Source organism: Tachysurus vachellii, chromosome 7, assembly GCF_030014155.1.
Source record: "Tachysurus vachellii isolate PV-2020 chromosome 7, HZAU_Pvac_v1, whole genome shotgun sequence".
In the NCBI taxonomy this organism is placed as follows: domain Eukaryota; kingdom Metazoa; phylum Chordata; class Actinopteri; order Siluriformes; family Bagridae; genus Tachysurus; species Tachysurus vachellii.
Genome location: NC_083466.1, coordinates 3,747,738 through 3,891,916, shown reverse-complemented (window position 1 = coordinate 3,891,916; position 144,179 = coordinate 3,747,738). Strand labels below are relative to the sequence as shown.

Genomic DNA, 144,179 nt, shown 5'->3' with positions numbered 1-144,179 from the left:
AATCTTTGGTCTAAGGACGGAATGGATTTTATGGAAAGCTGCAAGGTCAATTGACTGATTTACAAAATTGTGTGACATGACCTTGCTCAGAAATCCAGAGTTCAGCAACAAGGTACAGTAACCACCATCCCCAAGACGTCAGGTCACCCCCACATGCCATGCAAATTACTGTATTTGCCCAGAAAATACCTGTGAGTTGATGTGATTTTTGTTGAAGTACTTGTTAGCAAAAGGCATTCGTCAGAGACACCCATTTCAGAACAATATCTTGCAGAGGATCACAAGGTGGGACTCCAGTATAAGGAGGAGATCCCCAACTAGGCTCTTATGGAAATGTGAATGCAGGTACGTACCACAAGCCTTTCAGAATGACCCAGAGATGATATTCGAGCTGAGATAGCGGCCACATATACTGTAGCTATACGGTCATGTCTACCATTCCCTGGAGAAAAAGGAAGTACCTTTTAGGTACCAATTCCAGTTTATGGTGTATAAAGCATTCACAGAACAGATTCTACCTAAGGTGAATCAAGACCCATATACTGTACTAGGTGCTCTTACATTTAAAAATGTTTCTGGACTGCAAGTTCACTCTGTAGAGCTGCACCAGTACAGCAGGTTGGATTGAGTTAAACACACTTGATATTATGTGTAAACCGGGTTGATAAAGCATCAGACAAAATCCTGGTCTAGGTTTCCCACCATGAGAAGCAAGGTGTTGACTGGCTTTACCATGGTCTTCCAATCAACAGAACTTCCGTATAGTGATTGTTTCAGTGCTCGCAGTAAAACAGATAATGTATTGCCAGTGTATGCCACATGGCATACAATATAATAAGTTCCCACTAGGCCATCATTCATTTAGTGCATGTGGAGAGACCACAGGCATGTGGCTCAGGTGGTCTTGCTAGTGATCCATCATTGTAGCTAAAAGCTGTGCCATGGATCTTTTTGTCTGAATCATCCTTTAAAATATTGTCCTGTAAAATAATGAATTCCTTTGCAACCAGTAATCTGTAAAATGGTGCACTGGTGCTGTGGGTTGTGTACAGTACCACCATCAGATACCACTTGGGATATTTTGAGAGTGTCTACCACAGCTAGTTTAGAGCATGTCAGTAGATGTTGCTGAGACTGAGAGCAATTTATTAAGAGCAATAAAAAAAGGAGGCCACAGATGTTGGCTAGCTAGACAGTGGGATCTGAAACTAGGCATACTCCACAATGTGTAGTAAGGTAAAGGCTACCCACTGGACCACATTAACTTCATGTACTGTAGTCACATTCCTGCTGGTTTATTAAATGACAGAGAGGTCATGAAATATTCCAAGATGGGAGAAAGGAGAATGAGACCTAGTTGGAAGACAAAACAGCAAACTTAAGGTAAAGGTATTTATTGAACATCACAGTTAAGGAGCCTAGCAATACTAATGAAGGAAAGCCAATTCAACTCTAGATGCTTCTAAGGTGTTTTATTGAAAGGTGCTCAAAATGTATAAAACCAGGGCTCTCAAGTTTTAAAGACCGTCAAGCGTCACACCCACGCAAAATATTTGTTTCATTTCCATTTATTAATGTGTGTGTGGGGGGGAGAGAGAGAGAAAGAAAGAGAGAGAGATTATGACTGGTGGTGTTTATTGTAAGTGTTTGTTGCCTTTTTGGACTCCTTTATCATTTGTAATGTTGCTCCCATATAAAACAGTTCAGCACAAGCTCAGACATTTTTAGGGTCATGATTGAGGACAATGTCCCGTCCAGAGACAAGCTGTTTCGTGTTGAGGTTTTGTTCAAACCTTTTTATTGGTTGTTGCGTTAAATCTTACCCAGATAGTGCTATTTTCTGATTGGCTGATTGTGTAGCCTCTTTTTTTGATTGGCTGATAAGTGTCAGACTTGACTAAGAACTGAGACGTGCTTGATTCCTGCCCGGTTCCATAGAGACAGCGGTGCGGACTGATACATTTTGGGCTCTGCGGCATATTAAATATATGATAAATAGTCAAAAAGTTTTTCTGCGTGAGAAATACGATGTGTGGCGGGAGAGTGTGACAAAAGACCCAAATGAGTGACTTGTCACTCTCAATGCGTGACACTTGACAGCCCTTTAAAACTATACTCACTATGGCAGAAGAGATGAAAGGAGACTATTGCCAGCTTTATAGGACACAGGATACCAGTAACTCAGAAAGTAGCTACAAGTTGCTAAGCAGTTATCTCCACCCAGTATACATGCATGCATGTGGTCCAACATGTTCATTAGGCTATTTTTGTGCAATTAGTCATAACAAAATATAGCTCATTGCATTTTAAAAGAAATGGGTGTCAGATTAATGGTACTTACTGTATAATATATACAAAAAAAAAAAACTCAACCTACCGACTCTGCAGAACAGTGTCTGTAGTAAAATTGCAGAATGACAATAGCACACAATGTGTCTTTTCAGGAAGTATTCAAAATGTATTCAGAACAAGTTGCTTTTTATACAGTATCTGTTTATCTGAAATACAATTTTGAATACATTTCAGAAGCCGTAGTCAGTATTCCCCCATCATGCTTTTTCTGAGTATTCTGGCCAACCCTTGCACACACACACACACACACACACACACAAATGCACACACACCTTCTCAATGTCCTGCGTGATCTGATCATTAAGTGGGACGTATTTTCTCAGAGCCACTGTGACTGGGCCAGACCAGAACTAGATCCACTGTATTAGTGTACAATCATGATAACGGGTAGAGGAGGAGGCCGAGCCACTACACCACACACATCTTTTATTCACCAAAACACGGTTGATATTAAAACTTTTGAGTTCTGTTTAAGCCTAGTGCTTTTCTTCTAGAACCTACATTTATAAACGTGCTCCAGTACTAGCACTAGTTCTGCTCATGTAATGCACTTATATAATATACAGGATTTCATTGATTAGCAATACATTTCTAACAAAATATCCATTTTGACTAGCATTGTTGTTGAGAATGTTGGTATTTGCTTTAAGGCTTGCCATGTCTGGCTTACCACAATGGCTCTGCCTCCTTTTTTTCACCATTATTAATCCTGCTCTATGCAGAGTGATATTGAAATCTCATGATGCCATATGAAAAAAAAAAAAGTCTATTTATTATATTATTCTGTTGTATTTTCTCTTTTATTTTTTGTAAATTTGAATAAAAGACATATGTTTTGAGGGTTTTGTGTGTGCTTAAATAAATAATTTCCTAAATAAATCCATTTTTGACTGTCCCTCATGAAGTGTCTATTTTTTTGCCTGCAAGTGTGTATTCTTGTGTATAAGTGTGTATGCTTGGCATTGTCACGGAGTAATAAGCGGCCAGCCACTGAGATCTCTTTGGATGCACTCCAGGCAATGTCAATGCTGGACGACTCCTACTGTGAACAGTATGTCCACTCCAATCTCTTTTCCTACCAGTCTCTGACAAACACTGAACACAAAGTCAATAATAGGACAGAGCAAGGCATTCAGAACTTTAAATAAGACAAACATTGACTCTAAATGTGTATTAGAAGACAGGGAGAGATAAGGAAGTAAGGAAATAAGTGGCAAGAAATATTAACATACCTTGCATTCAGAGTCTTTTTATTTATTTTTCACATTTTGTTTTGTTATAGACTTTAAAAAGCAGGCTTTCGTGTGTCCTGTGATAAGAATTGTCTGTGTTTCTGTGTCTGAACATGCAGTCATTACATCCAGATTGGTGGAGTGTTCCAGTTATGGTGGACCTTCTGCAAGCTATGTAGCTCTGGAACTCTGGAGCTCAACCAAAGTGACCAACAGGTTCTTGGTCCCCTATTGGTTACCAAGACCCTTCTCCTGTAGATTGTTCAGTTTGGCCCTGGTGGACCAGCTCTAGGAAGAGTGCTGGTTGTTCTAAACTTCTTCCAATTAAGAATTACAGAGGACAATGTGCTCTTGGGAACCTTCCATGCACCAGATCTGTACCTTGCCTTGTAAGACAATCTTGTCTCTGAGCTCTGCAAGCAGTTCCTTTGACCTCCTGACATTCATATTTGTAGCTATGAAACCTTTTACAAATCATATCCAGTCAAGTGGATTAGTCTCAAACAGCTCCCTAGCTGGTAAATCAGTATATCATGTACCCAAATTCAGGCACTGGTAAGGGCCTTGGCTCACTACAAAGTTTTGTCCATAAGCAGAACTCTAAGTTTGTACCAATGCAATTGAAATCAATGTTTTAACTGCTGATTTATTCAGTTTTAATTCATTTCTAGATGCATTTAATGTCTGTGAAGGACGTTTGCAGTGTAGCAGCTATAGACAGTTGTTCCTATATCAGCCTCTCTCTTATTATTATTATTATTATTTTTTATAAAATTAACATTTAAAATGAAAACCAACAACTCTTGTTTTCGAGGAACTCCAAAGCTTGGATCATTAAGATATTCCTGTAGTGGAAAATCTAAATGTATAAAAATCAAAAATTTTACCTCCAACCAAAGCGCTGAAAATAAAGAAATAAATATTTCCTGACTGAAAATAACAATTAACTATAGAATACATTAAAACTATTAGCACCTCATCTGATACACCAGATCAGGATCGATCGTTCAGCAGTGGCGAGGTATAAAGATAAAATACTGACATTTACTACCTATTTTTGTACTGTGTAATGCTACAGTAACTTTAGCTGTGCAATTTCAGCTCACTGTAACAAGCTTTCTTTTTTTAGAATAATGAGGCTATTAGTCTTCCCCTGAAGCCGTTTTGTATTCACCGAACAACACATTCCGTCTCAGGAGGAACATAAATACATGCAGACTGTGTATGTCTGGTGCCTCTAAGTCTCTTATGCTCTTGTATACTTGTGTCTGATATTACAGCAGTTCATGTGTGCTCTGTTACCTCTGACTGTTTCTCCATCTTAATAATCTTTTTTTTTTTTTTTTATAGTTAATAATCTATTCCTTTCCTGGGGTAAAAGGGCATGAGTGCACCTGTTCAGGTACAAATGAAAGACACACTGCTGTGAATTTTCAGACCATTAATCCATACAGGATTGAGGCATGACGTGTATTATGTCTCCTTGTGATGCCTGCGCATCTGGGAGGTGACGATAAAGAGGGGATGACAGGGTCAGGTCTGCTAAGGTCTGCAAGCCATGCAAACGAGGGAAGTAATTTATGACGGTAATTAGGAAACGTGTCGTTCGACAGTCTGCAAGGTTTTCATATGAACGGTATAGGGTAACAACAAAACAGCTCAGCTACTGAAATGTTATATTAACATGATTGTTTTAAAAACCTACGTCTTGTTTTATTCTCCTGGGAATTATACGAAAAATAGACTGCAGTGTTTCACCTTCATAACTGGGAGTTAAATTTCTCCCAATTTTCAGAGTAGGAAAAATAATCCGAAGCTGGAAACACAACATTTGCGTCATAGCAGAACCATCCAATAGAAGAACACATGAAGTAGGTTATACCAAAGTCTTTCTAGTAAAGTCAGTCTGCTCGGCGACCATCCTGGCAACGATCCCAGGCAGTTATTTTCAGACCGGGCTTCTGGATGTGTTGACAAGATGACCTTTCAATGGGATACTCTTAAAACCATACAACAAAATAATATCTGGATTTTGGCCTATGTTTTTTTTTTCCAGGTTGCTCTGCCTTCTATATACTGTATGTGTTAACTGCCAGGAAAACGTGCCATATGAGTGTGTGAAACAGTGAACCAGTGTAAATATCTGACATTTTCTTTTATAACTAGAAAGGCATATATAGTACATTGATAAACAGATACACTACATAGATAGGGCCAAAAAAGTATTGTCCAGTAAAGATTTGGAGATTTCTTATATAACTTCTTATAGGACACTTTTTAGAGTTTCAAATAAAATATTTTACTGAAGTAGAAAATATAGTAGAATATCCTTAGGTAGTGATAAAAGGAAAATATTTTTCTGTTTTTTAAATAGTTTTTCTTTTTTTAATGTTTGGCTCTCTCTTTTTTTAGTAATGAGGAATTGTCACCTGTTTGATGCTTCCATAACTTTTCATTTAAAGAGTAAAGCAGCTGCAGGTTGCTAACCCTAATCCTAACCCTAATCCTAACCCTAATCCTAAACCTAAAGGATTTATTTTGGGATTGTTAAAAGAATAAGGAAGGAAATTATACCAATTAAGTATACAAAAATTAATCTTTGGCTTTTAGAACACCTTACATAAGATCGCCATCAAAGATTTGACATTTTCTGCCACACTTGTTTTTTTATTTGGAACTTTTTTCTTTCTGCTTTATTCCATACCCTATTGTACCTCTATTATACTCTACAAGTGTATATGGTACTGTTTTTGTGGTACTCACTGTTCTTACCACTTTATGCTTAGACTGTGTTTTCCTTTCCTTATATTTATATATTTTTCTCACAAAGTAGACAGAATGCTCTATTTAGAGACCATGGTCTGGCTACATGGCACAAAGCATCAAATTTACATTTGTCTGTAAATGTTCCAAGCAGTCGGACAAATTTTACTGTGCACCATCTAACCTCAGGGAAAATAAATGCTGCCTTGCTTGTTGTAGCCAAAATTATTCGCAATCAATAGTTTCAATAGTTTTGCAGTTACGCAAAGCCTCAATTTTTATTCCATGGTTCATTTTTTTCATTACAAAGATTGAATTACAAGACTAAATAATATGTTTCATTCTAAATAGAGAAAGTTTTAGCAGAAAATGATATATACATGCTGTGTCTCTGATATATGCTATTCACTCCTTCACCGTAAGTGAATATTTTACCCTGGTCAGGGTCACAGTGGAGTCAGCCCAGTGGGCAGAGCATTACACACACACACACACACACACACACACACACACTCATTCACATCTAGAGGCAATTTAGAATAGCCTTTCCACCTACAAACTTTCATGTTTTTGGATGGTTGGGGGGAAAAAACCCTAAAGCAAACCCACACAGCCACCAGGGGAATTCAGTTTTAATTCTACACTGATTTTAACAATATACCTAATCACAAAACAGCCCATTTACATCCATGGAACAATTCAGATGTGGCAGTTTGTGGAAGAAAAAATTCTTATGAACAACCTGTATATTAGGAATAAAAGTCTAGAAATGGGCACATGACACTATTTTGGAGTACAGCAGCAAATCTTTAAGTAAGAAAGTGAATCCCAAGTTGCAGAGGCTCTGAGCAGATTACCCACGCAGCAGGAGCACTTATACTATTTTTGGTAATTGTTTCTTCTATTCACTGTTATATAAGCAATTTGAGTCACTTCGCAACAAAAGGATGTGTGGTCTAAAAAAGAAACGATGCCGTAAATCTTACTAAATACTTACAACGGGTTTTAAAGCGAACACTGGTAATATATGAGAACCATTCACTGAGGCACTAAAAGCTTAGCATAATAAGTTTTTTTTTTTTTTTTGCAGGCAAATTGTTCTCGAATAGTACCAAGTGTCTGATTTTTTCCCAGAAGTGAACTAAAGGTTTGGTTTGCAGAGATACTGCAGGTGAAGATGAACCATACTTCATAATTAGCCTGTTGAATAATTAATGCATCAAAGCAGAGAGAGAAAACCTGTATTCACATCATGCCAAACATCAGGCTTGAGTATGCATCATGTTGGTGGGTTCAGCAGGAAACTCATACCTTATTCTTTTTGATCCATTCCGGCTGACATGGATACGTTCCCCGGGCTATCACGTACGAACATAATTTTTTTTTTTCAGAAATGTTATCGGCGATGCAGTACACACTGGATAAAATATATGCGTCACATAAAGCAAATGCGTCACATAAAGCATATATAAAACTTTACTTTCAACCATTTCATTCAGGGAGTTTTGCAGATCTACATTTACGTCATTTGGCAGACAACCTTATCCAAAGAAACTGACATTTTATCTTAATTTGTACAACTAAGGGTGGAGACAGCTTGGGGACCTGGGAAACAAATGCCTAACCTTATGATTGGTAGTCCAACACTTTAACCACTAGTCTACCACATCCCCAGAGTTCTGTTTAATAAAAATTCACTGCATCTTTTACATCTTCTAAAGTGCTCACTGGGTTGGAAAGCGGAAAATTAAATCTTCATTAACAATCTTAATTAGCCTTCGATCTCCCTTAGGTAAGTCGACAGAAAATCCATGCATGGATAAGTTGTGAGGCTAGAAGGCTGGAAAGGGTGCAATTTGGGAGAGGACGATACTTAAAATAGGGACAGTTAAAAGAACAGCGAGTGTTGAAAGATCCAGTAAGTTGAGAGTGGAGGTAGAAACCAGGAAGTCGGTCATACTGTATACATTTTCATACTATTATCAATGCTACTGTACTATACAGCATCTATAATCAGTTTCTTATAGTTATTCTCTGATTTGATTGTTTATTCTCGAGCTTGAGCCAAGAACAGGAATCTAAGGCTACCGTGAACACAGACTTCCTGAAATGTAATAGTTGAAGAACAGAATTTGGCATCAACCGGATGAATACAATCCCTGACCCAACTTTGAGGGTTGTGTAATGGTTTGTGTATTGTTTGACCCTTATGAAGCTTTGTATTGTTTATGCAGGTCTAATGAGACATGTCACTATATGGCCAGGCCATGGATGGGTGAGAAAAGGGGATTGAATGCAGCATTATTCCTCCATCATCTGCAGCAAACTCCATTGACCAGATCACCGCAGAAGTATTTCTATGTGTATTTACATCTGTTCATACCAAATCTTTAATACTGTGTTGTTTCTTTGGTTTGAACTGTTTTTCTCTCTTTGGTTTTTGGATTTGACCAGAATATTTTTTTTTTTCGTTTTTTTTATCTCACCTACAGTATGTTTTCTCAAACTTCAACAATACCTACAGAAATTGGGTGATCAAAAGTCCTATACAAACATGGACCACAATTTCCACCAACCATGGCTGTTCTGTTGGCAAAGAATATTCTACACTGTACATGGACTGTACTATAAAATGGCTCTTTGGTTGCAAAAACGTAGTGCCCGAAAAAAGTGCCCTAAAAAACGTAGTGCCCTATTGCCCATCTACTACCTCTTTGTTGACAATCTTTACTTACTTAGCAATTACCTTATGAGGAAAGCAATCTATTTTAATAATATGTCTAAAAAGATATTATTTTTATCAGGGATATTGTCAGTAAGTAAAAATCATCTGTAACATTACCAGTCCAAGTTTGCTCAAAGCCTGTCTTCGTTTGCACAGAACCTTGTTTATACGGAAACAAACACCTCCTCTCAGAAATATAACATCAAATGCCAAGTTCTCCTGTCTGATCTGTCTTTAAGGAGCAGCAGCTCAACAGGAAATGTCAATGTGCCATGTTTTCTTCTCTGTTAGATTTGAATAGTCATGAACAAACATTTCAGGACAACTCTATAAGATCATATAACATTTGATAGCAATGTGGCTAAATAAACAGAGAAGGATTTGTGCCAAATGAAATTCAGCAGAGGGTACAAGCAGATGGGCCTGAAGCTGACAGGAGGGTGGGTGCAGGAAGTCTCAGACTTAGACCGAAGTGAATGGACATTTAACAATGGATTTGATCGCTAATGAACAAAATACAAAATAATGATGCTCCTAAATGCAAAGGGTAAAGTCAAAGAGTACTAAAGTACTCAATGAAAGAATGTTCAGTCTTAACATATTGTGAAGGAGAGTCCTGGGAATTAAAATAACAGTTATTATGCAACAGTCAAAGATGGCGGGTCTGGAGGGCAAGAAGAATCATTTTTTATTCATTTCTTATATTTTTTTGTCCTATTATCTACAGTATCACCACCACACAATGTGTCGAGCGTCTCTGAGATTTGAAGTCTGGAATCAAGCAAAAGAAAAAAGGTACAACAGATTTAACCTTTATTTAACCTATTGGGATTAATGGTACAACAGCTGTTTTTACACCATTAAAAAAACACACAATAAATCTTATTTACAGATTTAGAGCATGAATGAAGAAAAGAAGTTGACTACATGATCTTAGCGACCTAGGGGCCGTATACTGCCAAAGGAAATCACAAGCCATTTTTTGTAATAAATAAACAGAAGAATCTTAACAGGAATTCTAAATTTATTCAGGAGACAATGCGATTTGGCAAGAATATGAGACATATGAGCCCCTTTTTTTATTCCCATGAACAGTCTGGCTGTGGCATATTGAACCATCTGCGACCGAGACAAGGTGAACTGAGGCAACAGTAATCCAGCCGAGATGAAACGAGGGCATGGATCACAATTTCAAGGTCCTTACAAGAAGTGTTTTCATGGTGTAAGAGATCTAAGTTGAATAAAGCTACTCTTTACAACAGTTTTGATTGATTAAGGAATGGGAGCAGGGGATCAAAACAAACACCAAGATATGAATTTGGGAGAATCTGAAATGCTCATGCTGCCACCTAGTGGCAATTTATTTCTCTAATTTACATCTCCACTTCAGTAGGTGGCAGTAGTGTCCTTCTGACATCAGTACCACATCCATAATAATAATAATAATAATAATAATAATAATAATAATAATAATAATAATAATAATAATAATAATAATAATGTCATTGCTTTTCTGTTTAGGGATTTTTGTGGTTTGATTACTCTGGCAGATTAAGATTAGGAAGCTAAATATTACTTAAAATGCAAAGCATGTGCTCTGTGTAGACTACATGGAGCTGTGACTGTATAATTGAATTAATGTTTTTTGTTTGTACAGAAATATGTTAGAAAAATAGTTTAATTTTGGTTCTCAGTGAGAGGTTAGTTCAGGCCACTGAAGCAAAACCAATGAAAATCGATATCGCACCACCTATTTGTAAAGAACCTGTGTTTGTCCAGCCAACAAGGTTGCCAAGTTCAAAGTGTAATGTTCACATTTTGCAGATACAGCAAAGCAAAAAATGTTTAAGAGTACTAACTTGTCTTCAACTCAAGGGCTAAACAAAGAAGAAAGAATGTGTTTGCCTTTTCTTGCTCCCTAACATCATGGGCTAGTTTCAAGTGTTATCGTGCATTTTTGAGTTGTAGGTGGGATGAGGAATTGGGCCAAAACAAGCATCCACAGGCACCCATATGCTGTCCTGTCAAGTGCTACATCAAATTAGCAATTTTGTTGTTTCTCCCTGTTTGCAATCCAGTTGCCTTCATTCATGCCACTTAAAAAACTTTACATTTCTACAACACATATCCCCGACTTATTCTTCAGTTACTCCTCTTCCATAGTGCCTTTAGTCAGTTACATCCATTTCATAGTCCACCACAAGAAATATAAGGAAGACAATTCAGAATGCCAAGGTTTCCTTCTGCAATGTTCCCTGAACTGCTCTGCTCAAAATCTCACATCAACAGTAACATCATCACTCTTCTGATTCTAATGATCATGACCAAAGCATCAACATTAGTAGTATTGTGTAATGGAGAAAATGTTATCCAGTTACATGATTGGTTGTTCATCAACATCTTTGATCACTCTTCTGAGGGGAAGGATGCATACCGTATAAGAAGCAAAAGTGCAAAGAAATAAAAAAAAAACTACAGGAAGAGAGTTCACTTGATTATGCAAATCTTTCAGAAGAAAATAGTTGAAAGAATTAACCCTCATTGCCGTTTTCCATCAGGGGCTTAAACAAGGTATACAGTACGTAGTCATTAGAATTGGTCATTGTCACACTTAATAACCTTATAAACATTTGGCCATGGGAGAAAAGACAATCCAGGCTTAGCCATGTGTCAACCTGCACCAAAGACAGTGGTCACACTTGTTTCACCTTTAATAGTACATCTACACTGTAGGGAAATGGGAGAATGTGGAGAAATGATTCACTCCGTCACCCTGTACAGTACCTAACATCCCCTTCCCACCTGAGGAGCAGTTCAAAGTGGAAAGTGTACGAGAGATCCTTCATGCAGTACTGAGATAAGTCAACCACAGCTTCATTCTCTTAAATCATTTGTTGCTTTGTAGCAGATCTTTTTTCTAGTCTTCATCGACTTCCAGTTCCAGGACCAGGCCAAAGACCTCCATCTAGATTTATAATTGACGATTGGCCTTGGGAGAATAGATTCTAACACTTTGTACCCCCTAGTGAAATCTAAATAAGTGCCATTTACCAAGTATTGAAATCTTACTTAAATACCCACAATTTTCAAGGATTCTCTTGGCTACACAACACCCCAGTTTCATGGCCTGATAAGATGATCCTCAACTGGTCATCAAAATGCTAACACCCCCATCCTCATGGCCTCAAATTCAATTTGGAGCCTGAAAAATGAAACAAATCCAAAAAATTTAATCTGAAATATTTAAATATTTAAATATGTTTAAATAGTTAAACATTTTTAAATATTTAACAATCTCAAATTTACTCCTTATCCACCACAGAGAACAAAGCTTTGGAAGAGTACATCTGGGTATGTCATGCCATCTGACCTATATATTGATTATAGGCGGCCTCGGTCCCAGCACTGGAATAAAGTAAATAACCCAGAATATTCAGACACCAGAGATAAATTTTATTAAACAAATGCTATTTTTTTGTAAGGTTCTACATAGAAAATCAAAGGTTTTCCACAGCAAAACAACCAAAGTACCTTTAGGGTTCACTGAAAAGAACATGCTAAAAATAAATAAATAAATAAATAGGTATTTCTCAGTGATCATTGAATAAAAACCCAAGTGAAAAGTCATCAAAACAGTTATTACATAATAACATAATTACATAATTGCTCTGAGAGTATCCTAAAAATGAACCTACACAAAATGAATAAACTCCTTCATTTTTATCACATACTCTAAAGGTTTTATTTTGGTTTTTCTTTTCTACAGAGACCCTTGAATATTCTAGGAATTATTATTCTTTGGACCTTATCTTGACTATATACAACTGTAAAAAGGACATTAGTTATAATCAAACTCTCTGGTTTACTCATTAGGGATAAAAATAAATGTAATTTAATTTAAAGTCTTTCATTTTTATTCTGCTTTTTTATATTTCTGTAACGCTGCTACTTTTAGACAAAGTCCATTGTTAAAATAAATTGCAATACAAATTAAATCAAATGGAAAATCAAATTGAATTATTGGGGATTATATCCAATTTTGGCATAAAAGTGAAGAAGTGTGCATTCATGCATATCTTACAAAAAAAAAATAGTTTAAATAAAAAAATGAAACAATTGTTAATCTGTCTTACTGACATCATTCCATAGTATGATGTTACCAGTGTTAATTCTGTTATATTTCAGGTGGTAACCTGGGAAGTGTACATTGGTTGACTGGAACACAACACAATGGTGGCCCATTTAAGATGGAGAGAAAGAAGACCTTACACACTCATATCTGATAAGAAAGAAAGCTGCAGATTACTTCCATTTGAGCAGGTTGAACTGGCGAAACAAGTACTTTTATCACAGAACATGAAAACATCTCAAGAATGAGGAGACAAACTTTCACAATGTCAGACTTTTGTCTTAAAATCGTTAGAGGTGGTTAGAGGTCCCTGGTATATTTGAAGTCTACAACTACATTTAACAAGTGATCTTCTTGGCCCCATCTTGATGCTACTGTATGTAAGTGCTGTATTTTTTATATATTCTGTTTATTTATCCTTTATTTATGTAGATAGTAGATAGTGGACCAATGCTGTGGGTTAATTTCAAAAGTGAAACAAAACCTGTGAGTCATTATGGCCATTGCTAGCTATATAAGAAGCCCCACATAGTCTGAAGATTTTTACCATCAGCACAGGTAAGTTTAGATTATGAAACATGTTTATGTAATCTCTCTCTTTCTATATAAAATGTATATTAATCTTAAATTTATATAGTAGATTATCACTAATTCTTTTTGTGAGGTTTTTCCCTAAATTATTTATTTATTTGTTTGTTTGTTTTGCAGAATTTGCATTTGTTAACAGAAAACTACAAATATAAAAAATAGTAAGCACCAGATTCTTCTTCTATCAGTGAAGACACTATTTTATGTGATAAGCTGTACTCAGTTCAACGTAACACGAACTTAAAAAAGGCTTTGCTTGAATGCACGCTGTAATGATGCAAAAATCGGCCGAAAATTTGCAGTAATTTTTAAAAATTTTATGGACCTCAGAATTTCATGGAGTTTGTTTCATTTTTGTAATGGCAAATTTGCACAATCCTGAAGGGAACGAATTGAACCCTAGTGTTATTTGAAAAAACAACAAACAAACAAAAAATTTACGTTTATGTCTGTTTATATCTGGTTTATAGTTTTATTTATCTCACCTTCTTTTACACTGGTTATTTTATTTATTATTTATTGATTTATATATATATTTACATATATACATATATTTTTTTAAGAATTCTTATTTTAATTTCTTGAACTACTTTGTGCATGTGTGTATTCTTAAGTGTACTGTATGTGTGTGTATGTCAAACGCACTGTGAAGCACTTTGGTCAGCCATGTGGCTGTTTGTAAATGTGCTATACAAATAAAGTTGAACTTGAACTTGAACTACACCTGAAATATACTGTACTTTTAGCTACAGTTCTGTATAGTGTCATTGCAGGCAATTGTTTAATAAATTGCGATAAAGTGGAAGTACGTGCATTTCTAGCTAGTACTTTTGTATTTAGTAATAAATACATACTGTATGAATCGAGACATTTAGCCAATTGGCCTTCAAATACTGCAACACCTAGATATGTACTGTAGACATATTTTTATGCCATTAAAGGAATGATCTACTTATGTGAAATTGTTAGTGAAATAAAAATATATTCTGTGCCATAGATTTAATTAAGAAGATCTCACACAAGCTCATAATTGAGATGGAGGATGATGACTTTGATGATCATGAGTATGTAAGGTGAGTGTGTGTGTGTCTGTGTTTGGGTTGCACATCATGGTGTAATACAGTAAATGCAAGAAAAACCTGATGTTATGAAGAGATGGAAAACATACAGAAACCTTTTAATAGTGTCTATACACTGCCTTTAGGCACAACTTGCCTTTAAGTCTGAATAAAGGTAATCAGGTATAGAAAATGCAGACTGAAGAGGAAAATATTGGTTGTTTGTTTTTTCTGTTAAAAATATCAGGGTTCAAGCAAAAAAAAATAAATAAATAAGGAAAACCTTGCCTGCATGCATGAATAAAAAGATACAAACAATTATTTAGTAAGTGTGTAAGCACTTAAGTTGGAGATGGAAAAAAGACAATGACAATTATTGTGTTTTGGAGCACGGTGTTTGTAAAATTCAGCGTCTTAAACCACAATTCATTAAACTCTGAATGCCTAATTGAATCTAATGATAGCAGTTCCATGATTAGAGGACAATTTATATGTTATAACCAGAAATAAGTAATTGTTCATATCATGTAATGAAAAGGTTAACCCTGTTCACTCAGTTAGCTTGACAAAAGCTACCTAACTTTTGGTCTCTCTTCGGTCACTGCTAATTATTCAGCCATTGTGGGCCTAGATGAACACGGGTATGCGGCAATGCCTAGGGATAAAGAGATGCTTGGGAGCTACTGCCTTGCCCATGGCATCTGGAAGAGCTCTTGTCTCTTGTGGCACACAGATTGCCTGAAGATGGGTTCTGTGTATCTAGTGATAAAACACTTTCTCCTGAAACTCACATGCAACCTTTGGTGGTCCACTATACACAAATCATTAGGGTGGTCTTTGTTTGCCCCCTCTGTTTAGGTTGGTGCACCAGATTTTGCACCAGATTTCTCTTTCTGAGAGATATTTACTCTCCAGAGCACATGATAAGGAAGCAGGCATTATGCTGAGGGCTGGGGAATGCCATCTCCACCTGTAGGTGGTGAAATAAGCATAAAAATATACAAAAATATTTGGCTAGGCAAAAGTGGCTTTGTTCACCTCTGACCCACTGACCCAGTTGACCCACTGTCCCCTGTGGCTTTTTTTCTTTTTACCACCCCCTCTGGCGCAGGATTCTATGGTACAAATGTAGCCGGGGTTCCATTTGTAAGGTTTCCCTGATATCTCTGCTCACAGGGGACCTAGCCAGGGCACAGCAACCTTATAGTAGTGGTGCCTCATTGGCCCAGCTGAGTCTGGACCTAATTTCCCTTCTGTAAATTTATGGTATTTGGTACTGTATTTGGCAGACAGTTTTATCCAGAACAACTTTTAATAGTACAAAATTTTATCTCATTTTATACAACTGAGAAATTGAGGGTTAAGGGCCTTGCTTAGGGGCCCAGTAGTGGCAGCTTGCACAGTGCTCCTTGGAATATTCCTGTCAGGAGAAATCTCCCCTCAAAGGTGCAGGGGGTAATTTGTTAGCCATGTCCTGAGATTTGGAACCTCTTGGTCTGGCTCTTGAGGGGGACCAACTCCTAGACTCTGTTCTACCAACATAAGGTTGTGGAGACTACTGTACATTGAACTTTGTCTCTGGTAATCAGGGTTGTCAATATCTAGTTCACTGCCCTGCAGACATGTCTCTTTGGTTGCCCTTCACCCTTTACATTGGGGTATATGTGGCAGCCATTGCTTTGAGTCACATGCCTGTTCCATGGTCTCTCTGGAACGAGTTGCTGTGTCATTTGCCACACTCCGGGTGTTCAGTTGCTCTTGTCCACTCAGACAAGTAGAAGCTGGAGTAATGTGACGTGAATGCCCTTTTATGGTCTTGCTGGTAAACTCCACTTTGTCACATGACTTACATCCAATAAATCAGTGTGATTTCACACAGAGCTTCAGACACAACTTCCACAAAGAATCGTTTCCATAGCGTCAGTCATGACACAGGGTCTGATTCAATTTAATCGATTTAATTTAACAACATGGCTTCTACAATTCCCTTACAATTTATTAGCTTATAAAATAGCACTTAATCCAGAAAATCTGTGCTGTGATGGTGAATGAAGTTACAAATGACGATAGAGACCCAAACATACATTTCAGGTTGATATATTACCGATGTGTCAAAATGTCCGAATTCGTGCTGCTTCTTGTTCAGGCCAGTATCAAGAAGAAAAATAGGCTTAAATCCAAGAGCATACATACTGTAACTTAGGCATCACAGCTTATGCTATGTCAATCTGTGTAGTGCTCAAACTTGTAGTTGTGTCTCAGGTCTGAGCATGCAAGTTCAGTGTTAAATCACCATTGAAAACAGCTCTAAATTTACCTGTGCAAGTGTGTAATATATCTTATTTTTTCCAGTGGCTTAGAAGCATATCATACGGAGGTGGATGATGAGTATAACTACATAAGAGGAAACGTGGTGGATGACCGCCTTCGTCCCTGTCGAATCTACGTTGAACACAGGACCTACGTCATGTATCACGGCACTACATGGGCTAATGCCACGAAGATCCTATCTGAAGGCTTCACCCCCTCTTTAGATGGCATGCTCGGCCGTGGGGTCTATTTAAGCCGTGATTATAGGAAAGCATCTCGATATCCACTAAACGGACGACATCAGAGGCTATCTGTTATCAAAGTAAATGTACGAGTAGGTTTAGTGAAGAAAATCAATAAACAAGGCCATCCCCTGCAGAAGACATGGCATGAGCATGGATATGACACAGCCTGGGTACCTCCTAACTGTGGAATGGTGGGCAGTGGTTTAGAGGAGGACTGTGTGTATGATCCAAGGCGAATCCAAGTCCTGGAGATTATCCCAAATTAGTCCAGAGCTGATGTGTATGGTTTTTGTGTACTGTATGTACACAAGCGTATGAACCATGTACCATGTACCTTCTTGTACCATGAATTTTATTTTATTTGATCATTTAATAAAATCAAGAAGCAGTAAATAAAAGTGATGGTCTGTGCGTGTTTCAAAATCCATACCCACTGCATTGTAACAGTGTTTCTTCTGTTATTAAACTGCGTTCACTAGTAATTCAACACTGTGAAAGAAAATCAATTACTTCACTAAAGAAAAAAAATGATGAGGAAAATTGTTTAGGAATATTTTTTAAATTAAGTACAAAACCACAAAACTGTATTAGTTTTGTCCATACGCCTATAGATAGCTATTACTGTGTTTAAGCATTTTTATCTAGCATTTTATCTATTTTATTGCATCTTGTGTTTTTTCTACGTAATTTTAAATTCGAATACAGTTTCTTTTGTTGTCAGAGAAACATTTCTAATCTCAAAACAATCCAAATCATACTGTCGATCTCGACCCAGATAAAAACGCAACCTAATTAAATTCTAAAATTATATATAAAATAAGAAAAAAGAATAGCACATTAAGAACACTAACATGAATTGAATGTTAATGATACCGTTTTGCCAACGTTATTGATGTACTTTATTAGTTACTGAGGTTAATTTTAGAGTTAGGGTGTGTTTCAATCAGTTTCCTAGCTCAGATGTCAGTGCTCTACAACATTCAATGCTTATTACAGTATGTTCCCTTACTGGAAATGACAACATATATTCTTAAGCGTCTCAGCTTACAAAAATGGTGTACAAACTTCATGGCAACTTTGTCTACAGTTGTAAGTAACTTGTTAATGTTGTTGTTGCTCTCAAATTATTAATTACTGAATTTTAACCTTATTTGACGAACTGTATATGATTTGATTCATGGAAAGACATTCTGGTTTTAAATCTACCTGCTAGCGTACGATCGTGCTCGATGTGGCATGACAGAAATGCATGTCATTATGCTAACCAACACAAATAAAATGACTGTTGGCAGGTCAAATAATGTTGGACTAGCATTGAGGTTTCTTATCTTTATATATATTTCAGTTTCTGTCAACAGACTGTTAATGATTTATTTCTACATTTCCTTTATTAAGACATTTCACATGATCCTCTACTCAAAGCCAGCTGTGTTCATAACTTGACACAACTTGGATGAATGGTAATGTAAATTCTTTTCTTCTTAATCTTAAATCTCTTATCAGGATTCAAGCTCCCTTTTACCTTCCAAACAGGCACACAACCTTGAAACCATACAGTATATGAACTTTTTTGAAATTAGATTTTCTTGGTTTATAAATTTTGCCTTAAGTAGTCAAAAAACTGGGTTGGCAAATATTATGTAATTAATTCTGTGTTTACATGCATAGCCTTTCAAACCTACTCTACTTCTTTGTTGCTTTTTTTGTGTGTCTATGTTTTAGAACTACTAGAGTACTGATTAATCAGAGATGCATTCATAGGAAAAAAGATAAAAGAGTCCATAGTCCACAATCAGATATCTGCGATATGAACACAACTTTCAAAGGGAAATAACACAAAGGTAGAAGAAAATACAGCCGAAAAATTTACTTTAATGTTTAAGTTTCTAAGGAATCTTAGCCTTCTTAACAAATAACTAGAATGAATGATCTCAACAAAGACTTGTAATTACTGCTTAAGTACGGCTTAACGCACAGTGAGAAAGTTGCCACATGTGTGCAAATGCACAAGCTGATAAGAGCTGAGTGACACTGTGTCTACATTGCAATGTTAGATGATATAAAAATACAATGCAATATATGAGTTTGATGAGAAAGCTGTAGCCAAAACCAGTAAAATGAACTGTAGCAGAATGCTGTCGAGTTTGCTTGCTAGCTGCTTTGAAGGGCCGCAGTTGTATGCTTCTGATCTTTAGGACACCTCAGCAGGGGTGTTATTATGCCTTGCTTTATGCCAGCTAGGCCTGTGTACTTTATTGATGACATTTAACCAAAGCACAACACAACACTGTCCTGTATAAGTCTTGCAGTGTGGTAAGTAAATAACATGAAACCTTTGTTTCTGAGATTAATGCTTGTATCCTAGAGAAACACTACAAGAGCTTCACATGTCCTAGAGAAACACTATTAGAGCTTCACCCGGTCTAGACAAACACTACTAGAGCTTCACATAGTCTAGAGAAACACTACAAGAGCTTCACATGTCCTAGAGAAACAGTACTAGAGCTTCACATGTTCTAGAGAAAAACTACTAGAACTTCACATGGTCTAGAGAAATGCTACTAGAGCTTCACATGTCCTAGAGAAACACTATTAGAGCTTCACCCGGTCTAGAGAAACATTAATAGAGCTTCACATGGTCTAGAGAAACACTGCTAGAGCTTCATGTGTTCATTTTGGCTTTTTTTCTGTTTTAATACTCAAATGATTCTCTGTCAGAATACTGAAAAGGCATAGACACATTAAGCAGATGTTGAATCAGACAGCAAATCTTCCATGTCCTCATACAAGGAAAAAGCTTCACCACAAATGTTGCTTTCTTTACAAATTTGCCAAGACTAAAGGCGGTATTGCTGAGTCATCATGTGCGTTGTTTTATAAGTAGTAGCCACATGATATAAGAGAGAATCAAAAGAGAGGTGTGAAGCGGGCACAGGTAAGTTTAGATTCTCTTAGACATTTATAGAATTTCCCTCTCTCTCTCTCTCTCTCTCTCTCTCTCTCTCTCTCTCTCTCTCTCTCTCTCTGCAAATGCGCAAATGCATTAAGCCTTGATCTTTAATCGTGGACTTAAATCATTTGAATATGTCAATGCAAATACGTTTATTGCTAATATACTACAGTATGCGTTAAATAAACCTCAGTATATGTTTCAATCCAGGATACACCAGCATGTTTAAACTTAAACATGTTCTTTAGCAAGTCTTGAAAAGTCATGCATTTGTAGCAACTTGTGCAATTTTTATTTGCCAATATCCCCATATGATTTTTAGCAAAGCCCACTCTTGATTCTTTAAACTGTATCATGTTACCTGGATGATCAACAGCTGTTGTTTTGAACAGTTAAACTGCCCATAGTTCTTTAGAAAAATCCTCTTCTGCATATTTGACTCCTATCCGATGTTGTTTGCAAACATTGACCGCTGAGCAAGAAGGCAACATGATTATAGCACTAAGGGCCAAGGGGGTGTAAACTTTTAAACAGGATAAGTGAGGTAATTTGTTATTTTGTCATATGGGAAACATGTAAGTATCTTCTAAATCATGGTGGTACTGAATAAAAATGGAGTACTTTGTTTAAAGTAATATCAATTGACACCAATTATTCTGGTCAAACGTTTATTCCCTAAACAATCATTTCAAACCCCATTCCCAAATTAAACAGCTTCTAAATGACAATAGCAAAATGAAAAGCCATGTTCATTTCACAGATTCAGTGGCTTTTGAGAAGATAGAATAAATGCTGGAATCTGATGAGAAGATGGATGGTGAAATGGAGGATGACTTTCATCTTGGCTATTCTGGGTAAGTGTTTTGGTGTCTCTAATTAAGTCTCTAATTAACTCTTTGAATAGCAATATTTATAACCTGTCCATATGTGATGACTGAATAACCTATTAAAATATATAAAATATAAAATAATGTGTTATTATACATTCTGAATAATATACTGTGACCTAAATTATATGTTTCAATCAATCTGTTTTTTTTGTTTGTTTGTTTTGTTTTTTCAAAATAGAGAATTAGAAGAATATCATAATGAGTTGGAGGAAGGTCTTCAGAAACCCGAAGATGAGTTGATAACTGTCAGCCGTTGTTATCATCCAGGCTATCCCGGTCACAGGTTTTTCATTATGTATCATGGCACTACATGGGCTAATGCTCTGAAGATCCAAGCTGGAGGTTTCATCCCCTCTTTAAATGGCATGCTCGGCCCTGGGGTCTATTTAAGCCGCAGTTTTGAGAAAGCCTCTAAATATCCACTGATTGGCAGACAACAGAAGCTAGCAGTCCTCAAGGTGAATGCACGAGTGGGAAAGGTGAAGAGGATCGATTATCAGGGCCATCCCTTGCAGACAACATGGCATCAGCATGGTTATGACACAGCCTGGGTGCCTCCCAACTGTGGAATGGTAGCCAGTGGTTTAGAGGAGGACTGTGTGTATGATCCGAATCGAATCCAAGTCCTGCAGATTATCCCACAGTAATATCCATTAAAAAACAAAATCAGAGTTATCAGAAACCGACAGAAGATCAGTGGATGACTACGGTCTATCTCCTTCAAACTTTAAATAATGAAATAAATAAACAATAAAAAGTCAAAGTGTTGTGTGGTTAAATCCATATAGAAAAACAGACAGCACAATATTCAAATGTGTTAGCACATAATTATTCATTCATGTTAATGTTATTTAACACATAGGGATAAAGTTGATTGATATAGTTTGCAACATGCAGCTGCATATACAAACATCACTGTGAATACTTTTGTCGAATGTATATAGAAGGAGAATTTCATCTCAACACATATTGTGTCATAATTCATTAATTTATCTTCAAACCCCACTGTAGTTCTAGTACGTACTGCAATTGGTGAAACACTAGGGTACTGCTCCTTTCCACACAAGAGTGAAATAAATATAGTAACATTTATTCATTTTGCAGACCCTATTAACATTTAAAACCAGTGTACTACAACATGATTTATATTTTATTTTTTGACAGAGTAGGTTTGATTTAGTTTACAACTACATACTGTATTCATGAATATCTTAACTTATAAACATGTATTTAAGGTGTTTATTAATGCATGAATTCATTAATTGTTTTCTAATTTAAACATCAACACTATTAGTATCAATTAGTGTTAATGCAGGTGTATGTGTGGGATTTTTCATGTACTGTTACCAAGTCTTATTTATTTAATAATGTGTTAATACACTTCCATCTACTGACACGTTATGCAAAGTGCAAAACGTTCACAAACAACACAAATAAATTCTATAGTCTTCTATAGTCTATTAAAAGACAATTTATAGATTATATATCGAGTTCAAAATCTAACTAACTAAATAGTGCTGTATTTAGAAATATATCACATACACGTATGTTGTTCCTCCTCCTCCTCTTCTTCTTCTTCTTCTTTTTGTTTTTTTATGTCAAATTTCCCATCATCAGTCACAACCACAGCATTTCCAGCATTTTCACCAAACAATAGAATCTCTCATAGTTCTGCTTGTGTTGCACTCAGACATACTTATGATCTAGACACTACTGAAATTTGTTACTACTGACACAGTAACAAGGGGGCACGGTGGGTTAGTGGTTAGCATGTTCGCCTCGCACCTCCAGGGTTGGGGGTTCGATTCCCGCCTCCGCCTTGTGTGTGTGGAGTTTGCATGCTCTCCCCGTGCCTCGGGGGTTTCCTCCGGGTACTCCGGTTTTCTCCCCGGTCCAAAGACATGCATGGTAGGTTGATTGGCATCTCTGGAAAATTGTCCGTAGTGTGTGATTGTGTGAGTGAATGAGAGTGTGTGTGTGTGTGCCCTGCGATGGGTTGGCACTCCGTCCAGGGTGTATCCTGCCGTGAGGCCTGAGATAGGCACAGGCTCCCCGTGCCCCGAGGTAGTTTGGATAAGCGGTAGAAAATGAGTGAGTTGTCCTCAATCATGACCCTAAAAATGGCTGGGCTTGAGCTGAACTGTTTTAAATGGGAGCCATTTAAATGGGAATGGGAACATTACAAATGATAAAGGAGTCCAAAAAGGCAACAAACACTTACAATAAACAACACCAGTCATACTCTCTCTCTCTCTCTCACACACACACACTCACACACACACCACACACACCACACAAATTATTCATTCATTCATTCATCTTCTACCGCTTATCCGAACTACCTCGGGTCACGGGGAGCCTGTGCCTATCTCAGGCGTCATCGGGCATCAAGGCAGGATACACCCTGGACGGCGTGCCAACCCATCGCAGGGCACACACACACACTCTCATTCACTCACACAATCACACGCTAGGGACAATTTTCCAGAGATGCCAATCAACCTACCATGCATGTCTTTGGACCGGGGGAGGAAACCGGAGTACCCGGAGGAAACCCCCGAGGCACGGGGAGAACATGCAAACTCCACACACACAAGGTGGAGGCGGGAATCGAACCCCGACCCTGGAGGTGTGAGGCGAACGTGCTAACCACTAAGCCACCGTGCCCCCCCCACACAAATTAATAAATGGAAATTAAACAAATACTTTGAATTTGGTTAAATTGCAGTCAGTGATCCTTACCGAAAACAACAACTCCCCCATTATTGTTTTTTTTTTTTTTGGAAGGGGGGGGGTGGGGTTTGGCATGTCACGCTTGCCTGTCTTCAAAAGTTGAGAGCCCTGCAGTGTATGACTTCCTCTTTACAACCTGGTCCACACAAACAGGATACATAAAGGGTGTGGTCTAAGATTATCATTCCTTATTACAGGACAACCAGTTCAGTGCTTTAGGTTGGCATTCACAATGTTAAAATACAATAAAGTTTCATAACTAAATCTCAAGAATCCTTGTAAAAACAAAACAAATAAAAAACAATCCCAAATCCACTGAGACTGGCAGAAAATACAGCCAATCAGTTGAGAGAGTGGAGTGATAAAAGTATAAAGAAAGAGTCTGCATCTTCTGGCAGAACAGTAAATGCTATCCAGGTGTAAAGTTGTTGAGAACTTATGCTAGCTACACAACTAGTGATTAAAGAGAAGTGTTGTTAAGTTTCTCTAAATATTTGCTTTTTCTCACACAACATCTCACACAAAAACGAGTGCTATTAAAAAGACACTTATATCTGTGTCTGTAATTTTTCACTGTGGGCTATGGCTAATGTGCTAGCAACTTTTCTGACAGGCTAGACCACAAAATATGTTGAGTACAAAGATTTAACAATCAAAACATTCATAAAAGACCAGGAGATAAAGTTTGCTCTCTACACCCTAGCAAAGGTTGACAATATTTTTGCTAGCAAGGATTAGCTGGCTAATTAGCTGGCTAAGCAGTTAGCAGCTGGCAAAGATACATAGAACCTTAATTTATTCTTTAACCGGATTCTTTAACCATTTAGTGAACATAGCTGAAATTAAATGATTAGATTGTTCTGGAGCTTATTTGGTCTTTGTCATTTTACAGAATCAGCAAAGTTACACGTTAGCATTGCTGACTTATGGGCACCTGCTCATGACACAAGCCCTTATATTTGTTTTATTGCTTTGTTTGGTCTTTTCATCTGATGTTCACTAACACTCAGGTAACCCTTTTAACAGTACACTGTAATTGATCGATTTATTAGACACTTTCAGTCAGTATAAAGAAATTAATTATTTTATATCCACAAGTCTGATATAAAATGAGACAGAACACTGTTGGATTTTAGTGTGAGACATGTTTTTCCTTCTCTTAGGATAAACTTTTCGTGGTTGAAGGTTACTGGGTTAAAAGGGTTTAATATCATTATTTACTTTAAAGAAGCATTTGTGTGAGAAAAAAATGAAAAGATTTATTTTCTCGGAACTGTTCTATGAATATCTTACCCTGTAAAGAGTAGATAAAAACTGTGTGTATGAATAAGAAATTCAATGCTAAACATGGGAGCCATCAAAACCAGGGTTTGTTAGTGTAATACTGAGCAACTGGGAGTCATATATACTGTACCATATTGGACAACATTTATTGGTTGTTTATACCACTGTGTTGTTGACATTTAGGCAAATTGCTTAGTATGTATTATGCTTTGTATTCGGTCACAGTCTTGAGAGAACAGTACAGCTGTTTCCCTCCATTCACTATCCTTCCATTCATCCAACCATAACCCCCCCCACACTGTTTGTTCTAATCCCGTCTCTGTGCCTCTTCTTCCGTGTCCCATCTCTCTAAGAGCCCTACACTGGTGGAGAATGCGGGCCTCGAACACGGAAGCAGCTCCTGAGCCCTCTGTGGGGCAGGTGCCACAGCATCTTATGCAGGCCAGCCTCCATCAGCACGAGGTGACCCAGGAGCTGCCCAATAGTGTCAAGAGGGCCACAACGTGGTCACGACGTGGAGGCGTTCCTGGACACCTTCGAGCATACTCGGACCGGGAGGGCTGGCTTAAGTGGGACTGGGCCAACGCCCTAGCCCCGCTGCTTAGTGGAGACGCTCAACTAGCGGATTATGCACTGGATCCAGAGAGCGCCCGAGATTATGAGGCAGTAAAAGAGGAAATTCCTGAGCATCCTTGAACACGCCAAGGCCACCCTAGAAATTGCCCGGGAGGCTTGAAGAGACTTCCAGGCCAGCCCCCGCCACCCCCAACCCAGACAACAACAAGCGTCCGAACGGGTTTGGGAGAGAGAGTAAACACCGATCCCGCCCGGCCACTCCCTTCCGCCGTACTTCCTGGTGAGGTATAGGCTTCTCTACTTCCACACAGACAGGAGAGGAGAACCCAAGCCAGCATACTCCGCTCCTGCTCCACCTAGCCCACACGCACCCCTTGGGGGTCCATCTTGGACCCAAGAACATGCTAGAAAAGCTGCGGGATCGATTTACATGGCCGGGAATGAACGCAGAGGTCCTGGGCTTTTGCAGGGCCTGTGCCACATGCCAGCGGACATCCTTCCAGAAGCCAGCGCCGGCCCCCCTTATTCCCCTTCCTATTATTGGCGTACCATTTGAAAGGTTTGGCATGGACCTCATCGGGCCACTACCAAAGTCTACACGAGGAAATGAATACATCCCAGTTATAGTGGACTATGAAACCCGCTACCCCGAGGCGGTCCCACTTCAGAAGTCCACCTCCCAGAATGTGGCCAGAGAGCTGCTCCTGCTCTTCAGCAGAGCCGGGATCCCCAAGGACATTCTCAGCGACCAAGGTACGCCATTCATGTCAAAATTAATGATGGATCTGTGTCAGCTGTTGCAGGTCAAACACCTGAGGACGTCCATCTACCACCCCCAGACAGATGGATTGATAAAACGTTTCAACCAAACCCTGAAGCGGATGCTACGAAAGGTGGTAGTCCAGAAAGGATGTAATTGGGACCTCCTTCTTCCTTACGTCCTCTTTGCTGTCCGGGAAACGCACAGGCATCCACAGGCTTCTAACTCCTCTTACTCTAACTCCTGTTTGGATGGCACCCTCGGGGCATGCTGGACATAGCCCAGGAGGCCTGGGATGAGCAACCCTACTACTTCCGCTCCGTCATCGACTTTGTCCAGGACACGCAGGCTCGGATCGAGCGTGTGGGGCCCATCGTGAAGGAACACCTAGAAGCAGCCCAGCGTGCGCAGCAAAAGACGTACAATTGGCCCGCCCAGGCTAGGGAACTTCGCCCTGGGGAGCAAGTAATGCAACTCGTTCCTAGCGAGGCCCGAAAATTCCTGGTGAAGTGGCAGGGCCCATTTACTGTACAGTCCTTGAGAAGGTGGGACCTGTAAACTATCGGTTGCAACAGCCAGGTAAGCGTGCAGACACCAAATTATATCACATCAACATTTTGAAAAAATGGATTCCCTGCCGGCTGTGGTGCCTGCATTTGCCTCCCTCCACACAGATCCCCAAGAGCATGCCCTAGTAAGGAGGGGAGATGATCTCACACCAGCCCAACAGCACAACCTCACAGAGCTTTTGGACCAGTTTGTGGATGTCTCCTCATCCCGTCCAGGATGTACAGTGCTGGTGCACAATGAGATCCAGGGCTGCTAAAGCCCCAGGAGAAAAAAGTCCAAGCCATGAGAGAATACCCTGATCCACTTCAAAGAAACAGGTACGGGCCTTTTTGGGATTGGCGGGCTATAACAGACGCTTTCTGCCTAACTTCTCCTCTTTAGCTGCCCCCCCCTTTCAGATCTAACATAGAAAAGTCAGCCAGACCGTGTGCACTGAACGGACGGCACAGTACGGGCATTCTGCCAGCTCAAGGAGGCCCTCACCACCCAGCCAGTACTGCAGAATCCAGATTTCGATCGCCCCTTCACGCTACAGATGGGTGTGTCCTAAACGGGGCTAGGAGCCATCCTTTCGCAGGAGTTCGAAGGGGAAGGAGCCGGCACGGAAATGCCAATGGCCACTCAAGGCGCTACGCCCTCTGGGAATGTCTGCTACCAGGCGGGGGCTCAGAGCAAAGGAGGGGTTGCACATGCACCGCCACAAATTCATGGAGGAAAAAACGCTCTTTGCCCACTGTATCAGCAGCCAAGAAGAGGGAGAGTGTAAAAGGCGCTAAGCGCCAGCTCCCTAACTTCAGAACCATGGCCAGCGCTGCGGGGATTGAAAGCGAGTCAATCAGGAGCGCGGCTGGAGCATTCACCCTCCAGAGGGAAAGCACAGCAGGAAGCAAAGCTCAGCGGCTAGAGAGGGGAAAAGGGGGCGTGCCTAACGGGACTAATGCTTGTTGTCTTTTACAGACACATCCAGCTGATCCAGGACTTTCTTTTGCCCACTGAGCCTACACTACGCTCCTGGAGAGGACTGCTTCACCTTTACACTGCTGTCCCCCTCCTGCTGCCTAGGTTTGGAGCGTGAACTTTTGCCCAAACACCCCTACAGCCCCTTAAAGGAAGGCACTATTTACTTTTTCTCCTTTTCCTGACTTTTTGCTGCATTAATCTGAGAAGAAAATAAATACCACCCCACTGTTTGCTCTAATCCCGTCTCTGTACCTCTTCTTCCGTGTCCCACCTCTCTAAAAGCCCTACTATATATGTATATATATATATAGTTTATGTCAACAGACTAGTAATGACTTCTTTCTCCATTTTCTTTATTAAGACATTTCACACAAGCCTCTTCTCAAAGCCAGCTGTGTTCGTAACTTGACACAACTTGGATGAATGGTAATGTAAATGGTTTTATTGGTTAATCTTAAATCACTTTAAGATTCAATTACTCAGGATTCAAGCTCCCTTTTACCTTTCGAACAGGCACGCAACCTTGAAACCATATATAGACTTTTTTGTAATTAGATTTTGTAATTAGGTTTATAAATTTTGTAGTCAAAAGACAAAAGTCAAAAAAAGCAGTCAAAAAAACTGTGTTGCCAAATATTATGTAATTAATTCTGTGTTTACATGCATAGCCTTTCAAACCTACTCTACTTCTTTGTTGCTGTTTTTTTTTTGGTGTCTTATTACATTTTAGAATTACTAGAGTATTGATTAATCAGTTAATCTGTTGAGTTTGCTTGCTAGCTGCTTTGAAAGGTCGCAGTTGTATGCTTCTGATCTTTAGGACACCTTAGCAGGTATTATTATGCCTTGCTTTATGCCAGCTAGGCCTGTGTACTTTTCTGATGACATTTAACCAAAGCACAACACAACACTGTCCTGTATAATTCTTGCAGTGTGGTAAGTAAATAACATGAAACCTTTGTTTCTTAGATCAATGCTTGTATCATAGAGAAATACTACTAAGAGCTTCACATGTCCTAGAGAAACACTACAAGAGCTTCACATGTCCTAGAGAAACACTATTAGAGCTTCACATGTTCTAGAGAAAAACTACTAGAACTTCACATTGTCTAGACAAACACTACTAGAGCTTCACACGGTCTAGAGAAACACTACAAGAGCTTCACTTGTCCTAGAGAAACAGTACTAGAGCTTCACATGTTCTAGAGAAAAACTACTAGAACTTCACATCGTCTAGAGAAATGCTACTAGAGCTTCACATGATCTAGAGAAACATTACTAGAGCTTCACATGATCTAGAGAAACATTACTAGAACGTCACATCGTCTAGAGAAACACTACTAGAGCTTCACATGGTCTAGAGAAACACCGCTAGAGCTTCATGTGCTCATTTTGGCTTTTTTTTTCCTGTTTTAATACTCAACTGATTCTCTGTCAGAATACTGAGAAGGCATAGAAACATTAAGCAGATGTTGAATTAGACAGCAAATCTTCCATGTCCTCACACAAGGGAAAAGCTTCACCACAAACGTTGCGTTCTTTAGAAACTGAACCTTTTTTCTGGATAGATACAGGTTACAAATTTGCCAATATTAAAGGCGGTACTACTGAGTCATCATGTGCGTTGTTTTATAAGTAGTAGCCACATGATATACGAGAAGCAGCCACATGATACAGTATATGAGAGCTGGCACAGGTAAGTTTAGATTCTCTTTAGACATTTATATAATTTCTCTCTCTCTCTCTCTCTCTCTCTCTCTCTCTCTCTCTCTGCAAATGCATTAAGCCTTAATCTTTAATCGTGGACTTAACCATTTGAATATGTCAATGCAAATAATTTTATTGCTAATATACTACAGTATGCATTAAATAAACCTGAGTATATGTTTCAATCCAGGATACACCAGCATGTTTAAAATTAAACATGTTTTTTAGCAAGTCTTGAAACGTCATGCATTTGTAGCAACTTGTGCAATTTCCATTTGCCAATATCCCCATATGATTTTTAGCAAAACCCACTCTTGATTCTTTATACTGTATCATATTACCTGGATGATCAACAGCTGTTGTTTTGAACAGTTAAACTGCCCATAGTTCTTTAGAAAAATCCTCTTCTGTATATTTGACTCCTATCCAGCAGTTGTTATGTGACTCATGTTGTTGCAAACATTGACCGCTGAGCAAGAAGGCAACATGATTACAGCACTAAGAGCCAAGGGGGTGTAAACTTTTAAACAGGATAAGTGAGGTAATTTGTTATTTTGTCATATGGGAAACATGTAAATATCTTCTAAATCATGGTGGTACTGAATAAAAATGGAGTACTTTGTTTAAAGTAATATCAATTGACACCAATTATTCTGGTCAAAAGTTTATTCCTGCAACGATCATTTCAAACCCCATTCCCAAACTAAACAGCTTCTAAATGACAATAGCAAAATGAAAAGCCATGTTCATTTCACAGATTCAGTGGCTTTTGAGAAGATAGAATAAATGCTGGAATCTGATGAGAAGATGGATGGTGAAGTGGAGGATGACTTTCATCTTGGCTATTCTGGGTAAGTGTTTTGGTGACAAGTCTCTAATTAACTCTTTGAATAGCAATATTTATAACCTGTCCATATGTGATGACTGAATAACCTATTAAAATATATAAAATATAAAATAATGTGTTATTATACATTCTGAATAAAATACCGTCACCTAAATTATATATTTCAATTAATCTGTTGTTTTTTTTTTGTTTTTTTTTTGTTTTTTCAAAATAGAGAATTAGAAGAATATCATAATGAGTTGGAGGAAGGTCTTCAGAAACCCGAAGATGAGCTGATGGCTGACTGCCGTTGTTATCGTCCAGGCTATCCCCGTCACAGGTCTTTCATTATGTATCATGGCACTACATGGGCTAATGCTCTGAAGATCCAAGCCGGAGGCTTCATCCGCTCTTTAAATGGCATGCTCGGTCCTGGGGTCTATTTAAGCCGCAGTTTACAGAAAGCCTCTAATTATCCACGGAATGGCAGACAACAGAAGCTAGCGGTCCTCAAGGTGAACGTACGAGTGGGAAAGGTGAAGAGGATCGATTATCAGGGCCATCCCTTGCAGACAACATGGCATCAGCATGGTTATGACACAGCCTGGGTGCCTCCCAACTGTGGAATGGTGGCCAGTGGTTTAGAGGAGGACTGTGTGTATGATCCGAAGCGAATCCAAGTCCTGCAGATTATCCCAAAGTAATATCCATTAAAAAACAAAATCAGAGCTATCAGAAACCGACAGAAGATCAGTGGATGACTACGGTCTATCTCCTTCAAACTTTAAATAATGAAATAAATAAACAATAAAAAGTCAAAGTGTTGTGTGGTTAAATCCATATAGAAATACAGACAGCACAATATTCAAATGTGTTAGCACATAATTATTCATTCATGTTAATGTTATTTAACACATAGGGATAAAGTTGATTGATATAGTTTGCAACATGCAGCTGCATATACAAACATCACTGTGAATACTTTTGTCGAATGTATATAGAAGGAGAATTTCATCTCAACACATACTGTGTCATAATTCATTAATTTATCTTCAAACCCCACTGTAGTTCTAGAACATAATTGGTGAAACACTAGGGCATTGCTCCTTTCCACACAAGAGTGAAATAAATATAGTAACATTTATTCATTTTGCAGACCCTATTAACATTTAAAACCAGTGTACTACAACATGATTTATATTTTATTTTTTGACAGAGTAGGTTTGATTTAGTTTACAACTACATATTCATGAATATCTTAACTTATAAACATGTATTTAAGGTGTTTATTAATGCATGAATTCATTAATTGTTTTCTAATTTAAACATCAACATTATTAGTATTAATTACTGTTAATGCAGGTGTAAGTGTGGGATTTTTCATGTACTGTTACCAAGTCTCATTTATTTAATAATGTGTTAATACACTTCCCTCTACTGACACGTTATGCAAAGTGCAAAACGTTCACAAACAACACAAATAAATTCTATAGTCTTCTATAGTCTATAAAAAGACAATTTATAGATTATATATCGAGTTCGAAATCTAACTAACTAAATAGTGCTGTATTTAGAAATATATCACATACATGTATGTTTTTCCTCCTCCTCTTCTTCTTCTTCTTCTCTTTGTCCAAAGACATTTTTTTATGCCCGGTCCAAAGATATGCATAGTAGGTTGATTGGCATCTCTGGAAAATTGTCCGTAGTGTGTGATTGTGTGAGTGAATGAGAGTGTGTGTGTGTGTGTGTGTGTGTGTGTGCCCTGCGATGGGTTGGCACTCCATCCAGGGTGTATCCTGTCTTGATGCCTGATGACGCCTGAGATAGGCACAGGCTCCCCGTGACCTGAGGTAGTTCGGATAAGCGGTAGAAAATGAGTGAGTTGTCCTCAATTATGACCCTAAAAATGGTTGGGCTTGAGCTGAACTGTTTTAAATGGGAGCCAACATTACAAATGATAAAGGAGTCCAAAAAGGCAACAAACACTTACAATAAACAACACCAGTCATAATCTCTCTCTCTCTCTCTCTCTCTCTCTCTCTCACACACACACACACACACACACACACACAAATTAATAAATGGAAATTAAACAAATACTTTGTATTTGGTTAAATTGCGGTCAGTGATCCTTACCGAACACAACAACTCCCCCATTATTGTTTTTTTTTGGAAGGGGTGGGGGTGGGGGGGGGCATGTCACACTTCAAAAGTTGAGAGCCCTGCAGTGTATAACTTCCTCTTTACAACCTGGTCCACACAAACAGGATACTTAAAGGGTGTGGTCTAAGATTATCATTCCTTATTACAGGACAACCAGTTCAGTGCTTTAGGTTGGCATTCACAATGTTAAAATACAATAAAGTTTCATAACTAAATCTCGAGAATCCTTGTAAAAACAAAACAAATAAAAAACAATCCCAAATTCACTGAGACTGGCAGAAAATACAGCCAATCAGTTGAGAGAGTGGAGTGATAAAAGTATAAAGAAAGAGTCTGCATCTTCTGGCAGAACAGTAAATGCTATCCAGGTGTAAAGTTGTTGAGAACTCATGCTAGCTACACAACTAGTGATTAAAGAGAAGTGTTGTTAAGTTTCTCTAAATATTTGCTTTTTCTCACACAACATCTCACACAAAAACGAGTGCTATAAAAAAGACACTTATATCTGTGTCTGTAGTTTTTCACTGTGGGCTATGGCTAGTGTGCTAGCAACTTTTCTGACAGGCTAGACCACAAAATATATTGAGTAAAAAGATTTAACAATCAAAACAATCATAAAAGACCAGGAGATAAAGTTTGCTCTCTACACACTAGCAAAGGTTGACAATATTTTTGCTAGCAAGGATTAGCTGGCTAATTAGCTGGCTAAGCAGTTAGCAGCTGGCAAAGATACATAGAACCTTAATTTATTCTTTAACCAGATTCTTTAACCATTTAGTGAACATAGCTAAAATTAAACGATTAGATTGTTCTGGAGCTTATTTGGTCTTTGTCATTTTACAGAATTAGCAAAGTTACACGTTAGCATTGCTGACTTATGGGCACCTGCTCATGACACAAGCCCTTATATTTGTTTTATTGCTTTGTTTGGTCTTTTCATCTGATGTTCACTAACACTCAGGTAACCCTTTTAACAGTACACTGTAATTGATCGATTTATTAGACCCTTTCAGTCAGTATAAAGAAATTAATTATTTTATATCCACAAGTCTGATATAAAATGAGACAGAACACTGTTGGATTTTAGTGTGAGACATGTTTTTCCCTCTGTTAGGAAAACTTTTCGTGGTTGAAGTTTACTGGGTTAAATGGGTTTAATATCATTATTTACTTTAAAGAAGCATTTGTGTGAGAAAAAAATGAAAAGATTTATTTTCTCGGAACTGTTCTATGAATATCTTACTGTCATGATTCAGCCCGGACTTTTGGCCATGTGCTATTGTTGTTGTCACGTGTCTGCCCCGCCTTCGTCTGCTCCTCCCTGTTTCATCACCTGTTCCTAATGTAGTCATTGTCTTTATTGTATTTAAGTGAGCCGCGTTGCTGAATGCAGCACGGAATCATTAGTTACGTTTACCCCTCGTCATGTCTAGTCTCTGTTAAATGTCGTCAGTTGTATTGTTTTAGTTATCGTCATTTTGTATATGTCTTATTTATTTATTAAACCCCCCTCATTTGAAGCTATCCTGCGTACGGGTCTGTCTGCTTCCAATCCAGGTTGTGACACTTACCCTGTAAAGAGTAGATAAAAACTGTGTGTATGAAAAAGAAATTCAATGCTAAACATGGGAGCCATCAAAACCAGTGTTTGTTAGTGTAATACTGACTAACTGGGAGTCATATATACTGTACCATATTGGACAACATTTATTGCTTGTTTATACCACTGTGTCGTTGACATTTAGGCAAATTGCTTAGTATGTATTATGCTTTGTATTCGGTCACAGTCTTGAGAGAACAGTACAGCTGTTTCCCTCCATTCACTATCCTTCCATTCATCCAACCATAACCCCCCCACACTGTTTGTTCTAATCCCGTCTCTGTGCCTCGTCTTCCGTGTCCCATCTCTCTAAGAGCCCTACACTTGTGGAGAATGCGGGCCTCGAACACGGAAGCAGCTCCTGAGCCCTCTGTGGGGCAGGTGCCACAGCATCTTAGGCAGGCCAGCCTCCATCAGCACGAGGTGACCCAGGAGCTGGCCAATAGTGTCAAGAGGGCCACAAAAGAATTACTGGCACTTTGGGGGGCCCCGCCACATCAATTCCCCTCCCTGATCCCGGCCACGACGCTCAACACAGGCTCACTAAGCTCAGCGTCGAAGACGACGTGGAGGCGTTCCTGGACACCTTCGAGCATACTCGGACCGGGAGGGCTGGCTTAAGTGGGACTGGGCCAACGCCCTAGCCCCGCTGCTTAGTGGAGACGCTCAACTAGCGGATTATGCGCTGGATCCAGAGAGCGCCCAAGATTATGAGGCAGTAAAAGAGGAAATTCCTGAGCATCCTTGAACACGCCAAGGCCACCCTAGAAATTGGCCGGGAGGCTTGAAGAGACTTCCAGGCCAGCCCCCGCCACCCCAACCCAGACAACAACAAGCATCCGAACGGGTTTGGGAGAGGGAGTAAACACCGATCCCTCCCAGCCACTCCCCCGCCGTACTTCCTGGTGAGGAATAGGCTTCTCTACTTCCACACAGACAGGAGAGGAGAACCCAAGCCAGCATACTCCGCTCCTGCTCCACCTTGCCTACACGCACCCCTTGGGGGTCCATCTTGGACCCAAGAACATGCTAGAAAAGCTGCGGGATCGATTTACATGGCCGGTGATGAACGCAGAGGTCCTGGGCTTTTGCAGGGCCTGTGCCACATGCCAGCGGACCTCCTTCCAGAAGCCAGCGCCGGCCCCCCTTATTCCCCTTCCTATTATTGCCGTCCTTTTTGAAAGGCTTGGCATGGACCTCATCGGGCCACTACCAAAGTCTGCCCGGGGCCATGAATACATCCTACTTATAGTGGACTATGCCACCCGCTACCCTGAGGCGGTCCCACTTCGGAATGCCACCTCCCAGAATGTGGCCAGAGAGCTGCTCCTGCTCTTCAGCAGAGCCGGGATCCCCAAGGACATCCTCTGCGACCAGGGTACGCCATTCATGTCAAAATTAATGATGGATCTGTGTCAGCTGTTGTAGGTCAAACACCTGAGGACGTCCGTCTACCACCCTCCAGACAGATGGATTGGTAAAACGTTTCAACCAAACCCTGAAGCGGATGCTACGAAAGGTGGTAGTCCAGAAAGGATGTAATTGGGACCTCCTTCTTCCTTACGTCTTCTTTGCTGTCCGGGAAACGCCCCAGGCATCCACAGGCTTCACCCCATTCTAACTCCTGTTTGGACGGCACCCTAAGGGCATGCTGGACATAGCCCAGGAGGCCTGGGAGGAGCAACCCTACTACTTCCACTCCGTCATCGACTTTGTCCAGGACACGCAGGCTCGGATCGAGTGCGTCGGGCCCATCATGAAGGAACACCTAGAAGCAGCCCAGTGTGCACAGCAAAAGACGTACAATTGGCCCGCCCAGGCTAGGGAACTTCGCCCTGGGGAGCAAGTAATGCAACTCATTCCTAGTGCGGCCCGAAAGTTCCTGGTGAAGTGGCAGGGCCCATATACAGTCCTTGAGAAGGTGGGACCTGTAAACTATCAGTTGCAACAGCCAGGTAAGCGTGCAGACACCAAATTATATCACATCAACATTTTGAAAAAATGGATTCCCCCGCCGGCTGTGGTGTCTGCATTTGCCTCCCTCCACACAGATCCCCAAGAGCATGCCCTAGTAAGGAGGGGAGATGATCTCACACCAGCCCAACAGCACAACCTCACAGAGCTTTTGGACCAGTTTGTGGATGTCTCCTCGTCTAGTCCAGGATGTACAGTGCTGGTGCACAATGAGATCCAGGGCTGCTAAAGCCCCAGGAGAAAAAAGTCCAAGCCATGAGAGAATACCCTGATCCACTTCAAAGAAACAGGTACGGGCCTTTTTGGGATTGGTGGGCTATAACAGACGCTTTGTGCCTAACTTCTCCTCTTTAGCTGCCCCCCCTTTCAGATCTAATAAAGAAAGGTCAGCCAGACCGTGTGCACTGAACGGACGGCACAGTACGGGCATTCTGCCAGCTCAAGGAGGCCCTCACCACCCAGCCAGTACTGCAGAATCCAGATTTCGATCGCCCCTTCACGCTACAGATGGGTGTGTCCTAAACGGGGCTAGGAGCCATCCTTTCGCAGGAGTTCGAAGGGGAAGAGCACCCGGTCCTCTTTATCTCCCGGAAGCTGACCTCTGCCGAGAAAAACTACGCCACAGTGAAAGAGAAGCCCTGGTGGTCAAGTGGGCCGTTGAGGACCTCCGGTACTACCTGGCAGGCAACACTTCACCCTTGTGACGGACCATGCTCCTCTGCTCTGGATGGCCAAGGCAAAGGACACCAATGACAGGGTAACTAGGTGGTTTCTCTCTTTACATGATTTCTCGTTCCAGGTCCTGCACCGAGCCGGGAGCCGGCACGGAAATGCCGATGGCCACTCGAGGCGCTACGCCCTCTGGGGATGACTGCTACCAGGCGGGGGCTCAGAGCAATGGGGGGGGTTGCACATGCACCGCCACAAATTCATGGTGGAAAAAACGCTCTTTGCCCACTGCATCAGAAGCCAAGAAGCGGGAGAGTGTAAAAGGCGCTAAGCGCCAGCTCCCTAACTTCAGAACCATGGCCAGCGCCGCGGGGATTGAAAGCGAGGTGGGGCGGCCGAAACTCCTGCCGAAAAGCACGGGCCAATCAGGAGCGCGGCTGGAGCATTCACCCTCCAGAGGGAAAGCACAGCAGGAAGCAAAGCTCAGCGGCTAGAGAGGGGAAAAGGGGGTGTGCCTAACGGGACTAATGCTTGTTGTCTTTTACAGACACATCCAGCTGATCCAGGACTTCAAATTGCCGGCTGAGCCTACACTATGCTGCTGGAGAAGACTCACATTTACACTGCCATCCCCCTCCTGCTGCAAAGATTTGGTGCCTGGACCTCTGCCCAAACACCCCTACAGCCCCTTAAAGGAAGGAACTATTTACCTTTTCTCCTTTTTCTGACTTTTTGCTGCACTAAACTGAGAAGAAAATAAATACCAAGCCACTGTTTACTCTAATCCCGTCTCTGTGCCTCTTCTTCCGTGTCCCATCTCTCTAAGAGCCCTACTACATACATACATACATATATATATATATATATATATATATATAGTTTATGTCAACAGACTAGTAATGACTTCTTGCTCCATTTTCTTTATTAAGACATTTCACACAAGCCTCTTCTCAAAGCCAGCTGTGTTCGTAACTTGACACAACTTGGATGAATGGTAATGTAAATGGTTTTATTGGTTAATCTTAAATCACTTTCAGATTCACTTTAAGATTCAATTACTCAGGATTCAAGCTCCCTTTTACCTTTCGAACAGGCACGCAACCTTGAAACCATATATAGACTTTTTTGTAATTAGATTTTGTAATTAGGTTTATAAATTTTGTAGTCAAAAGACAAAAGTCAAAAAAAGCAGTCAAAAAAACTGGGTTGCCAAATATTATGTAATTAATTCTGTGTTTACATGCATAGCCTTTCAAACCTACTCTACTTCTTTGTTGCTGTTTTTTTTTTGGTGTCTTATTACATTTTAGAATTACTAGAGTACTGATTAATCAGAGATGCAGTCATAGGAAAAAAGATAAAAGATTCCATAGTTCATACACAATCAGATATCTGCGATATGAACACAACTTTCAAAGTGAAATAACACAAAGTTGGAAGAAAATACAGCCAAAAAATAAACTTTATTGTTTAAGTTTCTAAGTAAACTTAGCCACTAGAATGAATGATGATCTCAACAAAGACTTGTAATTATTGCTTAAGTATGGCTTAACGCACAGTGAGAAAGCCCCATGTGTGCAAATGCACAAGCTGATAAGAGCTGAGTGACACTGTGTCTACATTGCAATGTTAGATGATATAAAAATACAATGCAATATATGTAGTTTGATGAGCAAGCTGTAAAACCAGTAAAATTAACTGCAACAGAATGCTGTCGAGTTTGCTTGCTAGCTGCTTTGAAAGGTCGCAGTTGTATGCTTCTGATCTTTAGGACACCTTAGCAGGTATTATTATGCCTTGCTTTATGCCAGCTAGGCCTGTGTACTTTTCTGATGACATTTAACCAAAGCACAACACAACACTGTCCTGTATAATTCTTGCAGTGTGGTAAGTAAATAACATGAAACCTTTGTTCCTTAGATCAATGCTTGTATCATAGAGAAATACTACTAAGAGCTTCACATGTCCTAGAGAAACACTTCTAGAGCTTCACACGTTCTAGAGAAACACTACAAGAGCTTCACATGTCCTAGAGAAACACTTCTAGAGCTTCACACGTTCTAGAGAAAAACTACTAGAACTTCACATTGTCTAGAGAAATGCTACTAGAGCTTCACATGGTCTAATGAAACACTACAAGAGCTTCACTTGTCCTAGAGAAACAGTACTAGAGCTTCACATGTTCTAGAGAAAAACTACTAGAACGTCACATCATCTAGAGAAATACTACTAAGAGCTTCACATGTCCTAGAGAAACACTTCTAGAGCTTCACACGTTCTAGAGAAACACTACAAGAGCTTCACATGTCCTAGAGAAACACTATTAGAGCTTCACATGTGCTAGAGAAAAACTACTAGAACTTCACATTGTCTAGAGAAATGCTACTAGAGCTTCACATGGTCTAATGAAACACTACAAGAGCTTCACTTGTCCTAGAGAAACAGTACTAGAGCTTCACATGTTCTAGAGAAAAACTACTAGAACGTCACATCATCTAGAGAAACACTACTAGAGCTTCACCTGGTCTAGAGAAACACTGCTAGAGCTTCATGTGCTCATTTTGGCTTTTTTTTCCCTGTTTTAATACTCAAATGATTCTCTGTCAGAATACTGAGAAGGCATAGAAACATTAAGCAGATGTTGAATTAGACAGCAAATCTTCCATGTCCTCACACAAGGGAAAAGCTTCACCACAAATGTTGCGTTCTTTAGAAACTGAACCTTTTTTCTGGATAGATACAGGTTACAAATTTGCCAATATTAAAGGCGGTACTACTGAGTCATCATGTGCGTTGTTTTATAAGTAGTAGTCACATGATATACGAGAAGCAGCCACATGATATATGAGAGCTGGCACAGGTAAGTTTAGATTCTCTTTAGACATTTATATAATTTCTCTCTCTCTCTCTTTCTCTCTCTCTCTTTCTCTCTCTCTCTCTCTCTCTGCAAATGCATTAAGCCTTAATCTTTAATCGTGGACTTAACCATTTGAATATGTCAATGCAAATAAGTTTATTGCTAATATACTACAGTATGCATTAAATAAACCTCAGTATATGTTTCAATCCAGGATACACCAGCATGTTTAAACTTGAAAGTTTTGAATCGTCATGCATTTGTAGCAACTTGTGCAATTTTTATTTGCCAATATCCCCATATGATTTTTAGCAAAGCCCACTCTTGATTCTTTAAACTGTATCATGTTACCTGGATGATCAACAGCTGTTGTTTTGAACAGTTAAACTGCCCATAGTTCTTTAGAAAAATCCTCTTCTGCATATTTGACTCCTATCCAGCAGTTGTTATGTGACTCAAGTTGTTGCAAACATTGACCGCTGAGCAAGAAGGCAACATGATTACAGCACTAAGAGCCAAGGGGGTGTAAACTTTTAAACAGGATAATTGAGGTAATTTGTTATTTTGTCATATGAAAAACATGTAAATATCTTCTAAATCATGGTGGTACTGAATAAAAATGGAGTACTTTGTTTAAAGTAATATCAATTGACACCAATTATTCTGGTCAAAAGTTTATTCCTGCAACGATCATTTCAAACCCCATTCCCAAATTAAACAGCTTCTAAATGACAATAGCAAAATGAAAAGCCATGTTCATTTCACAGATTCAGTGGCTTTTGAGAAGATAGAATAAATGCTGGAATCTGATGAGAAGATGGATGGTGAAGTGGAGGATGACTTTCATCTTGGCTATTCTGGGTAAGTGTTTTGGTGACAAGTCTCTAATTAACTCTTTGAATAGCAATATTTATAATCTGTCCATATGTGATGTCAGAATAACCTATTAAAATATATAAAATATAAAATAATGTGTTATTATAAATTCTGAATAATATACTGTGACCTAAATTATATGTTTCAATCAATCTGTTTTTTTTTGTTTGTTTTGTTTTTTTCAAAATAGAGAATTAGAAGAATATCATAATGAGTTGGAGGAAGGTCTTCAGAAACCCGAAGATGAGCTGATGGCTGACTGCCGTTGTTATCATCCAGGCTATCCCGGTCACAGGTTTTTCATTATGTATCATGGCACTACATGGGCTAATGCTCTGAAGATCCAAGCTGGAGGCTTCATCCCCTCTTTAAATGCTCGGCCCTGGGGTCTATTTAAGCCACAGTTTTCAGAAAGCCTCTAAATATCCACGGAATGGCAGACAACAGAAGCTAGCGGTCCTCAAGGTGAACGTACAAGTGGGAAAGGTGAAGAGGATCGATTATCAGGGCCATCCCTTGCAGACAACATGGCATCAGCATGGTTATGACACAGCCTGGGTGCCTCCCAACTGTGGAATGGTAGCCAGTGGTTTAGAGGAGGACTGTGTGTATGATCCGAATCGAATCCAAGTCCTGCAGATTATCCCACAGTAATATCCATTAAAAAACAAAATCAGAGCTATCAGAAACCGACAGAAGATCAGTGGATGACTACGGTCTATCTCCTTCAAACTTTAAATAATGAAATAAATAAACAATAAAAAGTCAAAGTGTTGTGTGGTTAAATCCATATAGAAAAACAGACAGCACAATATTCAAATGTGTTAGCACATAATTATTCATTCATGTTAATGTTATTTAACACATAGGGATAAAGTTGATTGATATAGTTTGCAACATGCAGCTGCATATACAAACATCACTGTGAATACTTTTGTCGAATGTATATAGAAGGAGAATTTCATCTCAACACATACTGCCATAATTCATTGATTTCTCTTCAAACCCCACTGTAGTTCTAGTACGTACTGCAATTGGTGAAACACTAGGGTACTGCTCCTTTCCACACAAGAGTGAAATAAATATAGTAACATTTATTCATTTTGCAGACCCTATTAACATTTAAAACCAGTGTACTACAACATGATTTATATTTTATTTTTTGACAGAGTAGGTTTGATTTAGTTTACAATTACATATTCATGAATATCTTAACTTATAAACATGTATTTAAGGTGTTTATTAATGCATGAATTCATTAATTGTTTTCTAATTTAAACATCAACATTATTAGTATTAATTAGTGTTAATGCAGGTGTAAATGTGGGATTTTTCATGTACTGTTACCAAGTCTTATTTATTTAATAATGTGTTAATACACTTCCCTCTACTGACACGTTATACAAAGTGCAAAACGTTCACAAACAACACAACTAAATTATAGTCTATTAAAAGACAATTTTTTAGGCTTTATATCGAGTTAGAAATCAAACTAAACTAACCAAAACATTCGCTTTGGCTCTAGTTTCAGTGTCAGTTCCTTAGCATGGTGTATATTAATAAACTTTATAAATAAAATGTAATATAGACTTGGAACCTTGGACAGAGTAGAAGAGTTAGTGCTGTATTTAGAAATATACCACATGTATGTTTTTCCTCCTCCTCTTTTTCTTCTTCTTCTTCTTCTTCTTCTCTTTTCTTTTTTATGTAAACTTTCCCATCTTCACTCTCAACCACAGCATTTCCAGCTTTTTCTCCAAACAATAGAATCTCTCGCAGTTCTGCTTGTGTTGCACCCAGACATAGTTATGATCTAGACACTACTGAAATTTGTTACTACTGACACAGTAACAAAGAACATACAAAAATCTACATCTGAACATCTATGACATTTAGAAAAAAATCTCCAGACCATTTCCAAAAATGTAATACCTTTACCTGCTTCATCAGTTCTTTCTTTTGATTTGATGTCTATAGAAGATTAGCTATACTGTAAATCCTAAAAAGAAATTTAAAAAAATCCTAAAGAGTAATCATAAGCAGAGAAAGAACTTTTTGTACAAAAAAAGGTACTGTCTATATTTAAGTGTCATGGACACCATGCACAATTCCTCCCCAGACGAACAGAGGGCATTCTTTATTATGTTTTGGTGTTGTTGTCTAGTCCAGTTCCTACTTTGATTCCAGATACTGTCTATATTTTATTAGTTAAGGTATTCATGAATATGTAGTTGTAAACTAAATCAAACCTACTCTGTCAAAAAAATTAAAATAAAAATCATGTTGCAAGTGCGGGATTATTCATGTACTGTTGCCAAGTCTTATTTATTTAATAATGTGTTAAAGAGGAAGTCATAAACTGTCAGGCATCTGACTCATCTGACTCATACACTGGTTTTAAATGTATTTTGCACCTAATAAAATATAGACAGTATCTGGAATTCAGCTATGGCTCTCCAACTATTAAGGAGTGTAGAACCTTTTGATTTGACTAATTTAAAATTTTTAGTATAAATGATAAGTTAAAAGTACAACTTAGCCTCACTTTAAGTAAATAAAGGTGTCCCACAAGGATCAATTTTATTCCCTTTCTATTTTTGTAAATGCTTTAGGTCATGGAAGTACTGAAATTTGTCTGTTATGTGAAACTGTTTTGTCTTGACCAGGACTCCCTGAAAGAAGAGAATCAGTGATATCTTCGGTATTTACTAGCTAAATAAAGAAAATTGTTGTATTTTTCCCTCTTTACATCTTTGAGTACTGTAGGTCATGTGCTTATGTTTGTTTTTCATTTGTTTCTTCTGATCTGCTTGCTGACAAATAAGTAGAATGAAATTTTATATGCTTTATGTTGTAATCAGTAGTGCTCATTAAAATTCTCAGTAAAATTCTCAGACCATGAAATGATCCGCTGCAGGCAAACATCAAGTCGATGCACACTAAGACACGATGGAGTGAGTCAGATGAGTCAGATGCCTCACAGTGTATGACTTCCTCTTTACAACCTGGTCCACACAAACAGGATACTTAAAGGGTGTGGACCTAGATTGTCATTTGTTATTACAGGACAACCAGTTCAGTGCTTTAGGTTGGCATTCACAATGTTAAAATACAATAAAGTTTCATATTTTGAACTAAATCTCAAGAATCCTTGTAAAAACAAAACAAAACAACACAAAACAAAACAATCCCAAATCCACTGAGACTGGCAGAAAATACAGCCAATCAGTTCAGAGAGTGGAGTGAGGAAAGTCTAAAGAAAGAGTCTGCATTTTCTGGCAGAACAGTAAATGCTATCCAGCTGTAAAGTTGTTGAGAACTCATGCTAGCTACACAACTAGTGATTAAAGAGAAGTGTTGTTAAGTTTCTCTAAATATTTGTTTTTTCTCACACAACATCTCACACAAAAATGAGTGCTACAAAGACACATATCTGTGTCTGTAATTTTTCACTGTGGGCTGTGGCTAGTGTGCTAACATTGTTCACTTTATGCAAAACTTTTCTGACAGGCTAGAGCACAAAATATATTGAGTACAAAGATTAAATGATCAAAACATTCAGAAAAGACCAGGAGATAAAGTTTTGCTCTCTACACCCTAGCAAAGGTTGACAATATTTTTTTTTGCTAGCAAGGATTAGCTGGCTAATTAGCTGGCTAAGCAGTTAGCAGCTGGCAAAGATACATGGAACCTTAGTTTATTCTTTAACCAGAGTGAACATTTAGTGAACATAGCTAAAATTAAATGATTAGATTGTTCTGGAGCTTATTTGGTCTTTGTCATTTTACAGAATTAGAAGTTACACGTTAGCATTGCTGACAAATGTCCACCTGCTCATGACATAAGCCCTTATATTTGTTTTTCTGATTTGTTTGGTCTTTTTGTCTGATGTTCACTAACACTCAGGTAACCCTTTTAACAGTACACTGTAATTGATCGATTTATTAGACACTTTCAGTCAGTATAAAGAAATTATTATTAATAGTATTAATATTATTATTTTATACCCACAATATATCTGATATATATAATAATCTGATATAAAATGAGTCAGAACACTGTTGGATTTTAGTGTGAGACGTGTGTTTTTCCCTCTGTTAGGATAAACTTTTAGTGGTTGATGATTACTGGGTTAAATGGGTTTAATATCACTATTTACTTTAAGGAAGCATTTGTGTGAGGAAAAAAAAAAACAAAAAGATTTTTTTTTCAGAACTGTACCCTTTAAAGAGTAGATAAAAACTGTGTGTATGAAAAAGAAATTTAATGCTAAACATGGGTGCCATCAAAACCAGTGTTTGTTAGTGTATTACTGAGCAACTGGGAGTCACATATACCATATTGGACAATATTTATTGGTTGTTTATACCACTGTGTCGTTGACATTTATGCAAATTGCTTAGTATGTATTATGCTGTGTTTTTGGACGCAGTCTTGAGAGAACAGTACAGCTGTTTCCCTCCATTCACTATCCTTCCAATCATCCAACCATTTTCTCTGCCACATACCATACAGGGTTGCACAGAACCTGGAGCCTAGACTTAAGGCACAAGGAAGGGGACACCCTGGATAGGGTTCCAGTCCATCACAGCGCAGACACACACACACACACACACACACACACACACACACACACACACACACACACAATTTACAGATGGAAATCAGCCTACTATGCATGTCTTTGGACAGGAAGATGAAACTAGAATACTAGGAGGAAACCCCCAAAGACCGGGGAGAACCCCTAACCCCAAAGATATGCAAACAAGCAAACCCCTAAACCTAAATAAGGAAAAAAGGGGTCATGAAGTGGTGTACACACTGGGCACTATGCCACATTCTCTCTACACCCCTTTGAGGCAATTTAGTGGCATCGGTCAAACTATAGCTGGGGTTTTGGGAACAGTGGAAACCCGGTGGAGTAACCCAAGCTCAGGATTCAACTTTCAGCTAGGGATTCTGGAAATATTAACCCCGTTGGAAAAAGCTATTAAACAATTGAGTATACAGAGGAAACTGGATCTGTCTGTTACTGCAGTTAAGCGGTTAAGTCCAAATCCACACCCACAACACATGTTCATTCCGGCTTCAGGAGAAACGAAACTAGCCAGGCTGGCTGTTGCAAAAACTTCTTTTTCTACTAACATGGATGAAAAAACAGCAAAGTCTGCCGATCTCAGCTACACCACAGCCTCAGATGTGGAGTGTGATGTGTGCACGGGAAGGAATCAGAAAGCAGAGCAGTCCTGTTTAGATTGTATGGCTTCATTCTGTAAAAATCATCTAGATCTGCATGACATTTTGCATGTGGGGAAGAGACACATGCTGGTGGAAGCTACAATAAGCCTTAAAGACAGCATCTGTCCCAAGCACAACAAACTAATGAAGATTTTCTGCCGCAAAGATCAGCAGTGCATTTGTCACCTTTGCATTACTAATAAACACAAAAACCATGATGTCGTCTTAATTGGGGATGAGGTGCCTGAGAAGAAGGTATGCTTTTTTTTATTGTTTTCTTCTACAATGGCATAATACATTGCATGAAATGGCTAGAGCATTCATTACATTGCATTTTTTTTCTTGATTTTCAGATTAAACTTGGTAAAATGCAAAAACAGACAGTCAAAAAGATTCAGACCCGGGAGAAAGAGGAGCAAAGTTTAAAACAAGCCATTAAATCATTCAAGGTCTAGTTATCTATACGTATCTCAAAAATGGGTTTTGTTAAGTAGTATTGATCTTTCTTGTTATACTGTATGTGAGCGAATACAGCATTCTATTTCTTTTTAAGACATCAGCAGTGATGGCAGTGGAGGAGAATGAAAGAAGCTTTACAGAGCTGATTCGCTCTATTGAGATGAGGCAGTGTACAGTGAAGGAGCTGATCTTGGCTCAGGAGGAGGCTGCTGTGAAGAAAGCTAATACATTTTTAGAAAGACTGGAACAGGAGATCAGTGATCTGAAGAGCAGAGATGCTGAACTACAGCACCTGGAGCTGCTCTCTCAAGTTGAGAATGACATATATTTTCTACAGGTTAGTACATTTACAAAAGGATATTCTGAAAAGGTGGACTATCAAGCCAGTTATGAACTGCATTTATGTGCTGTCTAATCAAATCATCTTAAAGCTTAAGGGACGTAGGCCAATACCAATGCTTAGGCATTGTTAAACATACGTGAGTCAGTGAGAGATTGAGATTAGTGGATGGATGGATGGATGGATGAATGGATAGATAGATGGACGAATGGATGGATAGATGGATAAATAAAGGATGCTGTTCAATCCATAGGCAGAAGACTAAATGAACGGATGGATAGATAGATGATTTTATGGATACTGCTGTTATTCATGAATAGATGGATTTTAATCCACAGATGTACGGATGTTGTTGATTCCATGGATAGATGGATACATACTGTAGATGTATTTCTTCCCACAAATAGATAGATGGATGGATGGATGGATGGCTGCCGTTAAGTCGATGAATGGAGGAATGCATGGATGGGTATGGTTTGGTGCATGGATGAATGTACAGTATGGGTGTTCATTCAACAGATAGATACTGTAGGTGTATTGTAACTGTTATTATACAAATAGATGGATTTGTTGAATATATGTATTGATAATAGATGGACACAGTTGATTCCATGGATGGATGGATAGTTGGATGCTATATACTAGTATTTAACTATATCATATTAATATGTAGGGGGGCACGGTGGCTTAGTGGTTAGCACGTTCGCCTCACACCTCCAGGGTCGGGGTTCGATTCCCGCCTCCACCTTGTGTGTGTGGAGTTTGCATGTTCTCCCTGTGCCTCGGGGGTTTCCTCCGGGTACTCCGGTTTCCTCCCCTGGTCCAAAGACATGCATGGCAGGTTTATTGGCATCTCTGGAAAATTGTCCCTAGTGTGTGATTGTGTGAGTGAATGAGAGTGTGTGTGTGTGCCCTGCGATGGGTTGGCACTCCATCCAGGGTGTATCCTGCCTTGATGCCCGATGACGCTTGAGATAGGCACAGGCTCCCCGTGACCCGAGGTAGTTCGGATAAGCGGTAGAAGATGAATGAATGAATATTAATATGTAATATATAATAAATATATTATAATGAAATAAATACACATGTAATCATTTCTGTAAATAACTAAAATAACTTCTGCTGGATTAAAAACATCAGTCTCAGACATTACTATAATGGGTCAGTATTTTAAATAACAAACAAATAATTAATTGTCAGTTCTATTCATTTCTAAATATCTTAATTCATTTATTTAACATGTCAGTGTTTTGAAGTAAATGTTACCAACCCGACCTTCCAAAAATTACTTTACTAGCATGTTGTGAGTCTCACAAGACATATGTTTTATTTCCCAGCGTGCTTCTTCTGTTCACCACCTCTTACAGCTCATTCAGAGCCCAACACTTTCAGTCCATCCATCCTATCCATTTGAGCTTAGCATTGATGCTGTCTCAAATCTTAACAAAAAACTGCACATAATCTGGCAGTGGAGCTTTATGACAATCTCCGAAAGAGGTAATCTCTGTGATATATATTTTTTTGCAGAGAATTTTGTTTCCAAAATGCATATTTGTTGCATAAAATTCCAATTACACTTCTTTTTTTCCCCCACAGTAAAAAACACTGGCATCGTATCTGCACCATTACCTCAGACTTACCAGGAGCTCTTAAAATGTGAGTTGCTTTTGCTGTTTGTTTGTTTTTGTTGTTGTTGAAACCAAAATGAAACAGAACATAAAAAGAAGAATGTTCTGTATAGAAAACCTTTAATCAGATCTGGGAGTTTTGCTAAGTTTGCTAAAGTTACTGAGCAATTATGCACCAATGACAGGTACAATCTTCAGGCATTTTACAGATGGTCATCTTTAATGACTTACTGTACTGATTGATCAAAAGTCACATAGAAAAATTCAAAACAATCAGATGTGTGTAGTGCATATATTGTGAAGACTTCTCTATTGCATCTCTATGATGATACCATAGTAACTACCAGGATGGGCAAAGTATTAAGAAGTACACATATCTGCTAGAAAAATCATGTTTTATTGTGAAAGGGTAAATTTTAAATTTATCTAAAACTGTTTTAGAAGCTACTACACCATTTTTCTTGAAAACATCACTGAAACTTTGTAAGTTTGCAATATTTACCATTACTTAGAATTTGACTTGCAGCTGATTAAATTGTAAGCCACTAGCATATCCTAGTCTAATTTGGCATTAGCATTGAAAACAAGCCCCATTTATTACATATAGTTAGGTATATATATATATATATATATATATATATATATATATATATATATATATATATATATAGGTATATATATAGGTAATGTTAGCAAATAAGCCAAACTTATCTTGAACTAAATTACTCCAGCAAGTCATACCAATTCACCAGCAACTAACTGTTCAAATTCTTCCACAACAGATGCTATCAAACTTACTCTGGATACAAATACAGTGCACGACAAGCTCCAACTGAGTAACCTGAACAAGGAACTGACAGCTGTACAAACTTCAGCTAACTATCCTTCCCACCCTGACAAATTTGAAAGGCGGATACAGGCCTTATGCAGAGAAGGTCTGCGTGGTTCACCATGTTACTGGGAGGTGGAGTGTGGTACAAAAGGGTCATGGGTTAATATTGCAGTCTCATACAAAAGGATAAAAAGGAAAGGGAAACAGGCCCCTCTGTTTGGCAGATGCAAAGACTCATGGGCCTTGCGCAACTATGGGGGTATATACCAATTCTGGCATGGCAATAAGCACCAGAAATTCCACACCGACAGCTCATTAGATTGTTCTAGAATAGGAATCTATCTGGATCATGGAGCAGGAATTTTGGCCTTTTACAACGTCTCAGGTAACTTTAGCCTCATCTCCAAGATCCAGACGCAGTTTACAGAGCCTGTATATGCTGGTTTTGGACTGATAGGGACAGGATCCCATATTAGACTCTGTGATTTACAAGATTTGTAGTTAAGATCAACCTCTTTCTCACAGAGAATGTCCTTGTTGCACTTCAGATTTCAGTATTACTCAATACATACTGTATTACTATGGTTCTACTAGTTGTCATGTAATGGGGAAGATAAATGGTGATAGCTTCATCCTTAAACTTTGATTCTATATCTGTATCATGTTATTTATTTTTTGGTGCCACCAAAACAGTAAAACATGAAGTGACACACAATAAACTACTAACTATTACAAAAACTAGGTTCTAAGTGTATTTGTTTTGTTTTTCGACTGGAGTCTATTATTCATTCATTCATTCATTCATTCATCTTCTACCGCTTATCCGAACTACCTCAGGTCATGGGGAGCCTGTGCCTATCTCAGGCATCATTGGGCATCAAGGCAGGATACACCCTGGACAGAGTGCCAACCCATTGCAGGACACACACACACACACACACTCTCATTCACTCACGCAATCACACACTACGGACAATTTTCCAGAGATGCCTATCAACCTACCATGCATGTCTTTGGACCGGGGGAGGAAACCGGAGTACCCAGAGGAAACCCCCGAGGCACAGGAAGAACATGCAAACTCCACACACACAAGGTGGAGGCGGGAATCGAACCCCGACCCTGGAGGTGTGAGGCAAACGTGCTAACCACTAAGCCACCATGCCCTCTGGAGTCTACTATATATAAAAAAAAATTATCTACACCTCTACAGTGTCAGTTTTCTGGGTCCTAAATTCATCCATATCTAATGATCTAAAAATGATGCTTGATTTATGAAAATTGTTCTCTTTTCAAATGGGAATTTCCCCCTAAATGTTTCATTTATTTGTACTTTGGTTCCAAGAACATATATGTCAAATAAGCCTTTCTTACAATCAGAAAGGTTGGATCATCAGACCAAAAAGAAAGTATTTGTTGAATGTCCATAATGTTGATGATTTAATAAATACTTGTATATAACAAAAGCATTGACACATGCTTTTCAGTTTGTAACATTTTTTTGCATTCAACTTATAAAACACTGTTCATTGAATTTTTGTAATTTCACCCTGTTTGGCTTATACAAGGATTGGGAATCATTTGGTGGAAACAATTGACTAGATGAATAATATGATGCTCATGTTGTGGTTAAAAAAATTTCAGTCCTGTGAGTCAGAGGCCTCAACCCTACAAATCCACACCCTCTTCAGAGTAATATTTGGACTTCTCTTTGGCACACTTCAGGAGAAACAAAACTAACAAGTTCCAGCCTGGTTTCAAACTGGTGCTACCATTATCTCCTTTTGTTTCCCGACCAGTATGGATGAAGAAATGGATATGTCTTCAGATCTCAGCTTTACTGCACCCTCAGATGTAGAATGCAGCTCGTGCACAGGAAGAAAGCGCAAAGCAGAAAAGACCTGTTTGCAGTGTTTGGCTTCATACTGTGAAGATCACTTGGACCTCCACAACGTTCTGCATACGAATGCGAAGAGGCACAAGATGGTGGCAGCTACGGGAAGACTTGAAGAGCGAGTCTGTCCCGAGCATGACAAACTCATGGAGGTTTTCTGTCGCACAGATCAGCAGTGCATATGTCACCTGTGCATTACAAATAAACACAGAGCTCATGATGTCGTCTCGATTGACTCTGAAGTGGCGGAAGTGAAAGTAGGAATATTTTAGAAATCATATCATAATGTGTAGGTATGATGTCAACTACGAGTATATCTCTTTTTTAAATGATTTTACTTGTCTGGCTCTTCAGTTGAAGCTTGCGAAGATACAGAGGGAGATTACTGACAGGATTAAAAGCAGGGAGAGTGAAATGCAAGCATTAAAACAAGCAATCGAGGATTTCCAGGTTTTATTTGTGTATTTATTCATGAAGCAATTTGCATTAGCATTTTGAATCATATTCTGAATCATATTTTGCTTCCATATTTATAAACAGACTTCAGCAAGGCAGGCAGTGGAGGAGAATGAGAAGAGCTTTACAGAGCTGATCGACGCCATAGAGTTGAGGCAGAGTACAGTGAAGAAGCTGATCCTGGATCAGGAAGAAGCTGCCGTGAAGAATGCCAAGGAACTTTTGGAGCGGCTACCATCAGAGATCACTGATCTGAAGAAGAGAGATTTTGAACTTCAGCGCCTGGAGCAGCTCTCTCAAGCAGAGAATGGTGTCTATTTTCTACAGGTAGGCAGCCTAAATAAAACCAAATGACACAAAAGCTTTAACAAAAGGTTGATTCTTGATGTTCAGTGCAATTGTAATTACAGATATATGCCATGAAATAGACAGATAGATGTCTCAGGATAAATGGGATATGGTCTGGAAGTACCCATTGGATGTGTCTGTCATATACCATCAGTCTGCCTAAAAATGTCTTCATTTTTGTTATGCTACGTTCAAGTCACTTTACTATGAAGTTTGCAGCAGGAATTCCAACTGCTGGTTGCCATAATGATAACATTTCTCCGTGGGTGGAGCAACAAGCATTCCACATTATAACCTATCAGTTTTCTTGCCTCTAAAATGAAACAGTCTGGAGGAAGATTTGGCATATGTATATAAAATGTAGCAGTGTATATATGCTTCATATCATCTGAGATGAAGGAGAAGCAGTGTTTTCTCTTTACAACAGATCTTGTTTGCTGCACTGGACATGCCACATCTAGTCGCCAATTGTCGCTCTTGCTCATGTCACCGGAAGTCACCTGCCCTCAGTTAAAATAATTAGTAGAATTAAAACACTGATGCTTGCCTACAAAAACCTAAAAACAAACAGAACCCACTAAACTTAAAGCTTTTGTCACACCTTCAATGCAACACACGTTCTCCAATACTCTAATGCTGTTCAACTGGTCCCACAATCTCTCAGAATACAGGTACTGTAAGGCATGCATCAAGACTCTTCTCTGTTCTAGCACCTAGACTGTGGAACAAACTTCCCCTGGCTGTCCAAACAGCTGAGTCACTGGCAGTCTTCAAACAATGTCTAAAGAACTACCTCTTCCTGAAGTACTAAAGTTAGCATTTAAAAACTGCTCAACTGGTCCCACTATCTCTCAGGGAACAGGAAAGTTATCAATCAAGACTCTACTCTTTTCTGGCATCTAGGTGGTAGAATAAACTTTCCCTATATGTCTGAATGGTTGAATCACTGGCAGTCTTAAAATGGCATCTAAAGACCAACCTGTTCTCGAAATACATAACTTTACACTTAAAAACTGCTTGACTGGTCCCACAATATCTCAGATGTAGGTGTAGGCATGTACTGTAGGTGATAAAATGAACTTCCCATGAAGTAACATACCATCACTTAAAGTAATAAAACAATTAAATAAAATACTTGTGTTGCGTTTGTGATTTTTTTTACCCCCAACAGTGTTTTGAGACTGATAGAACTCTTGATCACTAGTCTGTGGCATAGTGAACTATTATCAAGATGTATTTATTGTTAGACTTTAAAACCCTTCTCTAAGTCGCTGTGGATAAGGGTGTCTGCCAAATGCCATAAATGTAAATGAATATTGTCTGATTCTGTTCTGTCCACAGGGTATTTTGTCCACTCCTGCACTTCCTTTATCCTCGTCCTCCCCTGTCCTCTTTGTCCATCCATACTCCTCTTTTCAGCTCGCCACTGAAGCGATTTTGGACCTTATCAAGCAGATGAACCAAGTTTGTAATATGCATTTCACCAACATCAGTAAAAATGGTTAGTAAAGACAAAAAAAAATCTAAATTAAATCAGTTTAACCAGCAAGGAACTTACCAAGACTGATCTTTCTTTGAGCAGTCCAGACCGCAGACATTCTGAAATCGCCCGAGTTGAAAATGCGGGAGGTTTTATTGCAAAGTGAGTTTACCTTACCACCTCTATCTAACATTGCAGTTGTAATAATTTATACCATCCTACATCTGTTACTCGATGTCCTAACAACGGTTCTTTGCAATGCTTCCCATCTTAGATGCTTCCGAGCTCACTCTGAACCCTGACACTGCACACTTTTCTCTCCGCTTGTCCAAAGAGAACAGGGAGGTGACTGCTGTGAATCAGGCACAGGATTACAAAAGCCATCCAGACAGATTTGTCTGCAGAGCACAAATCCTTTGTGACCAGCATCTACAAGGGACCCCACAGTACTGGGAGGTGGAGTTCAAAGTCAGCAACTGGGTGTGCATCGCTGTTTCCTACAAAGGAATCTACAGGAAGCAAAAACAGGGTGGTCTCTTTGGCAGAAACAACTGTTCTTGGGGCTTACGCTGTTATTACACTTCCTACGAATTCTGGCATGATAATAAGTGCATAAGTGTTAAACACAACAAACGTTGCACCAGAATAGGAGTGTATCTGGATCACGGAATAGGTGTTCTGGAGTTTTACAATGTCTCTGATGATATGAGTCTCATCTATAAGGCTCAGACCAATTTTACTGAGCCTGTGTATGCTGGGTTTGGCCTAGGAGGGAAAGGCAGTCACATCATGCTCTGTGATTTGCAAAAGGAGAAGGCCATGAGTAAATAAACAAACTAACATGTAGGAACTGGAATAAAGGTTGTGGAACAAATGTGTAATGATTGGATCTTTAAGCATCTTATAAATGTTCAAGGATTGTTTGATTTTTTTTTCAGGGTGTAGTTACACAAACGAACACCAGATGGCAGAACAGAGTTTGAAATTGAATTAAGCTCTCTCTCTCTCTATTTGAAGTTCTGGAGCAAGAAATATGTTGTAAGGATATTTTACTGTGTGGTATACAAGTTGTTGTATAATATCACTTCAATAAAACTCATTTACAGGTTCTTGTATGACAGATGTGCCACTTAAACCAACCTTCCATCCATCCATCAATATTATGTACCACTGCACAGGTTCACAGGGAGCCTGGAGCCTATCCCAGGGGACTCACCTCTCACCCCTGGACATGGTGGCATCCCATCACAAGGCACAATCACACAGGATCTGGGGGAGAAAACCCCCTAGTGTGAAGAGAAAATGCAAAATCCATGCACACAGGGTGTCGAAACCCCAACTTTGGAGGTACGAGGCCATTAAGTAACTATTAAGCTACCATGACCCCCCGTTAGTGGAGCTAGTAATAAATCAATTTATATATATATTAAAGAAAAACTATACTTATTAGCTGCAACAGCATAAATGAAAACAGGTAAACGATAAATTGTCTGGACTTGTATTCCACATTAAATGTAACCATAAATGGATGAAAAGTTTGATATACTGTTCTTTCTTAAGTAAAGGACTGTAACGCATTCAGCTCTGACTCAATGTGTACCTTATATTATTGATGTTTAAGCTACTTTACCAAACTGTACTGACTCAAATGAATATTTCACCCATTTTCAACAAGCTCTTTTATTTAATGTCATGAACCCAAAGTCACAGATGTATACAACCTTAGATTTTCAGTGTACAACTAAAAACAGTTGAAATCATTATACCCAACTGAAACACACTGGGTCATAGAGAACAGGAGAAATGATGGGAGAATGAACAAGGTTAATAAATTATAAAAAATAATAATGATAATAAAAAATTTACTAATGCTAATGAGGCTTTTATTTTGCCTCATTAAGAGGTAAATGCCAGTCAGCAGGTGGTTTTTTTCTCATCTCCCAAAATGGAGGAAAGTTCTTCTGTTCAGATACTCGATTTCTCTCACTTTTTTGAAGACTCTCCTAAAAAGAAAAAAGGGACTTGAAAACTTCAGAAACACTGCAACACTTCAGTGACCATTTGATGCTTTATTACAGACACTAACCTTGGCATGTGGACTGCAATTCCTCTCCCATTCTCTACAGGCTTCGAAGTCGTCTTTCCACTGCAGGCAGACAGGGGACGTCCCATAGGTGTAGTAGTGATGGAAACGGTTGCTTAAACTTTTACAGTGTTTGAATTCAGCCAAGTAGACGTCACATGCCCGTGGTGGCTGAAATGGAAAACATGCGGAGATTAGCATTGCCGAAGCACAATGAACTGCTTCTTAACTGCAATAAAACAATAATCTATATAAATTATTGACCGTTTGCTTATCAGTCAAGAGAGGGCATTAAATATATTCATATTCATTGTATTTAAATTTAAAGCATTGAAATGTTCAACAAGCATATAAAGTTTAAGGTGTTAACATGTTTTCCTGGGTACTGCTATAATATTCCAGTTGGTTACTAGGGTGTTGCTATGATATTCCAGTTGGTTGCAAAGGTGTTGCCATGATATTCCAGTTGGTTGCTAGGGTTTTGCTGGGACATTTCAGTTGGTCATTATGTTGTTGCTCTGATTTTTCAGTTGGTTGCTAGTGTTATGCATAACATTTCAGTTGGTTGCTAGTTTGATTGCTATAATATTCCAGTTGGTTGTTAGGGTGTTGCTCTTACATTTCATTTGGTTGCTGTGGTGTTTCTATGTCGTTGCTATGTCATTTTATTTGGTTGCTAGTATGCTGCTATCCTAGTTGGCTACTAGATTGTTGCTATACTATTTCAGCTGGTTACTAGGGCACTGCTATAATATTCCAGTTGGTTGCTAGGGTGTTGCTATGATACTCCAGTTGGTTGCTAGGGTGTTGCTAGGACATTTCGGTTGGTTGCTAGTATGTTGCTATGATTTTTCAGTTGGTTGCTAGAGTGTTTCTATTACACTTCATTTGGTTGCTAGGGTGTTGCTGGGACATTTCAGTTGGTTGCTATGGTGTTGCTATGTCATTTTATTTGGTTGCTAGTATGCTGCTATCCTAGTTGGCTGCTAGATTGTTGCTATAATATTTCAGCTGGTTACTAGGGTACTGCTATAATATTTCAGTTGGTTGCTAGGGTGTTGCTAGGATATTCCAGTTGGTTGCTAAGGTGTTGCTGGGACATTTCAGTTGGTTGCTAGAGTGTTGCTATTACACTTCATTTGGGTTGTTGCTGGGACATTTCAGTTGGTTGCTATGGTGTTGCTATGATATTTCAGCTGGTTGCTAGGGTACTGCAATAATATTCCAGTTGGTTGCTAGGGTGTTGCTAGGATATTCCAGTTGGTTGCTAGGGTGTTGCTGGGACATTTCAGTTTTTGCTAGGTTGTTGCTATAATATTCCAGTTGGTTGATAGGGCGTTGCTAGGATATTCCAGTTCGTTGCTAGGATATTCCAGTTGGTTGCTAGGGTGTTGCTGGGACATTTCAGTTGGTTGCTAGGTTGTTGTTATTACACTTCATTTGGTTGCTATGGTGTTGCTCTGACATTTCAGTTGGTTGCTATAGTGTTTCTATGTCGTTTTATATGTAAGCATTGACCCTGAGGCCTAAGCAGTGGTCCTGAGTATACTATAGAGCCATCAGATAGCTCTTGGGGACGTGCCGCCATTTTGTTTACCTGACAATCTTTTCAGGGATGCAGTAAAAGTGATGTGTGTGGCCTGAAGCGGTGATTACGCTCTAATACATTTTCTGCTCATTACATTATCTGCCATTATTATTATTATTATTATTATATTTTTCTCGGATGTAACCGTAAGAGGGCTTTTTAATTCGCTCTTCTCATCTTAGTGCGGTTTGGACCTTGCGTTAACGCGTACATTTCGCGTAGCACGCAGAGGTGCTAGCGTGCACGAGGTAACTACGCGTTAGGTGCAAGTGCGCATGAGCGACAGCTTCAAACATATAAGACAACGTAAACATACACTTTATATATAACTGAGTAAAAGGAAGACATACGCGCCAAGGTAACTGTGTCTCTCCCATTGCGCCTACTTCTTCTTGGGCTGAAATGATTGATTCTGTACTGCCACCTAATGTCTGTTTCTGCCATTACAGCTAACAAATGGTACAAGGTTCAAGATTTTTTTATTTATTTTTTTATAATGAGTCCAATGGTCCAAAAACAACTGCAATGACATGAATGATAGATAGATATATAAATGAATAAATAAATTCAGAAATAGCTAGGAGTCTTAAAAAAAAGAGGTCGTCTTATGCTCGTCTTAAGGGCATACAATATTGACAACATCCATCAATCCATCCATTTTCTGTACTGCTTATTGTACACAGGATCACAGGGAACCTGGACCCTATCCTAGATGTTTTAATATAATTCTTACAAGAGACATAAATGGTTATGGTTACTTTATTTGTTCATCCATCCATTTCCTTCCACTTGTCCAAGTTTGGAGTCATGGGGCAGCCCTCTAAGTACAGATGCCTGTTCCTTCATCCCCCTAGCCATCTCTTCCAGCTCCACCACAGGGATACCCAGTCACTCTAAGGCCAGACAACAGATAAAATCCCTCTATCTAGGACTTTGGTCCTAACCACAGACTTCTTCTTCTTTGACATGTCCGAAACACCTCCCATTGAGATGAGACGGTGTGCAATGAAAGAGCTGCCATGAAGAAGGCCATGGAGCTTTTGCAATGACTGCCATCAGAGTTCAGTGATCAAAAGAACAGAGATTTTGAAATGTTGTTGAATTGCATGGGCATAATGAGTTGTGTCTCAGGATACATGTGTAATGGACTGGAAAACCCCATGGATATGGGTGTATCGTAGCATGAATTGTACTCAATTCTGAAAAACAATGAAAAACTTGACTCTGTTTCAATTTATGCTAACTTCTATCCTCGCCATACCATCCACCTGCAGAGATCATGCCGCTAAGGAGCTAGTTTAACAAACGCCTTCTTTTCAAGTGAGCAATTCATAAACTTTGATTCTCAAGAAGCTGCTGCTCTGTTGACTCGGATTTGTGCTTTTGGTCATTATCATGCTGGAAGATGACATTTTATCTTTATCTTCAGCTGCTTTAGTGAAGCCTGAGGGACTTGTGTCTAAAATAGATTGGTATTTGGAGCTATCTATTATTTCCATGCCACCTTTGCCATACTTCAACATGGGCATGTCTTCTTTGGGCGATTATATTTACTGATTTATCTTTTATACAGTAATTATGCACAGCAATGCTCTTTTATGGTCTAATCAGCTCTTAACATATGTCTAGCTACCCTTTTTTGCCAGATATCCCTGCATCTTTCCTTTCATAAAAATTTGATAAGACACCCTATTCTTGGTCATGTCATTATGGTGCCCAATTTTCTGGGGTGCTGAGAGCCTTGATTGTGTTCCATGGTACATTTAAGGTTATAGAATTTTGAATTTTGAATTTTGATCAATAAGTTTTCACAGCAAGATCCCCTACATGCTTTGTAAGCTCTTTGAAGACCGGCCGCATGTAATAAAAAAAAAAAAATTGTATATTTATATATTGGCTTTTAAAAAGTCCACACCTAATAAAAAGACGTTAATAAGGAGAAGTTTACTCATCAGAAATAAACAGAGTGAATGACTCAGTGATTATTTCCCCACTGAGAGTGTGAACAGCTTGTGAACATGAATTAAGATGACATAATTAAAATGAGAGAGAATTTCTCCTTTCAAGCTTGTAATTCTTTCAAATTTAGAAGTAATTTCAATTTACATGTATAGATCAGGCTCTAAATGTAATGTAAACAACAGCAGTGTTTCTGTTAGTAGAACTGGAGTGACATACTTCAATCACGCATGTTTTAAACACATTTAGCACCTTTTATTACTCTGATATTACTCTGAACAGACGTTTCTGTCATTTTTGTTGTTCCTTATAAATGTTGAATAAAAATATACAAAAAAAATTTAAGTTTGCAAATATCCATTGATTTCAAAAACGGAAGCAGTGTTACAAGGATAATAATGAAGATTTACGAGGTTCTTGATTTCTTGATTTATTTATTTATTTATCAATTCAGTTTGACCATGCCAACAACCAACAGTTGAGGGCAGAAAAGATTTTGCAATAGTTTCGAAGAGGTTTTAAAATGAAAAGAAAACACAACACTAGCATATGAATTTCTTCAACCGTGCAATGATGTATTATTGCATTATACTGTAGCGCCACGCGGTTGAATTCTTGAATCTGATTGGTCAGAAAGTTTTCTCTGAGAGAAAAAAAAAAGAAAGGAGTCTCCAGTGTCAGTGTAATTTTTCAACCACTTGGTTCTTGTGTTGATAATTTTCAACCTTTTGTTAGAAACTATTCCCCCTTTTTCAGTGCCTTCCACTGGGAATGGCTCTTTGCAGGCATAACATGTCTGTGCAACACTGACACAAAGCTTTCTGTCACAAACTAGACAACTTCACACCAGAGACCCTAGAGGGCAGATGGAAGAGACTGAACTTGATACACAAACACTTTCAAACTGCCTGGGGTTATGAAAAGAGTATAATAAAATAGAATAAAAAATAGATATGTTGCCTAAATTTGAGCAAACAAAATGGATCCAAATATATAGATCAAATGGCAATTCTAAAAATGTGAAATTAATGTATATAAACTGTAATAAAGAATTATGTGCAGCGCAAATGCATTACGTGCAGTTTGTGGAAGTAACCTAATGGACACAGTCGATTAATATTGTCAGTCTGACTGAGACAATGCTCTTGGGTAGATGGAAAATGGTGCTTAATTACAGACTAGTTTCAGAAAAAATATATAATTTTGTTAGCAAACTATACATTTGGAACACATGGCATTGTGGCCATTATTTAGCCAATACATGTGAATTTCACATCTACTGTATGTCTAATCCCTTATACAAGTAGCTACTGGAAAAAAAAAAGTTTTAATTCCACATGAGCATTTACTTAAGCTCATTTCCTCGAACCTATTCAACCCTTATTCGGAGACATATTCGGAATATTCTCCAAGTCTCATGCTCAAATTTCCTGCAGATGTTTTCTTTTTAGTATGAATGATATTGTGATATTGATTTATCTATATGGTCACATCAAAAGCACAACCCTGTCATCTGAGTTGTCTGAAGCTGTTTTGTGAATGCTTGAATGCACGTTTTTAACAATAATAAAGATTTAAAGATATGAGTGAAAAGAAATGACACCCCAATTGTAGAAATTCCTACAACTTTATCTTTTTTTTAAAAAAAAAGATCAATAAAAAATGTGTCAGCATTTTGCATTGATCCAAAGATTTTTAAAGTTCATAACAAGTGATATGGATGTGCATCAAGCTTCTAATTAAGATAAAATAAGATAAGATATACCTTTATTCGTTCCACGATGGGGAAATTTCTCTGTTACAGCAGCAAAGAATAAATATATATATAATTGCAGATTTGCTAAACGTTATGTGTGATATGCCAACGTGGCAACAAATCTATTCTGCAGCTGAGGCTAAAGATATTTAAATCTACTGTTTCTTGAAATAGAGGGTATTTTAAGAAATGCCTCCTGGGAATTTTTAGTTCCTTTGTGTCATTTCCGTGGCTGAATCATTCATATCACAGTATAGAAATCTTCTGCTATAGCTTGACTACAGGTTAGTCAAATTAAAGAGGTTAGTTTATCATCATGGTAGTCTAATACCATGTGTAATGGTACCACCTGACACGACTGTCTCTTATGAGACTGCATAACTCTACACCATGTGCTAGAAAGAAATCAACCCCAGTCTTGCTTTTTCATACAAATCTGTATATTTTTAATACATTGTTTTGCTGTTGTGCACAAAATAATCCACTTTACAAGAGATTTATCAGCCGAAAATCTGATGTGGATGCCAAAAATGAATCCTTATATTAGTATCGTTTGGTTTGTTTGTTTTTGTGTGTGTTTGTTTGTGTGTGTGTGTGTCTGTGTGTGTATGTGTTTGTTTGTGTGTGTTTGTATGTGTGTGTTTGTCTGTGTGTGTATGTGTTTGTTTATGTGTGTGTTTGTGTGTATGTGTGTGTATGTATGTGTGTGTGTGTGTTTGTGTATGTATGTGTGTGTTTGTGTGTATGTATGTGTGTGTGTGTTTGTGTGCTTGTGTGTATGTGTATGTATGTGTGTGTTTGTGTGTGTATGTGTGTATGTATTTGCGTGCTTGTGTGTTTGTGTGTATGTGTATGTATGTGTGTGTGTTTGTGTGTGCAGGTGTGTGCTTGTGTGTACAGTATGTGTATGTATGTGTGTGTGTTTGTGTGCGTGTTTGTGTGTGCATGTGTTTGCGTGTTTGTGTGTGTGTGTTAGCTATGCTCATTTCTAAGCCACTTGATTTATGAATGATGAAAATATTTCAGAAATATTTTGCCATAACTTTGCTTTTTGCTTACTTTTTTGCATTTTGCTGTAAATCAAAATCTGCACACACACAAAGTAAAGCAAAGTGATCCTGTGTACATAGAGAGTAAGGGTTTTAGGACTCGCTTTCCCGAATCGATTCTTTGTGAATCCGAGTTTGACTCGTATCGCGCAGATCTCAATAATAATAATAATAATTATAAAAAGAATCCTACGCTGTAGCTTTATTTGTTTGCTGGTGTGGGTATATATTTAAAGTACATTTCACATCCTTTAATGTGTATGTTTAACCTCGAATCTTGGATATAGTGTCATTTAAAATGAGTTAAATGAAAACTAGATGCACCTTTCTAGATAAAAAAATAAAATAAAAAGATACAGACATGAATCAAAACATGCACATTATGAGTCGACTCATAAATTGATTCATATCTGAGGAGTCGACTCGGTAAAGGGAGTCGTAATACTCTTTTCGTCTCTGCATCCGCTTTCTCTGCCTTTGATATGATATGATCAGAAGCACCGGACGCTCTGACTCGCAGCCGTCGGTTCCTCCGTTCGTAAGTCCAAGGACGAGGAGACGCACGCGGGACCTCCGGGGCAGCACGAGCGCAACATGGCCGCGAAAGACAGCGTACCGGCGAGCTTTTTGAGCGTGAGCCGGGAGATGACAGGTACTGTAAATATTTACCGCATGCACGCGCCGGACGCACTGAAAAATTAATGATGCACTTCTTGTGAAATGTCGCTCTAGCATCTGGGCAGTGATTTATGATTTACAGTCACGCTCGCGCTCGTTCATCTCCAACTTTTGGAGGTTTGTGTACGCTCGTGACAAAGTAGTTTATTATAGGGATTAAAACTGTACATGGCACAGTGCATTAAATAAACTCTGTGCTTTACACCTGGCCATTAAATCAATGCATAACACAAATATTGTTCTTGATGTCTAACCCGAGCAATGGTTGGTTCATGATGCATGTGTTGTTTGTGTGGAAGTGTGTATGAGTGTGTGAGTTTGTGCATGCAAGTCTTTCTTTGAGTGTATGTCTGTAGGGGGAAGAGAGAGGGGGCGATATGGCGCACTCCTTTGAAGTGTCTGGAATTGGAGTTGTGCAGGCAGAAAGAGAGAGAGAGAGAGAGTGTGTGTGTGTGTGTGTGTGTGTGTGTGTGTGTGTGTGTGTGTGTGTGTGTGTGTGTGTGCACATCTAATGTCTGAGGAAGCAGGTCATCCTCTGATATCTTCAGGGTGTGCGTTTCCCATGCACAAGCACATCACATGCAAACCAATGAGTCACAAATGTAGTGAAGACATCTTTGGCACATCGAGTACGTCGTGGCAGCGTAGAGACCTCTCAGATTTAATCACTCAAACGGGCATTACTGTGATAATTATTCTTCACCAACAGCACTGTTTTTTTCACGCTGTTCAACACTGCTCTTAATGCTCTCTCTTTATTTTTCATCCAAGATGAATAAGCGCTTTATTATTGTTTAGGGTCATGTTTCGAGCTGGAATCCATCTCGAGACACCGGGCACCGGGCACGGAGCCGGAATACAGCCTAGATGGGACAGTAGTCTATTGCCTTACTAAGTCACACCAGCAGGCAATTTAGTGCATATAATCTTGGATAAGTGGTAGAAAATGAATGAATGAATGAATGAATGAATGAATCTGACTAGGACATTTTTGGGAGGAAGAAAGAAACAACCTTAGAACCCAGAGGAAACAGACACAGAGATATTGAAGTTCCTTACAGAGAGTAACCCAAGCTCAAGGGAATTTGAAACTGTCCCTGAATCTCTCTCTCTCTCTCTCTCTCTCTCTCTCTCTCTCGCTAGCCTTGATATCCTGGCTATCCACAAGAACGGTCAGCTTTAATTAGTGATTCTGTTTCAAAGTTGATTACGAATGAATTATCTGTTTGTCCTAGTTATCCCCCATTAATTTTCTCCCTGCACCAGAACACATCGCTGACTATAAAGATGAGCGATTGGGATATTAAATGTGACATGAATTCAATGATCGCTGTTTTTTTTTTTGTTTGTTTGTTTTGTTTTGTTTGTTCGTTCGTTTCCCCTCCCTTAACTTTTTAAAGATATATTTACAGCCAGATCTCAAGCGATATGATTCATCCTGCTGCAGTTTTTATATCTGAAGAGTAATAGAGCCTGGACGTTGTGTGGTGCGGTGTGGTATGGTGTGTGAAGTGTGTGGGAGTGTGTCTCTGTGGCAGTAAAGCAGTGTGTAGCACAAAAAATAGCTACATAGCTAAAATATTCAGAGATGGAGTGTTTTTTAATCATGTTTCCTGCTTATTGATGTACGGCTATTCTCGTTCGCAGAGAGCATCAAGAGAGTGATTGACAAACCGTCCATCAAGTTTGCACAAGCCATCAAAGTGGAAAGCAAGAATGGGAAATCAGAAGACAGGGTTTTGGTAGGTCATTATAACAATTACTCTCTTTTACCGATTAATATAATTAATGTAATAATAATGTTTTAATATAGCGTATTTCAAGCATGGTGGATTTTAACGTCAGAATGTGTTGCCTAAATCATAGTGTATGAAAGAAATAAAATAAAAACAATTCAACTTTGGGCCTGTAAAATTCTCATCATGTCAGTGCACATGTAATCACTCTTATATTTATTGTGAGACAATAAATATAAAATTTCTCATGAGCAATTTTTGAAGGGGACACAAATAATACAGTCAATAATACAGTCAATGGTAATTCAAAGTGCTTTACACAAAGAAAGTAAAACTATCATAAAAAAAATCACAACAATAAAAACAAGGGATTAAAAAAGGTTTAAAATTTTATTTAAAATGAATTAAGACGGGGGGCACGGTGGCTTAGTGGTTAGCACGTTCGTCTCACACCTCCAGGGTTGGGGGTTCAATTCCCGCCTCCACCTTGTGTGTGTGGAGTTTGCATGTTCTCCCCGTGCCTCGGGGGTTTTCTCCGGGTACTCCGGTTTCCTCCCCCGGCGATGGGTTGGCACTCCGTCCAGGGTGTATCCTGCCTTGATGCCCAATGACACCTGAGATAGGCACAGGCTCCCCGTGACCCGAGGTAGTTCGGATAAGCGGTAGAAAATGAATGAATGAATAAATGAATTAAGACACTTAAGAACAGAATATACATTGATTATACAAAAAAAACAGTGGGGTCAGTTCGGACGTAGCACAGTGCTCATTTAGTAAATGCGCAGCTAAACAATATGCTAATTGTGACCGTTAATGTTAAGTTAACATTATGCCAAGTCGTCCCAAATAAAACAACGCACGTTTACTTTGGCGTGTTAGTTGCAGTGCGCTATGCAACAAGCTATTGTAAACAAGCTAACGTTAACCAGATAAGTCATATTTTAATCGCTAATATAGCAGATTCATGGAAAATTACATCGCTAATCAGCATTTTTGCCGCAACTAATTTATGACTGAGTCTGCATCAACTACATTAAAGAGAATCACTTTATTTAAAGTGAATAAAATCCCCTACTTAATGGAGTTCAACATTAATTGAGCCGCAGCCACACACCTGACTCGTGTGTGCAGAGTAGGTGATGAACTGGGAAAGCAGGCAGTGGGTCAAACCACTGTGAGGAAGGGGAGGGGAGGGGAGGGGGAACTCAACTGTTTATAAATGCAGTTTTTGCGTTTGTTTTTTTTTTTTACTTACACAATTATTTGGTATACATACATAAATTTTTCACAATATAAAAATAAAAAATATAAAAATTCACGATATTTTTTAAATAATTTTTTTTGGGGGGACAATCCTCGGCTGGGGGGACATGTCCCCGCCGTCCCCCCGGGATTTACGCCCATGATTCTCAGTATTTAGTGTTTTTGCTGCAAAATTTTGGCTGTGCATGCCTTTTGGGAACCCACACACACACACACACATGCACACACAGACTGATTTATGTGGCCGTTCTACCCTGTCTGCCACCCTTTCTCCTTGTCTCTAAGTGTGTGAAACACGTGTTCTAGAGACTTCAACACAGGGCTTTAGGTCACGCTGAAAAATTTGGTCTGAAAGGCTTGTCATGCACACAAACACACACACACACACACACACACGCATGGCATTGTTTTATTCCTTTTGAAGATCCTCCACTGACATCATTATCATAATATGACCAAATAGTCCTATGTTATATGTAAATTTAATTCTAACCTTAACCTCAAACAAAAAAATGTCTACACATGGTCCAAACAGTCCGATATTCCTGTCCTAGACACTTGGTGCCAGCTCGGTGGAATGGTGCCAGAGAGGAAGTATATGAGTACAGAGAGTTTTTAGACAACTGGCACGTCTCTGAGAACAAAAGAAAAGAAGACAAATATATGAACATACGAAGGTATATGGGCAACCAAAGGTTACGAATGCTGCCTTGTATCTTTCTTCCTTCAATAATTTATCCCATTTTATTTCTCTCTCATTTCCTCCGGTGTCTCATCCCACACCTTCACATCTTATAACAGCTCAATTAGAGGCTGTGATTGCTACAGTGAGTGGTGTGACAGCCCTCTTGTGCTAGCATTTTCTGCTTTGTTGCACAGAGATTCACCCCAAAAAATTGCCATGGAGAGAATTTCTGCCAAGGCCAAGTTGTCCTGTAAGACCGTTCTTCCCCTAATTACAGAAATAGTGGTATAAGCCCATAAGGCTTGCATCAGAGCTACAAGCTAATGCATTTATCAAGTTATAGGTTCTTATTTTACTAAAAACATGCAGCATACAGCACACAGTTCTGCATTTGTAAATAATGGCGCTGGTTAGGAATACCTAACGGTTAGGAATTCTAAAAATGAACTAAGGTTTCATTCTAGATGGTGCCATCCTAGATGCCACCATCTTGGAACCATTTCTCATTTAGTGCAGTTTACTCTCATTCTGCTCCGGGCATTCATATACTGGTATAAAAAACATGTTTGTAGGGGTCTAAATCAGGCTTCGGGGTCCCTGGTGGTCTAGTGGTAGGATCCCATGCCACTCAATTCAACCAAGCCACTGAGGGTTTCTGGGCACACTAGTGTCCACCATACGCAAGGACATCTTTTAAATTCTCTGGGGTGTGTGGGTGTGAGGAGGTGATGGTTTGGCACCCTATCTAGTGTATCACCTGCTTGGCCCTTAGGATAGGCTCCAGGAGCCCCGTGTCCCTTTCTCAGAGTAGCTGGAAATATTGTCTGTGTCCCTTACTTAATTAAATGTAAAGAGGAAAAAAATAAACACCAGGTTAACACAGTCAAGACCTGTTGGCAAAAGTAGGTGTTTAACTTCTTGAACTGTTCCACATTTTATATTGTAATAACTTGGAACCTTGGTGCTGGAGAGAGTTTCGGTTCTGAAGGGTGAAGCTGTTCACAGGGCAACCATTGCATGGACAGTGTTTTCCGCAGAAAATTTGTTAGTTAAGGCGGTAAGGTTGGGCGGGTGTATGTGTAGGAGGGTGCCTGGGGGGGGTGTCTTTGTGAGATAGACCACAGACTCTGTATTACATTTAACAATTATTTATTTAACACTAAATATAAAATTTAAATAATATATAATAATAAATAAGAAAATGCAAAACAACATTCAAAATTTGCCTTAACAACAAACAATTTTAACAAACAGTATACAAACTACAACTACAACATTGTCAAAATGTGCAAGGTGATCGGTCACTGCTTATGGCTTATGGATATGCTACAGGCTATCCTTCTTGGTTTAAAAAAAGTGCGAAGATTGTAAAAACTGATTATTTCCCACTATTAATTACATTATCTTAATGGAGTGTAACTACTGTAGCGTGTAAATAATGCACATAAATAACGTTAGCAAGAGCGCTCAACAATATATCGAATTATCAATATCAATTATATCGAATCAACAGGCACGTGCAACCTAGCTAGCAGGTGAAGAACTCAAACAACAAAATCACCAGCTAACTTACTTTAAATTTGCAAGAACTATAGACTAATACAATAACAGGATTAAATAAACCCAAAACATAAGTCCACTTACAGTTCTCACGCACACGCGTTTTATCAACTGGCTAGTTATCCTCCAGACAGTGACGGACCACGTCTTTCTCTCATTTCCCCCGTGTGGCGCGCGTGCCCGCTCGCGGTGTGAAGCGCGTCCACGCTATTCTCCGAGACGCACTTGACGGCCTTTTGATCAGCGGAATTATTTTTTTTTGGACAACCTAGTTAAGGCGGTAGGGTTTCCCAGCTTAGGCGGGCCACCTGAACTGCAAAGTGCTGCGGGAAACCCTGCATGGACAAAGTTATGTTAAATAGAATAACAGTGAGATAAATGCCTTTATTAAAATAGGTCATAGAACATTAGTTTGGAGTTTGCCCAAATACTGTACATAAGTAAACGTGGTAAAAGTTTGTCAGACTGCTGATCACTTTGAGATCACCATTCTTACAGTGAAGCATGGTCGTGGTGGTGGTATTATGCTGAGAGCATACTTGTCACAAGCAGGAATTAGGAAAATTGTCAGGTTTAAAGGGAAGAGCGATCGAGCCAAATATAGGACAATCTTTAGGGGGTTTTTAGGGTTTTTTTTTTCTATTCATGTAGCAGCTACATGCATGTATGGGCCTTTTTACACCTGGTCACTTCATGTGTTTTCTCTGATCCGATAGCTATCTGATTTTTTAAAACTGTTCCATTTACATTAGGCCACATAAATACGTGTCGCGAATCAGATATCGATCCGATCTTTCTACTTCCGCCCAAAATGCAAATATATTTGACCTCATTTCCGGGGTAATTGAAATGGAACACGCTTTGGGGTATGCGGTTTTCAGAATGCAATCAAAAAGAAGACGAAAAAACTTGTTACGAGGGTTATGCTACAAAAAACAGCGTTTACTGTTTGCTGCATTTTCATTGGCGGCAGCAGTGCATTTTAACACCCAACGAGACACCTGGGTGAAAGATCACTTGCGAGTGATGTACTTCCGTTTGGGAGGAGTATAGCGCTGATGTATGTGGCTTGAACAACCACATTCATTTACACCTGTCCAGTTTCATCTGAAATGCGTCCCAGACCACCTCCTGAAGTGGTTTGAACCATTGGATTTATATCCGTCTTGAAAACGTTTCGGAGGGCATTTAGACCTGGTCTTTTTACCATCGGATAGCTATCTGATCACAGGTGTAAAAAGCCCCTTAGATGAAAACTTTTCCAAACTGAAAAAGACGTGTGACTGTGGACGAGGATTGTCTTCCAACAGGTGAATAATGTTAAGCAGAATCTGAACTAAACAAATGACTGTAAATAGTAAGTGAAAATTTGTTAGCAAAGTTATACGGTATACTAATGTGGCTTACAAATAATTGTGGTAGTATGTCATTTTAGATATAGTTGTTTAAGATTGAAACCTTAATAAAATGATATCTTTTGCATTCTGGTGGTCCTTTGCACAAATTTCCACGCAAACACATGGATGGAAAAGGAAAGGCAGATGATGTTGTTTGGCCATTACAAGAAAGTGGGGTTGTAAACATTTCAGGCACGTATATAGCTTTGCTTGAATGTGAGGGTAGCTATTGGATTTGATCAGCTTTGGAATGAAAGCAGTGGTAAGGGGTGGAAAGTTAATACCGGTTGAGGCAGATCTGATGCAGCAGCTGTGACCCAGGAGTGTATAAGAGACAGAAAGAGAAAGAGGAATAGTATGGGAGCAGAAAGGTTATGAGGGCACAGTGTGATCTGATGTGTCCCTTTAGGCTACTTGTCTCCTCCATGGCTGCTTGTCTTGTCCCTATCTATTATCCTAGGTACTTGGTGGCAGCTATGAACAGACTGATTTTGAGCATTTTTGGTTATTTATTCTGCATTGTCTCTCAGTCCGTTTCTTTTATTCAGTTCAGCTAATTTTGATTCAGGTCACTGTGCTTTAGTTTAAACTGACAAAGCAGATCTAATCTCTTTATGTGGGCATTAAGTCTATTAGCCTTGTTGGAGTAGCACAATTCTATAAAAAATGCCTGTGCTTCTTGACCTGAACAAACAGTCCTGGTGAAATTCTTCTGTGTGTCACAAAATATTAATGGTTCAGAGAAGCTGAACCAAGGCTAGCAAATCCACGTTCTTTGATATTGTGATATAAGGTGAACAGTGCTATTCATGTAGCAGCTACATGCATGTATGGGCCTTTTTACACCTGGTCACTTCATGTGTTGTCTCTGATCTGATAGCTATCTGATTTGTTAAAACTGTTCCATTTACATTAGGCCACATAAATGCGTCTCGGCGATTAGGATATCGATCCGATCTTTCTACTCCCAAAATGCAAATATATTTGACCTCATTTCCGGGGTAATTGAAATGGAACACGCTTTGGTGTATGCGGTTTTCAGAATGCAATCAAAAAGAACGACGGTTATGCTACAAAAAACAGCATTTACTGTTGGCTGCATTTCCGCTGGCGGCAGCAGTGCATTTTAAGACTCAACGAGACACCTGGGTGAAAGATAGGAGCCAGCACTGGTGGGAAAACATAGTGCTGGCTTCTTTTATGGAGCAAAACTGGGTCTCCAGTTTTAGAATGAGACCCCGGACGATTTGTTTCTGGCGCGATGCACGACACGTGAGTCACCTGCGAGTGACGTACTTCCGTTTGGGAGGAGTATAGCGCTGAAGTATGTGGCTTGAACAACCACATTCATTTACACCTGTCCAGTTTCATCTGAAATGCATCTCAGACCTGCTCCTGAAGTGGTTTGAAACATCGGATTTATATCCGTCACGAAAAAAATGTTTAGGAGAGCATTTAGACCTGGTCTTTTTACGATCGGATTGCTATCTGAAAACGCATGAAGTGACCAGGTGTAAAAACCCCCTATGTGTTCAGAGTGAAATAGAATATTTGCAGCTTTATTGTAGTAAGATTTGCCTTTGTATCTTTTGGCATTCTAAGTTTACATAGTCTTGGTCATGAACATTGGTCTTGCTAAATATGGTCTTGTCTTTGTATTGTAATGTTTGTGTTGATTTTTTCACATGCACCAAGTTTAGGCCATATTTAAAAATATTCTTGTTTGCCGTAACCCGACCGACCCTGTCAATTTAGGACCGACGCAAATTTTTTATTTTTTTTTTTGCTTTATGTCCGACCGACTTGCCGGTTGTAAATTTGCGTTAAGACCGACCAACTTTTTTTTTTTACTCTTCAAACAAATTCTATTGTTCGAAAATCTATTGCACAAATCGATTGGACCAACCAACACAAGTTTCGAAAACGAAAATAGTAAATTGATTTTAACGACTTTCTCTCGTAGCGTGTCCAGGTTTTTTTTTTTTTTTGGAACGCGTCACACAGCAACTGCAGCTTCGGACACACGCAGAACGGCAAATAATACTACTGCACAATGTTTCAATCTTCTGCCGCTTATCCGAACTACCTCGGGTCTCAGGCGTCATCGGGCATCAAGGCAGGATACACCCTGGACGGAGTACCAACCCATCGCAGGGCACACACACACACTCTCATTCACTCACGCAATCACACACTACGGACAATTTTCAATAGATGCCAATCAACCTACCATGCATGTCTTTGGACCGGGGGAGGAAACCGAAGTACCCCAATATAATCTAACCCTTACCAAGGTCTGCCTAGAGTTGTTTATGAGCAAACTTGTCTCCAGCTCATTGTGACCCTCTAATAGGTTTATACAAACAATCTCTGCTAATAACAATCTCTAGTCACAACCAACCAACTACTAGTCCTGTACACAGTTTAGTGTAGTGCCATACAGTTTAGTTATAAAAAACGGAGCAATTAAGAGTATCCAATTGATGTTTTTGAGAGATTAAGGAAACTGGAGAACCCAGTGGAAACCAATGCAGACAGTGGAAATACGTGCAAAACTTTTTACACAAACAACCTTGGACAAACTATGTTGTATTCCCACATCATGACAGGGGTCCTCTGGTGCCACCGTGACATTTGGCCATACTTTGTAGCCGACGTTTGTTGACATCTGGTCATCACATCCATACATACTTGTAGATGCAGTAAAGGGAATTTGTAATTCTACAGCATACAAAGACATTCTAGAGCAGGGGTGTCCAATCCAATTTACAATGGGTTGGTCTGGGTTCAAGTTTTTATTCAAGTCACATCGGGAACCGCATCTCTTCCACCTGTCTTTTTAATCAGCTGGTCCTGGCTTTCAGTAGACTTAGGTGTGGTTTCTGCTTGGTTGAAATGGAAACCTGCACCAACTCTAGCTCTTTCTGGTTAAGCTTGGATACCCCTGTTCTGGAAAGCTGTGTGCGTTCTACAGTTTGTGGAAGGATCACACATGGGTTGTGGTTTTTATCATGGCCTGCTACATCGAAAGCTCTACACTTGACCAAGCTTGACCAAGCGTTATGGTAGACTTCTGGTGCCATTTTTTCAGGTGGCTTTGTCCAATGTTTAAATTTGAATTGAAACAAGTGGATGGAAACCTTTATGCTCATTGGTAGCTTGGTTGCCAGTTTGGTTGAGGTCCTGAACCATGTGTCTAATAGGGAGAGAGAAAACAAAGAAAGATTTCAGGTTGCTGAGCTCTGCCCAGGTCACACAGTCTCTTGCGAGTTTTTTGGCATCATTTGAATTTTATCTTTGATGTGTAGACAGCTAATGAACCCATGTCTCATGCTGCTTTGCACTTGCCCCGTCTGTCCAAGTCTCCTCTCTTCCTCTCATTCATTATTTCTTTCTCTCTATCTCTGGATCTTCCTTTGAAGTCAGCAGTTCGTCATGGTGCAGTGATTTACAGGTCAATACTGAAAGCTCTTTGCCCATGATACGGGGCATTAAGCCCTATCTCCGGCATCATCTATTGCTTTCTCTTTCTCTTTGTCTCTCTCTACATTTTCAATTGCTATCTCAGTGAACAAAACCTTTTAGGGTTCTGTTTAAATGACAGAATCAACAGACTTCATTCTACTAAGTTCTTAGCAAGTACAAATGTCTTGAATATAGGCAAATTCAATTAAGTTTTGTTTTTTATTGTGCCTTGGAATATAATAATACCAAAAACAAGAAATTCAGAAGTTTATTTCTTAACGAGCAAACCTGAGGCAGTATAAGAAGTAAACTTTGAGAGGAACCAGATTCAAAATTGAACCAATCATCTTTTGGGCGATAGTGGATAGAAGACTTATAAATCATTTCGTTATGCTGTTGAAGATCAGTACAATGTTTGTAGAAAGGATGTTGAGTATGAGGGGGGGCACGGTGGCTTAGTGGTTAGCACGTTTGCCTCACGCCTCCAGGGTTGGGGGTTCGATTCCCGCCTCCACCTTGTGTGTTTGGAGTTTGCATGTTCTCCCCGTGCCTCGGGGGTTTCCTCCGGGTACTCCGGTTTCCTCCCCCAGTCCAAAGACATGCATGGTAGGTTGATTGTCGTCTCTGGAAAATTGTCCATAGTGTGTGATTGGCTGTGATGGGTTGGCACTCCGTCCAGGGTGTATCCTGCCTTGATGCCTGATGACGCCTGAGATAGGCACAGGCTCCCCGTGACCCGAGGTAGTTCGGATAAGCGGTAGAAAATGAATGAATGAATGAATGTTGAGTATGAGATTATTGCAAAGAGGAGTCATGTCATACAATCTTTATCATTTTTGGCAAATGGTTTTAAGGAGTCTTGGCAAATATTGGATTATTTGAACCTTATACAAGATTTTGATATGAATTCCAGCAAATACCAATATTAAATGCTTCAATTTTGTGCTGCAGTGTCTATACAATTAACTACAGTTTCTATGCTTCAGTGCTCACTGTACCCTTGTTTTATGCAGCTGTGCACAGATTTACTGTAGTACATCCTTCAAGCACAACACGGCATATTAAAAATTGATGTATCTGTTTAGCCGCTGAGGTTTTCTGAGGCAGTTTTCTTCTATCTTTTTTTCTATACTGTACTTTGTCATTTGTGCCTTGACAGGGTGAAAATCTCAATAGCAGGTTGGTGTATTGGAGAGTTCTTTGTCTTTCTGGGATCCGTGACAGGACATGTTGGTTTAAGCAGAATGAGACTTACAGAACACCCAATTTTACATCCACTCGCTCCAACCCACCATCATGCTACAGCTAGCAGATGAATTCACAGAAGAAGTAAAACAATGGACAGGAAAAGCTGAAGTCTTTTTTAACAGGATTCCAAGTGATCATGTGGCTTATTCTCTTGAATTACTGAATCATTAGTTAGAGGACTTGAGTGGATGGAAATGACAGAAAAGAATAAAATGGCCAGAAGAAATGAAGAGAAAAAGGATTGTTATTGTATTGGTCTTATAAAGGTTATTTGAATTGGCAAGATAACTACATGCCAAACTGACTTCGAATCCCGAGTTGAAATTCTGCACAAGCTTTCATAGCAAGGAACCAATACTCTCACTTCCCTAGTAATCACTAGCACTAGCCAGTCATGGGCTGGTGGGTGGAAATTAGCAAGGGGTGTTGGGGCATGTAAGGTTTACTTCATGTAAATTATTTCTTTAGTTATGGTTCAAAGACTGTAGGTTGTAGTTCTGCTTACAAAGATCTCTCATCTTACAGTATGTTTCAGTTTTACCCAAACTTAGCATAAAGGAGACAGGCGTACGTGTAGTGGCTTAGTAGTTTTACAGGTCTGCCTCAGACTTCCCGGGTTGGGGGTTTTGATTCATACCCTTTGTGTGTAGAGTTTGCATGTTCTCCCTGAACTTCAGTGTTTTTTCCTCATGTTTATCTGGTTTCCTTTTCCATTCCAAAGCCATAAGTTGTAGGCTGACTGGGATCCCGAAACTGTCTGTATTGTGTGAATGAGTGTGCAAATGAGCCTTGCACCCTGAGTTAGCTAACTGTCTACAGTATCCCCTGTCTTGTTCCTCAGATGCCCCTTTTCCAGAGAGGCAGTTTGAGTGCTGGTTCAGAGCCTAATTTAGAACCAGTTTTTTCTTTTTCGACAGCCAAAGCACCGTCTCTGAACCAGGAAAAGTGGTTCTTAAGTAGCACCAAAACTTTGTAAGAGGCAGGTATACTACAGTACAAGACTCATCTCTGTACTGGCACCAAGGTGGTGGAACGAACTTCCCCTAGAGGTCCGGACAGCTGAGTCACTGGCTATTTTCAAGCGGCGGTTGAAGACCTACTTATTCAGGAAACACTTCAACTAGCACTTCTTTCCTTATCTTTTGCATTTTTAAAAAAAAAACAAAAAAAAAAAAACTTTGACACTTTTTCATTGTAACTCTGAACAAATGTTTTAAACTCATGGTATCTTAAGTATGTAACTTAGTGATCCAGCATTAATGTATTCAATGTTAGAGATTTAAGCACTTATGTACGTCGCTCTGGATAAGGGCGTCTGCCAAATGCTGTAAATGTAAATGTAAATGTTGCTGGTCTAGACTTAAGAACAGCTTGTGTCAGGGGCTGTGGGTGGGCCTACTGTTAGTGCATTTGATAATGTACCTTAAGTATATAATGTTTAATACACTTTTACTTTACCGCGATATGATCAATTATCAGCACACATGATAAAAGGTAGCTACATGCTAAGGCTAACCTTTTTCTGTGTTAATAATAAAATAACGTTATGTACTTTCTCGATTACAACCTCCGTTTATACAGATTACATGGAGCTGCACGTACACGTTGGATTCGCCACTTTTGGGTGTTAATGTAGGTTCACAAAGCCATGAGCATTAACAGTAAAGCAACATCCGCCATTGTTGATGTGTTTGTGTTTGCCGCTGCTGCTGCGCTAACGTTGCTGGGACACGTGACACGTATACAGTGACGTCAGTCTCTAGCCGGTGGAAAGGCAAACCTGTTCTTAGAAGGTTTGCCAGTGGAACCAACTTTGAACCAGCACCAGTGCTAGCTCTGAACCAGCACCCGGTTCTTTTTGGTGGAAAAGGGATAAGAGTTCCCTGAAACTAGGCTCCAGTCTTCCTGCGATCCTGCGTAGTACAAGTGGTTCAGAAAATAGATGGCTGGATGAATGGAGAAAAGATTAGCTGTACTGCTAAATGTTGGCAAAGTCATAATTACATATAGTTCTGTATAATCCGTGTAGACATGACCGCCAACAATACATTTACAAGTTACAAGTCTAAATGATAGAAAAGGAAAACAATACAGGAACTGACACAAAACTTGCGGACCACCATATTTTACATTTTGTAGAATTTCAATTACCGCACATAAACTACATGACACAACGAATGAACGCAAAAAACAAATGAATCTAAATGTTTAGATGATACAGTATACAATTTCTTCAAAACTTATGTTTTCTGTTGAGTCAAGCTGCGTTCTTCCATGTCAGGGAACTTTCTAAAGCGGTTCCGTCATAAGAAAGACTTTTTTTTTACTTTACTCTTTACATCCTCAAAGACAAAAAAGTGCGACACTGAAAAAATAGTGCGAAACTGCAGATGAAAGCTCAATAGAAGGGATATAATGGGGAAAAAACTGAATAGAGAAAGGAAGTAGACGAAGGAAGGACATTCTTTGGCTGTTTCTCTCATTTCCAGTCTATCCAGGAATCACTATTCAGGACCTGTTCAGTATGTTGTTTATATCTGAGAATATTAGCATGGCATTATATATATATATATATATATATATATATATATATATATATATATATATATATATATATATATTTGGATTTACATTATCAGCTATTATGATATTCTTTAATTCTTTGTCAATATCCTGCACTGCTATAGATCCTTCTGTTAGAGGTAGACACAATTGATTTTGGAATCCACAATACATAAATAATTCATAACAATAGACAGAGTTTTGGATTTTTCCAGGTATTTTGAACTACCGTGACATATTAAAAAGCAATCAATATTGTAACAATAATCTGATATTGCTTCATGGTTTTGAAATAGATGTGTAGGTGGAGAATAATATGAGGTAGAATAAAAGGGCTTCAGTAGAAGCATAAATCCAGGGATAAGCATTTCTTTTGGCTGGTTTTCAGAAGGCTAATTAAGCCTAGTTAATTAAATCCTTTTTATTTAATAGACACCTTATACTGACAAGGTAATTTAGACTATTCCTAATTTATGTGTAGATCTGACTCAGTCGCTTCGACTCACTTCGACCCATATTAATCTTCTGGGGGATTTTTATTACTATGAAGGTGGAAGAGTCTTTTTGATCATCGAGCCTTTTACTTAGCTTTTAAGATAGGAAAGAGTGTCCTGTGTTAAAGCTGTGTGAAGGATATTTTTATCTAATTAACCACACAACAGAGAGAGAACAGGAAGCCACAACAGGAAGTAGTTTGTTTTGCAGATAAAATCAGATTTCAATAATGTTGTAAATTTACCAGATGTAGAGTTACCATGTTGTCAATGTTACAATAATAAATCCACTGTGAAATATGTTTTAGGTGTTGGCTACGTGGCGGCTTTACCTCATGGCTCCAAAATTACCAACCAAGGTGATGTAGCATTTATAACTCTCTATAAATATAAACTTCGCTTTAGGTCACATCTAAAATAGTTTAAATTCATGATTATTGTGCTTATAGGTAGAGCAAACATTTAACTACCTGGAGATTCGTGCTATAAGCCCGCATCCAGAGAACCAGGTGAGGGCTATTCTGCAAAAACACATTTAACATACTGTATGAGATTATACTTCTTTTAACAAACAAACACTTTGTGTTTCTGGCTATCTCTCAGGTCGTCATAGAGACGGACAAATCCACCTACATCTTCAGGCTACAGTCAAGTGACCACATGGACCAGCTGCTCGGCCACATCAATTTCACCCTCTCACGTATCTTTAACAACTCCATCTGCGTGTAAGTGTTAAGGGTGTGGGTGATATATAGAAAACCACTTGTCAGGACATTGTTCACATTATACATGTCGAAATGGGAACGTGGACTTGTTCAGACTGCGGTACGGGGCGGAGTTTATGCGTTCTTTCTCACTTTGCCAGCAGGAGTTCATTAAATTAAAAAAATAATTAAAAAAAAAGGTCTGCATTTTCTACACTGTGAGTCACAGACTCAGGGAATGAGTCACAGACTCTGAATAAAAGCAATTGGTTAAGCTGTGGCAAATGTGGTTAAGTAATTTATTTTGGTTAACACTTGATTCTCAAGCATTACGTCTATTCACAGCTGGTTTTTCACACGTATGAGGCAGAATCGCTATGATGATGATACTTAACATGAAAAATAACTGTACATGAAAAAAAATCTCTGAATTCTCTCCTTTCTCTCTTTCAGTCCTTCTATCTTTCAAGCAGATGGTGAGATTTCTGATGGGGGGCATAAATATTCACCAAGCTCGGAAACATCATTGGAGGCTCAGAGAGCGTGTGGTGAGGAAAAACCCCCGACACACTGCGAGATAATAACCAGTTAACATGCCTTCTTGATTATGGCTAATTTGTCGTGCATATGTTATTTGTTCTAATTTGTTGTTCCTATATTTAGCATCTAATCATCACTCATTTGTTATTTCCTTTCAAATCTAGTCAAAGTCCGTGTTTTATCTTTGTCTTTTTGTACACTGGTGGGAAATGTCCTCTTTTAGACTTGATAGTGAAAGCGCTCTTGGAGTTCATTTCACACCAGTGACTTTGCAACACATTTTGGACTCTTCCAGGAGGTTTTTCTGAGACCTACGCTGCGCTCTGTGACTACAACTGCATTAGCTGCAAAGAGGAAGTGCAGTGGGTAAGATGATGTCACATCCTATCTCTGTGTTCACTTTTTGTACACTCTGTGTTTTTTATATTACTTTATAAAATCTCTCTCCATCTTTTGTTTTAAGGATGTGGACACTATATATCACTCCCAGGACAATAGGGAGTTTAATCTGTTGGACTTCGCTCACCTAGAGAGCAGGTAGAGTTTATTCTTTCAAAAATAAGCCACAGCAACAATACAACACATCAACGCCAAACTATATTTTTACCTTCTTATATTTTTTAACCATTATTCTGACCAAATGGGCTTTAAACAATGCTTTCAATCACTTTCAGGCCCAATGGAAGTCAATGTCACTATTGTGTCTACTTATACTGTATTAATTGGGCTGAATTTGTCTACATATCCAAAATTACCGACTCCAACGACCAATAACGAGTGGTCCCAGGAAGGGAATTTTACAAATCACATCATACATCCTTTGTAGAAATTGTGAAACACTTTCAGTATTTGCTGACAGTATTTGCTGACATTTTCAATGTTGAACTGCTGCCCAAGTTGTCTGGATACGTCTGCACTTCCTGGTGTGAGAGACCAAACAGCACTTTTAATCACTATTACTATAAAATTAGTAAAATGTTTCGCTTGATACTTCATTGTGGGCCTATTTAATTTTTTTCTTTTGTTCGAAAACCAAAAGCGTCCTTTCTGACGATCTTCCTTGAACGATATCTTTCTGCATCCCAAAATAAACATGGGTATATTGGGATAATGTTAGTTGTATACGTACTCATCGTACACTCACTAGCTGAAAGACTACCAAAATATAAGACGATGGAAGGAGGCGGGGCTTCGAGAGATCTCTGAGAGTTCAGAACACCAACATAACAGCACATGTTGATGACTTAGCGATGGGAAAAATGGAAGAATGCTCTTTTGCCGTATTTATGAGTGATGACTCATACCAGATTGTGCGTGTGTTAAAATGCGAAACTCCCACACTAAAACATGAGAAGGTCTGTGAATTCTATGATTTATCTCCCAGGAGCTGGGTTCAAATACCAGCTGTATCCCGTGGCTCGTTGATTAGCTTTCTCTGCCAAGCTGAGTTGGGTAACATGATGAATACTGGTGCGTGAATGAGGCACAGTTACATGAATAGGAATATTGAATAAAAGGAATCTTCTAATATGGTAACAAACTCCTGTTTGCAGTGGCATAGAAAGAAAAAATCTCTGACACTTTATCTCTTGTCTTTACATCTTTTAATATTACTTCCAAATTTAGTTATAGCAGTGAATGGTTCTGCAAGTATTCATACGAACGAACTGTTCTAGAATTAATAGCGTATAACGTACTTATTATCTAATTTGAACGCTAAAGATAAATCTTCACACATTCACCCAGTCATTCACATTCAATTTAGAATAGCCAGTCAATCTAATCCGGTGTTTTTTGTTTTTTTATACAGTTGGGAGGAAATAGTATATGCAGCTATAATTGTAGCTTTAATTTTTTTTTATCAACTGTAGCTATAAATTTAATTGCAAATGTGGTCACATGTAAAAAGCGAACATTTTCATTATATCTAAAATAAAAGTCTAAGAAGAATGCAACAAAATCTCTCTTCGGTTATGACAGCATTCGCACATTATCGAAGCTCTTATTACAGCCAATCAGCATCTCTGCTGACTTCCTTCCTCACACTAGCCATGGCACAGAATGGAAGATTTCTTCCTCACGTCAGACATAATTTTCAGTTTCACTTCCTGTGTGATTGTATACGCCTCCAGCTGTACAGAAATAGCCTCATTTCTTGACACCTTTGTCATAGAAACACGCAAGAAAAAAACACATAAGAAACATATGTGATGAAGAATAGGGCTGGCGATCTTAAATCAAGCATAAATTCATAACATGGCTTAATACACAGGAAGGCAGCAATAACGAAACAAGATAAATAGTCCATATACCCAAACTTAGTAAGATTATTAAGATGTTTATTGACAGCTATCGCTACTGTTAACAAGAAAAAGGAAGAGATGTCTACAACACAGATTCTGAAGTTAGAGGGTGTGCCATGAATAGTTGCCATGACAATTGCTCATAGATACGTAGCATGTTTTTCTGATCAATATTCTCGTTGCCAGCTTCGTTAAGGTTGTATTTCTTTGCCCTGACATTAAAGTTTATGCCATTTATCTCTGCTATGATATGATATATTTGAGCTGTTTCGCTTTCTTCCAAGAAAGAGAGTCGTGGAGCCTCGCCAAGACCCTTCTTTTTGGGAAGTGAAGCTTTAATATGGTATTGAAGTAATATAATGCTTTTAGATTCATGACATATGACATATGTGGTTGAACAGGAAATCCAGGTTATTTTTATGTTTAGAACCCCTTTTTATGACGCCGTATCGATCAATCATTAAAACTGTGCTTATAAATTTCTGTGACCATTCTATCAACACCTCATAAAGCTGTGGTAATTGAATTTGTGTTCTACTGCAAACGTTACTTTCCATTATAACGTCACAAGCTGTACTGTACATAAACTCTGTAACTAATTATGTCTTGTGAATCATTATAAACCAACTGATCAGGGATGAACATTACGTTACATTTTAAACGTTAAGTTACAAACAGCTAATTCATTAGCATTTTTAAAAAAAAGCATACAATTAGCATAATTACAAAAAGCATACAATTCCATAATTAGAGGTTCATGAGGCATTATTAGAGTTTATAGACACGCATAGAAAGAAATCTAAGCACTTTTTTTTTTTTTTTTATAAAATGTATTGCATTTAGTATCATTTGAGCTTAGAAAATGCCTACAAGGGATCATTACCAACCTCAAAGCACAAATTAGTATGATTTATTATTTATGGCATCATAGAAAGTCTTATTGTGTATGTATTTTTTTTTCAGTGCAAAGCTGCTCCTTGCTATAGCTTTAGAGATAATATGTCCATGAGAATGAAGTTAATAAGATTCTTCCTCCCAGTTATATAAAGAAGTCCCATGTGAGAATACAGTCATAAGCCTTGCTTCAATTTAAGGCACAGACCTCTCTCTCTTTCTCTTCATTTCTTTTTGCAGTGTCTTTTTTGAAGGAGGAATAGGCATTGAGTGGGCTACAGCTTGTTCCTTTTTTTTTTCCACAGTACAATGGTTTTAGGCCTACGGCCAGCATTAAAAGCCATATCACAGACACGTGGTGCTGAGTAGCATCAGTTTCCCCATCGATCTTCTCTTCCTCTCTTAGCTTCTGTCTCATGGAGTGAGCATATCCTGCTGAATGTGTCATTTTGTACTATTTCTGGCTCTCGGAGTTTGTTTCAGGATTCACTTGTGACAGAAAAGATTGGCTAACTGCCTTTTTTTTTCTCAATGTCTCCTTTGTGTGTGTGTGTGTGTTTTTTTTTTGCAGAGACCTCGCAGTCATTGTGGCATCTTTGGCCTACAATACATGGTTCACCAAGCTCTACTGCAGAGACATGCGCTTAGTAAATATCTCAGCAATTTTTTACATCTTGCTTGCAAATATATTGGGAATATACTTCTTTAGGTACTCATCAGTTATCACATTCCTTACGACTACATAAATGTATATAAATCTATTATCTATAAGATATTAAGGCCAACTGATCAGATCCAACCTGAATCTTTTTTTGATTCTGAGTTTGAAACTGCCAAAAGAATTTGGACATTTATGACAACAAGCTAAGGAAAATGTTAGCTTAAGATATATAACATTACATGGTAATGGAAATTACAGGTTACAGTTTATTGAACAAAATCAGAACCATCAATACAAATCTCAAAATTTCAAATCTCAGAAGTAGCTTGAGCTAGCTAGAATAAGCGTTTAACACCATTGTAGAAAACTAGCTATTTGATTTAAAATAATTTTCTGATCACTCTTAGGTGTCTTAACTATTTTTTTTTAGATATATTTTAGATGTCAATTTTTTAAATTAACAAAACAATCAAGAAAACTCCAGGATATTTGTCAGAGTTTGCAATTTTGAAAAATTACCACAGATTTTCTGCAAATCCTTCTTTGATTAACATGAGAAACATAAGTAAAGCTCTTATGGGGGTTTTGAACAGGTTCCTCTATAAAAAAGGACAAAATAATTTGCAAAATTTAGAAAAAAATCAAGCATTTTGATCCACAAAATCCTGTATGGTTTGAAATGTTTTCAACACATTGAAGTTCTTTTATTTTTAAATGTCTAATTAAAATACAATTGCTGTGGTACAAGAAGTGAAGTGAAGAATCCTTTGCTTGCTGTTTTGGGAAAAAAAACAGCAGCCAAATCAAGCAAAAACTGAATTTTATAATATTAAAAGTTATTAAAAAATATATAATTTTATTTAATGGTTTATTTAATTATCTATATACCAATTCTAATAGTTGAAATTTATATTTATAGCCTCCAAGCTTCGTTGTCACTTTTCGGTGTAATAGTTTGCTTGGGTTTCTTTTGACCTTAATTTCATAGTGGAGGCAATGCAAGTAAAGTAATTTAGCGATAACAACATTATGGAACTAATATATTCTTTCATTTCTACCAGAGGAAAACAAACTTTTATCCTTTATTCATTTGTAAAATTTAGATCAGTATTATTAGATCAATATAATTTACACTTTATCGGAATTGACCATTTCCATACATTAAATAGACCTTCAAAGTTCTCTATATAAAACTTTTCCTCTCTCGTCTGATGATTGACTGTATGCTATACACTATAATTCAGTGGGCATACACTGTTAAAAAATATATCAACAAATCAAGAATTCATGCCAGTTTATCATTTGTGACAACTACACGATGTAGTTAGCGATATATCATGAATAGGTTAACAGTGTAGAACTTGTAGATTCCAGTGTAGAACTTGAGGATTAGCGCTCCTGGCACTTACCACAGTAAAATGGTTCAAAAGCTGTCTACTTTACCTCACAAAAAGTTATGAACTCTATCTACTTTTAAAATAAAAAGGATGTTGAGGTAAGTTTTGTGAATTTGCTAACATTTAAAAGTTGTAATTAAAAAAGTTAGTTTGTTTTCTTTGCTAATTCTAGGGTAGACTAGCATGGACTAGCATTCCGGTATCTAAAGTAAATGGCTAGGCAGCTAGTTAAATGCTAGCTTGTACAGAGACAGAAAGTTGCTTTAAAATTGAAAATAATTGGTTTTAACACGTTATGTTATTTGTTATTTTACTAATTTGGGGCTTTTTGATGCTGGGGATTTATTTTCCTTTAATTTGTCACACGTATTTTTTCCTTCCTAGATAAAGTGTAAGTAATGCACAAGGCAATGGAGCCATGAAGAATATAATCTAATTGTTTGTGTGTGTGTGTGTGTGTGTGTGTGTGTGTGTGTGTGGTACAGAGCTCAGAGGTTGTGGAGCAGGTTCTCCATACCGTCAGTAAATCCAGCAGTCTGGAAGAACTCATTCTGGAGAACGCCGGCCTTAAAGCGTGAGATGAACTCTCTCTCTCTCTCTCTCTCTCTTAACAGTCTGTGTATCTTTTCCTTTCATTCTGTGCTATGCTTGAACTTACTGACAGCCACAACTCGATTTCATTATTTTTTTCCCCCTTTTTGTCTTGTTTTTGCCCGTAGAGATTTCCCTCAGAAAATGGCTGCCGCTCTGTCAGAAAACCCAGCATCTGTGCTTCACTCCCTCAACCTGGCTCACAACACATTCGACAATCAAGGTGTGAAGACAAGCGACTGTCACCTCACTCATTTTATTTATTAATTTTTCTCATTCTGTTTGTCAGGTTAGGAGCCTTTTTATTTCTTCTTGATCACTTAAATGCTAGAGGTTATTGTATTGTGTTTCTCTGTGTGTGTGTGTGTGTGTCTGTGTGTGTGTGTTGGTGTGTGTGGGGGTGGGTGTGTGTGTGGGAGATTGCTCTTGTCTATGTGTGCCAAATTCAGTCCTGTCAAACACACCAGATGCTATCCATGTGCCTGACATGTTAACAAGTGTGTGTGTGTGTGTGTGTATGTGTGTGTAGACACAACCTCCAAAACAGCCCGGTTATTTATATTCCAGTGACTGCAGCAAGCCCACTTGCTGTGTCATATTTTTCAGCCCAAGCTAATAGATTCTGTGCATGTGTGTGTGTAAATGTGTGTGTACATGGTTGATTTTGCAGGAGTGTCAAACCTCATCCAGCAGGTGTGTCAGCTCAGCAAAGGCCTCCGTCTGCTCAACCTCTCCAAAACCTCATTCTCCTCTAAAGGTGTGTGTGTGTGTGTGGCACACATATGCAGGAGCCAGTGCCCCCTGCTGGAAACCTTCACACTCCCTCACACACCCTCACACGATCAGATCGGATAGGTTAGATTCTGCTGTGACACATCAAATCATGCTTTTTAATCAAGATTGCGTCATGAAAGTCTGTAATTATTTTACGCCGGAGACTCCTTCCATAAATGTAACTTAATTAATTAATTTAATGCCAAGTGAATGTTCTGTTACAAAAAAATTAAAGATATGTTAAATATCAGGGATTTTATCGTCATATATTGTATAAATGCATCAAGATTTGTTAATTCGTCAGTAGAAAACATTGTATTGAAACTGAATCAGTTGCAAAATAGATCGATGTGCGTTTCCTTCATCGCACTTACTCTCCTGTAACCCTGACATTTGCAACATGACCCAATGATTCAATTAGTCCTTACATTATTGAGAAAATGACTCAGTTGATTATTCTGATATGGTATCGTATCGATAGAAATCTCAGACAGAACATTAGCGCGCTAAACGACAGCAACATCAAAAATGTTCAAAAGCAAACACAGTCGTTTTTATTAAAGCCAGGAAAGAAAACTAATGTCCTAGCTGTATATAAATTGGAAAGGAAAATGGAGTGGACTGAATTGGCCTTGATAGCTGCGTTTGATGTTTGATGAAGCATGCTTTTTGATGTGGCACACTGCCATTGGAGCATCGTCTGCCTCCGAATCTGGGGCAATGATCCATAATTTGTGGATTATTTTATTTATTTATTTTTTAAAAGTTGGCGTTCATTTCCAAAAATGAAAAGGAGAAAATGTAATTCAGACCCTGATGACGCTTCAGTTTAGAAGTCATTAAAATTTTAAATATAGTACTTTAATTGTTGCTTTTATCATTAGAGCTCTAGAATGTTCCAGAGAACATTAGGAAAAACAAACTCGTTAAAAGAGTCTTCTGATTAATCTGATTATAGTGCACTTATTATGCCTGGGCTGTTCGTGGTTCTTAGGCTTTATAGTGCATCTTGTTAAACAGAAATGTTACGGATTGAGATGATGTGATAGATTTATATAATATTAATTACTGATTGTTATTAATGATTTATTAACGGAATTTTTTTTTTCAGATTATAAAACACTGGATAGATTTTCTACTATTTCATACATACTGTTTTCAGCATGTTCTAATTAGACCTCAATTAGAGAATTAATTAGGCATAAAAAAGCTTGACGTTTAACCCGAGAAACTTCTAAACCCAGGAGTTTTTTTGTAATTGTTTCAGCAAGCAAAGTTTAAGCTTTTATTATTTCTTTCTAAATTTGCAAGTTCCTCTGAATATAAATGAGCAAAAAATCCTTGCGGGAGGGGGATTTTAATTTAAAGAAACACCTTTAACTCTGTCGGTAACACTGACCCTTATCGGAGAATTCGATAACGCTAACTTACAGAAAACCTTGCAGACTTGAAGGCATCTTGTGAAAGCCATTACTATAGAAACTTTGGCATAATACAATAAGCAGTGCTGTAATAGAGAATCAGTCAGCGCCTTTGGTCCAATCACAATCGAGAATTGAACAGCACTGTTGTATAGAATTATAAGCACATGCGTTATGAATTGCATATCGTCGCTGTCGGGCGGAATCCTCATACCTGTATCTCCAAAACCGTTATATTTTAGGAAATAAAAAAAAACGCCATACCTTATCTGCAGTGTACAGGGTTTATTCCGCGTTGCAGTGGATTGTCTTGCGCTAAATTCCTGTCCTCAGACGAGCACCAGAACTAGAGGGGGTCAAGATTTTTTTTTCTTTGAGCCCAGTGTTTTGAAGACATTTACCTCAGAAGACGTGTTGATTCGTTGCGACTCTTCTTGAGGAGAAATATGCCGCGAAGCTCTCCCGCGGAGTGAGGAAGAGGTGGACAGTTGAAGTGTCCAATGGAGTTAAGAGATTTGCGCTCAAGCTATTTTCAAGACTTTAGATTGGTTAATAACTTGTAAAAATAACAGACCCACGTGGGGGCTGACCAATAGCATCGATATGTGAAAAAATACGAAATTGACCAAATTTGGACATACGAGGTTTCCGCCTGACAGCGACGATATATAGAAAAATGCTACTACACTACAAGATTTCATTATCAATTCCTTAAGCAAACTTGTTCCTAGAAGGCATTTAATGAAGCATGAAGCATGGTGGTGGGAGCATTATGTTGTGGGGATGCTTTTTTTATCCGCAAGAGCTTTAGTGAGGTCTGGGGTGCAGTCAGTGTTAAAGTTAGTCCCAAAGGTGTTCATTGGGGTTAAGGTCAGGCCACCTTCATCAGCTTGATCTTCATGAGCCTGCATTCGTTCAGGATATACAGTCTTACTGTATATAGTTTGTTAAATGACTCCAGACTGGTTTGGAGGTACATCCTTCCACCAAGGCAACAACCCTACACGTGCTGCCAAATACTGCTTCGGTACACTTTGGTTTCAATGTATCAAGAATTGAAAACCGCTGTGTCACCAATGGTCTCCATCTAATCAAAAGTTTACACACCCCAACAGGACAGCTGGGGAAGATAAGCTTTTAAACTATCCAAGAATCAGGATTACACCAGCTTGATTATCCTCAGGCATACCATTATTAGAGCTAAAAGAAATGATAATTATATACCCCTGACCATTAAACTCGTATGTGGTTCTATTTCAACTCCATTGTACACCTTTGGGCGGCACGGTGGCTTAGTGGTTAGCACGTTCGCCTCACACCTCCAGGGTTGGGGGGTTCGATTCCCGCCTCCGCCTTGTGTGTGTGGAGTTTGCATGTTCTCCCCGTGCCTCGGGGGTTTCCTCCGGGTACTCCGGTTTCCTCCCCCGGTCCAAAGACATGCATGGTAGGTTGATTGGCATCTCTGGAAAATTGTCCGTAGTGTGTGATTGCGTGAGTGAATGAGAGTGTGTGTGTGTGTGCCCTGCGATGGGTTGGCACTCCATCCAGGGTGTATCCTGCCTTGATGCCCGATGACGCCTGAGATAGGCACAGGCTCGACGTGACCCGAGGTAGTTCGAATAAGCGGTAGAAGATGAATGAATGAATGAATGTACACCTTAGACCTCACGAATGAGACCTCTTTTGGCTGAATAAAGGCTGCCCAGAAGAGTGGATGTTATTCTATATAAGTGCAACATCTAAAATGAGATGTGGACATGCAGTACTGTAGGATTTAATTGAGATGTATCTTCAATCCTTTGGCCATCTAGTGTTTTGGTATGAACAGTCCATTTTTCTTAGGTTTCAGGGAATGAAATGAACATCATAGCTATTTATAGTACCACCAGCCACTAGCTCGAGCAAACAATCTGTGAAAGTAACTGTACTGTCTCTAATGTATTATTCGTTATTTATTGTTTTCCCCCCTCAGGTGTTAGTTCTCTGTCTCAGGCTCTATGTTCCACTGAAGACTACTCAAACTCTCTTCTGCATCTCGACCTGAGCAAGAACCCAGGCATTCTTTCAGGGGAGGATGCTACGGTTAGTGCACACGAACAAATGAATACACACAAATACACACAAGCTTAAGGCTGATTAGGAAAAAGTGATGGTATTGAAACCATGTAAAGATTTATTAAAAAAAAGACAAAGACTACGCGTTAAACTACGTAGATAAAGAAAGAAAACTCCCACAGCTTCAGTACTTTGAATCTGTAGCTCTGGCACATACTGTACAGACCCTTGCTCCCTAAATGTCTGTCAATCTGTCTGTCTCACACCCTTAAACTGTATGTCTGTGCTCCTGTTTGTGTAGAATCTGTACCTGTTCTTGGCTCAGCCCAACTGCTTGGTACATTTGGATCTCTCAGGCACAGACTGTTCAGTGGAATCAGTAAGTTTTCCTAAATAAAGTTCAAACTCAGGTTCTTGTAGACTTTCCAGAGCAATCAAATGAAACGTTATGGCGGATGTTACGGCTGCTATTTATTTTCCTTTTTGAAGTTTAAAACGTTCTTCCTAGAGTGACACACAGGAGTTAAATAACTTCCAGTTCTTTTTTTTTTATGATTTCCTCATTATGTTCATTTATGAGGGTTAGAATATGCGGCGCATCTGCTACACAAATTTATATAAGAAAAAATGCATTAACGTAAACCTGCGATTTGAAGCACAGCCAGCGTTACTATAAGCTGCTGTTACAGAAAATGAACCGACAGACAGATCTAAGAATTTAACGACACGGCGGAATTAATGAGTTTTTATTCCGTTTTCAGCTGTTTGGCGCTTTACTTCGAGGCTGCTGTGCCGATCTGTCCTACCTGAATCTCTCAAAGAACTCCTTCTCTCACAGGTGACTTATAAGTCAGGCTTCAGCACTGACCATGGATGAGGTTTGGACTTAAATCTCTGTCTGCATGCTGTAAACTTGCTGTCTCTAAACATGGTTGTAGACCGTAAAAGCACTCTGTGTAATAATATCTCTCTAACATTGTTGGTTAGGACAGAGTGGCTTCCATTAGTCAGCATTGTGTGTGTGTGTGTGTGTGTGGGTCTTAGAGAGAGAGAGTGAAAAAAAAGCTGGAGGGTGCAGACATACAGGAACACAATGATGTATATCTGCCTGCCTAAACTCCCCCTGGAACCCACCACTGCAATAGCATTCTATCCCCGTAACTGCATTATGAGAATTTTTATGAAAAATGAGACTCGTTTGAGCAGAATTTAACTCTTCAATTCCCAAGTCTCTTCATTTCTCTCTATCTCTGTCCCTTTCTTTCTCTCTGCCCGAGTCATGATATGAAAAACGCATCGTTTGCTGTACAGTTTTCGAAATGCTTTCATTAAGAGCAGAACACACATAGATAATAATGATGCACACAGTATTACATAAGTGCCTTACATAAGCATTCACCCCATTGCTACAAAACCCCTAAATTAGTTCTAATGCACACGAAGGTGACTTGTGCAAACAATTAAAGGTGGCTCATGATCTCAATATAAATACACCTGTTCCTGATAGAACCTAGATATTGTTGACTAATCAACATGAAGACCAAGGATCATCAAAACCCCAACCCCAGACCCCAAATTATTACTCCCACAGCCACCTTTAGTCTTAGTCTTATATTTGACATTAAGTCAAAGAATAGAAAAATAAATGATTACAGACTTACATGAAGGAGGCTTTTTGCTAAAATTCATCAACAAGGCAAGGAAGTTATAAATCAGACACACAACACCTTATATGATGCTCCCACCACCATGCTTCACCTTATCATTCTTATCCAAGGAAGTGTATGCAGTACATTTAGTCTTTAGTATTTAATGTACTATAAATTTTTACATTTAATTTCGAATCCCAGAGCCCTTTTTTTTTTCATGTATCAAGCGATGACATCATGAGTTCACAGTGTGAATGAATGTTTCTATCAGACGAGCGATTGTGTATGTGTGTAATTAAATACTGTTTAGAGTCACTGGGAGTATTCAGAGTCTCGGTGTCTATAGAATCTCAGTCTGTCTAAGGGCTGGTTCATTTTGTAACACAAGAGAGCACATGAATATGAGAGATTAGTCATTATACTCTTTGCCCCTGAAACATGCATGCACACTGAGATACACACACGCTCTCTCTCTCTCTGGGCTGATCTTGAGGTTTCATCTTGTCATTGTGTCATCCATTATGGAGTATGTTTTGGTTTTTGCATGCTCAAGAAGCTAGAGCGAGAAGATTTTGAAGCAAAAAGGGGAATTATAAAAAAGATTTCGTTTTTTAACCTTCTTTTCCTTGTACTCTCTCTCTCTCTCTCTCTCTCTGACAGGAAAGTGAAAGAAACACTTACCACCTTCCGTCAGTTCTTTACCTCAGTGTTCAGCCTCAGCCATCTCAGCATGGCCTCAATGAAGATGCCCCCAGATGTGCTCAGGTGAAACCCCACCACTTATGAAACATAGAACAATTAAGCAGCAACAGTACAGTGTTATGAAAACATATCAATCCATGCTGTACTAAATTCTCCATGACTCCGTGCCCACACCAAATTAGCATACCTAACTGAATCATGCAAGCTCATTTCCATTCTTACACTCGCTTACATGCGCTAGAGGATTTTTGAAACTTGGTGAATTCCTGCCTTTATTCTGAACATTTTTCACCATCTTTATTATTAGTTTTGTAACACTATAATCCTAGAAGCATACATGCCATATTCTGTTTATTTCATCTACTTCTTTTTTTTTTCTCCAGGGCATCCTAGACTACTTGTATATCTCATTATTTGTTATGAAATTACTATTTTTCATATCATTTCATACGATGTGGCAACAGAGCAATGCGTAAAATCATGCAGATACAAGACAGATGCTTCAGTTTATGTTTAAATCAAGCGTCAGTATGTGGGAATATTTCCCTCTTTCTGCTGCAATATGGGCTGGTTTAAGTATTTTTAGAAACAGATGATCGCCTGGGACTTTCACTTTCTAGCATTTTTATAGATTATATTTTTACATAAAAAAAAAAACATTGACTATGAGACAGTTCTGTTGTTGGAAACTCCTTGTTGGGGATTTGGGGATATTTGTGATGATAGTAAGGCTATGGTAAGTCAAATAATTACTCTTTACAATCATACTGAGCAAAAAAGCATTTCAAACTGTTTTTTTTTTTTTTTTTGGAACGTTTTGGAAATATTAAATTATTAAAATTTATTATCACTAAAAACAGAAATATCTATGAAAAAGTGTATTCTAGAGTGTCTGTTTCATATGAGCTTCCTATTAACCACCACTGTGGAGTGAGACATAACAAAGACATTCAGTACTGAACATAGACACAACAAAAACATTACGTCTATTCATAAAGCTCTTTTATTTATTATCAGACCAAAACAAAACTTTTGCCAAATCTTCTTAGCGCTCATAAAAGTCACCCAAGCACAGAAAATATGAAGAACACCCATAAATATTGGCTTCTGTGTCCTGGAGTTTACTTCCGTTCTCTTATTGCAAAGCAACATTCTTACTATTGTGCATACTCTTCCGGACAAAACTACGGCGCGTAACTTCTCCCGCAGCTTTTATCATAGACCCAAGAATGAGGTGTCATATTGACCGGCTCATTGAGGAGAGGTGTGCTATGACTTTTCTAAGCGATCAGAGTACCGGTACTTCTGGGACCGGGTCTCAAAATGGCCTTTTTTCCCATAGACTCCCATTATAAAATTTGGAGGTTTATAACTCGGCAAGCTTTTGAACTATCTACACCAAACTCGGCCAGATCCTTTAGGGTGATACTCTGAACAAACTTTTAAATTGGTGTACCGACTGGCCTTCCAGTTGTGCCGCAGCCCTGCCCCCAAAATATGCAAAATCCAAAAACTTTTTACAACATGGACATGACATAAAAACACTCAGTCCAATGTGGGGAACTTGCCACGTGCAAGCACCATTCACATTTTCTTCAGGAAATGTACATTCTAGTTTTCCTTATTATTTACCTTGTAGGTCCATTTAGCAGGTAGTATCAATAGCACTGCAGGTTTGGTTCAATTCCTGCAGCTTGTTTACTTGGAAGCAAACCAACAACACCTTTTTTCAGGCGGACTTGTTTTGGTACACCTCAGAGTGTGAACCGCACTGAGGCGGAATAATATCCCAGGGTTAGATTTAGGTGGATTAAACGCCGAATATGTGAAATCCTGTGTTTGCTCGTTAATCTGTTAAGTAATAAATTGACCCTTTCTATGATGTTTTTCTCTCATTAGGGCTCTATTTCTGGGCTTGTCATCCAACCCTCATATCTCTGACCTGCATTTGGACATCAGTGGTTGCGAGGTAGTGCTACTCACTTTTTTCTTTCGGGAAGAAAAACTTCATGCCAAAATCCTTCCAGTCCAAGAACTCCAAGGCGTCCATTTTTCTCATCAGTATTAACCCCCTTGCTCTATGGTTTGGAAGAATGCCTTTTCATTATGTGTACAGTCTGCGCTCTTGCATCAGCACTGTCCTGTCTGTAGTGTTGCATAAGCAGCAAATTGATGAGATGTATTAATGTAATGTGTTTGGGAAGAAGCTTGTGCTGGTTAGTGCGGTTATTTTTGGCGACTCCCGACAAGATGTGGGAGGTAGAGATGATAACAACGGAAGCCAAAGAAGACAATTCCATATGTTTTTTTTTTTTTTTTTTTACTATTACTTATGTTTATTTTCTAAAAAAAGAGTACAAATGAATACAATTGAATAAAAGCATTCAATTACCACTAAGGGGCTTACAGAAATCCAGGTGTACTGTAGATTTACATCCGGAACAAACAAGACAGAGGCTGAAATCTTGAGGCAGAACCAATTTACAGCATTTCCTTCTATAATTTTTAGCAAACAGTATATATTTATTTTTTAATGTTGTGGGAGTGCACTGAGCATGTCCATATTGTTGTCTGCTTACATGCAGTTTCTATTTTGAAACCACAAAAAAAAAAAAAAAAAAAAATTGAACTTTTTTACCTCCCTCCTGAACCTTTTTCTAAAATATCATACTTAGCCACTCCTTTGATTTGTAATTGAGAGCGGCTAATTATTTTATTCTTTTTATGAGCTTCAGTTACATAAGCTAACATTCATTCACTTATTAATGTCTGTAAATATGGAATGCTTCGTTGTATGTTTTATACTTTCTCTCAGCTCAGATCAGCAGGAGCAGCAGTAATAAAAGACTTGTTTCCCCAAGTCTCTTCCATCAGTACCCTGGACATCTCAGATAATGGTAAGAAGACGTGGCATTCCAATACACCCTGTAACTAACTCTTACACTCATCAGAGAATTTCAGCAGATTTAATACAGAATTCTCAGCTTATCCTTCAAATCTTGTGGCTTTGTTAACATTTTTATTTCTTACAAATTGCAGTATAGTGAGATTCTTTATTCGCGTATCCCAGCTTATTAGGAAGAGGAAGATAATCAGGCAGGGTCGTACAGCTGCCCTGGGGCAGATAGGGTTAAGGGCTTTTTGCTGGGGCTTAGACCTTCTGATAAGTAACCAAGAGCCTTTAACTATTGATGCAAAGAATATAGATAATATATCTATAAATAAGAATAATAGTTGATGCTGCATCAAGTGCTAGTTTTAAAGCTACTTGAAAATATGAATAAAGATTTTAGTAATTGATGTGATAATTATAATGGTGACATTCTTCAACATATTGCCTATATACTACACCCCTATTAGATGTTTATTTAATTGCTTGGTATAGCACTACATGCTATCAAAAAAAGACTGTGTTAGCCACTTGAAGATCTGGCAACCATGGAGGTCAAAACTACACCCTGATCATTTTTGTAATCTGAATATTGACATAATGCACTTTGTTTATTAACTCATATTCTAATTCGCTGGGTGTTTAATTCATTTCAGGCTTGGATGCTGATCTTTACTCAGTCATCCCGGCCTTCTCCCGCCACCCCTCCCTGAAGCATCTGCTGCTGGGCAAGAATTTCAGTGTCAAGGGCAGGTATGGAGCAGATGGCTAAAATGTGCACTAATAGTCCATGTCCATTGATGCAGAGCTTGTTTTGTACCTTGGCTAACCTTTTAAGAACCAGATTTAAGAATGTTATATAATCAGAACCGGCAAGCATTTAAAGTAAGGAAAATCAAGTTATTTGGCTAAAATATTACCCAGTTGTCTGAACTGGCATTGTCATATCTTAGCCAACAACTGTACAGTATATAGCCTTCTAGGGACTAACAGCAGACCCACTCATGATACGCTATATTGCTTCAGGAGATCAACAAGTACTATTGTACATTTACATTTACGGCATTTAGCAGACACCCTTATCCAGAGTGACTTACAACTGAGCAACTGAGGGTTAAGGGCCTTGCAGTGGCAGCTTGGTGGACCTGGGGTTCGAACCCATGACCTTCCGATCAGTAGCCCAACACCTTAAACACTGAGCTACCACATAAACAATCTGCTTAGAAAATAGGAAAATGTATCAAAGTTAGCTAGGTTCTTGAATGTAAATAAGTCAATGAGCAGCATTAACTTAAGGCTTAATTTTATCGCATTTGACATAATATACAAGACAATAGCAAATTCAAAAAAGTCAGTTAATTAATTGCATACTAATCTGGGCTTGAAGGCTGCATGAGGGTTTTTTGAAATCCAAACTGAGAGCGGAGCCTGTATTTAACTGTATTCATTTTTATATAGTTCACTCATGCATTACATATAGTAGGCATCTCATGTCTTCATCTCTGTCTCTTTCTCCCTGCAGGTTGCTGGATGAAATCCTACAAAAGCTTGTGCAGTTAGTGCAAGAAGAAGAGTGTGTGAGCTCTCAAAGATACACATGCATTCTTCTTCTCGACACTCAAAAACACACTTTCTACTCCTTAGCAAACATGAACTCTGTTCTCTGATGTGTTAATTACAGTGCAGCTGAATAATTGATCCTTTTTTCTTTCTTTCTGTCTCTGTCTCCCTCTGAATGTCATTTATTTAATTTTCTCGATTTCAAGACGTCCTCTTACACTGCAGAGTTTTTGTTCTATGCTGATCACAATCTGTCCACACATATTGTACTTATACATTACCATTGCTCTTTATTAAGTTGTTTTTTTCTCTATTGCTAAAATGTATCCCTCTCTTTTTGTCTGCAGGGTCTGCAGAGTTTGTCCCTAGCTGACTCCAGACTGCGATCCAGAGGAACAGTGCTGGTGAACGCTCTCGGCAGCAACGCGTGTCTCAGGAAAGTGGATTTGAGCGGTAATGGCCTGGAGGACACAGGGGCTAGGATGCTGAGCAAAGCCCTGCAGATCAACACAACTCTCAGGTAGAGTAGGGCTCAAAACTACAGGCTCCGCTACAAATGAATTATTACTTGACAAAATAACACAATACTGATTGCTGTATAAGATTTTATAATTCATCATTTATAAATTAAATCATTTTTGTTGAATACCTGAATCATTTTTTGAGGAACGTCTTGTTAAAAAGAAAGATGTTTTGATAGCATAATATAGTTAACAAAATATATAATAAATATATAACGATTTAACATCTGCTGTGTGAATTGAGAAAAAACAACACACAGGAAAATCTTTGTTAGAAACAACCCTACGAATATATTCAAGTTTCATGTCGATCCATTTACACCATTTTCGAGATACAGACTCACATCCTGTTTGGCAGCTTTGCTTTCAAATTTGTTTGTGTGTTACAGGCAAACAGGTTTGAAAATCAAAAATCCTTCTGATAGGATTGATGTAGATTGATCTCAAGATCATTTCATCCAAATTTGGTGAAGATTAAACAAATAAATTTTTTGTAAAGTTTAAAAAAACTAAAAACCCCAAAATGGCGGAAAATCCAATATGTCAGAAAATGAGGTGGAAAAGGAATTTAAATTTTTTTGTATATGAAGTATTTTAAAATATATTAACATACCTTAATGTTTAGGCCCAGTGGTAGTGCTAAGACATTATGAAGTTTAATGTTTTTTTAAGGAATGATGGGATGTGGTGTCAGGAAAATAATCTATGTGTAATGGTGGTGTAATGTGGAGTGATGTTAATTTGAGTTGCTTTCTTCTACATTACATTGTTTGTGTGTGTGCGCTATTTCTCTTATACCATATCAGTGCCCATTATTTATGAATCTATTAATTGTTTATTATTGAATTTAGTTTAATTGAAATCAAACTCCAGTGATGTTAACGTTTTTAAGAGATCTTTTAGGTGCAAAGAGACAAGATATCAGGTAACATACAGTAACCAAGAACTACAGTAACTCAGGGGTGCCTAGATACACACTGACTAATGAGACATTGACTAATTAGACCAAAACAGCTGAAACAGCAGGCGAGACCAACTAGTAGACAGAACATTAATCCATGAACATGAAGCCAAATTAAAGCCCTTTATTGTGTGTCAGAAGGAGGAGTGTTGATTGATGGGTAGTTATAATGAAATTCAGTGCTGGGAGCTGAGACGAATATTTCTGATGTGAATGTCCATCACATCTTAAAAACAACTGTAAAAGCACTATTTTAAGTATTACGATGCATTTCAATGTTTCATTTTCAGCAGGATGTGGTGCTATTTATTTAATTATTTATTTGGAAGGAGTCTCTAGTGTCAGTGTTGAAACTGATACATACCTGATACCCGATACAAGCTGCATTTTCTGTCATTTAACTATAAGAGAAAAAAAGGAGAGTTGCTTTGCTAACTTTGCTGTTAGAAAGTACTTGATGACATGTTTTTTGTCATTCCATCAATCCAGCCGCTCATTTTCTGAACCACTTATTCTACTCTGTCAGGTTAGCATGACTTTGGACTGAGGGAGAAAACCAGAGTTCACAGAGAAACCACAAAACCACTATTACAAAAGTAACTGTAAATGGATAAAAAACAATTTTAGGATGTGCTGCTTTTGGAATCAAAGTCAAAAGCAGACCACCGTACTGTTGATTAGTCTACTTTAACTGTTAAGTGTTTTATTTCTTACTTGACAGATGGATTTCCATCGTTCCATTTTTTTTTTCCTGTTTTTAGGAACGTGACATGGGATCGGAACAATACGACAGCTGCTGGGTTTCAGGATGTAGCACGCTCTATGGAGCAGTAAGCTCCCGACACACACACACACACACACACACACACTTCCACTCTACAGTACACTCAAAACTGTTCTATGACTCAGTTATTTGTTCCTTTTTTTAAAAATAGAATTTTCTAATCCTGGCCACTTAACCTTGGAGCTTCATTTAGTCACTGTATCTGGGCAGGTTAACACGGCTGAACAGAGCGTGCGCTATAAAGCGAATTGTATAAAATCTAAAGGTTTTCTTTAATGGTGCACTGGGAAAATTTTCATATGTTGCTGCTGCTTCATAGATATGTATTTATCTCTCTGGCTTGCTGTCTCATTTCTTAGTAATTTTACTCTGCAGTGTATGCCTGTACCACTGAGCGATGTTACACAGGCATACCGCAGTTCCCCCGAGAGGACGGAACAGGCAATGACAAAGGTGAGGAAGCGGAAAATGAACAAAAACGTGATTGAGTTTTCAGGTACAGACAAGAAACAGTTGCAAGTGGAGCTCATCTCCGGGTATTACAATTTGATGGAAATGTAAATCATAATGGCAGGAGGTTACTGATAACAATGATGTAATAGTGTTTCACACTGCTTTATAAAGAAATGATTATATTTCAAGTGTGTATAGCAGTACACAAACACACACAAACACACTTCCAAACACAGCAGGGTTGTACTGCAATCTCCCTTCAATGCTGGCAACACACTGTAACCCAATCCACTAACTCAGCACCCTGTGTCTCTGCTGTTACCTCTATAGTGCCGTAGCTCTGCCCACTCTCACAGGTTCCAGAACTTTCTCAAATGCAAAGTGATATTTCAGAAGAAATGTCATAGAATGGGATTCGTTGCAATAAACAATGGCTGAATTTATTCATAAATTTTTTCCCTTATTTCCTTCCTTCCCTCTTTCCTTCCTTCCTTCCCTCCTTCCTTCCTTCCTCCCTTCCTTTCTTTCTTTCTTCCTTCCTTCTGTTTCACTGCCTTTCTTTCTTTCTTCCTTCCTTCCTTCCTTCCTTCCTTCCTTCCTTCCTTCCTTCCTTTCACAATTTTTTATTCCCTTCCTTCCTTTCTTTCATTGTTTCCTTCTTTATTTCTGTTTTCCTGAATTTCTTTCTTTCTTTCTTTCTTTCTTTCGCTCTTATGCTCTTTCTTTCTTTCGCTCTTTTTATATTCCCTTCCTTTCTTTGTTTGATTCCTTCATTATTTCTGTTTCCCTGTTTTTCTTTGTTTCATTCCTTCCTTCCTTGTTAAATTCCTTCCTTCCATGTCACATTCCTTTCTTCCTTCCTTCCTTCCTTCCTTCCTTCCTTCCTTCCTTTATTTCCTTCCTTCATTTATTTCTTTGTTTCCTTCTTTAATTCCTCCCTTCCGCCCTTCCTTCCTTCCTTTCTTTTTTCCTTCCTTCCTTATTACATTTCTTGTTATCTTTCCTTTTGTTTTTTCCTTATTCTTACCTCCTTTGTTTTGTCTCATGTTTTCTTTGCTACACTCGCAGTAATCCTGACCCTGTTTGCTCCCTGGATCTTCCAGATCCATGCTGATGCCCTTATTTTTAGAGTTCTCATCATTTAGAGACCACACGCTGCTTCCGCTGATGGTCCCTCATTATAGAAAGGAAATTATTAATATCTGTTCACCAGGTTTCAGGTGTCCTCATATCCGGGCCACAAGTATTTCCTCACCACTGTGACCTCTGGCTTACTCGTTAGGGATACATTACTAAATGAACCCATCAATATTTTTTCATTACTACACATTCTTCAGGTAAAATGACATTTTAAAAAAAAAATACTCAGTAGTACATTTGTGTATGTTTACAATCATAGCATTACGTAGAAGCTTTGCTTATGAGGGTGACTTTGAAAAGTTTCAAAGTTGAAACCAACATGCTTATCTTGACTGTCCAAGCATTTAATTCGGCTCATTTCCATATGACTGCAATGCTTATCTGAACATCATTGTCAGTGTCGAACACGCAGTTTCTAACTCCGATCGGCTCTCTGTCTCCTTGTGTCTTCCTTCCCATTTTCCATCTGTCAGATCCAGCGGGCATTGTTAAGAAACAACCAGACTCAGCGCTTCTCTCAGAAACAGGCTCTCAGACTGCATCAGGGTCTGGTGACTAGCACTGCTGAGCAGGTACTCTTACCATGCTGACAGACAGGTGATGCAATAAGCAGGAAAAGGTTGCCGAGGACTGAGTTTGTTAAATATAACCAGGACTGGAAGACAGCTATGTCTGTTAATCTCAGATAAGTCATGAATGCGGAACTGAAAATCTAGTACAGGTTGGCAGAATTTTTGTGGGGGACATTGAACTAAATTATCATTAAAGAAATATTATTATTATTAATAATAATAATAAAGTATCACACTGGGAGTCTATGGCAGCCTAAAGAATAATTCTTGCTTTTATTAGGGGGCCATGCACAAAAATAGATATATAAAAATGCACAAAAAATATATATATACTGTATATATTTTTTCTTCTTCTTCTTCTTTAATAATAATAATAATAATAATAATAATAATAATAATAATATTTAATAATAATAATATTCCTTCCTTTCTTTCTTTCTTTCTTTCTTTCTTTCTTTCTTTCTTTCTTTCTTTCTTTCTTTCCACCTTCTTCTACTCCTTTCTTTCTTTCTTTCTTTCTTTCTTTCTTTCCTTCTTTACTTCTTCTATCCTTCTTCTTCTTCTTCTTCTTCTTCTTCCTTTCTATCTATCTTTCCCTTTTCTTCTTCTTCTTTTCTTTCTTTCTTTCTTTCTTTCTTTCTTTCTTTCTTTCTTTCTTTCTTTCTTTCCTTCTTCTATCCTTCTTCTTCTTCCTTTCTATCTATCTTTCCCTTTTCTTTTTCTTTCTTTCTTTCTTTCTTTCTTTCTTTCTTTCTTTCTTTCTTTCTTTCTTTCTTTCTTTCTTTCTTTCACAACAACACAGAACACATCTTATTGTTTTTAGGGGGCCAAGCCCCAAAGATGTGGTAGCTTTCATATAATGATGTATGTTTTTTTTTTATTATTATTATTATTATTATTATTATTATTATTATTATTATTATTATTATTATTATTATTATTATTATTATTATTACACAGTAATATTACACGGGGGCACGGTGGCTTAGTGGTTAGCACGTTCGCCTCACACCTCCAGGGTTGGGGGTTCGATTCCCGCCTCCACCTTGTGTGTGTGGAGTTTGCATGTTCTCCCCGTGCCTCGGGGGTTTCCTCCGGGTACTCCGGTTTCCTCCCCCGGTCCAAAGACATGCATGGTAGGTTGATTAGCATCTCTGGAAAATTGTCCGTAGTGTGTGATTGCGTGAGTGAATGAGAGTGTGTGTGTGTGCCCTGCGATGGGTTGGCACTCCGTCCAGGGTGTATCCTGCCTTGATGCCTGATGACGCCTGAGATAGGCACAGGCTCCCCGTGACCCGAGGTAGTTCGGATAAGCGGTAGAAAATGAGTGAGAGAGAGAGTAATATTACACAGTAAATGTTCGCATCCATTTTAACCTGTGAGCTGAACTGCAGCTGGCACTAATCTCAGAGTAGCTGTTATAGAAAATGATACCACTTTGTTGAATATTTAATCCAGAGTAAATCAAAGTTTTATAATCGCTTATTGTTTCCATAGCAACATCTAATTCGTTTAATCCAAGATTACTCATTTAAAAATGTGTTTGTTTTGCATTCATGGAAAGATTCCCCAGTGTAATAAGTTGTCCACCAGATGAAAATCATCAGGACACGATTACATGGCTTACGGACATCCCGTAGCATTAAACGTCATTAATATAATAGTAGAACAAGTATGACTTTTTCATTAATAAATAAAGGAATTGGATTTAAGAATGAAATCTCTTTTTATTCTCTCTTTATATCTGCTGTAGGTGATGGAGCGCTTGTGCGTACGCGTTCAGCAGCAGGTATGTGTATTAAGAGCAGCAGGTGAGGGAGAAGATTTACAGGCAGCCAGACAAGTTCTGAAGGAGGCCAGGAACTCTCGCGCCGTGAGTCTCAGTATTCATTAGGAAAGCAAACATTAATGTTGATATGCAGTTATTTCTAGCTGATTGTTAATAACTGTCGTCTCTGTTGGCTTCCAGCTTTACCCTTCGCTGTGTGAGCTGGCTCATGTGCTTTCTGTAGATGGGCCAGTTAGACAAAAACTGGAGTCTCTCACTGGAGAACTGGCCAAAGCAGCTGACAAAGAGCTACAAGTGAGGGTTTTTTTATTCTTGTCTCCTCTTTTTGGTGATTGTACATTAGAATGGCTTATTAGCTTATTAGAATTATTAGCACCAGAAATGTTCTGTCTAATAAAAGCATTCTGGTTAGAGCTTCTTGTTTAATAATAACATCTTTTTTCATCGAGCCTTGTCAAACCTTGGACGTCGATTTTTTATTTATTTATTTTTTTTTTCTAGGTGATTGTTGACTCCATGGTGTCTCTGTGCCGAGAACTTTGTCCCCTTTCCTCGGCTACAGCGGAGCATCTTTCTCCTCCTCTCTCTTCTATCTCTGAGCGTGTGTCCATCCCTCGTTCTGACATCCGCAATGCTCTGATGGAGAGAGCAGCCCAGGATATTAACCAAGCTTTAGAGTAAGAAATGAGGCATAAGGGATAAATTAATAATACATACAATATTACAGAAAAGCTGAAATGAAAACTTTTTTGTGTCACTTGGTGCGTTACTGTGATAACACACACACACACACACACACACACACACACACAAACACGCACAAAAAGTTCATGCTCATGTAATTAATAAGCAAGGACTTTACTAACCATTATCTCTCTCTCTCTCTCTCTCTCTCTCTCTCTCTCACGCTCTCTCTCTCTCAGAGAAGTCAAGATGTCTGTGGTTTCCTATCTCACCAACTCGGTAGTGGACCAGATCCTTCAAGAGCTCTATGCCACTCACAAGACACTGGTACTGCCTTAATCCATTACTATTCTCATCAGGGTTGCCAGATTTCAGGTAAATCTCCAGTGCAAAATGAATCAAGTGAAAAAAACAAACTTTTTCTTCTGATTCACAGAAGATAAGAGACCCAGTATAGGAGTGGTTCTATGATGTATAGAACCAATCCTATACTGGGTCTCTTATCTTCTGACTCACAGAAGATAAGTGACCCAGTATAGGAGCAGTTCTATACATCATAGATACACTGTCTGCACTTGTATTTTCCTTTTTTTTGCTCTGGCATGTGTTTCGCACAAATCGAGTACACGCTCAAACAAGATTATGGAAACTGTAGACGTTTTTAATCATAACTCGATGACACGCTTATATCCAAAACAAGCCCAAATTGGTGGGTAAATCACAACCCTGGCAACCCGTGATGTGTCAACTGACACATCTGTGTAGCAGTGTGTTAACTAAAGAGTTATTAGTAGTAATAGTAATAGCTATATGTGCTCATTCCGGTCGTAGCTTCAGCAGGTGGCTCGGATGAGGCGAGCTGAAGACGGCACGATGGTCCGTCACACGCTCCGACATGCTGACACCGCCGACATCCCCGAGGACGATTTCAGTATCAGCATAGTAAGAAAATAGGTCCAGTGATTTTGTGAAATAGAATCCAGGCAATATCTCAATGTTTTTGTTTTTTTTTTGCATACAGTAGCAATACAAATACAAATGCTTCCAAATACTTCCTGTATTGTTGTTTATTATTTGAAATCGATTTACAGGAAAAAGCTGAAGCTATGCTACATGGTTCCGCCATCTGTTTTTGAAAGTTTTGATATCTTGACGCACACCGCACTCTTTACCCATTCACTCTGTCTGTGCTCAGGATACAATAGCCATAAAGAAGCGCACCTCCAGGACACGACGCATCCGGCCCGTCTCCACCAGGCTGAGTGAGTCACACTTTGACAGCTGCCACCAGGACAATTAGACACGTCTGACTCAATAGAAAAATACAGCTTACAGATAAGAAACGTGTGTGAAGGGATAATATGAAAAGATGTTGAGCGGTGACTCAGCATTCGAGGTTCTGCCCCCGATCAAATCGCAACACTGCTTGAATGATGAATGAATGAATGTAATTCGAAAACAAACACTCGATGGCCACTTTATCAGGAACACCTACTGTATACATCCCCTGCAGATCTTTATAGTGTTACACAGTGCTGTTCATTCTGAGATACCTTTCTTAAAGATGCACCATGTTTCCAGGTAACAGTATAAATCTAATGTTTCCCTTCACTTTATTTTTTTCTTCCAGGTCTAGGTGACGATCCCAACTTGTCTCCTTCACTAGCAGCGCCTCGTCCGTCTGCCCCGCTTTCTCACTTAAGCTCTTGGGATAATTTGTCCAGCTTGCCAACCCAAGGTGCACCTCTGCGCCACATAACCCACATCAGACCCCGCCCACCAAGAAGGCATCGCCCAGGACACACCCCACCAGATATGGTAAAGAGCAGACGAATGCTTAGCTCAGTACAGCATGAAAAAAAAAAAATAAAATAATAGGAAATGCTGGACCAAGTGCTATTCTTTTTATTTACAGTAACTGGAATATAATTTGACCCAAAATACCTAAAATAACCTCAAAGTTTTGATGTTTGATTTCTGAGCCTCGCCGCATAAATTGCATTTCCCTTCAAACTCGAAAGGCCGCAGGCGGGATTTCTGTTTCCTCTTGCAGATCTGCTTTTCTTTGCTAATCGAATTAATCTCACGAACTAAACACAGGCACTTGTTTCACATGACAAGATGCAGGATCCTTAAACTGTTATCTGATCCGTAATTATCTACAGGATCATCTAAACAGCCACAGGCCTGAAATTTAAAAATAAGCAGACGTCCTTGTTGTCCTGATTCTAATTGGTTTTCGTTTGTCTTGCAGCATTCTTCTGAGAACGGTGGGGTGAACCTGCTGGATGATGGACTACCTGATTTCTACACCAAGAGAGTCTTACCAGACAGGTATATCCTTTACTTTGTGCTCAAGTCTTCATCAGTGAACATTTGAAGACTTCGTGAGGAAGGAATTAGCGTTAAGTCTGTAATGAACTTCAGAAATAACGCTGACCTGTTAGTTCCTCAGGAGCTCTTGCACATTGCACATTCGACTGTAAATGATATATAACGACTATAAAATAGTGTCCACCAAATAAGGATGAGGTTCAGATTAATGTTAAAGACAAATATTTAATTCATTTAATTTGTCAGCAGAGCTGCTGATGCAGAAAATGTTGAATTCTCGATTCAGATTGTCTCGAATCAGAATGTTTTGACCTACTGACCAATCAGCATAGAGGATTTAATAACAGCGTGGTATAAATGCCTTGGAATCGAATTTGAAGTGCAGACTTTCTGTTGTCTTTTACAGTCAGTTGTCCTCACATCATGTCCAGTCTCTGAGGCGGAAGAAGAGGCGCAATGTGCTGTCTATTTTTACAGGATTCAGGAAGAACCGTTACTCCGCGTCGTATCAAGAGCCGGAGACTACAATCCAGGGGGAAGGGTGTGGGGATGAATGCCGCACCGAGTAAGTTTTTTTTTTTTTTTTTTTAAACGTCATCTAGACAAGCAAGGTGTCGTTTTGTTAGGAGGTAGAAACACATCCAATATGCGGTATAACTGAGCCATGCATGTGGGTTGGCTCGTCCTATATTTCATACTGCTGAGTCCTCATTTCTCATCTGTCATTTCTCAGAAATATCATCCAGTCGTGCTACTTACATCAGATCAATAGCTGCTGAGAGGATATGAAAGAGGCTGGAGGCAAGGGAGTGGGCATACAAGTTACTCGAGCGTATATAAATCATTCAGTCACATTTAGAAAATGTACATATAAAAGAGAGAGAGAGAGAGAGAGAGAGAGAGAGTGATGTTTGAAGTGATATCGTATATACTGTACAAGGAAGCTTCAGAAATCAGGGTGTTGATTTATACACCCCATGAGCAATGAAAAACTCCCTGAAACCTCATGATTGCAGTGTGAATAGTATAATGGAGATTATTAGGTATGATGCAGATTATTATATTTATATATGCTCTGATCCTACAGTGGGTTTAAATAGGTGTAGATTGTAAGCTAGAGTGCCAGCAGGGATGCTGGCAGGCCTTGCCTTGACAGCATCCCTGAAAAAGAGAGAGCCAGAAGGTAACACAGGCATGAGGTCACCCTGGGACATCAGCATCCAGCCAAGCCACTATCAACATGATAGACTTGTAATTGTTTCACTATAAATAACCGAATAAAATGACATTTTTTTTTTTTTTGGTGATTGTTGCTTGGGTTGCTCATTTGTTTTCCTTGTCTTCTTCATGTCTGCATTAAGGGTATAGATATCTTTTGTCCTTAACTGGGTAGACAGGGATAGGACATAAATGTGCATTCACTCATTCAAAGCTGTGTGCTTTAATTTATTTTAGATTGTTGCATTTGCACTATTATTATTATTATTATTATTATTATTATTATTATTATTATTATTATTATAATTATTATTATTATTATTGTTATTATTATTATTATTTAAGCATTAATTTTAACCCTTCAGGCTTCATTATTATTATTATTATTATTATTATTATTATTATTATTATTGTTATTATTATTATTATTGTTATTATTTTTTAAGCATTAGTTTTAACCCTTCAGGCTTCATTATTACTATTATTATTATTATTATTGTTGTTGTTGTTGTTGTTATTATTGTTATTATTATTGTTGTTATTATTATTATCATTATTATTATATATTTTACTCTAATTTTATTTTTATATTTTATGTAATTGAAAATTAATTATTAAAAATCGATTTTTAGACATTTACATTTATTTATTTATTTATTTATTTATTTATTTATTTATTTATTTATTTGAAACATTGGCTTCATGAAAATAGCTTTGTCCTCTGAAAGGGATTTATTTATTTATTTATTTAACCAAATAACTAAATACTGTTTTATTGATATTATTTATTTAAAAAAGGTTTTATGGCAATATTTACAATATGTATTTTTTATTTTTTTTTTTTTACAATACCATCAGTCTGTCCATCCTATTGGTTTTAAATGTAATTCCATATAAAGGTTAAGCAGTTTTTGAATTTATCTGAAAAAAAAAAAAAAAAAGCCAAAAGTCCAAAAAGTCATAAAAAAGTCATATATTCTAAGGTTCTCTTTATGTATTAAATGAATGACATTAATTTAAATTCCAGCGCAGGACCCGAGATTCTGTACTCTGTGATTCATCGCCCTAAAGACTTCCAGAAAGCAGAGACCCAGAGAGAGGAAAGCAATTGCGGTCCACGAGAAGAAAGATTTTTTCAGGTCTCAGGTCGAACTTTTTATGGCATACTCCTACCAGGGATGAAGGCAGTGAGTCCCTCCTGCACCCCACAGAGACAGGTAAGCTTCATTAGAACTGATAATCAGAGAATATATTTATTAATAGACATCAAGAGACTTTATTAAACCATAGCACGTGATTCATTTACAGAAGCTCTGCCATGACTGTAGCAGTATGATTAATGCACTGGTTCTGATACATTTCTATAGTAACAACTTGCACAGGGACTATTACAGTGTATCTAGAAATGGATAAGAAATGTCGTATTTTAATCCTTCAATTAGTAATAAAATATAATATCTGTGGTCTAATAATAGTATAAAACAAATGAAATAAACAGAATGCATTTCATTACTTCTCTCTTTCTTTCTTATCAGTCACCCGAATACAGCGAAGTCTTCATCTCTTCGGACGTCCCCGCAAACAGGGATGATAAAGGACGGAAAGCTCCTAAAGACAATCAAGACGAACTACATGTCCAGTGTTCGACCTCGTCTTCCACTCAGTCCGAGGAGGAAGTGCCGGCCAAGTCTCAGCAGAGACCCGAGCCTCCTCCACAGAGCAGCAAGCCGAGACTGGGGAACACGAGACAGCACCATCTGAAGGAAAATTCTGGTAATGCAGGAGTTTTAATAAATAATGAGAGTATCGGTTTGTACGGACGTTTTACAGACATGTCATGAAATGTCCGACTAAAACGGTCCGGAAAGTTATACAGGCAAACTATGAGTAATAGTTCTTGTTCTTGTAGGTGAGAGTGCTGAAGAAGATTCCGAAGGAGAGAAAGATGTGATCGATAAAGAAAAGGATATTCAGGAAGCCCAAACACAGAAAGCAGAAGGACAAACTCCTCCCATCTCTGAAAAGGTGTGTGTGTGTGTGTGTGTGTGTGTGTATTAGTGCAGACCTACAGTACAGTAGTTGGTGTTTGTGCATTGACCTTTAGTATTAATTGTAATCTTATAACTGGCTTATAAATGATCAGTTCATATTAGTGTTAAATGTCATTCCCCAGCTTGACGATTCACCCGAGAAATCAAGTGGCGAGAACAAAGTACAGACTCCTGTATCAGTTGCCCGTACCAAGTCTCCATCCAGATTATTAGATTCACCCGTCCGTCAAGGTAAAATCAAATCAGTTTTGTGTACTGTATGTGTTCTCAGTTAGCTTTGAAAGCTAATACACCATTGCCGGAAGGTGCCATTTTTCCATCTTCAGCTGTCTAACAGAACCCTGAAGATAGATAATCACTCAAAGAACATACTGTAATACCTACGGTGAAGCATGATGGTGGCAGCATCACTATTAATATAGGGACTACTAATATAGATGTTTCCAAGAGGCCTTCTATCTTGACTGCTTGCCAAAAAAGACAGTTAATGACGTACAAGAACATTGTATCAATAAGCAACACTGTGCTGAAGATGATGATGATGATGATGATGATGATGGTGGTGGTATGACTGACGGTTTGCATGGCTAGGTGCAGAGAAAGACTTTTCCTCAATCGGACTGGACGCAAAAACTCACAGGAACCGAAAGGCTCACTCATGTGAGGCAGGTAAGTGTTCTTCTCATTTTCTATTTTCTATTCTACTGATTTATTCTGTTGATTAGATTTAAAGCATACGATCGAGTTCTTACTTGTCTTCGTTAAGGCTTTAATTCAGGAATGGAGGAAGACAGCCCTGGCGATGTGGAGAGGTCCACAGACCCTAAACCACCGGTGAAAAAGCCTCGACTGCCCCAAAGAAGAAACAAATCGTTTGATATTCCTGGTAAAATCTATGTCCCTGCGACTTTTATATACAAATACATTAATGAAAAGGTGTCTGTGTCTGCGTGTGTGTGTGTGTGTGTGTGTGTGTATGTCTGTGTGTGTGTGTGTCTGTGTGTGTGTCTGTGTGTGTGTGTCTGTGTGTGTCTGTGTGTGTGTGTCTGTGTGTGTGTCTGTGTGTGTGTCTGTGTGTTTGTGTGTGCGTGTGTCTGTGTGTTTGTGTTTGTGTGTGTGCGTGTGTCTATGTGTGTTTGTGTGTGTGTGTGTGTCTGTGTGTGTTTGTGTTTGTGTGTGCATGTGTTTGTGTGTGTGTGTGTCTGTGTGTGTTTGTGTTTGTGTGTGCATGTGTTTGTGTGTGTGCGTGTTTGTTTTTGTGTGTGTGCGTGTGTCTGTGTGTGTTTGTGTGTGCGTGTGTCTGTGTGTGTGTCTGTGTGTGTGTGTCTGTGTGTGTTTGTGTGTGCGTGTGTCTGTGTGTGTTTGTGTGCGTGTGTCTGTGTGTGTTTGTGTGTCTGTGTGTGTGTCTGTGTGTGTGCGTGTGTGTGTGTTTGTGTGTGTTTGTGTGTCCATGTGTTTGTGTGTGTGCGTGTGTCTGTGTGTGTGTGGGTCTGTCTGTGTGTGTGTGTTTGTGTCCTCGCAGATGGCTCCGAGCTGACCTTTAACTAATCCAGACTATTTAAAAAGGTAACATAAGGTTTTGTCTTTTTGTCTCTCTCTGTAGGTAAACAAAGTCCAGAGCCAAGCAACAGTGAAGCCTCGTGATCAAACAGTCTTTTTTTGTTTGTTTGTTTTGTTTTTATTTTTTTCCACAAGTAGATGGAGGTCAAGCAAGAGAGTGACGGGATTGTGAGGAATGTTATGCTAGAATGAAATTGCATTCCCAATTCAGTGTCAGTCATGTTTACACACACACACACACACACACACACACACACACACACACACACACTGCTTGACTGGTGTCTTTCATACCCTTTAAATCACTTGTTTTGCATCATTCAGTTCATATTCCTACTTCTGTCTGTTCTCCATCTCTCTCTCTCTCTCTCTCTCTCTCTCTCTCTCTCTGCCTCTTCACTTTTGCTTTCATTAACGTTTACTCATTAAGCAGTACTGCTATCCCTTTTTTAAAAGGTACAATAAGCAATATTTCCCTCTTGCACCTCATAAGCTGTGTATGCTGTTATTTACTTGCCTGGCTTCTTGCTATGACTTCAGAATATTATTGAACATCCAGCGTTGCCCCAATTTCTTTTCTGTGCCACCTAGAAAAGCAATCACACTGGTGGACGAAATGTCTGGAAGGGCCAAAAAAGTTCCTTCAAAAATAATGAGCAGGGGATTATTATTATTTTTTTTTCTTTTTAATTCTGACATCAAAAATGAGTGCAATTTCACTTTCATGTGTGTTGCATTTGTACCAGACTGTAATACAATCACTGTCCAATCACAGGCTTTTTATAACATCTTTGATAATGATTGCTCCTAGTTTATCCTGCTGTGAGATACAAGTACAGAATCATAAGATGCTGGAGCTTCTCCTTCTGTGATTGGACAGTGATTGCATTTCAGTGTGACAAAACTGCAACCCAGTGATGGAACACAACATTCGATGCAGTGAAGGTTTTACTTTTTCGACATAGTGTGGTAGTTTGTCTGTCACAGATGTTTTAGGTATCTTGTGATTGCGTTTCTTTATGGCACTGATTCGTTTCCATAGATCCCTGTATTTTATGTATTTTAGAACCTGCAGGATGTCAGTGTATAGCATCTCCATAGCAACGCTATGCCAACGTTATGCCTTTAGGCTTGCTGTTTTTGTTTGTTTGTTTCTAGGTTTTAAGTTGTTTTTGTTTGGTTTTTTTTGAGAACGTTAACAGCATTTCAGATCAAAAACACAGATGTTCACGTGTATTCTATGCTGTTCCGTAAAGAGCAGAATTTTACTGTATTTAAATGAGCTCTATTTTTTACTGGTGTTGTGATTGTGAGAAAGTCAATAAAAAGGAGAATCTCAATCTGAGGAACGTTTTCCTTTTGCAGCACTTAAGGGACAAAAAGCCTAAGTATAACGGTCTGTTCTGCCATGTTTTTTGCTTTAAAGGAGTTACTGAATTCAGCTACAGGAAGAGGGATGTTAATTAGTAATATACTGTACATACAGCCTTTGATGGATAGATGGATATGTCATTTGGCAGTCATAATGTAGTTCCTTATCTGTTCAAAAGAGGGCGCCAGATGATAACTGCACAATATTTTCCGTGCTAATTTTATCAGAAGTTTATTGGGTATTTGGGAAGAAAGCCTGCCTTTGGCACTGATACAACCCCAACATGCAGCCAGAAAACAAGAAGGCCTCGCATCCGAGGTAACTTATAGGCTTGGGGGATTATAGAGGATTTGCCAAAAGGAATGGTCCAAAATCATAATATTGCAACAAAATGAGATATTAATATTTGCACTTTGTACAAATGTTTGTAATACTGTTTAAATACTATTGGATTTTGAAGGTGGAAGTGGATATATCCAAAGAGCTAACACCCCAGTAAGGTGCTAAAGAGGACTAAACAGCTTCAAGACTTTCTCCAGGTCATGAAAACATCAGCATGAAAGGCCTGAACCTGAACCTGCACTTAAATCCAATTATAAATAAGTTACAGTGCATCACTAGAGATCACATGTCCATTTTCTCCAGAGTTACGTCAGCTATGGAAAACAGTGATGCAGATAAAAGGTGTTTTCCAGTAACACAAATTATATGGTCTGTTTAAACCGATCATAAATCATTTCATTATTAACGTTTCATTTAAGCACATGCGGTAATGCACACTGTGCAAGCCCAATGAGGCATAGCAGTTTTGCTGCTATTTACATTAGGCCTGCTACACAACCATGAAATCTGCCTTCTTGGAGTTTTCCTTCTTTTACACACAAACACATGTGGATATTGAATCGGGATCAGTGACAAGCAACAATAATGTTCTTATAAAATTTTATGGCCAGGTATTGCACTTAAGTTCAGTAACGCTCATTAAAGGAGCATTATCGTGGATGTTTTTAACATTTAAGTGATATTTTTCGAGATGTTAGTCATTCAGTATTTATTTATTTGTTGTCACTTCCTCTTACATAGACATTTAGAGCTTCTAAACATGTAGAAGTGTACGGTTGTGGTCATGGTGGTGGCAGTAGTTTTTGTTGGGGGCTGTCATCTGGTAGACAGGTGTACATGTGTAAAAAAGACTATTCAGCCGTTTGTCATTCCTGGAATCAAAGCTGGTCTGCAGGGAGTTAGCAGCCTAAACAAAATAATTTTCACCTAGGTAGCCCTAGCCCTCATGCAGCGGCTGCTATGATTTTTGCAAGAAAAACTTTATAAGGCAACAGGTTGTATTGGTTAGAAAGATGTAAAAGATGGCATGCAATGCATCTTGTTGGCTCATAAACCTGTAAGATGGAGGGTGGGCCATTGTCAGGTATTGTCAAAGCAGCAGGCATGTGATGGACATACATACATACAAGACTAGACCCTAACCAGAGACATTGGTTTTGGGAACATGAAGTGTTGGGTAAGTGAATTGATAAGGTATGGGCTAGGTACATGCTCCAGTACCAACTATCAAGGTGGTCTATCTCCTACTCCAGATTTTCCACAGGAGTTGAACCTTGGGTGAAGAAGGGATACACACCAGTGCCAAGCTAAGGGGATTTACAGTTGGAGTTTGGATTGTATCCCACTGGATAAGTGGGTTGCCTTGATGAGATTTGAGATTCGTAATCCTCTGAAAGATTCTTAGTTAGAATCTTCTCTAACTGTAGTTTTTCCTACCAATTAGTAGTTTGGTGTATTCAGCCTTCTTGGACAAAGTGGAGCAGGTGGTTGAGAGGGTACCTTGTTCTGACACCATAGTGCTACCAGGGGATTTCAATGTTCGCATTGGGAATTATGAATTGTTTATGAATTGATCCTTGAAATACTTGATTAAAAAGATTGCTCATAAGTGTACTTAGTACCAAAGACCCTAGGTCAAAGGGCAATGAATTTGTATAATCAGAGCTGAGGTCATATGGTCTGGACATTTTTGGTTTAAGGCAGGGAAAGAGGTGAAATCTGGTCACAACTTAATAGTTAGATTTACATTGGCACAGTCTTTCAACTGAGAGATACTGTACATGGGAGCCAATAGGGCTGGAACAAAATTAATTGCAAAAGTTAAAGGTCAGGCTTTGGAAGAGTTTGAAGATCATGGAGATTTTCTGGCAAAAGCATTCAATCCCTCAGGAGGGAAAAAAAAGGACAATTAACAAGTAAAGCTCTGCTGAGCGAGTATGGAAGCCTGGTGACCTCTATTGGGGACATTGTTGTGTTATTGAAGAAACACTTTGAAAACTCCTTAACCCAATTGTCAAGAGGCACTCGGTTTAATCCCTTTAAGAGGCAGTGGTAAAAATCTCTAATGCCAACTCTGCTGACTGAGTTTTTGGTTATTGGCTCTTTAGTCTTGCACAGTTTGTTCAGGGTATTCTAAGTATATGAGTATATTGGTAGGGGTTTATGCTAAGCCAATCTACATATGGATTTGTAGAAAGTCTATGATGATATACCTTGAAAATTGAAGCCATTGAAGCCAGTCTCTGACTTCTTCAAGGTTGTACCCACTCTTGTTAGCGGTATTCATGGATAGGATATCATGACAAAGCCAAGGTTGGAAAGGTGTCAAGTATGGGGGCAGATGGTAAAGCAGCTGGATGAAAACCAGCACCAAGTCAGAGGACACTGTGCTCTCCCAGAAAGGAATGGAGTTCTCTTTTCAGCAGAGGGGAGAGTCTTTGTCTTTGGTTGAGTAGTTTAAAAAATTTCTTGGGTTCTTTCTCATGAGTGATGACAATAGAGAGTTTAAACTTGACAGCAGCATCAGTGTTACAGTCACAGTCTTAGTCTGTGGTCGTAAATCAGAAGCTCTACCTGTTTACCTGTCAACCTTCAAACTACTCCTCACCTATTGTCACAAGCTGTGGGTAGTGTCCTAATGAATAAGTTCACGACTACAGATCTGAGGTTTCTTGACAGGGCTGTAATAGGGTGAGGAGCTCAGCAACCAAGGAGAGCCTTAGAGTAGCTGCTGCTCCAAAAATATAGGCAGTTTAGGTGGTCATTTGAGATGGTTTGGGCACCTCACATGAATGCCCACTGTTCCTCTGTCGGGCATTACAGATTGGACAGAGACCCAGGACCTGTTGAAGGGACTATATCTCTTTGTTTTCTTGAGAATGTCTTGGGTTCCCCTTACTGAGAATCTGTCCTTAGGGATAGAGAAGGTTGAAAAGTGAAAGAAAAATTATTGACTTACTGAATTGTTTCGATTGTCAAACTAGCTAATAATGCCCGTAATTTAATTCTAGGATCTGCAACTTTTTAAAAAAATTTTATTAGCAAATGTCTCTCTCTCATATCTATTTTAATATGAATTACAGTAATATTAAAATAATTATAGATTATGTCTTATGATTATATGCAGTCTGGCCTTCTTAGCAGTCACAAGTGCAGCAACAAGGATTCTGTTAGAGAGAGGCATGAGGTGGACAAAGCAAGGCATCTGATTCCACAGTTGTTATATATCTCACCATAGGATATGGCTATATGTAGGGTTATATCATCTGTTCCAGTATTGCATACATGGCAGAAGGGATGCGGGATGTTTTCATTTGGACTTTGTTAGGTAGCCTGTCCATTGTGTTCCCAAAGCTATAATTCTCTCAGTGGTTTGGAACTTCAAAAGGTTTAAACAGCTAGACACTAGCATTTTCTTAGATGGAGAATGATAGTGATACTGACAAGTCACAATGATGTGTAGTGAAACATAAAAATCCTAGTTTGGCATAAGTAAAGGATTAAAGAGTCTTATCTTGTCTTTGAGAATGTGCCATGCAGATTTCTTGATATGACAGAAGATGCTTGGTACAAAGGGGATTTTATACTGTACTTAGATGTTTTATACGTTGTGATGTTTTTCCATATGGATTCTAAATAATTAAGAGTACGTAATTCAGAAAGATGTAAATCGTAGGACCCGATCTTTAATAGTATTCTCTACTTATTCAATAAATAAGTTGTCATTTTTATTGATTAGAAAGCAGCAGATTGCTTAACAGATGGCAGCAACGATTCAGAGCCAGGATAATGCATGCCATTTTTTTTTGCCTCGCTGGTTCCTAATAATCATATTAAGATACAGACCTACTTGTACAAATTTTGCTGAATTGTCAAAGGTGCTGATTTTTTTTTTCTAACAGCAGTTGTGCTGACTGCAAAGCAAATCACAAGTTTATATTAATGTGTTTGTTCGAATACATTATCGCTGATAGTTTCACAGGACGCACAACAGAACATGAATAATGTCTAAATAGCAACCAGGACACTGCCTGTACATGCACAGAGGCTTATATAACACAAAGGCTGGATGCTGGATCAGCATTTGCACTTATATTTGTAAGTGTAAGGTGCAACTGACCCTTGATGTGTTCCTATAAAAATCACACTAGGATGTCATGACAGCTGCAGGGTTTTCAATTTATTGACCATAGTCCAGGCAAGCTCAGATAACAGGCATACCAACCGAAACAGCCACAGAGTAGCTCACAGATTGAACAGATTAAGGTCTGTCTGATTTGATCTATGGGGGCACGGTGGCTTAGTGGAAAGCACGTTCACCTCACACCTCCAGGGTCAGGGTTCGATTCCCGCCTCCACCTTGTGTGTGGAGTTTGCATGTTCTCCCCGTGCCTCGGGGGTTTTCTCCGGGTACTCTGGTTTCCTCCCCTGGTCCAAAGACATGCATGGTAGGTTGATTAGCATCTCTGGAAAATTGTCCCTAGTGTGTGATTGTGTGAGTGAATGAGTGTGTGTGTGCCCTGCGATGGGTTGGCACTCCGTCCAGGGTGTATCCTGCCTTGATGCCCGATGACGCCTGAGATAGGCACAGGCTCCCCGTGACCCGAGGTAGTTCGGATAAGCGGTAGAAGATGAATGAATGAATGATTTGATCTAAGTGGTCAGTTCTGTTGAGCATCTTATTCTCCAACATTGTGATTCATTTCTGTCCAGAAAGTCAGTCCGGTTTTCATGATTAGCTGTTCCAGCATTTCAGGACTGGTAGTCTTTTTGATTTTCTTTAGCGAGTCAGTGAAATTTGAGAAACAGATTTTTCTTATATTATTTTCTGGCTCTGTTGCACAATTCCTCTGGAATAATATCTCATATTGGTGCAATGCTGAGAGCGCCTCTAAAGCAAACGTCAGTCCTTCTGACTAGCCTTACAACAAACTAGCAAACTTGTAGCAGTGTTTCACCTTCAATAACTTATTTAAAGGATGAATTTACAGCACCAGCATTCCAGAAGGTAGCACTAGATTCCTTGGCAATGGCTTTGAACTTGGGTTTTTTTTGACATGGTCCAAACAATAGTCCTTAATCATAAATGATTGTAAGAAATTGTAAAAGACAGAAAGAAATAAAACCAATTTATTGCTGGTTGGAATTGTTTATTCTGCTAATTCTTCCATGGGTTCCAATAATTCTGGAGTTGGCTATATGATATGTTATATTTCCTTGCATTAAAATTTCCCATTCGACATTTAATCGCTTTCTGCATTTTAGAGTATGTATTAAGCTCATTTATTGTCTCCCAACTTCTCTGAATTCACTGTATGTTTAATTTATGCAGAAGTGCAAGACTGGAACCTTTATATAAATAATAAATTGTTGTCATAACTGGAAAGGATGACAACACATGTATGCATGGTTGCAGTGGAGTCGCAAATATATTTGCAAACATAATAAGAGAGTTTAAAGCCTGAAACTGGTAAATATATTGAAAAATATGGTAGTGGTATTTAATATTATATGAAGAAATATCTGATGTATTCAATTGTATTCAAGCCAGTCCATCTCATGGCAGCATGAACACATTCATTCACACATAAATCTTTTCTCCATTTTTTTTTTTTTTACAAAACATCATCCAGTTTGGGTGAAAATGTTCCTGTTTTTTGGCTGATTGGAGCGAAACCCAATGAGGCCTTCTGCTGCTATACTGTAGGTCTTTCTTATCAAGTTTTTGTGCATTTTGAGATGCTTTTCTGCTCAAAAGTTGTTGTTTTTTTTTGTTCTTTGCACCGTTCTGTGTAAACTTTAAATCCCAGAAGACCAACAGTTTCTGAAAAACTCCAAACAGCCAGTCTCAAAGGTCACGTTTTTAAGGATTTAGCTTCTTTTCTGCATTACATTTTACTATTGATAGGGATTCAATGCTTCATGCCTCATTATTCAATCAGCCTTCTATTATAAAGTTGATACTAGTGATAGCTATTAGTATATTTTATGATGTCACTTTAATTCGTGTCATTGCTATAGCTAAATAGTGCACACATTTAATTAGACTCTCTACACATCATAGCTCACTTGGTGGGAAAGTGGCATCTATTATCTATTATTAACAACAGATAGACCCTGGAACTCACCCAGGTCGACATTTTTCACAATGCTGGCTCTGTTTCTGTAAAGATATGGATGTTTAAGTTTCTAGTGTATGATCTCTCTTATCATGGACCAGGAGTTGCTTAGTAACACTATAAAGGTGATTTAACACATCAGACTGTACATAGAATCCCAGCGTTATATTTCATTCTGGTAATACACCATCTTTATCTCTCTCTCTCTCTCTCTCTCTCTCTCTCTCTCTCTCTCTCTTTTCCAGTATATCTGTCAAATAATCATCAAAAGAGTTGTATGATGAGTCAAAGTACAATAACCACCTTAAAATTGATTATTTTTCTAATAGTTAATAAATTGTTACAGAGAAATTTACCTCTGACAACAGAGACTCCTTTTCATAAATGCTACAGAAAGGTCATATAAAAAGCATGTTGTTCTTCATCTCTGCTTTTCTAACCCCTTTTCTATTCAGAAACAGAGAGAGAATGATTCAGATATACAAAAGCACACTTCAAGCTGGGCTCCAAACCACAGCACTGAGTCATTAAGCCTATCACAGAGACACTTTCTCAGTATTACCACAACGCCTCACTTACAGTCATATCTCCACTTGACATACATTCTGAGCTTCTGTCAGCTTTGACTGATATTCAATATGAATCTATAAAGAAAAAGATCCAGCGTCTACAAAATATTACCCAATGTGGATTTCTGCTACAGTAGTTCATCCAGTTTTCCAGTTGTATTCCAGTCCAGGTTTCGTGAGATGCCTTCTGCATTGGTATTATGGTCACCACGGTTGTAATGAGTGATTATCTGAGTCACCATTCTGTTGTGTGTGAAAATCCCAGGAAACCAGTCCCAAATGACACTTTTCAACTACTTGCCTTCTGTCATGTTTTTTGTTCATTTGTCCAGTTTGTAAATCATGATTAATACTGTTAACATCAGTACCAAACATAGCCACTAGGGGCCCGGGAAAAAATTCAGGGCATTTCTGAAAATCTTGGGATTCTAAGTGACAATATACTTGGGAAGAATTTATGATTCTTTATCTTGTATGATAAAAAAAACTGACTAATAAGCAATAAAATAATATTGACTGAGTGAAAGAATATGACATATAAGACTAGCTAACTGGAGATACTAAGTTAGTAGCTAATTAACTACTTCAATTACATTAACAAGCTGAAGCAAGAAAGAATACAGATTGACTATTTCCAATTAACTTGCTTTGATTATTCTGTCTTTGGGCACAGATCGATATGAACACTTGATTTGATCGGTGCTTGTGCCTGAAGTTAGTTGTGATACATTACCTAATTCAATTATGTAACTATTATGCAGTATCTATTATTTTCACACCATGAATAACCCTGCCAGCAAATTGCCTAAATTTAAACCTTTTCAAATTATATTAAAGTGCACTTTTATTGAGGGGGGCACAGTGGCTTAGTGGTTAGCACGTTCGCCTCACACCTCCAGGGTTGGGGGTTCGATTCCCGCCTCCGCCTTGTGTGTGTGGAGTTTGCATGTTCTCCCCGTGCCTAGGGGGTTTCCTCCGGGTACTCCGGTTTCCTCCCCGGTCCAAAGACATGCATGGTAGGTTGATTGGCATCTCTGGAAAAATTGTCCGTAGTGTGTGAGTGCATGAGTGAATCAGAGTGTATGTGTGCTCTGCAATAGGTTGGCACTCCGTCCAGGGTGTATCCTGCCTTGATGCCCGATGACGCCTGAGATAGGCACAGGCTCCCCGTGACCCGAGGTAGTTCGGATAAGCGGTAGAAGATGAATGAATGAATGAATGAATGAATGCACTTTTATTGCGTATCTAAAAATGTATTATAACTCACAATGCCCCCTGGTGGTCAGGTTGCCTTAACAGACATAACACTAGCAAGAAAGCATGTTACCATATTGTGTGAAATTTCGTCGCATTTCAACTCGTAATTTGTCATGTGTGAGAAATGAGTCAGACTATCTAAGCCGTGTCTTTTAGCTAAACGGTGAAAGCTGACTCATGTATATGAACTGTTTTTCTATTTTTAAAAATAGAGGTAAGCAATACTGATTCTCTTACAGCGTAATTTAATAAAAGACTTTAATCGAACCTTCTTTTCAGCATCTGGGCTCTTCATTAGCGTGAAAGGTGAGCTGTGTGTTTTGACTCTCAGCTGAGGCAGCATAAACACCGGCGGTTGTTGAAGATGAACTGTATGTAGTCATACAAGTGGAATGATTATCAGTAGAAATGAAAATGAACCATCTTAACAAAGCACAGACACAGCAGGAGCAACAACACGCTAGTGCCATGCTGATTTGAACAATTATTTAAACTGACTTTTCAAAATGGCAATATGACAAGTCATATTTGTTAAAGAGGAAGAGTTTGTTAAATAATTTCAGCAGTGGATACAGCAAGAAAAAAAAACACTGGTCAAAATGTATTTGTCTTATTTTTGTTCTGGAGAAAAATGAGCCTGTAGTGGACTAAAAATGTATGCAAAAATTATGCATATGGACACTTTACTACAAGTGCAATGAATAGCATTTGCATTCTGTAAAGGCAAAGTGCCATTCCGCACAATCTTGCTTTCACCCTAGGCGGTTTCCTAGTTGTCCACCTTGCAATATGTCCTTTGACTATTTTATTCATGGGGAACCCATCCTCATATGGGTGACACTAGATGGTGTGGTTACAAATATACAAGTATCACAGAGTCCAACTGGAGCCGGTAGATCTGTAGATGTCTCAGGGTTCTCACAGAGTCAGCCTTGTCTCAGTGGAGGTCCAGAAATTTCAACGCACGGAAGACGATCTTAGCATGGGTGTCTCGGCATGGGTAGAAAAAGAGAAGAGAAGAGCAGTGCAGAGGGATTAACATATCTGCTGTTCATAAGAATGTGCAAGTCTAGTGTGATGGTGCACAATATTTATTTATGGGATGTATTATGTGTGTGTACGCCTGACTAAAGAGATGAGTTTTCAATCTACATTTAAACTGTGAAAGTGTGTCTGAGCCCCGAACACTATCAGGAAGACTATTCCAAAGTTTGGGAGCTAAATAAGAGAACGCTCTTCCGCCTTTAGTAGACTTAGATATTCTGGGGACTACCAGAAGTCCTGAGTTTTGTGATCTCAGAGAGCGTGAAGGATTGTAACGTGTTAGAAGACTAGTTAGATACATGGGAGCTAAACCATTAAGAGCCTTGTACGTAAGTAGCAGCAGTTTGTAATCAATTCTAAACTTAACAGGTAGCCAGTGTAGAGATGATAAAATTGGGGTTATATGGTCATACTTTCTTGTCCTAGTGAGAACTCTGGCTGCTGCATTTTGGACTAACTGTAGCCTATTTATTAAAGATGCAGGACAACCACCTAGTAATGCATTACAATAGTCCAGTCTAGAGGTCATGAAAGCGTGAACTAGCTTCTCAGCATCAGATACAGACAGGATGTTTCTCAGCTTGGCAATATTTCTGAGGTGGAAGAAAGCTGTTTTTGTGGTTTGCGCGACGTGATTTTCAAAAGACAAGTTACTGTCTAATATAACACCCAGGTCTTTCACTGTCGAGCTACTAGTAACAGTACATCCCTCTAAATGGAAATTAAGTTGTGAGAGTTTCTGTGTACTAGTTTTTGGGCCTATAAGTAGTGTTTCTGTCTTATCAGAGTTTAACAACAGAAAGTTACAGCTCATCCAGTCTTTTATCTCTCTAAGGCATTGAGTTAATTTCGACAATTTAGTTATTTCATCTGGTTTTGAGGAGATGTATAACTGTGTGTCGTCGGCATAGCAATGGAAGCTAATCCCATGTCTTCTAATAATGTTCCCTAATGGAAGCATGTATATCGAGAAAAGCAGAGGTCCTAGAACTGATCCTTGAGGGACCCCATAATTAACTGGTAATAAGCTGGAGGATTCACCATTTAATTCTACAAAATGGTATCGATCAGAAAGGTAGGATCTAAACCAACTTAAAGCCTGTCCATGAATACCTGTGTAATTTTGTAAGCGATCTAGGAGAATGTTGTGATCTATAGTGTCGAATGCAGCACTAAGGTCAAGTAGAACTAATAGTGACATACAGTCTTGGTCCGAAGCTAAGAACAAGTCGTTTGTAACTTTAACAAGTGCAGTTTCTGTGCTATGATGGGGCCTGAAACCTGACTGAAACTCCTCGAGGATATTGTTCTCCTGTAAGAAGGAGCTCAGTTGAACAGACACAACCTTTTCTAGTATTTTAGACATAAACGGAAGGTGTGAAATCGGTCTGTAATTTGAAAGTCCATTAGGATCTAAATTAGGTTTCTTAATGAGTGGCCTAATAACTGCCAACTTGAAGGATTTAGGGACGTGACCTAAAGATAACGAGGAGTTAATAATATTAAGAAGAGGCTCACCGGCTTTATGTAACACTTCTTTCAGTAGTTTAGTTGGAATGGGGTCTAGTGAACAAGTTGTTGATTTAGCTGTAGTAATAAGTTTAACTAACTCTTCCTGACCTGTACTTGTAAAGCAATGTAGTTGTGTGTTTAGAACCTTAGGTGAGGCCGGGATGCTAGTTGCTCTTATGTGTTGAGCGTCGCCTATTTTATTCCTGATACTTTCGATTTTATCAGTGAAGAATCTCATAAAATCGTCACTACTGAACTGTGATGGAATTGTGTGTTCAGATTTTTGGTTTTTTGTTAGTCTAGCTACTGTGCTAAATAAAAACCTGGGATTGTTCTGGTTATTTTCTATGAGTTTGCTCAGGTGCTCAGCCCTGGCTGCTTTTAGAGCCTGTCTATAGCTGGACATACTTTCCTTATATGCAATTCTAAAAACCTCTAATTTAGTTTTTCTCCACTTTCGCTCGAGGTTACGGGTCTCTCTCTTGAGGGTGTGAGTATGACTATTATACCATGGTGCAAGCGTTTTATCTCTAACCTTCTGTAATCTGATTGGGGCAACAGTGTCTAGTGTGCTAGTGAATATAGCGCCTATGCTGTTAGTAATTTCATCTAGGTCGTCTGTGTTTAAGGGTGCAGTAAGAAGTCCAGACAGATCAGGCAGGTTATTTGTGAATCTGTCTTTAGTGGTCGGAATAATAGTTCTACCGAGACGATAACGTGGTGAAACGCAGTTAGCCTGTTCTACAGGTAGTGTGTACATTATGAGATAATGGTCTGTGATATCATCACTTTGAGGAATGATATCTATATCAGTGACATCTGTTCTGTGTGATATTATTAAATCTAGCGTATGATTACGACGGTGAGTTGCTCTAGTGACATTTTGTTTGAGCCCAAGTGAGTTTAGTAAGTCCATGAATGTGAGTCCTAGCGCATCATTTGTGTCGTCAACATGAATGTTAAAATCTCCTACAATTAATGCTTTATCAAAGCTAACCAGTAGGTCAGAAAGAAAATCTGTGAATTCTCTAAGAAAATCGGTGTAGGGCCCTGGTGGTCTATACACGGTCGCTAGCGCAAGAGACATCAGGGATTTTTGTTTCGTGTGCGTGTGCGATAGTGTAACATTAAGGACAAGCACTTCAAAAGACTTAAATCTATACTGTGTTCTCTGGGTAAAAGTAAAGATTTTAGACTATGCGTAACATTTAACTAACACACACGCACTGTTAATAAAGCCAATGCTGGAAGAGCCAACCCTTGATGTGAGTGCCAATAACTGTACTTTAGCTGTGTCCTTTAATTTAAAGCTGAAATTATTTACTCACAACTTTACTAAATCAGTGAGCCTGCTATGTTTGTGCTTCTGGTTTTCATGCTCAAACCCAATCCATTCTTTCTTCTTGGGATCTAAACTATAAATCAGTCCTGCTCTGGCTTCCTGTATTGACAGAGGACATTTGACACTCCTTGTTATTCTCTGTCTTCTTGCAAGATAGCACTATGTGCCTACTATCTTTACAGATAGTGTAATTGCTTGTTTGCTTTGGTGTCAAAACACAAAGCTTTCACACTGGGTGATGGAGGTAAGCTCTAGCCTATAAGTCTACAGAGAAATTGACACTTGAGTAATGTAATGTCTTGTCAATCGACCTGGACTATATCTATGACATTGTTTGTGCACTCTTGTATGCCATATTAAATGTGCTTACCCTTACTACTAAATGAAGTCTTTTTTTTTAAACAATGTTAGGAGACATGGACAAATCAGGATTCTATTAGCTAGCCCACTGGGCAAATAAAATCTCCAATGTCCCGGGTTGCAGTTGGCCATAAACCTGCCTTACTCATCTCATCTTGTGTAAAATATATTTGAGTCTGTGTACAGTAATAGAGTCTTTCAAGATGATTTAACATTCATGTTGGCATGCTAGCGCTAAAGTATTAAAACTGTCAGGAAGAGGAGGAGGGAACGTGGACGAGGGGTGTTTAAAAAAAAACTGTATCAGATATGCAAACCTTTGTGTATTTTGCAAAGAAAGGTTAGTTATACCTCCAGTTATATGCTTCCATATTTCTGCATGTCCCTGATTCTGAAAATCTGATATTCTGATGTTGGAATTGAACATGAACTGTAACTCTTGGTCTGTATCTGCATATGCATTCTGCCTCACTTGATTGGTTGATTGGATGAGCAGGCATACAAGTATCCACTCCACACATGACAAACAGGTCTGCCCCATTATCCCACTTACACAGTGCATTCCTTCCCTAATTACGGCAGTTATACTTTTGAGGATTCAAGGTGGAATTGGAGTCTTCATCATTCTGATCAAGCCCATTCAGACAAACACAGAGCTGCCAAGGCTTGATGAGGCATAATTAAAACACTGCAGATCAACGAGCTTGTTGTGCAGACTAATCATCCACCACTAGCAAGATGTGTGGCATTACAAAAGAGCTGTGGCCTCAAACCAGGCCGTGTCATCGGCACTGAATGGGAGCGTTTTTAATAGGGAGAGATAAATCCCTGCAAATCAATTAATTCAGTTGCAAATAGCTACATAAACTGTTTATTGGCTTTAAACCATTTTGAACAGTGATAGTAGTAAGTGTATTGAACGGATGTTCAGTATGAGCACACTGTGAATGAGACCAAGACCAACCAACACTACATACTGTAGGTAAAGACCAAATTTTTATTTGTCACGCATACTTTACAGGATATGTGAAATTCACATTCACATACGTTAGCTCGTGAGGAAGCTGAGGTCAAGTGCATGATACAGACCCTCTGGATCAGATCAACAGTGGCAGCTTGGCAGTTCTGGGGCTTGAATCCCTGACCCTCCTATCAGTAACCCAAGCCTTAACCATCAAGCCATGACTGAGCAAAACTACATGATCCAGGTAAGATTATCCACTGAAACAAGGTCAGACCTTGGAAAAACTTGTTCTTGATAATTACAAATCTTTATGGTGTCCAGGTGGGATCAGCCACAAGAGCAGAAAGTAAAAGTTCTAAAGGTCCAAAAAGAACTTGAGCACTAGCATGAATCAGCAAGACCAAATGGCAAGAGAGGAGCCATGTTAAGAAGATAAATTATTTTTTATTTTCTTCATATATTACAACTTGGAAAATTAGGGGTTTTGAGTGCAAGGTCAGTCCTGAACCCCCAAACATCAACCCACAGCCATTTGAGATAACACAGTACAGTTGTTTAAAAGGGTACAATGTGAGTCCAAGAAGGAACTCTAAATGGCAGATCTAGACATGACAAAAAGAGAGAAAAAGATTACACACGAGTGCTTTTGGTTGTGAGTTCGATCCCAGGTCCACAAAGCTGCTACTGTTGGGCCCCTGAGCAAGGCCCTTAACCCTCAATTGCTCAGTTGTTTAAAAATGAGATAATCTAAGTTGCTCTGGATAAGGGACACTGCCAAATGCTGGAAATGTAAATGAAATGCTTGGTGGACCATGAGACATCTCACTCTTGCACAAACCTGTTTAACAATGACAGTGTGAAAGCATTTCAGTCTGCTAGAAAGTCTAAGCTCCCCAGATCTGCACAGGTACACTAGAAATTGATCCTGTAGATCCTGTTACCATGCAGTTACAGGATCTCCATTTGGAATTCTTCAGCTACAAGTATCTACAAGTATCTTCAGTATGGAAGGATGGCAATTACATATTAAATTATGCATGTTGAGCAGCAGGTTGGCAGCATGATGTAGCAGCAGGTAGGGTCCTCACAGATTAAGTGTCTTCAGTTTGATCCTGAGCTCAGGTTACTGTCTGTGTGGTGTTTCATTATGTTCTCCTCACATAGTCAACAAATCCACATGCATTTCTTGCTATTATGCTGCCCCAGGGTATGAATATATTTGTGCGTGCATGGTGCTCTATGATGGACTGGTGTCCAAACCAGGGTGTATTCCCACCACAGTCTGTGACCTTGACCAGGGGTAAAGCTCTTACTAATGACAAACAAATGACAATATTAGCCTTGAACAGTCTGGTATACTGGTTATAGAATGACTGGATAATTATTAATAAACCAAGAGGAAATATATTCATTTACATTCACATAGAACATGATTGGGTTGGTAATCATTCAGTCCTTCCTGATGGCACATGCTTACCAAAACTCCCAGGAAACATAAAGACATCTTTCAGAATTAACAAGTAATTTCTGTTTACTTGCATGCAAGAGAGCAGTTAGATTATGAACATTCTGTATGCGAGTGAGCGAATAGGTATAAATCTTGGGACAAATAAACACTATTTTTTTTTCCGTAAACATGAGTCCCTATGCAATGTATTTAGCATTTAATCATCCTTAGTTACTGCCTGGTCAGGGTGTATTAAAATATGCTACTTGTTTGTTTATACTGTCTTTTGCAAGATAGAAACAACAAAGTTCATTAGAAAATGAACTCCACCCCTACTGGATATGTTATTTCAAAGCATGTCTTTTACAGCATCATAACAGAACCGGTAATCGTTATATTTATCTTTATTTGATGTTCATTAATGTTACCTTAATATAAACCAAACCACCAACATTAGTATGTACAAACGTACAAGCCATTGCATTCACATCACAAACACAAGCTTTTTCCCCCTTTGTGAGGGCTTTTGTGCAGGTATCAGCATACTTGGCTCATTTGTAACCCATAGCGGGCCTGAAGTATTAAAGATTATTTTATATGGATCGAAGACAGCAAAGAAGATAATAAATTATTTATAAGGTTGTCACTGTGTTAACATTACAGACCTTAGAGGAGTAGATGAGGAGTAGATGCACTAGATGAGTTACTCAGCGGCGTTGGAAAACTAAAAATGTTTCGTAAGCAAGTCTTCCAGGATGCATGAATTAAAAATGGACACAGCTTCCATACAGTGCACAGTTCCACACTTAGCATTACTTAGCGTTTCAGCTGCTGTCGTCCTGTGAATGTGGCTAACACTAGCTTTAGTAAAATGTGAGAAAAAATGTGGATTTAAGAAGCTAAACCTGCTTAAGGTGAATGAGTCAGTTTAACTAAAACATAGTTACAAAAACGGTCCAACGGTTTAATGTTTTAATGGCTAGCTTGTTATCTTTCCTCACACAATGATTGGTAGGCTTTGCTAAAGTTATTGGTTATGTGACAAAACAGATGAAAGCCTAAGACTTTAAGTTTGTAATTGGTCTAAATACAAGATGTCAATGAGATTCAGCAGACAATGTCGTAATGTTCAAATGCTAATCAGAATATGTACAGTTTTTTTTTTTTGCTGATTATTTGATCACTAACATAACAGTAAACTGTCATTAAAATGAGCTATATTGAAAATATGCCATAATTGATGGGGGGGGCACGGTGGATTAGTGGTTAGCACGTTTGCCTCACACCTCCAGGGTTGGGAGTTCGATTCCCGCCTCCGCCTTGTGTGTGTGGAGTTTGCATGTTCTCCCCGTGCCTCGGGGGTTTCCTCCGGGTTTCCTCCCCTGGTCCAAAGACATGCATGGTAGGTTGATTGGCATCGCTGGAAAAATTGTCCGTAGTGTGTGAGTGTGTGAGTGTGTGAGTGAATGAGAGTGTGTGTGTGACCTGCGATGGGTTGGCACTCCGTCCAGGGTGTATCCTGCCTTGATGCCCGATGACGCCTGAGATAGGCACAGGCTCCCCGTGACCCGAGGTAGTTCGGATAAGCGGTAGAAAATGAATGATTGAATGAATGAATGCTACAATTGATTTTGACCTTTGAGACTGGCTTGCAGGTATAAAGTGCGTACTCGTTGTCAATCAGCAATCAGAACTCTTGGAGTTTCTTGGTGAATATTGCAAATAAATTGTAAGTATAAAGCTCTCTTTGTTTGAAATTGCATTTATTTTCTTGCATTCTGTTGTTTACAGTACAAGTGTGGCCAGATAGCTAGCTGTCACTTCCTTATTCAGCTGGCAGATTGGCTGATGCTAATTTCCAGCACAGAGACTGAAAATTAAACATGAGGGCGGACTAACACCCAAGATTTTCATTCAAAGGATAAAAAAAAGGGTCATTTTAGCTATCTTGGTAGATTAAAATTGATGACTGTGTTTATTATTAGACTTTATGTTGAGTTAGGTGTCAGGTAATAGGTGTGCTTCACCTACAGTATTATATTAATTTGTAGTCACCTGTCCACAAACCTTTGACCATACTGACCTCTTTCTTGTACAACAATAAAATGAAATATTTAGTTTTGGCACCTTGGTGAGATGTTCACACGTGTCAGTATTACTCAGGAGTGCTTAGTGAGGTGAGGTAAACACCTCCAAACACAAACTGGAGAGGGGCGTGGTCATGAGTCATTTGCTCCGCCCCAGACAGAGAGCAGGCAGGTACTCGCTCGCGCTGTTTGGTTGAACCAGAGAAGTGGGCGTGGTTTAGTAACAACTACAAAGGCTTTACACAGGACGATCCAGGTGTAGTCTGTAGCGCTCGAGCGGGACGAATCGCTCTCACGTGCACAGCCTCGCGACACACAAAAGGCTTTAAAAAACAGGCATGCTGTAGCACATTTGCACACAGACACACAAACGCACGCGCACACGCACACGCACAGAAGAAATTCCCGCACCGGAGGATGCGCGCCGGTTTGTCATGTCGTACACGGAGCTCGCGCTGGTGAAGGAGTGTCTCTGTCAGAACACATGAACCTAAAACAATGTCGGAGCAGGTAAGAAACGCCATCACAACATCACACCATCACGTTATCGGTTTGCACTGAGTATACCGAGCTGTGCTTTCTGTCACTCTCTTTTTCCTCATACGGATTTGTGTAGTTTGTATATTTGCACAAAGAAATAAATCGATTCAATATGAATCAGAAATAAATAGATTTCTTCAGTGGCATATGGAGGCATGCACACACATTATTGTGTGCACTGCAAAGTATGCATCATCAACATTAAAAAAAAAAAAAAAAAAATATATATATATATATATATATATATATATATATATATATATATATATATATATATATATGACTAAAAAAGCAATTGTTCAAAACATGTCTCATGTCAGTTTTATGCTGAGATGCTTTTCTGCACATCACGGTTGTAAACTGTGGTTATATGCGTTACCATGGTTACCTTCCTGTCCTCCCCAAAGCATCCAGCTTTGGACGCTTGCTTTCTTGATTTCTTTTTATCGAAACAAGCCGTTTCTTTTTTTTTTTGCAGAACTGTAACTCAGAGTTGTTGTTGTGTGTTTTTTTTTTTTTTTTTTTTTTTTTTTTTTTTTGCTTCATTCTGTGGAAACACTTATATGAAGAAGGCTTTAGAACAAATCCCAGGAGATCAGCAGTTTCTGGAACACTCAAACCAGCACGGTGTAAGCAAGCATGCGGCAATCCAAGTTACTAAAATAACAAAATAATAAAATAACTTCACACAGTTTCTACATATAATCTGGAAAATATGTAGCACACAATGAAAACTACACATTAACCAATGGCATTAGCAAATGTTGCAGAAAATACGTCCGGTCTGGAATGCTTTGTGTTTGGATGCATTTCTGTCAATCATTTTATAGACACTGTACTCCAAAACGCCACCAACGATGCTGGGGGTTGGACCTTTGTGAAAACAAAGAGGTTTTTATTTTGTGGGAAAAGTTAATACTCCACAATTCTAATGTATTTTTCCAAGATCATTCATTAGTAAATAACAATTAGTATAATTGTGTGCAAGAGTGTAACATTGTGTATAAACAGCACCATGGCTTTGATAATTGCTGTATTAATAGTAATGGTGTTTGTGACACACTCTGCTTCTTGGAACCTGATTATTGTTTAACTGTAAAACAGGGTCAGCTACCAAGAGTCTTGCCTGAGTATGTGGCAGCCCAGTTCATACTTATAGATTTTCTGTGTGTGTGTGTGTGTGTGTGTGTGTGTGTGTGTGTGTGTGTGTGTGTGTGTGTGCGCGCCTTGAGATGGACACATGCTGTTTTGACCTACTTCCATGTAATGTACACAGCTCACCAGATCCCATCAGAGCGACTGTCTGATTGATTTTAGATTTTAGTTTAGCAACTGGCCTTCAAATTTCCTGGGTAAAAGAGCAAAACAAAAATAGAAAGTGACCTCAAGCTTTTCCTGGCGAGTGCACATAAGAAAAACTTCCACCTCTTGCCCAGTGTACAGCTCATGCTAGCTTAGTGGTTAAGGAATTGGACTGCTGATTTGATGGTTGTGAGTTGCCACTGCTGGGCCCCTGAGCAAGGCTCTTAACGCTCAATAAGGGTATCTGGCAAATACTATAAATGTTATGTAAAGTCGTAACAATTTTACCCTTGCTGCCTTCCTGTGTTTTACAGGTTTATGGCTTGACGTTATCTGCAGCGCCTCCGCTTCGCAGAGGAAGCACACCACTACCGATCAAGCACCTGTTAACGCGAGAGGAAGCCGTCTCCGAGGATTATGACTGGATCCCCGGGCTCGACGAGCCTTCCGCACTGGCGATCGGCGGCTGTAGTGACGCTCAAGACGCGCCGCTTCTTCTTAAGGTGCCGGAGCAAAAGTACCGTGGGCCACTGCGGATTGTCCTGTTAGGGCAGAACGGAGTGGGCAAATCATCACTGGCCCTCTCTCTCGCTGGTCTGTCTGACCGATCACTTTCTGTAGACTCTGAAACACTAGCAAGCGGTAAAGATGTTTTCCTTGTTTTGCTCTATTGTCTCAGTCAATCCAGGGCTCTGTTTAGAGGAAAAGTTAACCATAACTACATTTCTAAAACACTTTAAACCTGCCCCTGCTTCTCAGGTTGTTTTTTTTTTTCTGCTTTGTTTGTAAACAGCCTAACAAGAAAATCGCATCATTGTCATGAATAGCGCTTGTTCAATTGACCTCTGGTTCCAGTTCAAAGGCATGGCGATAGCAAACTTTGTATTACAAAAGAATGAAAGTGCTTCCGATTGTTCTAATCAATGCTTTCTTTACTCTTCTAATAGATTTTTTTGTTATACGGTTCCTTTAAGAGCTATATTTGTGGCCTGTCCTTTGAAATTTACACTGCTGTACTGACTGCTATGTTTACTTTATATTATATTTGTTTGCTTCAAATGAATTCTTGAGTCAAACTCTAAGCCACAGCTGTCCTGTGTGTTAATGTACGCTGGCCCACATCTGACACACACAGGCAGTGAGAAAAGCAAAATTAGCAATGAAAGGGCTTTCAAGGCTTCCAAAAGTCAGTGGCATTCATCTAATCGCTGAGTCTTTCATCTGCCACAGGCGGTTAACTGAGTGAGAGATAAGCACTGTGTGAGAATTTTTTTTTTATGGAAAATGGCAGCGGGGCTTTTTAGCCTTGTAAGCTTTTTTATACTCTGATTGGCCTGAAGGTGTTAAGGTTAAAATTGTACTATGTTATCGTTTCTATAGTAACGCCTAAATCACGGCGACTTGCTATGCTTGGAGGTTTTCTTTTTTCTTTTCTTTTTTTTTAGCGTAGAAATAAGACATGGGGCATGGAGCAGTGTGAGTCCTACCCCAATGGGCCTCTGTTAGCGGTTGTTGTAATGTATTTCCCATTATTTGTATTGTATTTTCCCATTTGCTTTGAATCATTACTGGAAAAAACCAAACATTTAGCATGCAGTTACGCCGGTCGCTGGATTGGATCATGTGTTTATTTTTACAGTGCTACGTGTAGCCTGATATGGTGGCAATACAGCAGCATGGTCGTAACAACAGGCTAATTACTCCGCTTGCTCTTTCTTCTCCTTCCTAACCTTTTAAAGATGAAACGGAGATCTAACGCCATGTGGTCACACAGGATCATTTTCCTCTCAACAATTCAGCCCCATCATGTTTTTATTCAGGTTTAATCGCTGTGAAAAGAATCACAGACGTCCACAGCGATGATCAATCTGTTGTTTGTTTTGTAGATGAAGGGTATCAGCGAAGGGTGACTGTAGATGATGAGGATAGCTCAATCTTGGTATATGACAACTGGAAACAGGTGAGTCATACAGTACACACACATTTACACAAAACCGTTTACACACACACACACACACACACACACACACAATTAATTGAATCCTGACCACCGCACTGTTTTCCTCTATTTCACTGACACTGCCTGCATTAACACTGACACTCATTGACACATGTTTATTTAACACTAGCTCCAATATTCATGTGAAGCCCACAGCCAGTAACGGACACTTGCGCTAGATAGAGATGGAACACTCGCGATTCTCTACATTTCGAAGACTCAAACAATCACAAGCAGATTGTATGAAATGCTGCTTTGCGCACCATATTGAAGGGTCAGGGTTTACATTTTACTGCACCCCGAGGAGTTTTTAATGCGTCTTGTTAGAGAGAAACTGTTTATTCTGTTTCCGAGCAGCCCCTCCATCTGACACCCCACTTTTTTTAGAAGAAGAAGAAACGGTTAATTTTTTTTTTTCCTTCATTTCTTTCTCACGTAATTTGTTCCACTTATGTTCCACAGAAAGCCGGCAGCCATTACTGCCTTTTTATCTCAATCAGGAAGGGTCGGACTTGAGCCAAACACAACTAATTACATCCTGGCAGACTGTAAAGCAAGCTTCCTGCCTTCAGTGTTTTTCCAGAAAGTTTGGGGAGCAATGCGAATGCATCGGGTTAATCAAATTGCCGCTAAACTTCAAGCACACCTTTACAACCGAGTAGCCGGACAGGCTTGTTTTCCAAAACGTGATGCTCTGTAGCTCTGTGTAACGTGTTCAATCAACTCAATATAGGTTTTGGGGGTGGAGCTTTTTTAATTAATGGAAAAGTGGGCGGGTCCAAAGGGGTAAAAAAAATTATTCAAATCTTTTTTTAGCTATTAGAGATAATTAGAGCATTAAAGGTGGGGTGCACAATGTTTGAAAGCCAATGTTGACATTTGAAATCACCAAAACAAACACGCCCCTAACCCAAATGGGTGTCACCTCCGTTTTGATAGCTCCGCCCCACACATACATACGTAACCTGAGGGGATATTTTTATCAATAAATGAACTCAATGAGTAATACTATGGTAATACAGGTCAAATGTGTTTTGTAGTACTGTGTGTTGTACTGTGAAATGTTTAGCTCCGGAAGATGATGTTCAACACCTAGAACACGAGGCGAAGGTAATGGCAGGTATCCGCCATGTCAATGTTTCAATCGCTTTCGGCTAAAGTCAGACATGCGCACTGAACACTCTCTCCGCTGCATATTGACAAGACACGCCCCTTTCTGCTAATTCGCTACACGTTTGTTTTGTTAGTCGGCCCGACTCAGTTTCCTGAAGCATTTCTCAAACATCGTGCACCCCACCTTTAAACTGCATTAATATTTAGCACTGATTTGTATTTCAGTTTTAGTTGTAATATAGTGGTTTAGGACAGGATTAGATACAACACCAGCTGATCAGGCTTATTCCCTTTGGGGGAAAATCAGATTGCCCAGGGGTCATAAAGGTGTGTGTGTGTGTGTGTGTGTGTGTGTGTGTGTGTGAGACAGATTACCCAGGAGCTGATGGATGAGGCCATAAATAGTTGCTGCCTTAGCAAAGCATTAAGGAATAACCCCATTACCTGAACCTTTGTGTGTGTTCCTGCTGAAATCACCACATTATTTGGCAAATGAGCCAGTTGTTTGGTCATTAATAATTTGCCACGAATTGACAAAATCTCTACACTTTCACTTCGGCATCGTTTGCTGAAAGGGATTTACAGTTGAAGTCAGAAGTTTACATACACTTTAGCCAAGTACATATAACTTAGTTCTTCAAATTTCCTGCCAATGAATTGTGGTACATGTCCCCTGATCTTTCGATTATTTCGTTACAGTCCCTGTGGAAGAGAAGCTTACATATCCACTTGGTTAGTATTTGGTAGCATTGCGTAACTTGAGTCAAATGGTGTGGATAGCCTTCCACAAGCTTCTGAAGAAGTTATTGGAATTTTGGCTCATTGTTCCAAACAGAGCTGGTATAACAAGGTCAAGTTTTACTTTAATATCTCTATACCTAATATGTATTTAATAATATATGTGAAGTGCCGGGGGGCACGGTGGCTTAGTGGTTAGCACGTTCGCCTCACACCTCCAGGGTTGGGGGTTCGATTCCCGCCTCCGCCTTGTGTGTGTGGAGTTTGCATGTTCTCCCCGTGCCTCGGGGGTTTCCTCCGGGTACTCCGGTTTCCTCCCGCGGTCCAAAGATATGCATGGTAGGTTGATTGGCATCTCTGGAAAATTTTCCGTAGTGTGTGATTGCGTGAGTGAATGAGAGTGTGTGTGTCCTGTGATTTTTATTTTTTTAATCAGTTTTTGGAAAAATTACTCCCGTCATGCACAAAGTAAATGTACAAAATGACTTGACCTAAATGTATGTAATTCTATATGTAATTCATATGCTTTGCCATTAAACAATATCTCAACTGCCTTGTCTGCGGCTTTAGGGCTTGTTGTAGTTTGCGTTTTTATCCACTAAGGACAATAATAGGTGCTGAGCATGAAGGCATGTGATTTGCACATGTAGATATTGAAGCAAATCAAAGGAATCATCTGCTTTTATCTGTTAAAAAGCATAATTTAAAAAAAAGTTGGTCTCAAATGAAGTAGTTACTAGTTCCGTTGAAAACGATGACAAGAATAAATGTTCGTTTCCTATGAATGTTGATGAGCTTAAAATCGTATAATTGGCAATGAGTTGCAGAAATTTTCCATGGAGCTTACATTGCCGGTTATATAAATTGCTAAGTTATTTTTATTTGAATGAAGAATTGAAAGAATATTTTGTTAATTTGAATTATAAATTTTTATGTTAATAAAAACGTATGCAAAACACGTCTATGCATAAATTGCGATAAATTACGTTGACGTGGCTAAGCGGAGCGAGAACTATGAGAATAGAATGACTCCAGCTTTTTGGATATACTCCAGGGTTGAGAGTGAGCAATGACTGGACCTGTTCTCTCTGTCTCATCATTCTTTTTCAATCCACCCCTTCTCGATCCACCCCTCCATCCATCTAACACCATGCCAATGCCTTTCCACCCACTCGAGGTTAGCATTTGATAGTGAAGGAATGAAGTGTAACAGTAAATTCAGGGTAAATGCAAATCCTTCAATCAAAGGAAATATTGGAGTCATAGCGTTTATGTACATTGTCACCATTTCATTCAAATTATATTAACATTTCGACAAAACATTTAGAAGACAAGTTAGTATTTGGTGTATTAATTGCTTTACTGTAATCAAAACATTTGAGTAGTTTTCCTGGAATTCTTGGCCATTATTTTTTGTAACTACATGCTTTTTCAGTTCAGTCTGGAAGCCGTGCCAGTACTTTCACTTTATTGCCTTTAAACCAATTCGTAACACCTTCGAAGGTAAGATTAGGATCGTGCTGGAATACATCACGGCACAATGCTGCCACCCCCATGCTTCATAGTTCATAGTAAAGCCTGATCATTATGGTCAAAGCGTTCATTTTTGTTTTGTTCTCCAAATGCTAAATCTTGTTCATCCTTGTTGATCCCCTTGGAGTATTTCTTACATGACAGCCTTAATGATTATCCAGCTCTCGCACTACGGTCTTTTTTTTACAAATGTGTTATCTGCCTATATAATGTATTGTATGGAGTAAAACATTGGAGTAAAACTCATCAAATGAGTAGACAGTAAAATAAAACAACTTTTTTTGTTTAATCTTTTACATGTATTATACAATGTAATAGTTCACTTAACGGCTGTATTTGGCACCTGATGCTTTTAACGCCTTCACCAGTTCCTTTGTTCCTTTATTTTGGGCTTCAGTTGAATCTTTCAGACCAAAGCTCATTCATTTTCAGGAGTTAATTTGTGCCTCCTTTCTAAATTATCCATGTGGTGTTAGGGGTTTTTTTTTTTTTTTTTTGGTTTATTTGCATGTAGGTGATTGTACAGTTATTTATAGTACATTTTATTGTTGCTTAGATATTCCAACAATATATATAGGGGAAAAAGGAAGTTGCTCTGAAGGTATGGCACTTTCAGTTAATGTCTGCTTCAGAAGCCACGTAGTACTGAAGGAATGCAAGATGATTTAAATTTGACAATTTAATATTTGGCTGCTATTATGTTATTTTCCATTTGTACTTATAAAAATTAGAGTAGACACAACACCTTTCATGGGATTTTGCAAAATGGAAATGTATTTTAGCCTAGGAACTCTGCGGTTTTCAGAACTATATTATATGTAGTTCTGCGGTTTTCAGAACTACATATAATATAGTAAAAATGTCAACATTTGACCATATGAAGGGCCCATGCATTTATTCCAGCACTTGTTATAATACTTTGGTATTCAATCAGTTGACTGTGTCAAAGAATTACTTTGCAATTACAGACAGGCTGAATTCTACATACATTATGCAAATCCCAATTGCCTAAAGCCGCATAAATTAGTGTGCACCTACCAATTCCTGTCATTAGTCGCATGAATTTAATTTTGTTTCCAGAGGCTTGTGACGAGAACTGATTGGAAGGCTCCAAATTATAGGATGTTTTGTTGTTGTTGTTGCTGTTCTGTCCAATCAAGTTAATAACATAAATCAGGCTGAAACCATCCCCCATCCCCCATCTTTCTTATAGCAGAATATTAGGCATTTACGCCTTGTTCATTACGTTTACGGAAATGTTTGGATAAAATACAGCCACCCAGTCTACTATAAACGCCTGATCCTTTGTAAGAAAGCATGTGTAAACGAACCCAAATAGTCATAGTATGCTTCATACATGAGCTCTCCTGCATACTTATGCAGATGTACACTGCAGTCTCTCACCCAGGCTCTTATGCATACTCAGCATGATAGACACACTTGTGCCTCTACACACAAACACTTATTGCCTGGAGTAGACTGGAGGCTTGAAATGCACTTGACAGCAGGTAGAAAGTGTTTTTCTTTATAAAAAAAATAAATAAATAAATAGTCATCCTGTTTCCAAAAATAGACCTTGCCTGTCCTTACACATGTTTGAGAGCGTCCTGTTCCTGCTGTCAGCCATTGGTACTGGTTTGCATTTTTATATTCTTTAGATTGGGGTACGAATTTGAAATCTGTCCGACCCGTGCTACAGCTAACGAGTCCACTCTGTCATACAGCGGAAGCCTGGATACTGAAATTTAAGTCAGACCCTGCACGGCGACAAGCGATAAATATGGCACCTTACTCAAGAATCGCTGTTAAAATTGCTCTAATTGTTCATTAGAGGTCTTACTAGTTGATAACCCAGACTAAAATACCACAGGCTCACGGTATCATTGTATTAATAAACCATTTAAAACACACACACAATACTTTCACTCCAATACACACTTCAATACTTTTACCTTGATGCCTTTAAGCCATTTTGTGACACCTTTGAACCAATTTTCTGCTAGAAGACACCATACAGTACTTCATAGGCAGGATGGCATCCTTTGAATTCAATCCTCTGACTTTATTCCACCATACAAAGTACTATTCATTATGGCCAAAGCGTTCAGTCTTTTTCCCCTGCAAACTTTAGTCTGGCATTTTTATGCTGTTCTTAGAGTAGGGGCTTCTTTCATGCAGGGCAGCCTTTCAAGCCACAGCAGTGTGTCTCGTAACCTCGTAATAGTAGATATGCGTATTTGGTGCCTTGATGCTTGGAACTTCTTCACCAGTTCATTTGCTGTTGTCTTGGGGTTCATTTGTTTCACTCAAAAGCTCATTTATGTCTAGGGGTTCGTTTGTGCCTCCTTCTCGAATGATCCATGTGGCTCAGATTCTTGTAGAACATTCTGATGTTTGGAGATTGCTCCTAAGGAGGAGCAAGACTTGTGGAGGTCTTGTCTGAGCTGCTTGGATATTGTCCACTTCCAGCTAACTTCTTCTGGCCAATCAGAAGTTTTGACTTCAATTTCTAGAATCTTCCAGAATGTTTCAAGACAGAGTCTGAAATACTGCTGTAGTGAATTGGTCTCCAATCGATGATTGATTTAAAATGATCTCTGAGGTGAATAAAGTAGATGCCCTAACTGACAACACAGCTCATAGCAAACGTGTGTGTGTGTGTGTGTGTCAGTGTGTGTGAGACCATTTATGCATCCACAAACGTTTGAAAATAGTCTGGAAAATAGTCTGAAAAAGTTTCATACCAGACATAACTGTACACAATTGTACAGTAAATGTTTTCGCATTTAAGGTTGATGGATTCAGGAATGTTTGGATTTCAGCATTATGTTCACAAACGCTTTGTTTACAATTCTGAACTCGTTCCAGACAAAACGATGACTGTGCAGTAAGAGGACAGGTGTACAATGTCTGTGTGTGCACGGATTTAGAAATCCTTTACACCAGGTTGCTGACATTGCATAGCATTTAAGCACCAGTGTGAGGAAATTCCAAGGCTTTAGATCATTTTACTAAACAGTTTTATTTAAATTATTGGAGAGACGGGGTGGAACGGCAACAGAGCGGATCATGACGGAGTAGGTCTGAGTTGGAGCGAATATTTACGGATGAGACCAATTAGCACGACAGAGTGCGATGTGATTTCTAGTTAACATATTCATATAAACATCGTAAAACAGGGAGCTTCTCCAGACTGCTTAGCATTTGTTAATTATAAAAGTCTCTTGTATAAGACGTTGCATTGTTTACGTTGGGTGTAAAAATGTATTCAGCCAAGATACTTTCTCATCCTTTCCGTGGGTTTCCATATAAGCTATTAGAAGCAATATGTTGGTACATTAGGTTTGATATCCAGGCAGAAAATCAATCGAGTTAGCATTTTATTCTGTAATGGTGCTGTAATTTGCTGCTTGTACTTTGTTGATACACACACATTATAGTGCGGTTTGCTTTATCACCGGTTTCTCCTTGTATGCTTAATTTGCTGTTTTGAGCTTTGGAGTTGACTGGAAATGAACCATGGGTTAGTTATACAGCTGAGTTTGTCTATTTAAGGTGCCTATTAACACAAGGTTATTTTATGATATTTAAAAATGTAAGCTTTCAGTCAGCCTGACCATGCCTGATTTGTTCTCTGAAATAATTGAGTAAATAATTGCATATAAAATGGACCGAATCTATCAAAATTCTGCCATAGTTTTTATATCTTGTTCACCACTTCTACAATTCAGATCTTTCTCTCATTAATTGTGTCACCATATCCTAATAGTAATGAATCGTAGTGTTAATAGTAGCAGTTGCCATTTAGTAGTCAATTACCAGTATATTTCATATCATAAACAGCTAGCTAGCTTCTATATTTCTCATACTTGGCTACCTTGCTAGCTCTTTTAAGTCATAGTTGCTAACGAACATGAGTCTAGTAAACTAGCTAGCTAGCACAAGAAACATTATTGGTTTCAAAGCTGTGTCTACAGTGGAAGATGAATATTGTAAATGCCTCTGAATTTGTATCCCTCATAAATCTGGTAAATGATGGGAAATTCCCAGCTATCACTTCCCCTACGTAGAATGTGCTACAAGTTGAATTCTCGATTCTGATTGTTGATACTCGGACAGCACATGGTTTAGCTACATGGGTTTGTTCTATTCATTCTGTCGAACTTACAGATTTGTATCCAGACTTGTATGGACTGTGCAGCACTTCCTGTGAGGTGAAGCAGGAAGGAATTCAGGAATTTTTACATAGCATGCAAGTCTGAGGATTAGCCACCGCACTTTGTGATGATGCAGACTGCATAGCGGGACATCTGTAAATCCGTGTGTACACTCCTGTTTACTACGTGCCGATTATGAAATGAGAGTGGGTAGCAGTGTGCTCTTAAACCGTAAGTGCCGAGCAAGACTCAGCTTTAAAGCTGTCGTCTGTTATGTAGTTTGGCACAAAGGTAAATGTTGTGTATCTGCTGAGGGGTGTGTGTATCATCCTCGTGTTCAAGGAGTATGACAGGGTGTTTTGTGGGTGAGGAGAGTGTAAGATAAGTGAAGTGCGAGTATGTGTTCGAGTTTCCTGAGTTTGGCCAATACAACAAAAGTGTGTTAAAGATTATTTTATTAATATGTGGTTTTGTTTTGTCCAACTCATAAGAAATTCTCAACAAAAAAAACAAAGAAAATCAATAAAGCAGACTCTAAGCATGCAGGCTCAGCAGGATGCTGTCAGTCGCTTTGCTAAAAATGGCAATGCACCAAAAAACACACCAGCTCATTCTTTCTGCAAAGTGCATAGGACATATATTTATATTAGCGCGTTAATCCCACTCTATTGCAGCCACTTACTTGTTACCTGCTTGTTCTCCAAGACTCCTGCCTCATCACACAGCCAGTATTCGACCACAGCCTCCAATGCCACAGAGTGCTGTTTATAAAGGCATGTGCACTTGTTTGGGGAACTCTATGCATGTGTTCAGACCTGTAGACATGTGCTTTGTTCCAAAAATAGGGGACTTGCAATATTTCATTTTCTCCTCGGCTCGTTCCGCTTACCAAAATATGTTTATGCAAGTCATATGCGAGTCTTCTCATTGGTCTGAATGATCCTGTTTATGGGTCTCCTGTTTTCTGTTGGGTCAGGTTACTTACAGTCGAACCAAGTCTACCTCATTCAGGTCGTCTGCAACAGATTCTCTTGGCACAGATCCAAGTGCAATTGTAGTGTTCATGTATGTCTCAACAAACTGAACCATGAAAGAAAATGCATCACTCCAAATAAGTCCCTGTTTGCCTGGATTTAGTCCCATCTTTTGCCCATTGTTCCCGGGGTAGTTTTCTGATCCTCCAAAACCCAAAATTAGTGAGAACAATTTGGAAGTTAATTGCTTCCATTTTTCCATCTCCAGAGAACTTCAGGACTGTCACAGCACTAACTAACCACATATCCCCTGCATATCAGACACACCTCCTTGTGAGTCATCTGTCAGAAAAGGTGTGTGAAATGAAATAAGGTACCAAAAAAAAAGAAGAATAATTACACTCCCCCTTTCCAAATCTTTTTATTTATTTAATTTTTTTTTATGGCATACTAACTGGGCAGCCTTTTACATTGTCATTGGGAGAGCAAATTGTGAAGAGGCCTGGCAACACTGCACGCCAGCGCACGTTAACCCTTTTGGCCGTAGACCATTCATTACACCAGTAGTCAATAATCATGTACGTAATCTGTGTTTTGTGGGTGTAATTGCTTTAAAAGGTTTCAGACATACAATATTAAAATGAGCTTAGTGTCACATAAATGATTTTAAAATAAAAGAGCTTTTATTCTCAGTGCTTAATGCACTCTCTTTACATAAGGCAAGGCTGTATAAAGGTCCTCAGATGTGGCTGTTTGAGGGAAGAGTAATGCCTTCGCTTGACGTGATTTGATGGCAGTTACAGAACCAGTACACCCCTAATTTCAACTACTATTAGTGTGAACTGATTATAAGTTTATAAGACTTATGTATGTCGCTCTGTATAAGGGCGTCTGCCAAATGCAAATGTAAATGTAAGTGGATGTCCTATTGGAAGTACGGAGAGATTTTCCTGGTTGCAGTCGCTCTCTGGCTTGCTCATTAGCAATCCTAGCGACGTATGGATTTCTTTAAAGCTGGTTTGTTTACAAGTGCATTATTTTAATTGGTTTTTATGAGAGAGCAAAGCATGGGTTGATTTTTCAAAGCTGTGACTGTATTTATGACTGCTAAAGCTATGACTGTGTGTGCCTGTTTGTGTGTGTGTACACGAGCAGGCGGACACTGACAGATGGCGAGAGCAGCCATAAACAGCGCACAGCTCTTAGCAATTGCACAAGTGTGTGTCAGTTCATCTTTTGATGAAAAGACCTTTTTACTTTTGTCAGGCTTTCCCCAGAGAGCGCCCGTCTTTCCTCACACCATCAACCTCCTGCTTGCCTCGCACGCTACGACACCTTACTGCTCATCTCTGAAAAGGCAAAGAATCGTCCATATCCGTCCTCGTTTGGGCATAGTGGCAGGTGGTCTGGCATTGCGTTTTTTTTTTTGTTTTTTTTCCCCTCAGATTAATCCTTTCAGCTCCCCCTCCCCCACCCTAGAATGTATCCGGGGCTGTAAATCGTCTCCTCGAGGGCATGATGCGAGGGGATGTGTATTTTTCAGGCAAATCTCCAGAGGATTTTTGAACTTCACCTGAGACAAAATAGGGCAGACTAAATGAGACAGCTGCCTAGTCTGCTCTCTCTCAGTGTCTCTCTCTCTCTGTCTCTGTTGTGTCATCTGTCTGTCTTTAAGTTTACTAAGAGATAAGAAAAATATACATGCAGTACGTATTTATATCTGACACAATAGACGACATGCTGGAGAAACCGTGACAGGAAGAGGGACCTATTTCGCTCGGAGCTCTAAGGACCAAGTGATCTGAGAAGATGCTCGAATGATGGCAGAACATACCTGAGCTCAGCATCTATCTGCTGGGACACTGGAAAGAGCATGTTGGAGCAATCCTCTATTTTTCAGAGACTTGCACAAATCTGGTCAAGTGGAAATGCACTGGATTCGCTTTTGTTCTTACAATCATGCAGTCTGTATCTGGATTTAAAACCAGAAGTGGGCGTGGCTGAAACCCACAAAACTCAAGATTTCAATTAGTATCGCAACAATCCTGTGGTAAATTTGGAGACACCGGAGATTCCTCAATTACCTTTCGATGATACGATCTATATATTGGTTTGCTAACAAACAGCAAGCTAAACAGCAGTGTTGCATTTTATTCCAAATTTATTCCAACCATTTTTTTTTAAACCTCCTTTCAATCAGAGGTTTTTTGTAATAGAATAATAATAAAAAAAATTAACATTTAAAACTTAAACAAGAAATCCTAAAATATATTTACAAATCAATGCAGAAATGTTTTTTCTTTCTTTTTTTTAATCAAAATTTCTAAGGCGCACCATGTATCTTAACAGCTATCTTTTAAACGCTTGCTGAATTGATTTTCTTAACCTAAAATACATTTCTGAGGGCAGAGACAAGCTCAGATCATTTTAATGAAATGGAAGAAATGAAAGCCTTGAAATTTGAAAATACTGCTAAAATCTTTCAATCACAGTCGAATCCTTCAAAACAATATTTCAGTTCTCAGTTACAAAAGTCAAGGTAGACAACTTTGGAGGGTTTTAGACAGATAATTAAAGATTATAATTAATAGTAATATAAGTTTTTATATTAGAATTTTCCACAGAAAAATATTATTTAATCACACATATGTTAAACTTGTTTATCAAATATTTGTCACATACACAGAAATGCTTTAAGTTTTTGTATATCCCAGGTTATGAGCCCTGGGGTCAGAGCACAGGGTCAGCCATAGTACGGCACCTCCTTCTAATTCAAATTTTATTCGTTACATACACAACCATACACAGTACAATGCCATAAAACGTGGAATCAAAGAATAAAAAACGATAAAAATGAAGAATTAGAAGAAAAAATATACAAAAAAAAAACTAAATGTTTATTATTTCTGTAAAATGATTCTAAAAATAGAAATGTATATATCGTCGCTGTCGGGCGGAAACCTCATATCTCCAAAACCGTCCGCGTTGCAGTGGATTGTCTTGCTCTAAATTCCTGTCCTCAGACGAGCACCAGAACTAGCGGGGGTCAAGATTTTTTTTTCTTTGAGCCCAGTGTTTTGAAGATATTTACCTCAGAAGACGTGTTGATTCTCTCCCGCGGAGTGAAGAAGAGGTGGACAGTTGAAGTGTCCAATGGAGTTATGAGATTTGCGCTTAAGCTATTTTCAAGACTTTAGATTGTTTGTTTAATAACTTGTAAAAATAACAGACCCACGTGGGGACTGACCAATAGCATCGATATGTGAAAAAATATGAAATTGACCAAATTTGGACATACGAGGTTTCCGCCCGAAAGCGACGAGATTTTATATATATATATATATATATATATATATATATATATATATATATATATATATATATATATATGTGTGTATATATATATATATATATATATATATATATGTGTGTGTGTGTATATATATATATATATATATATATATATATATATATATATATATATAAGAGAGAGAGAGAGAGAGAGATTATGGAGAAATGGAGTTATAGGACATTTTCTGTCAGTGTAAACAAATGAATTATTGCCTCACCGGAGTCTGATATAAAATGAGTCAGGACTGTTTTGTTGGCTTTCAGTTTGTTTTCCCTGTGTTGCATAACCTTACAGAGAATTTTAGCGGTTGAAGATAACGCCTTCAAATTTTTGCTGCTTATGAACAAGCACTTGGAGCACCTCAGAGAGCAGAAATGGGTTTTTGTTTACTCTTTTTTTTCCTAGGCTAAAGAAAAACAGAAATACATCTGGAAAAACTACAAATTCTTAAAGCTCTGAGTGCCTACTTTCATATGAGCTTTATATTAACTGTGAGACGTGAAAAAACACTCAGTGCTGACCACCGACATACAACAGGAGCGAATTCTGTTTTTGACCTCCTGGAAAAAGAGTTCTTTTTTTTTTCTTTTTCTTTTTATTTTGCTTTAACTTTTCTTAAACACGTCTTAAAACCTTAATAGCTAAGTGTCATAAACAAAAATAAACTGGAGGCTGTGGGTGCCAATATTTTACAAAATACGGTGGCAATTTTTTTGGTTATACGGGATTACATCCTCTTTCCTATATATATTTTACTTTTCCTAATTGTCTTTTAATGGGTTGGCACTCCGTCCAGGGTGTATCCTGCCTTGATGCCCAATGACGCCTGAGATAGGCACAGGCTCCCCGTGAC

General features: G+C 38.8%; 5 protein-coding genes and 1 long non-coding RNA gene across 10 annotated transcripts in view; 5 read left to right on the top strand and 1 right to left on the bottom strand.

The window, feature by feature from the left end:
- Positions 1-38,000: 38,000 nt before the first annotated feature.
- Positions 38,001-41,167, top strand: LOC132848311 (uncharacterized). Of its 4 annotated transcripts, XR_009648721.1 has the most exons (4): positions 39,912-39,927; positions 40,365-40,475; positions 40,692-40,785; positions 40,991-41,167. It is a non-coding gene; the product is annotated as an uncharacterized LOC132848311 (long non-coding RNA). The 4 variants fall into 4 exon arrangements; XR_009648719.1 differs by lacking the exons at positions 39,912-39,927; positions 40,365-40,475 and adding an exon at positions 38,001-38,061; XR_009648720.1 differs by lacking the exon at positions 40,365-40,475 and having other exon boundaries at positions 39,890-39,927.
- A 4,658-nt stretch (positions 41,168-45,825) lies between these two features.
- LOC132847865 (tripartite motif-containing protein 16-like) lies at positions 45,826-50,038 on the top strand. The gene is made up of 6 exons (XM_060873384.1): positions 45,826-46,293; positions 46,392-46,487; positions 46,592-46,834; positions 48,175-48,334; positions 48,434-48,493; positions 49,248-50,038. The coding sequence occupies exons 1-6, from the start codon at positions 45,874-45,876 to the stop codon at positions 49,796-49,798; spliced, it is 1,530 nt and encodes a 509-aa protein (XP_060729367.1). The 5' UTR covers positions 45,826-45,873; the 3' UTR covers positions 49,799-50,038.
- Positions 50,039-51,062: 1,024 nt separating this feature from the next.
- On the top strand, positions 51,063-54,328 carry LOC132847866 (tripartite motif-containing protein 16). The gene is made up of 6 exons (XM_060873385.1): positions 51,063-51,445; positions 51,543-51,638; positions 51,729-51,971; positions 53,334-53,493; positions 53,575-53,634; positions 53,747-54,328. The coding sequence occupies exons 1-6, from the start codon at positions 51,095-51,097 to the stop codon at positions 54,301-54,303; spliced, it is 1,467 nt and encodes a 488-aa protein (XP_060729368.1). The 5' UTR covers positions 51,063-51,094; the 3' UTR covers positions 54,304-54,328.
- Positions 54,329-55,136: 808 nt separating this feature from the next.
- Positions 55,137-57,579, bottom strand: c7h22orf39 (chromosome 7 C22orf39 homolog). The gene is made up of 3 exons (XM_060873383.1): positions 57,494-57,579; positions 55,559-55,726; positions 55,137-55,475 (listed from the first exon to the last, which is right to left on the bottom strand). Exons 1-3 carry the CDS (start codon positions 57,518-57,520, stop codon positions 55,356-55,358), a joined length of 315 nt encoding a protein of 104 aa, XP_060729366.1. The 5' UTR covers positions 57,521-57,579; the 3' UTR covers positions 55,137-55,355.
- A 4,783-nt stretch (positions 57,580-62,362) lies between these two features.
- carmil3 (capping protein regulator and myosin 1 linker 3) lies at positions 62,363-110,510 on the top strand. 2 transcript variants are annotated; one of them, XM_060873908.1, is made up of 40 exons: positions 62,363-62,559; positions 64,233-64,327; positions 77,304-77,354; positions 77,445-77,504; positions 77,599-77,720; positions 78,153-78,247; positions 78,535-78,605; positions 78,703-78,776; positions 82,008-82,083; positions 83,980-84,068; positions 84,214-84,308; positions 84,756-84,842; positions 88,253-88,362; positions 88,637-88,714; positions 89,097-89,173; positions 90,645-90,749; positions 92,586-92,655; positions 93,502-93,583; positions 94,233-94,329; positions 95,099-95,153; positions 95,484-95,656; positions 97,380-97,448; positions 97,762-97,855; positions 99,469-99,567; positions 101,321-101,440; positions 101,537-101,650; positions 101,858-102,033; positions 102,280-102,367; positions 102,872-102,982; positions 103,236-103,302; positions 103,671-103,858; positions 104,295-104,374; positions 104,781-104,939; positions 106,620-106,809; positions 107,128-107,365; positions 107,502-107,617; positions 107,766-107,874; positions 108,235-108,312; positions 108,410-108,529; positions 109,247-110,510. In XM_060873908.1, the coding sequence occupies exons 1-40, from the start codon at positions 62,502-62,504 to the stop codon at positions 109,285-109,287; spliced, it is 4,077 nt and encodes a 1,358-aa protein (XP_060729891.1). In that variant the 5' UTR covers positions 62,363-62,501; the 3' UTR covers positions 109,288-110,510. The 2 variants fall into 2 exon arrangements, with proteins under 2 accessions (XP_060729891.1, XP_060729892.1); XM_060873909.1 differs by lacking the exon at positions 99,469-99,567.
- Positions 110,511-127,879: 17,369 nt separating this feature from the next.
- Positions 127,880-144,179, top strand: part of rem2 (RAS (RAD and GEM)-like GTP binding 2) — a 25,072-nt gene continuing 8,772 nt past the window's right edge. Inside the window, exons 1-3 of the mRNA XM_060873382.1 lie at positions 127,880-128,128; positions 129,775-130,102; positions 131,347-131,420. Coding sequence (XP_060729365.1) covers positions 128,117-128,128; positions 129,775-130,102; positions 131,347-131,420 — 414 coding nt within the window. The 5' untranslated portion in view covers positions 127,880-128,116. The remainder of the gene's footprint in view (positions 128,129-129,774; positions 130,103-131,346; positions 131,421-144,179) is intronic.

Bases quoted from the DNA above. Each gene is read 5' to 3' on its own strand.
- LOC132847865 (XM_060873384.1), top strand. From the start codon at position 45,874: ATGTTCATTCCGGCTTCAGGAGAAACGAAACTAGCCAGGCTGGCTGTT. The intron at 46,488-46,591 runs GTCTAGTTATCT...TTTCTTTTTAAG, and splicing joins AAGCCATTAAATCATTCAAG to ACATCAGCAGTGATGGCAGT. The intron at 48,335-48,433 runs GTAATCTCTGTG...TTTCCCCCACAG, and splicing joins TATGACAATCTCCGAAAGAG to TAAAAAACACTGGCATCGTA.
- LOC132847866 (XM_060873385.1), top strand. From the start codon at position 51,095: ATGGATGAAGAAATGGATATGTCTTCAGATCTCAGCTTTACTGCACCC. The intron at 51,639-51,728 runs GTTTTATTTGTG...ATTTATAAACAG, and splicing joins AAGCAATCGAGGATTTCCAG to ACTTCAGCAAGGCAGGCAGT. The intron at 51,972-53,333 runs GTAGGCAGCCTA...TTCTGTCCACAG, and splicing joins ATGGTGTCTATTTTCTACAG to GGTATTTTGTCCACTCCTGC.
- c7h22orf39 (XM_060873383.1), bottom strand. From the start codon at position 57,520: ATGGGAGAGACACAGTTACCTTGGCGC. The intron at 55,727-57,493 runs GTATGTCTTCCT...TTTCCATTTCAG, and splicing joins AGACACAGTTACCTTGGCGC to CCACCACGGGCATGTGACGT. The intron at 55,476-55,558 runs GTTAGTGTCTGT...TTTTCTTTTTAG, and splicing joins ATTGCAGTCCACATGCCAAG to GAGAGTCTTCAAAAAAGTGA.
- carmil3 (XM_060873908.1), top strand. From the start codon at position 62,502: ATGGCCGCGAAAGACAGCGTACCGGCGAGCTTTTTGAGCGTGAGCCGG. The intron at 88,363-88,636 runs GTTAGTGCACAC...CTGTTTGTGTAG, and splicing joins TTTCAGGGGAGGATGCTACG to AATCTGTACCTGTTCTTGGC. The intron at 103,303-103,670 runs GTGAGTCACACT...TTTTTCTTCCAG, and splicing joins GCCCGTCTCCACCAGGCTGA to GTCTAGGTGACGATCCCAAC.